At 36.1% G+C, this 118,977-nt stretch overlaps 8 protein-coding genes, 4 long non-coding RNA genes and 1 other non-coding gene across 17 annotated transcripts; 7 read left to right on the forward strand and 6 right to left on the reverse strand.

Annotated features, from left to right (window-relative positions):
• Positions 1-420: 420 nt before the first annotated feature.
• LOC124304678 (synaptic vesicle membrane protein VAT-1 homolog-like) lies at positions 421-28,177 on the reverse strand. 2 transcript variants are annotated; one of them, XR_006908245.1, is made up of 8 exons: positions 27,602-28,177; positions 16,598-16,727; positions 9,359-9,574; positions 4,753-4,901; positions 4,336-4,495; positions 3,835-4,261; positions 3,607-3,691; positions 421-3,249 (listed from the first exon to the last, which is right to left on the reverse strand). XR_006908245.1 is itself a non-coding variant. In XM_046763197.1 (7 exons), exons 1-7 carry the CDS (start codon positions 27,916-27,918, stop codon positions 3,666-3,668), a joined length of 1,425 nt encoding a protein of 474 aa, XP_046619153.1. In that variant the 5' UTR covers positions 27,919-28,177; the 3' UTR covers positions 421-3,665. The 2 variants fall into 2 exon arrangements, 1 of the variants encoding a protein (XP_046619153.1); XM_046763197.1 differs by having other exon boundaries at positions 421-3,691.
• A 2,269-nt stretch (positions 28,178-30,446) lies between these two features.
• Positions 30,447-30,518, reverse strand: Trnac-gca (transfer RNA cysteine (anticodon GCA)). The gene has a single exon. It is a non-coding gene; the product is annotated as a tRNA-Cys (tRNA).
• A 1,041-nt stretch (positions 30,519-31,559) lies between these two features.
• LOC124304526 ((Lyso)-N-acylphosphatidylethanolamine lipase) lies at positions 31,560-35,781 on the forward strand. 2 transcript variants are annotated; one of them, XM_046762897.1, is made up of 7 exons: positions 31,560-31,760; positions 31,950-32,103; positions 32,362-32,568; positions 32,937-33,266; positions 33,495-33,612; positions 33,696-33,882; positions 34,014-35,781. In XM_046762897.1, the coding sequence occupies exons 2-7, from the start codon at positions 32,004-32,006 to the stop codon at positions 34,245-34,247; spliced, it is 1,176 nt and encodes a 391-aa protein (XP_046618853.1). In that variant the 5' UTR covers positions 31,560-31,760; positions 31,950-32,003; the 3' UTR covers positions 34,248-35,781. The 2 variants fall into 2 exon arrangements, with proteins under 2 accessions (XP_046618853.1, XP_046618851.1); XM_046762895.1 differs by having other exon boundaries at positions 32,027-32,103.
• On the reverse strand, positions 35,381-37,549 carry LOC124304527 (uncharacterized). Its single transcript, XM_046762898.1, has 3 exons — positions 37,066-37,549; positions 36,318-36,933; positions 35,381-36,229 (listed from the first exon to the last, which is right to left on the reverse strand). Exons 1-3 carry the CDS (start codon positions 37,215-37,217, stop codon positions 35,894-35,896), a joined length of 1,104 nt encoding a protein of 367 aa, XP_046618854.1. The 5' UTR covers positions 37,218-37,549; the 3' UTR covers positions 35,381-35,893.
• Positions 37,550-37,610: 61 nt separating this feature from the next.
• On the forward strand, positions 37,611-46,010 carry LOC124304525 (retinoblastoma-like protein 1). 2 transcript variants are annotated; one of them, XM_046762893.1, is made up of 9 exons: positions 37,611-38,090; positions 38,755-39,286; positions 39,437-39,733; positions 40,801-40,902; positions 41,535-41,632; positions 41,727-42,116; positions 42,227-42,666; positions 42,759-43,707; positions 43,805-46,010. In XM_046762893.1, exons 1-9 carry the CDS (start codon positions 37,953-37,955, stop codon positions 43,994-43,996), a joined length of 3,138 nt encoding a protein of 1,045 aa, XP_046618849.1. In that variant the 5' UTR covers positions 37,611-37,952; the 3' UTR covers positions 43,997-46,010. The 2 variants fall into 2 exon arrangements, with proteins under 2 accessions (XP_046618849.1, XP_046618850.1); XM_046762894.1 differs by lacking the exon at positions 40,801-40,902.
• A 1,389-nt stretch (positions 46,011-47,399) lies between these two features.
• Positions 47,400-51,830, forward strand: LOC124305132 (DNA replication licensing factor MCM4). The gene is made up of 8 exons (XM_046764209.1): positions 47,400-47,698; positions 47,939-48,264; positions 48,483-49,378; positions 49,442-49,764; positions 49,864-50,141; positions 50,230-50,630; positions 50,718-50,928; positions 51,249-51,830. The coding sequence occupies exons 1-8, from the start codon at positions 47,539-47,541 to the stop codon at positions 51,342-51,344; spliced, it is 2,691 nt and encodes an 896-aa protein (XP_046620165.1). The 5' UTR covers positions 47,400-47,538; the 3' UTR covers positions 51,345-51,830.
• A 2,089-nt stretch (positions 51,831-53,919) lies between these two features.
• Positions 53,920-55,550, reverse strand: LOC124305227 (uncharacterized). Of its 2 annotated transcripts, none has more exons than XR_006908346.1 (4): positions 55,460-55,550; positions 54,649-54,969; positions 54,287-54,441; positions 53,920-54,166 (listed from the first exon to the last, which is right to left on the reverse strand). It is a non-coding gene; the product is annotated as an uncharacterized LOC124305227 (long non-coding RNA). The 2 variants fall into 2 exon arrangements; XR_006908347.1 differs by having other exon boundaries at positions 54,227-54,441.
• Positions 54,878-58,662, forward strand: LOC124305228 (uncharacterized). Its single transcript, XR_006908348.1, has 3 exons — positions 54,878-55,019; positions 55,281-55,556; positions 57,957-58,662. It is a non-coding gene; the product is annotated as an uncharacterized LOC124305228 (long non-coding RNA).
• A 17,293-nt stretch (positions 58,663-75,955) lies between these two features.
• Positions 75,956-87,496, forward strand: LOC124304931 (E3 ubiquitin-protein ligase TRIM71-like). The gene is made up of 5 exons (XM_046763736.1): positions 75,956-76,861; positions 84,886-85,125; positions 85,246-85,560; positions 85,689-85,976; positions 86,180-87,496. The coding sequence occupies exons 2-5, from the start codon at positions 84,940-84,942 to the stop codon at positions 87,329-87,331; spliced, it is 1,941 nt and encodes a 646-aa protein (XP_046619692.1). The 5' UTR covers positions 75,956-76,861; positions 84,886-84,939; the 3' UTR covers positions 87,332-87,496.
• On the reverse strand, positions 85,978-86,919 carry LOC124304932 (uncharacterized). The gene is made up of 2 exons (XR_006908292.1): positions 86,785-86,919; positions 85,978-86,423 (listed from the first exon to the last, which is right to left on the reverse strand). It is a non-coding gene; the product is annotated as an uncharacterized LOC124304932 (long non-coding RNA).
• A 12,132-nt stretch (positions 87,497-99,628) lies between the features above and the next one.
• LOC124305672 (E3 ubiquitin-protein ligase TRIM71-like) lies at positions 99,629-102,241 on the forward strand. The gene is made up of 4 exons (XM_046765306.1): positions 99,629-99,870; positions 99,991-100,305; positions 100,434-100,721; positions 100,925-102,241. The coding sequence occupies exons 1-4, from the start codon at positions 99,685-99,687 to the stop codon at positions 102,074-102,076; spliced, it is 1,941 nt and encodes a 646-aa protein (XP_046621262.1). The 5' UTR covers positions 99,629-99,684; the 3' UTR covers positions 102,077-102,241.
• LOC124305680 (uncharacterized) lies at positions 100,723-101,664 on the reverse strand. The gene is made up of 2 exons (XR_006908415.1): positions 101,530-101,664; positions 100,723-101,168 (listed from the first exon to the last, which is right to left on the reverse strand). It is a non-coding gene; the product is annotated as an uncharacterized LOC124305680 (long non-coding RNA).
• A 12,131-nt stretch (positions 102,242-114,372) lies between the features above and the next one.
• On the forward strand, positions 114,373-116,836 carry LOC124304772 (E3 ubiquitin-protein ligase TRIM71-like). The gene is made up of 4 exons (XM_046763391.1): positions 114,373-114,614; positions 114,735-115,049; positions 115,178-115,438; positions 115,668-116,836. Exons 1-4 carry the CDS (start codon positions 114,429-114,431, stop codon positions 116,817-116,819), a joined length of 1,914 nt encoding a protein of 637 aa, XP_046619347.1. The 5' UTR covers positions 114,373-114,428; the 3' UTR covers positions 116,820-116,836.
• The last annotated feature ends 2,141 nt before the right edge of the window (positions 116,837-118,977 follow it).

A 118,977-nucleotide genomic window follows, 5' to 3' on the forward strand; every position in this document is an offset into this window, starting at 1 on the left:
GTCGGAATAGTGCCAGAAAGAATTTATTCAAGCACTTTTCAAATTCGCGAAAATGTTCGCCAAAAATGCAAAGGGCAAAAATGCCTTACTTTTTTGCCGATTTTCGACCGAAAACTTTTGGTCTCAGATTCGATTTGTATGACCCTTTCCTGACCAATTGGACCCCCAGGAACTCGGAAAACGCAGCGAAAAGAGCGTGGAATCAACAGGAAGGAAGTTACAAAGGAAAAAGCACCTGCTGAAAAATGTCAAAGACTCAGGTTCTCGTTTTTCGGCTGTAACTTTTGATACGTTGGTCGCAGCATATTGGAACTGCACCCAGTCGATTTCTCTTGCAAAATTACGTCGGAATAGTGCCTGAAGGAATTATCGTGTATTGATGGTAATAATTGATGTAGGAAATAGAGTTTAACGCAGACGTGTTTTTGAAGCAATCTTTAATATAGCAACATAGTCAGTCTTACAATAATAAGCCAAAATACAATCTTCATATTAAGCTGTTTGGAGCAAATGAAAGATATTTTTCAAATTCATTCTGGTTCCAAAAGATACATCATTTTTGCAACGGTATAATTTCATCCGCTCCATGGACAAATTTTACACCTTATACATGTATATCATGAGTTACCATTGGCAACTTAAATTTCATTGACTGGATTCTGAGTTGCCAAAAATCCTGAAACCTAGAATAAAATCAAATTTATACAACGTTTTGGCGTGAATAAAATATGCTAGTTTGCAAACAAAAAAAAAAAAAAATAATTAAAAATATCCGTGTGTTATATTGTACATTTTATTAAAAACTGAAGATCTTCCTCCATACTGTTTATAATTCTACAGCTGGTTTCAAATATAATAATTAACTACATTAAAAATACGTATTCTTAGATAATAATTTAGAAAAAATATGAAATTATCTCAGCAAATTACAAAATATGTGATCAGATACGTTTTTCCTCTGCGACAAATTCAATTTGAAGCTAGCTGTATACATCGTAAATTAATATCATGGTATTATTATCGCCTTTCTTCATCTAAGAATACAGCGGTAGAAAGAGTGCCAAACTTTTTTTATTTATACACCTCAGACTTTGTAGTGACATCAGAACAGGAGTGTGTTAAACTTTTCTATGTATGTAAAACATCTATGTATCTACGTACTTGCAGTTGTTCCGAAAAAATTATACACGAAACGCACTACATGATTATAAAACTATGCTCAAGCTATCAAAGGTTTTGTTGTTTACATACATTGGATATAAATACTGTTCCTAAAAACTCTTTCTTCGACCATATCCTTAGTCTATAAACTAAAATAGAGAAGATAGTTGATACAAATATATAGATATATTATATTATAATAGATAGGTATTTGATGAAACATTTAAAGCCTTACGTAAAATTTACATTGTGTGTTGTATATATTTTTTCATCATTCAAACATGTAGCCGCGATTACTGTGTATTGGCAAATTTCCTCTTTTTTCACTTTTTTCAAATTAAATTATAATACATATACTTTTTTACTGCTAGCATAGCGTTTTAATATAACTATTTATATACACACACATATATATGTATATATATAGGAATATTCAAAAATTGGTAGATATTTTTTAAAGTACAGCATTAGTAGTATCAAATTCACTAAACTGGCTATAGAAAATTGATCCGATGTTCCTTGTCAAGATATGCACTTGTGTTCTTATTAAAAATTAATTGAATACATTATACATTTCAATAGTTACAAGAGATATCAGGTTTACAACGTTAACATGAATTACCAAACATATGAATAGTTGTTTTTTCAGACATTATTGTTATGTTTAGTTGCATGGTATTCGTAATACTCAGCTTTGAATTAATCGCGTTTACTTTTTTATCACCATTGAAATGTACTACATATCGCAAAAACTGAATTTATCGATGTATAGGAATAGACATTAGGCATATTATCTAATTATTTACTCGCCGTGAAAATTTATAGTGAATGTGTATACCGAATAATATTGACTAACTAAGAATTACAAATTACAAGAAATTGAGTAACAAATATTTTTGGCGGTAAATTTGCGTAATTTTTCATTCTTGTGTCCTAGCTAAAATATCTTATGCTAATTGGATTCTACGTGCACGTGTTTACGTGCAATAATGGTAAATAAAATTTGTATGAAGTGATGAAAATAACGGAATAAGATTTTTCTTGTCAAGTAACTAATCGCAGGATTATGTCGAAAAATGTGAGATTAATCTTCATATGAAATTAAAATCTCAATATGTAATTTCAGCTTTTTTTGAAAGCGACTTTACCATATAACTTTCCACGTAAAATAATTTGATACAATCACGATTTTTAGAGAGTTCGAATAATTCGTTGGTTATTAAAACCTTCGGGTCACCAGGAGACCGTTAATTAGAGCGCCAAATGGTTAAAGTTTGACTTATAAAGATAAATATCCACGCAGTAACTATTATTTACGTTTTCTTGTGCAGCACTTCTACTACATGCTTCTATAAGATTCTAAGTTTCTCAAGGCTCATTCATACATTGAGCTACGTTTCAATTCTTATTTGTGAAATAATATTGTTTGCATGCGTGTACCTTGGATAAAAGTAGGAAAAAAGTTTTGAAAGATTATTAGTGTCTGCAAAACGCGACAATTCAGATGATTTCGAAACGCTTGTTCTATAGAATTGAAATTGAAATGTAGCCCAGGTAAACACACACAGTGGCCACGATCAACTATGTTCCAAGTAGTTATGTATTTATATCAAAACTGAGCAATTTATTGTAAAAATGGCAATGACAGTATCATAGGAATAATAATCAGGATTTGAAAAATTCACTATTAAAAAGCTTGTAATTTTGTATACAATGTTCATAACGCGTCAAAACTTTGGTATGTGTACTCGAACTGTGGCTCAAGGCAATATAATATGCACGGGTGTATGTATAATAATATGTATGTATGAAACATGGATGCTGCCACCATGTGAAATATTTTTCAATCTCTCGCATACAGCTTAGTTTTTAAATTCAAGTGATTCAAACCTCGATACATCATCATATATTATTCAAATTACAAGATAGGTATGCAAAAATTAAAATATAGGTATTAAAAATAAAATTGATATTTACGTTAGAGACTAACATGGACCACGTCAATTGATATTTGGTTGATTTGTTTTTATAGGTAGCAAATCTTCAATTGGATATAGGAGTCCACCCTTTTAGTAGATGAATATGTGTCTGTGTAATAAATTTGAAGCGATTTAGAATAACGATTCTGGCATGTTTTTTTCATTTTGTAATGTTGCATGCTTCTGTTTTACAAGTTAGAAACAAATCGTTGGATACACTCCTTTTAAGCTAATATCTTACAGAAATGTAGCACACCCCACGGATTTTAATCTGTAATTGATATTGATCATAGCGGGGTGCTGCTTTTATTGATTTTACAACTTTTCCATTAGACAGAAATTTATTGATAAAATATTTGCATGACGCTTAACGAGTCTTTTTGATTAAACTTAGCAGCCCAATATAATAACATATTTTTTTTTCAATCTGTGATGAAACTTTTTAACATTACAAGATTATTCTTACTTTTCACAGACAATCGTGTGCAGGTCTTTTTAATTTGTAGATTAGCTGACACTGCTGATTCAACTCGATTCTTTTTCTTTGGAATCTGAAACAAATACATTAAACAAATAGAAACAAAGTAATCGTATTTTTATGTAAGAACAAAAATTTTAAATACTTCGTCAGACTTTGGTAGAACTACTAACTTAGCTACTAGATACACAGATCATTTCAATTTAGTCACTGTACCGGTGTCTGATTTGTCTTCCGATGTTCCGTTAGTCAGTTCTGGTTCCTTCTTCTTATCGCCATCAGTTGATTCCACACTAGAAGCCTTTTTATCGTCAACGCTCGCAGCCTTCTTTTCCTTTGCCTTACCCTTGGCGGGCGTAGCTGGTTTCGGTTTGGGTTCCAGGCTAGGATCCAAAACAATCTTTCCAATATTTTTCCGGTCATGCATCTTCTGCATGGCTTCTGGGACGTCTTCTAATGCCCAAGTAGAATCCACAACGGGTTTTATCTTTCCGTCAGCCCATAATTTGTACACTTTCTCAACGGCTTGTCTAACGAAACCCTGTCCGCCGTGTTGATGCATCAGATGACGTAAATTGAAACCAGAAATAGATTTGTTTTCATCGAACAATTTTGGAGGAGACACCTTGTCGACTTGCCACCACTGCAAAGAATATATGCAATGTTAACAGTTGCAGTCCATATATAAATACGGTATCGAAGAATATCTCTACTCACGGATCGGGCAGCCGAAAACAAGCTCTTAGTTTCGCCAGTTACAAGGTTGCTTGAACCGTACAGGATATATTTCCCCATCGGTTTAAGTAGAGCATATCCTCTGTTGCATTCTTCGCCACACATGCAATCCAAAACGATATCTACTCCTTCTGGAGAAACCCTGAAATAATTAGCAATTGTGTCATAATTAGAATATTCCCTGTAAAAATTTAAGAATTCATTTTCTTCAATGAGCTGTGGGAATTGTAATATTTTTTCTCAGAAGTTACTTTACAATCTCGGAATAAAAATTACCCGTCATTATCGAGTCAAGTCAATTTCAATATATTCAATTGAATGAACTTGACAATCAGTGAAGTTGTTCTTTACTTGATAAAAAATACTATATTTGGGTGTATCGTTAATTGTTGAACGTACTTTCTCACTTCTGCGCTGTAATCAGGTCCTCGTTCCAACAAGTGATCAATGGTTCCAGCTTCTTTCAGAGCCTCGTGTTTAGACTTACTGCATACTCCGAAAATTACGACATCCTTCACAGTTTTCGCTAATTGAACAACCGCTTGGCCCTAAAAGTGAATAGAAAAAATAAACTTAATTTCGAGATACAAAGATAATCGCTCTGACCATGATGGTCATTACCTAGTGTAAGATCCAACGTTTAACGTGATCAAATATTTTTAAATAAAGTCGTAAATCTTACAAAACATTCCAAAGTGACTGCTGCGAATATAAGTTGGTGTTCGATATACTTTCACATTTGTATTAGTATAAGGACGAGTACAAGATAGAAGATCATTCCCTCAGTTCATACGGTATGAAACACTGTCTCATTGAAACAGTTTGAAAATTAATCCAGCGCGGTATGGATTTTGAACAGAAGAAGGCATTCATGACAATTTCTGAGAACTCAGCCCCGATGTCTTGAAATTTTTATACACACATATACCTACTTTCTAGTCTTTAACTTATCAGGTCTGAAGTAAGAAGACATCGTGGAATTTAAAACCGTATGCTGTTTTTCTACCCTGTACAAGTGAAATTCCATCAAGTTACTCCCTACAGTGCATAAACGGACTATATATAAAAAGTCTAAGATAATATTATTTCAACAAATAATGACCACCGCGTTTCTTTTGCTCCAGACGATCCCCGTCTTCCCATCACACGCGATATCAATCTTTCATTTAATTCGGAGCATATGTATACAGGGCATTCCACGTAATATCAATCAAGATCTGAAATTTAGATTTAGATTTGTTCCAGATTTTTTTATGCAACGTACTGGTCAAAATATAGATCCCATTTTTTATTTTTATTTTTTTTTTCAACTACCTTTATCTGAGATGTGATTTAATCTGCTATTTAATAATAAAAATAAATTTTTCTAATAATGTGGGTTGAAATAGGCACATTTAGAGAATCAGAATGTAGCGAATATATTGTGACATAAAATATTCATTACTTATAAATTTTTATAATTATTATTTTAAACTACATATCTTTTGTTATGCAAACTTCACTTCCAACAAGGGCTCAAAAGTTTTGTTACATCTTACTGGATTTTTCAGAGATTTTTCAGGTTTTAGTAAATTAGTGTTTCGGAAGTAGTAAATTAAATTATACCTCAGATCGGGGTTGTTAAAATGTCTTGACAAAAAACAGAGTTGTCTATTTGGACTCGTACAGTCATGTAAAAAATTCTGGAGTAAATTTAAAATCTCAATTTCCGATCTTGATCGATACCTTGTGGAATGACCCATATCATATAGACAAGAAAAACCGCTAGAAAAACTGCGTGTGACATGCATGACTTGATTACAAATGATTACATTCCTATTATCGATATGAAGAGAAAACCAGGCCAAATCTACAGTATTATCTGGATTTTCTCAGGTGATATGAAAATGAAATTATGCATGATAATTACCGTCCTATACTTAAGAGTTTTGTCGGATGTCTCATAATCGGAATATATCGGCCGTGAAATTGGTTTTCTACGGATAAATAGGAACCTTGATAATTACAAAACGAAAGAAGACAACGCAAAGATAATCTCTTCTTCAGAAATTGTACAACAGTGCGGTACAAAAAATGAGTTGTCTTAGTCGAAAAAGAGATAATTAATGTCGATGACTGTTGAAACATCTTTAGACTGTGAGCCTACTATACAGTAGTTCGGAAGATAACTTTCAAACAGATGTGTACACCTAGTACATATCATTATGTATAAATATATATCTGTATATATTTATATCTCGTGATCGTTTTTCATGTGCTTTTACGGTTTATTGACAATCGATTTTACGCCTTGGACGTACAGCGTACAAAAGAATCGCATCAGTTTTATTGTGTTCAGAATTCCCCGCGAAAGGATAAAAAAAAATGTACAGTAGACGCGAACCTGTTTTGTTATAGTCTGCGTGGTTTTATATGAGTACCCAATTATTCGATTCTCGACATCGCTCGCGACATAGAAGCAACAAAATTAAATTTTCCTCGTATTCCCAATCGTAACAATAAAATTACGTAACCCGTGTTATCAATGATAATGTTTGTAGTAAGAAAAATGACCCCAACTATCAAACGTATTCGAGAAGGTATGTACTCAGAGAACGAATTTTACGTTCTTTCAAAAGATTCCATCCATAATTGTTGATCTCAGTATGCCTACGAAATGAATTGAAAAATTCCGCAACATCTCAATGTTGAAATTTTATAGAATAAAATCATATCAGACTTGATAAAACAAAATTTTTCTATTTTAGGAATATCAGAAAACGATATCATCAATAAAAGTGTCTATATTTACAAGTTATTCAAAAAATCCCTAAGTTTCGCAGATAATTGTAAGATTCTCATTATTGCAGTGCTAAAAATTTTAAAAACCATATAATCCATCTTGTTACGGGGTGCAGAGTTCAGTTGCATGTATATTGAACATAGCTATCAGTCTGTAAATTATAAAGCATTAACATTGGGTATTCGAAATGTGTTGGTGGACCGAACACACTTGACGCATCGACACAGATGTGTTCATACGCAGAGCGACTCGAAAGTGATTTGAAACGGTGTGAACGATATTTGAAAGCAGAGTGTGCGTGTATTTCCTTCCCTCCTGCGTAGACCGGGCGGGGTCTCAACGCGTAGGGGTCGATGGTCTCCTAGCAACGTCGAGAGGCCCGCAGCATCCCTCCGTTGCACCCTATATATGTACATTTGAACCTATGTAATATACATATATACTACACGTCGGCCAGAATTCGCCTCACGACGCGACGAAAGGAACGGGTGGCCGGAGGGAAAAGTAGGGAAAAAAGGGAAGGAAGGCTACGATGTTTTCTTACCGTGTCGCAGTCTGTGTATGTGATACTACAGGGTTACGTGTATGCGCGTCTGCACCTCGCAAATTGTTATATCTATATATACATAAGTTGGGATTAGACGAAAGGATATATAAGAGAGGGATGAGGAGGAGGGTGGGGGAGGGTAACGAAAACCTCTCTCTATGTACCTGTTGAGTGATATTGATTACCCGCCTAACATATGGTCACACTGGATCTATGCAGTACCATATTTATCCTGTTAAGAGCAAGGACCGATTTTGAAAGTGCTCTATATATGCACGGATAAACAGAGGACGAGGATTTATGCCATGTAACTTATTCGTTAGACAAGGAAATGAGATTCATGGTTAACGTCGGGCGTCTGGTTTTAACGACGTGAGCGTTTACAACATCCTGATATTTTTCGATTTGTCACTTGGGAAGTACCGTCTATTTTTTTTTTTTTTTTTTTTCAACGATACATTGAACACTTATGAGGTACTTTGCATAATGGAGCTATACCAGTGATGTGTATAAATTTCATTTCTCTCTGTATTTCACAAACAATACGCATTACAATCAAGAAACTCTAAAAAAAAAAAAAATTTTTTTCCTTCAAAACTAAGCTGTATCGTATCGCTATATATTTTTATTGATTTGATTTGAATTTTCACAATTTTGACAAGGATGAAAAGAATTCATGTAGATTCTAGGAATTATGATTCTAGATTATAAAAAACAATACCCAACTTCTTCCAAATCCTCAGTTCAAAATTTTCTTTAATTTCTTTCCAATATTATATTCTTGTGTATGCATTCCGAGAACAGAAATTCGTATTAATACCACAAAACTTGTGAAATTCAATCTTAAATTCAGATATCAAATCAAAAGTCTCAACTTTGAAGTAAAAGTTAGAGTCATACAACTTCTGCAATAATCCGTGACGGAATAAAGTTTGTTTTTTCTGTTCAGCCAACGTTGTAAATATACACTAGTCCGCAGTGATTCCGAAACGGCTAATTTTATGGACATATCACTTACGTTGGCAGTGCAGAATCAACCCGCAGCGCCACTGCCGGCCGGCAGTGAAACACCCTTAATCTTTGTAAATACAACACGACCCATGACCGTAGAATTCCGTATGTATTCTTGGGTTATATTCAACGGTCATGTTACGTTTACAAACAATTAAGTGTGTTTCACAGCCGGCCGGCTGCGGCGCTGCGTGTTGATTCTGCATTACCAACATAATCGAATTGTTAAAAAAAAAAAAAGTATTAGCCGTCTCGCAATCACTGCAGACAACTGTACATTTGGGGACAATGAATCTGAGACGGCTAATTTTTTACACTAGACAGTTACGTTGGCAACACAGAGGAATCTACAGCGCCATAGTGGGCCGAGCGCGAAACAAACTCAATTTCAATAAACATAATTTAACCCATGACCGTCGAATCTAACCTTAAAATATCGCGTCGATAATGACTTGTTAGATTGACAGGTATTCTTCGGTTAGATTCGACGGTCATGGGTTATGTTACGTTTATTGAGATTGAGTTTGTTTCGCGCTGAGCCGACTGTGGCGCTGTAGGTTTCTCTGTGTTGCCAACATAACTGTCTAGTGTAAAAAATTAGCCGTCTCAGATTCATTGTCCCCAAGTGTATATACTCAGCAATTTCCATGACAATACAAACTTACCACACCACCGCCGGCGCTGTGTACCAAAAGACTTTTCCCCGGGGAGAGATTCGCCAACTCGAACAGCAGTATGTAAGCAACCGTGTAGTTCATCGTGATCGTAGTTGCGTCCAGGTAGCTCATGCCGTCGGGGAGCGCGAATACGGACGTGGCAGGTACCGCGACTAGTTCTGCCCACGCCCTGTGATCCGGCAAAGCCACGACCCTGTCACCCACCTGTAAAAAATCAAGAGGATCGTTATGATTATGATTATTATTATTTTTATTATTACTGTCAGTACGAAAAACCAATGAGCATAATCGTTAAATTGGGTCGATGGGTCGATATTCCTGGAGAAATGGAGAGGTTAGCTGCTCTAAAACGTAAGACGAAACGGCGACACGTGTGCTACACAAATTTCAGGGTGCTAAGTCGAGGGCAAACAGAATTGTATGCTTTGGGATTTACAATGTGTGTTTTTTCTTCATCTTTTTATTATATCAACGGCAGCGTGTTTGCGGGGTTTCCCCTGTTTCCTACAATAAAACGTAAAAATTGGGGAACTTGGAGTGTAGTACCTTGATATAGGTATGTTAGGTAGTGTATTACATAAGGTAAATGTTTGCAATGTGTAACATGGAAGCGGCAGGATCATAAAAAACGTCCGCGAGTTTAACTCATACCGAACGACGCCATACGCTTGTCCTTTTATGCGTACAGATTGAACCGCGATTAATGCATACCGTAAAGCCATTTCTCTATTATTGTAGGTATACGCGTATACAGCAATAAAGACTACTGCAGTTATACATATTGATATAATATCGTTGATCACGAAACAAATTTCAGACAGTGAACTGATTTATACACAGCTATAAAATTGAGCGGTACCGATTAAAGTTGGGACATAAAATTGTACATGATAAAATATGAAAAAATATAGGCGTATAACCTATACAACGCTTGCATGACTTGGGAAAACAATTATGCGGCTTTACTGTCGCAATGCTTACCCAAGGTTGAAGATCGAGGAAGAACGTAACCGCTTGTCCTGCGGACTTGATAAAAATAAAATATATGCATTTTTAAGGCAAATAAAACGTGGATTATAATTTGATTAATTCTTCGTCGTGAAATTTGAAAAGGTATTTTTTTAATATTTATTTTTTATACGTCATATAATTGAAATCGGAAGGTATAATGATTGAAACTTAATACTTATACTTGTGTACGATTACAAAAATTGTAAAATTTCGAATTTCTAACCTTGATAAGATAAATTTATTGCAGTACACTATACTTGGCAAATCCACCATTGTACATCAAAATAAATTCCTAATTACAGGGGTTACTGTCTACATTCCTCGATTGTCCCAATTTTTTTTATCACAAATGAAAAATATACTTCAGAATACGAGGTGAAAATAATGTTTATTATATTTTCTTCTAACTACTGAAGAAATTGATGTTGAATTTTGATACTAGTGTTAAAAAAAAATAATATGTATCAATCAGAAACTATAATTATACGTTAGAATAGTTGCTTAATTGTAGCAATATTTCTTACTAGTTCCAACAATATTTAAACCAGTGTTATATAACGGTGACAGTTTCACTAGAATTTTTCATTAACCATAATACGAAATAAATTTTTTTTTTTACAATTGGCGTCTAACTTATGCAGTCTCGGTAATTGGAAAATCGATTCTATACCACATTACAGGTATAGTACAAATCAAGTTTTTCCCCGCGACGACAGGAATACGCGCCGAATGTCTGCAACGGTAGGGTCGCAACCCTGAACTTTGAACTCTCGCCACGTGCGAACGACCCTCGGGTTGTAGGAAGGGGTTGCCGGGCGGTTTTACGACCCCTGGAAAGTCGAGTGGAAAGACTCGCAGAGCCGGCTTTTGCCGAATCCTGATATACGGATTAGGATCAAAGATACATACCCGTCTGCGGTTTGCGAGCGAAATTTAGCTATTTCTGTACATCGCACAGTCATATAATACATTTATTATAACTCAAACGTAAAATTAGACGATTTTGGCCCCCTGGTGAAAATGAACAAAAGACGCTATTTCCTGACGAACGATGTGCGCGTTGGGAAATAATGTCTTTTATTCATTTTCAGCAGAAATTTTCATACCCAATTTTTATTATATTCACATTCGCCTCCGGCTCGTGTGGCTAACTTCACACTCCCTCAGAATCGTAACGTTTTCCCACACGTTGCACACACTAAGAGAAATTTTTAGTTACGGTTACCGCTCAGTCCTTAACTATTTTCATTTTTTACCACAATCGAAAAATATAGTTCTAGGTAGAAAATGAAAATTAGTTTTTCCTTCTCATTACGATCACTGTTGCTATATTTTCTCGTAACTGTTGCAAAAATTTAACGCTTGTGTAACAATAAATTGACGTTAAAGCCTTATTTAACTAAAAAAAGTCGAGTAAACCTCACAAACTGATTTCGCGTTGCAATAACCAAAAAAGGATCGACGATAGCGCAAAATGGTTACGCGTACTTCGTTTTTCGTAATTCCAACAATGTTCAAACAGTTTTTTCAACGACACCTGTATTACTGAATTTTTCTAGTTACTGTAAAAAATGAAATTTTTCTCAGTGCAATATATTATTGCCAAATTTGACCGCCTCGATTTTCCCTGCCTCCCTGATGTATCTTATACACATACTATAAGTTGTATGTACTCTCTCTGCGTGCGTGTGTGTTATATGTATAGGCATAATACGTAGGCTCGGAGTGCGACTGATTAAGAAACTTCGGGCCGAACCACTTTACGACTCCCTCCGCATGCGGCAGCGGCGCTACGGAAAAAGGAACTCGCTGTGGGTACATATTAGAGGGACAACCTTTTCAGCCCCACGGTCCCTTGTATGTATTCTTCAAGTATTCAGTCATCTCATTCCCCTTTGACTCTTGATTTAGTCATTTGGGCGTTGACTTTTTATTCTTCTTATTCCGTCACTGCCCGCATAAAGAACATCCGGTCTAGCTGCAACGCGTATACGGGGGGGTGTCCAGTCGACTTTTTTCCATATCGAGACGTATGTAAAACATACATACGAAACATACCGACAGAAAAATTCGATATCAGAATATTTCGGAATATAAATAGCTACATATATTTGCCGAGTTTGCGCCAAACTTAAAGAGTAGAATTTTACGGTGAGTTTTTACCGACTGAGTAAAATGTCGCCAATTTTTATTATTATCCAAACTTACGCACGGCTGATGTTAAAATGACGTTAGTCAGTGCAATTCTACACGAAATACCGGATACAAATAAATAAAAAAAATGTTTTGTCTTACGCAACAATAAAGTGTCAAAATATTATGCAACATTTTACTCGATCGATAAAGTCTAACTTTGGTATTCTCTTAAATCTAGCGAATAATTCCGTGCAATGAGCAATTCAATTATGCGGTGAAAATTCATAAAAAATTTACCGTTTGCGAGAGGTGAAAAATATACGAGCTCAAAGACAATAATTGTGAGTCGAAACGTGCGATGTATATCGCATGATGAAATGAAAACACCGTATGTAAACGGTGGAGGAAATGCGGCAAATGTAACAGCAAATAATAACAATTTAGCTACCCTTTTCCGCACATTCGACACGCGCCACGTTTTTACATAACAGGAATGTATACACATGGTCGTATACATACGATATATACGTAGATTATGGGTAATATACACGTACGCCACCGCACGCAAGTGTCACATTTCAGTTTATAACTCGAACCGAGTTGTGAAATGAAAAGTTTTTACTGTTAACAAATGACCTATTAGTTCTAATATATAGTATTGATAATTTTAACGAACTACTGACATTGTAACTTTCAGCGTAATGGAATTTGTTTGAAAATTATCGTCTGAGTAATTTGTTGAAATTAAGAAACTTAATTTGCAAGTGAATCGATTTAATTTTTTCACCCCAGGAATTGACGAGTGTGTTGAAGTGGGAAGGAGATATTTGTAAAAAAACAAAAACAAAAAATAGATTATTCACTGCAATGCTAAAAACTAGTTTTGTCAGGCAATAAGCTAAAATTTTTTTTTCAAATATATCCGATGATAAACTAAAAATTTCATATTCCGACCAAAATATTGTTGAAAAAATTTTGGTATTGAAATTCAAATATCTAGCCACGAGCAAGAATCGATAAACAAATTTTAAAGAGCGTGTCAGAATTTAAAATCGATTGTCGCGATTTTGATTTTAACTTCATTGAAAAAATTCAAAAATATTATTGAAACTATGAATAATAAAGTCGTCAAACTCAAATTGCTCTGAATGTTTCCATGTTCTGAAAAAAAAAAAGAAATCCTAAAAATGGAAACGATTTTAGACCGTCTAAGTTGTACCTCCACCCCCTTAAGACGGCTCTGATTGTAATTCCAACAAGCTGGTCTATCAGTCGAGAGAGCGTCAAAGGGGGAAGCTAGGTGAAGAAAACCTAGCGAAGCCTAACCAATAAAGGCGTGACTTTTCAACCAAAGCACGTGCAGCGTATCAGGGTTTCATTTCCATCGCTCACATATCTCTACCGCAGGGTTATATATATACAGAATTAAATTGCGGTTTAGATTCCGCAATCCAGCGTGTGTGACACGTCCGGTTTTGCGGTGAACCTACAACTGACAAAGACCGCCGTGACAACGACTTCTGCAAGTCGAATTGCTCCGCGTATGGATTTTACATGTTGAGAGAGTAAAAAGAAAAGTGTTTCAGTGAAGAATTTGTCGAAAATAATTTTCCAAAAAAAATCTACAACAATCTACTAGATTTAGAAAAAATCTTCAAGTGATTCCAAGTTTTTGTTTAAAATATGATAATTTTCTATCTTCAAAGAGAGATCTATTCGGCTTGTAACGAATGTAATAATTTCACAAATATTCAGCATATCTTCACTGATAAAAATTTCATTTGTTACAGTAACTAGAAAAATTCGGTAAAACAGGTGTCGTTACAAAAAAACTGGTGTGCAGCGTAAGGATTAACCCTTTCATTCACAGCCTTATCACAGCGTATTCGCAACTTCAAAATGATCTTTCTTACTTCGTGTAACCCCAAAAATCCTCAAGTAACAAGTTTCGGCTAGAATCATCGAATTTTGATAGTTTTTCGATATTACACCCGCCATATTGGATTTAGATATCAAATTTTGACTTCAGATTCGTGATCAGCGATCCCAGAAAACCCCCGATCAACAAAATTCAAAGCAAAACATTGAGTTGAGAAGTGTGTCACTGAAAGGGTTAAACCAATATTTCTAAGGTTTGAAAAATAAAAAAGAAAACGTGATTTTTCTTCGAATGTTTCGTCGTATGTTACACCGTTGACGTTCCTGTTACTGCAATCTCGGACAAGTCAGGGGAAAAAAAAAAAAGGCAAATTGACAAATAACAAAAAGTAACAAACCCACCGATCCGCGTGTCGCATCAGATTCACATCGGCGCCGGCGACTAATAGACGCGTCTGTGTAGTATGTATTTATAATTAATAACACAGGTGCCTGGCGTCTCGCATCCACCTCACGCATGTCTGGATCTAGGTAGACAACTGGCGTGAGTCACTCACTGATCTATGCATGGATGTATATACGTGTATACATGTATATAAGGAAAACACCAGCGCGCATGTAATATAATGTATGCATATGTGTGTGCGCGCGCCTATTTATGTGCCCTACTGCAATTTATTCACGTTGAATATCGCTGCGATTGCAACCCCCGGCGAAAATTGCATAGTATGCATGTGTCGCGCCCTGCGGACCTCGGGATAATTTTCGCGTTAGCGTGACAAAATTTTATAAGTATGTATATAATAATATCTTCTGCGTTATAACGCGTGAAGGGAGGTTTTACTTTGACGAGGCTGAAGTTGGTAACGTTAACGTATGGAAAGACGTGAGTGAAAAAAATCATTATGGTACGATTAACCGAAGAATTACTTTCCGGTAGTTGGCTTTTTAAAATTATACATATATGAGGCATACTCGTTTATCATCGTTTACCAAATTGCAGACGATCCGAAAGTTCCGAACTAACGATTTTCCTCACATGCATCTCTGCAATATCGATCCGCCATCTTGAATTTTTTAAATTTCATTTCAGACTTGTAATTAGCCACCCCGAAAATCACTGCATACAGTTTTTTCACCGAATTTTAGTAAGTTTGAAATTTTCATCGGCCGCATTAGATCCGCCACCTTAAATTTTTGAAATCTAATGTCAGATTCGTAATCAGCGACCCCGAAAACCATGGAATACCATCCTGTTATAAGATTTGACTCAGCACAATAATTCGTGTCTCAAAGGGTTAAACGATTATAAAGCATCGTTCGTCACGTACAATGAAATAATCCGCAAATATATTTGAAGTGGTAGTAAATTGGTTTATTCCTCGATTAAGAGAAGAAGAAGAGAAAAAAAAAAGGTCAGCAAAAACGGTTCACTGTGCAATATAAATATACTACAGACGTTTGATCCTTTCCAAATTCCACCATTCCTGTAACAACACTTTCATTGAATTCTGCAGCGTAGATAATATATCCACAGTAAGAGTAATCTTTTATTCTCGTACGCACAGTAAAAATGTATATAGTTATCTATAGGTATATTAACATTACAGGACAAGCCTGCACAAGCCCTTTATCTGTGAGAAGACAACGTTAATCTTCCCCCCAGAGGATTCCCGAGAGACTTTCTTTACTTTATACTCTGCACTTGCATTATCTTGGACATCCGCTCAGCTTTTGTTATACGGAAGGCTCAAAGCTTGATCGTGTATACATATGTGTGTGTGTGTGTGTGAATGTAGCTTTGTACGCGTCTGACAATCAGCTTGAAGATCGTTTCCGCATTGTGTCGCCTAATCTCCGCACAGTGTGCTCGGCGCGGTTATAATAAACACGCATTGAGAGACATTGGCATCAATATGACACCGTGTATACGAAATAAAGTTTGAAAATGAAGTAAAAACTTTGCGATATTTTCCGAACGCGATGTTTGAATCTCATGAATAAAACTTGATGGAAAAAGAAGCAGCGAAAAATTTCCACATTGCAAATATGAAACTTTTCCAGTTGATACATGCATGTACCAATGTCGGTACATAAGACATATTTCGTCGTATCTATAATATGTGTAGAGGACAATTTTATATCTTAAACCGTATGATAAAATTTACATTGTAAACTTGACGTATATAAGGATTAACGTACCTTGAAGTTCTCGACACCTTCGCCAACCTGTTCGATGTCACCGGCGCACTCGACGCCCATAATGAACGGGGTTTTCGGTAAAGAATCTATCGCCCCCTGTCGTGCCATGAGATCTTGGAAATTGAGACCGCTGTAACATCGTTAATAAAGAAAAATATAAAATTTCTTTCGCTATACCCGGGGGGGGGGGGGGGGGGGGGGGCATCAAAGCATACGGAGCGAATTGCTAACCATTAAATGATTCAATTCTTTCAGTCACAGTGGCAAGTATTCTTATCAGCTATTTTAAATCCAGTATTTTTTGTATATTTAGATAACTTTTCAGCATATTTCTTTACAGTATTTTTTTTTTTTTTGCTATTTCTGACAGTATACCAACAGGTTTTCAATGCTCGAGAGTAATTAATGCGGTATAATGTAAATTATTATTGTTAGAAAGAAATTGATTGAAAAGAATCTTGAAAATTGAAGGAATAATTAATTTCAGAGAAAGTAACCCCTCTACGCATATAAATGTTTTACATAAATTATAGGTCTTTGGCGTTACTGATTAAGAATCTGAACTCAGACTTTGAAAATTTGGTACGACGAATCCATTCAGCGACCCCAAAAACCTCTGCATAGTGTTTTTGGCCGTAATAGATCGAATTTGAAATCTTCGTCTACCACATTGGATCAGTCATCTCGAATTTTTAAAATCTGATTTCAGACTCGTAATCAGCGACTCCAAAAACGATAGAATAATATCTTGTTATAAAAGTTGACACAGCACAATAATGTACGGCCCTCAAAGAGTTAATGCGCATGCGCTGAAGTTCGTGAGCGTTAGCAGTTGTTTTGTCAGGGCGACCAACGTTCATAAATTGAGATGACAGGTCGCCGTGATGTATGTAACCTCAAAATTGTTACAGCTGTCGGTAATCTGAGATTAAGAGTGTTGGTCGCCCTGAAAAACCAACCGCCATATGGTCGTTAGAAATTCACTCCTGTATATCTCTGCGAGTATCAACAGATGATCTTACGATTAATGAAATTCATTAAACTTTTATTCAAATTTTGACACTCCAGTGCCACCACACTGACAGAAATTTTTAGTTTCAGTTACCGCTCAGTCCTTAACAATGTTAATTTTTACCACAATCGAAAAATACAGTTACTAGGTAGAAAATGAAAATTAGTTTTCCAGCTGTTACCAGAAAGTCTGGTGTTCTTTCTCATTGCGATAATTTAATGCTCGTGCAACGATAAATTGACGTTAAAGCCTTGTTTAACTAAAAAAAAGTCGAGTAAACCTCAGAAATTGATTTTGCGTTGCAATCACCAAAAAAGGATCGACGATAGCGCAAAATGGTTACGCGTACCTCGTTTTTCCCAATTCCGCAATATTCAAACAGTTTTTTTTTCTAACGATACCTGTTTTACTCAATTTTTCTAGTTACTGTAACAAATGAAACTTTTCTCAGCATGCACGCACCCTTGAACTTAGAAGATAACGTTGAAAATACTAAGACGAGACTCGACGGTCTCTTTCTTGGTAAAGGTGCCTGCGTAATGCGTATGTATTCCTGGCTCCCGACACTTGAATAATAGAAAGGACGAGAAGGCGTGCTTTATCAAGAATCGGGTGCCTCGCGAGTTTGGCGTCGCGTGAGACGCCGGCAGCTCGAGGGCGTCGCGACGTCTGAACAACGTACACATACAACTACACCCACTACAGCAGTTACGATCCACATACGAGTCGAGTCGAGTCGAGTCGAGTCGAGTCGCTCCTCTATCCGGAGGATCTTTCCTTCCGTCTATGAGGTGCGTGCCTGGTTGAAAAAACACGTGCGTTGTAAAAGATGAGTGTGTGTGCGCACAGTGCACGGTTGTAATAACGAGTAAGCCCAGAGCTTGCATACCGCGTTCCCTGCACCACGTGATGGGAATATGTATTCTATTTCCGTATACAACGGAGTAGGGGGAGCATCCCTTGTATAATCTTGCGGTTTTGCATTAGTAGGAGGAGGAGTACAAAGTTGTTGAATACAGCGGGTGCAATTCACTTTTCGAATTATATTATTACACTCGCGAAGGAATATTCGCTACATATTAGACGGTGAGAAGATTGAAGAGGGGGTTTAACTCGAAACTGCAGGAAAAAACAAACACTTGTAAAAGTTTTTGGTAAAAAAAGAAATATATGCCTGTCAACTTTATTTTTTACCACAAATATTGAATGCGTTTTAAGAAGTTTATTTTAATGAAAAAAAAAAACAAAAAAAAGAACCCAAAGTTTTCCTTTATTTTCTTCAGTTTTTAGTAAAATATGCTCTTTTATTCTCTTCGTGCAGGTATGAATGTCAACAAAAATTCGGAGCATGTAATGAATTTCATTATAAGTATAAATTATACATGAGAAATCTCGAAATTCGTGAACGCGAATATTAATATACAAACATATATACATGTATACACGTATACAGTATCTTTTGCATGTATATATATATACTATACATACACGTACTGCAATCGAATTTGACACGAAAAGATACCAATATACATAACACAATTTGCGTACGTCTAATTTGTATTCTGAATTTGTTTAGCAAAATTTAGCGACAGCACGCGTTCCAGTTTAACCCCGCTTGTATACATATATATATATATTCTACAAACTTCAAGTTGTATAATTATTATCAGTTGCGAATTGTTATAATGCAGATAATTTATTCGTAATTACCGGGCAGGAGTTAGATTAAACCTTTCATTATTCTCCGTCGTTCTAAACTCGTCGCAAACTACATTTATATTCACTGCATAGGTATACATATCAATATATATACGGTGTCTAACTTGTACAGCGTTGTTACGCAGCGGTATAGTTAAGAGACTAACGACTGGTAATTTACGATGAACGGATAGATTTTCGGAATCTTAGATATTTTTTCGTAGTACTGACTGGATAGAGCAAAATTAGATATATGTATATACTAGGGTGTTGCTTTGGTCGTTTTGGAATTCTTTCGACTGTACCCCAAAAATATTTTCACATTATAAAGAAAAAAAAAAATATCTCCTGTGAATACACAATTTTTTGGATAACATTAATACGTGCCGGAGGACGATTGAAATTTTGAATCTGAAATACAAAAAATAATTTGGGATGAGGGCATGCAGTATTCCGTAGATAACGACGCTCGGACAAATTTAAAAAATGATAATTTTGTGAAATACGAGAGAGTTTTGAGACTGGGTGTATGTTTTTTTTTCTGCTTTTATGTTAAGTTGGAAGTATGAACATCGTTCTCAAGCATGAAATTGATTATTTTATTGATAAAAAAAAACAGTAACTGAATGGCGAAAATAGGGTGGTTTTAGGGCGGAAAATTAACTGCCTGGGGTACGTTTAGGGGAAACCTTCAGTTTTAGAGTACTTATAAGGGAAGAAGAATAAATAGGGTACTTTTAGGAAAATAGGGGAGTCGCTGTGTAGCGTGAGAAGTAAATGTAGCGGGGTTGGAAATTCCGAATTTGAAAAGTTCCGAAAGAGCGTAACTCCGACGAGTTGAAGTTCCGAAAGTGCGAGAATGGGAAAATTTAAAAATCTGAAACGTATAAATTCAGAATGATCGAAGACTTTCGGTTCTGTAAATTCCTGGCTTCATGAAATTTCACCACTTTGATCTTTCTTTGTTTTGGATTTCCGACATTTTTACGTTCGGAATCTTGGTCATTGCGATTTTTAGTTTTTCTGATTTTTTACACCCACTCGTTCCGTAAACTAGTCCTAAACTTCCGACCATTCGAAACATTGAGGTTTCGCAAGGGTTTGATTTCTTTGCTTCAAGCTTCGCCACCGAATAATTCGGAATTAGGCTCTTTCGGAACTTTTCAAATTCGGTACTTTAACCCCGCTCCAAGTGAATAAAGTAAGACGCTATGCTTCAAGGATCAGCTGTAGGCAAAAGCGAGAGAGAAGTTCGAACGACACGCAACTTGCTTTCGGCCCTTCTGTCTTTTCATCGATTAGGTTGTCGGGTAGGGGATATAAAGGTAGGCGTAAGGTAGCCTGAGCCCAAACCCAGACTCGTCGAGCCTGCAGACTGTCTGGCTGGTGCACCGTCGGCCTCCAGACTACAAGGCGCCCTGGACTGCAGTAATAAGTGGTGCAAGGCACGCAGGAAGCCGGCATTACTGTATAAGCTGCCGTGACATATACGACGACGATTTTTATCTATACAGAGTGGGTGGCTACCGCAGTCAAGGATTTGGATTCCAAGACTATTCGAGGGGGAATTGATGAGAGTTAACTGCAAAAAATCAGAAAAACTGAAATTTGGAATGACCAGAATTCCAGGTAGCACTGAGAAAAATTTCATTTGTTACAGTAACTAGAAAAACTCGGTAAAACAGGTATCGTTAATAAACAAAAACTGTTCGAATATTGTTGGAATTAGGAAAAACGAGGTACGCCTAACCATTTTGCGCTATCGTCGATCCTTTTTTGCTAATTGCAAAGCAAAATCAGTTTGTGAGGTTTACTCTACTTTTTTGGTTGAACAAGAACAAGAAAACTAATTTTCATTTTGTATCTGCAACTATATTTTTGGATTGTCGTAAAAAATGAAAATAGTTAAGAACCGAGCGGTAACCGGAACTAAAAATTTCTCTCAGTGAGAAATCCACAGAACTGAAAATCTTGGATCATTCGAAATTTCAATGTTTCAGATTTTAAAACTTTCTTATCCTCGCACTTTCGGAACTTTGAATTGTCGGAGTTACGCCCTTTCGGGATTTTCTCCATTCCGAACTTTGATGTTTCGTCGAAGTTTCATTTCATTATTTTAAATTTCACCGGCAAAAAATTCGGAATTCGTACGCTTTCGAAAATTTTCAAATTAGGTATTTCAACCCCGCCCTTAATTAAGTGGTCATAAATAGTTGCGTTATTGTACAATAAAACGCATATTTTTGTATCGACTTCCCAAACGTGTATATATATATATATATATACACGAAAGAGTGCAAAGTTTTAATCGGTTCAAAAGTTTGAACAAAAAAGTATAAAAAAAAAAAGAACAAATAAGTTTAATTTATTTCTTCAAAGCAGAGGATTGTTATTAAACAAATTCTCTCGTTATTTTTCACCAGATAACATTACGCGCTATTGATGTTTTCGTTTTCACGATGAAAATAATCAATTATCTTCTGATATATACTTACATGTACGTATACATGTAATCGGTGTATCTATTACACATTGTCGATAATACATAACACCTAAATGTGTATACATAAGTTCGCTGTATAAATCCATACAATAATAATCACACACACTGACAATACTGCGGTGCTGATAAGCAGGATAATTATACGTGTAAAGCATTACAAAGAACGCGTGCGTGAGACTTTAAATACATATGTAATATGCATATAAGGTATATATTATAAGCGACAAAGAGTACGTTACTTTGCATATTTATCTACGAATGCACTTGCAGTTTTCGCATATGTATGCGTGTGTGTGTGTGTGTGTATACGTGCATTACACGCAGTTACAAGTTAGGTGTGATTGTTTCATTTGTGTCTTCTCTCCGACAGATGCTTGATAAACCCGTGCGTTAATACTTGCTCATTCTATCGACGATGAGAGATTCTTCTTCGCTGTACACCAGTAGAATAACACACCAGCTGTACGGTAATTGTCCAAGTAAATTGCAAAACTGTTTTTCTCCAACTCATTCCACACACACACACACGCGCGCACCTAGTATCTCTTTTTATAAAGCGAAGTACATACAAGATAAATCTCCCCGCTGCAAGCAGCTTTCGCATTTCTCTCATGCTGTGCTATGCTGCGGTTGCAGTAATTTATATATATATCGGACAATCGATCATTCCAGACGTAGAATTTCAATTCTACGATGAATTGAAAAATACCGATTGCTGTAAACCAAATGATCTTGTGAACAATATGTATAGAATTGTACCTACAATAACACACACGCAATTAAGAAGGTAGGAGAAAAAAAAAAGTCTGCAGAGGTTTTGTATACGTTCGTAAATTCTGTTGTCCGAGTACTGACAATGAACTGTACAACATAAGGGTATATTTTCCCGGATTTGAAGCGGATTAAAGTGAGACGGTATGGGTAAAAGTCGAGTCGGCCGGCACCTGTCGATATGCGGTGACGAGAAAAAAACATACACAGACATGCGCACATGGTAGAACGTATAATCGAAGAAAGGAAAGAGAGATAGGACGTGGTATGTACGTGGAGAATTGCGCGTGACATTATTGACAACTTAATATTACACCATACGTATGTAGCTTTGTTTGGTCGCTTGCATTGAATAACTATATAGGTACGTTGTAACGTTGGTATCACTGTACACACTGATTAACCATTTGAGTCACACATTATTGTGCTGATTTTGAGTCAACTGTTGGCAACAAGGTAGCAGGTATTCCATGTTTTTTGAGACCGCTGATTACGAAACTAAAATCCAAGATGGTGGATTCAATATGGAAGACGAGAATTTCAAATTTGATCGAATGTGATCAAAAGACTTTATACAAGGGATTTCGGAGTAGCTGAATGGATTAGCTATGCTGAATTTTCAAAGTTGCATTCAGATTCGAAATCAGCGACCCAAAAAAAAACCCTGGACAGAGTTTTTTCTCGGACTTGAAATTTTCGTCCGCCATGTTGGATCCGCCGTCTTGAACTTTTAAAAGCCGACTTCAGATTCGTAATCAGCGATCCAAAAAACTTATAATTTATGTAAAACATGTATACGCGTAGAGGGGTAACTTTCTCGGAAATAAATTATTCCTTCAATTTTTGCGACTTTATCAATTGATTTGTTTCTAACAAAAATAATTTACATCATATTAGAAATGGAAGAAAAAAAAAAAAAAAACGCAAAGAAATATTCAAAAAATTCTCTAAATGTACAAACAATGTATATAAAATAGGTGGTAACAATATTTATCACTATGATTCAAAGAGTTAACGGGCATTGCACAATTAACCGACGAAGATAACAAAGAGAGTGAGTATATTATTTTTCTACCGCGTAATTTATAACTCCTCTCTCTCTCTCTCTCTCTCTCTCTCTCTCTCTCTCTCTCTCTCTCTCTCGTCTGCAGCGCATACATATTACAGTACATACTTTAGCATACACTATACTACATACACACAATATATATGTATATAATAAATTTTTCTCTTGAAACATTTTCCCTCCCTCTCTCCTATCTTGGTATAAATGTATTTATACGTTATATCTTTTTTGTCGTTCAAGCTGACCCATCTCCGCGAAGTCGTTTAGTAGAGAGGTATTATAATAAAATTACCACGCAGTGAATACATGGATGCATATCGGTGGTGTAAAATACATGTGTAACACACATATACGCGTAGAAAACGCAGGATGATTAACGACTGGTAAGAATCCTGCGCTATGCCTGCGATCGTTATATAGTGCACATCCTGAATCTGTGTTATACCGCAGATGGTTTTCGCCCCGGTGAAAATGGGTAATCGACGTTCGTACGTCGCGTTGACTGTGTAATACAAGGTAAGCTGGACTGTAGAGTCCTGCCTCCGATACGAATCATAACACGTGGTGGTGTGTTTAGGGGTGCAGCAGACCGGAGGAGTAAAGCGTTGAAGCAGATGTCATTCCGTACACGGCGTTGACGATCGCGATCGCAGCTGGCTTCGTCAAGTTTATACATACCGGAGAGCGGCGTACGTGAGAGGATGTATGCATGCATTAGGCACGTAATACGAATGCAGGGAAAAGTTGAGGGTGAACAACGTCGGAGCGGGCCCGCTGGGCGTATACGAAAGGCGACATGACACACACGTGCAGGATGAAGAGAAGAAGAAGAAGAACAGGAGGAAGAAGACCCCCTGAAGTCAACCAGGTCGAACGAGTTTCAGACGTTGTCTTGGGTACATCTCGACAAGGGCGAACGTAACAAACAAACTAGAAGAAATACGAAGAGGAAAAAGCAAAGGAAAGGAGAAAAAAAATAAATAAATAAATGGAATAGAGACAAGAAAATAAATAAAGGTAAATAGAGATACCGGAAGAAAAAATGTCGCTGTGAGGCTATTCTTCATCGAGCTTATAGACATAATATTTTTATAAGTGGAATACCGAGTGAGAATGAAATGTGAAGGCTTTCTACATACGGGTAATATAGGAATAATACGAATAGTATAATAGAGTACGAGAATTCGGTTAAACGAACAAACACTGCGATTAGTACCCGAACATGTATGAATGATTTTGTGTATACATACAAACGAGATTTGAAAATGAATTCAACGAACGGAAGTACGATCGCTTTTGTTTGTGTGTTACGATACAATTAACATTGCAGGAAACAATTTAATTAAGACAAATAAAATGTGACTAGGTTAGATAGAATTATCTGAATTCGTTATATTGCATGTGAGAAAATTCGAATTGTTTAAAGTGTAAGAGGAAAAATGGAAAGAAGAAAGGAAAAATTCAAGCCTTGAATAAGACGTCGAAGGGATCAGAGTCAACGCATAGGATAATTTAAGTTAATTAATCCTTTGAGTCATTGATACTTTGGTAAGTACTCTTACCACCTATTATGTAGAAATTTTTTGAATACTTAGAGAACTTTTCAACATATTTCTTTTGCGGAGTTTTTGCTATTTCTGATAGTATATTAATAGGTTTTCAATACTCGAGAGTAATTATTGCGATGTAATGTAAATTATTATTGTTAGAAACAAATTGATAAGTTGTTGGGGTCACTGATTACGGATCTGAAATCGAATTATAAAAATTCAAGATGGCGGATCCAACACGGCGGACGAGAATTTCAAATTCGATCGAATTTGAAGAGAAAACTCCGTCCATGCGTTTTTAGGATTATCGATCACGACTCTGAAATCAGATTTTGAAACTTAAATATAGCGAATCCAATCAATGATTCCGAAAACCCCTGTATAGAGCTTCTTGGCTGAAATCGATCGAACATAAAATTTTCGACCGGAATACTGGATCCGCCATCTTGAATTTTTTAAGTCTGATTTCAGATTTGTAATCAGCGACCGCGAAAACCAAAGAATACCATCTTGCAACAAAAGTTTAATCGTCACAATAACGCGTGACTCAAAGAGTTGAAAAACAATTGTAAAAAGAGAGGTGAAGAGAATTGAGAAGGCAAGAGGCGCGCTGTGCAACCCGTTGTTCGTTAGCGAGTAAGAAGGAAGTTTGAATCCGATTTACCGGACACACCCTGCGGGTTCGGGGCGTCGCGACGCTCAGACAGTGGTTCTCCGCGTCGATTTTCATTGCGTAGGACGACGCACTTGGCACCAAAGTGTCTATAGGGTGGCGGTATTGATCGGGCCACACCCCATGGGCCTCAGAACGTACGCCTTGCCCAATACCATGGCATCCCGTATACATTACGCCGCTTGATCATCCGGGCCTGATAATAAATATGCGTTGCAACGAAACAGGAAAATATTATTCGGACGATGATTTTCGATCCGTATCCATAGGACGGAGATACAATGTTTAAAAAAACACGCGATACCTCCGCTCGGAAAATCTATGGTGGTGTAATTTTACATTTATCACGGTATAACGCGACGCGTCGCAGGGAGTCGCAGGTCAGAGATAGCGTCCCTGATGACTGGACGAATGACGCGTCAATCGGCGATATACGAGGGACACCGAGAGGTGTTCGTTTGTGTCGTGTCTCATGATTGTACCGGCCAACAGTCAGCCATCGTGGATTTATCATGTTTATTCGAAGAATTTCTTTTCCTCGGCAAACTACGCGGATATTAAAAATGAGATATATGTACGTATTTACTCGTATATTTTTATCGAATCTCAAACGCGTCAACATTTTATAGGTACTAACGTTTGTACGATATTTTAGTAATTATGTTTTTTTTTTTGTTTATCTATTCTTATACACTCCTACTAGTGTAATAACGTCGAAGATGTTATTACACACAAGACCGGGGTGAAATTCCTTCAGCTCTAATGAAAGACGCTTTGTTTTTTTAGTTACTACGACTGATAAGAATGACTAATTACCTCCTAATATCTCTCCACGACGGAATATGAATACCCTTCTTTCAGGATCAGACCTGCACGAAGTGCCGGCTTTGACCCTGGAGTCGAGAAAGTTCTATCTCTCGAAGAAACTACTGTAACGTAAGCAAGACACACGTCCTGGACTCTGGATGAAAAAAAAGAACATAGGTATCACGCAATTTTGGGTCAGGTTTGCGACATGAGAGAATTAGTCGAATTGCCGAGGCTCATTTTACTCTGCAGAGAAAAATGCGCAAGTTCTGTAAAGTTTTCGAAAGTAACGAAAAAACAGTTCGTTGGGGTTCTATAGATATTTAAAAAAATTGGATCCCCTTTATTTTTCATTCTTGTCATCTCTCTGTCTCTCTCTCTCTCCCTCTCTTCCTCTTCGTGTATCAACGACAGCGGAGTGACGCGCCTTCGGGCGGTAGGAAACTAATGCATCCGTCGCGTCGCGTCGTTTACTATATAATAAAGCGATGCTCGACGTGAGTCACGCGTAGAAATGCATCAACGGCAGAAACAACGGACGATCGGCCGGCTCTCACGTGTTCTCGCCTCGACCTCTGCTGCGATTTGTCAAAATTAACGAGGCGAATCCCAGGCTTCCAAGGCGCCTGAATAAAAGTGCACGTTAGGACTCGCTAACGTCACGATCGCAGTTTCTAAACTCGACTATTTTGGAAAAGCCGTTGCGCGACGTCGAGCGAAGAAAAAAAAATGACGATCTAGAAAAATCGCCATCTTTATGCGGGCGATACATGCCAATGATGTACGAAGAACAAAAGAAAGTGAGAAAAACAAAACGCCGGCTGGAAGTTGAGCCGTCGTTTGTTTGCTGACATTGACAGAGGAGCGACGGGGAACTTCCGGCATGCAGATAGATGGATCGCAAGGGCGTTTTCGGGTACTCACCATGCTTTGACGCGAATAAGAACCTCGCCCTCGCCGAGCGCCGGTTCGGGCTTGCGAAGAACCTTGACGCTCTTCAATCCGCCAAAACCGTTGAGAACGATAGCCCGCATGTCTTTCGGCTCGGGCGACGGCTTCTCCTCGCCGTTTTCTTTAGATTTTTCGCCGTCCCCGTTCTCCTCGGCCTTTTTCTCATCTGCGGACTCCTTCTGTCCCTCGGTCTTTTCATTTTTCGCCTCGTTCTCGTCCTTCGCTGCTATATCCTGGCCCGTTTTATCCCCCTCTACGGTCGGGCTGGTCTCATTTTTCTCTTCGGCCATTTTTCGGCTTTCAAACGCGGCGTGTGCGGCTTCTCGATTCCCTTTGTCTTTCTACCACCGGTCTGCGTTACCTGACTTCTGCGTATATCTGCCAAAACGCGTTATCGTGTTTCCTCTCTATGTAGCTCTGTGTCTTCCTTGATTACCGGGAACTCAGAGCTCGATTTCCTACGATTTTTAACGCCGAATTTACTAGCTAACTCTGCAAAGACTACACTACGTCCTCACGAGACAAGCTCTGACAGCGATCTGACGCGCAGCGTCGCTTAGCAACTCGCCGCCCCTGTAACAGGTGCCCGACGACGCCTTCGTCCCCGGCTACGCCCACGTAAAGTAGTCCCTGATCCTACGCCGCAATCTTAAACGCCGTTTCACTACCGAAATCCATGAACAATGATAATAATAATATGTCAAGAAATAAAGATTCACTCGGTCCAACAATCGCCCCCGATTATTTTCTTACTTTATTTCGTACGCTCGGATCGTTTCGCGCTCGTTAAATTACGATTATCGTAGCGATAGTGCCGGTAGTGCGGATATGTACCGGCTTATTAGTACAACCCAAGGACGTGAATTTATTTGCATGTACTTTATAGAAACGTATAAAAAATAGCTGGATATGATATCTACGTTCGACTTAAAGATAAACCGAAATACTCGTATTTGTACTCGATTTGTAATCTCATTAAAAACAAATATATTTCCTTTCGGATGGGAAGTATCGAAATGTACAAATCTTTCGTTTGCAGTGTAAAATTTTCGTTTTCGTTGGCTCATTTTTAGTTTATTCTCTCTTTACCGTCTTCTTTGCATACATTTTCCATCGATAACGTCGCGTCTCTTTTTATCTTTTACAGAATTTCTGGACGCCCTTACGAGCAGTATTTCATCGCTGAACCCGTGAACCCAACCAGTCACCGCGGCTCGAGCGAAACCGGCGTCGGGGTGGCTCCGGATTCGTCATTGGAAAAGCAGTACAGCAGACGACGCCCGGCGTCCCGACTGTATTAATCCGCCGTCACACGGTTTCCTATAGCATCCACGATTTTCCAGATACGCAATGTGCGGTACCTTTATCACTGACAGAGCTTAATTCTGAGAGAAGGGCCGACGATGTGTAACAGTTATTATGAAAAGGTTTTAATAAATCGGTTCATATATAGAATCGCAAGATTCTAATCCTTGTTAAATAGTTAAAAGCTACTGTTGGATTACAGGCAGCTCCATGAGAGTCGATACGTCAATCCCGCCTCTACTTCAATAAGCAATTATCGTGTACGTCCACAAATCGATTGTTACTTTACGATTGTAATAACTGCCTGGCTCGATGGAGCTAATCGCCGAGTATAATTTCCATTTCGATAAACGTAATTATGCGAATTAATGGTTGAATCTATACCCCCCGCACGAGATCGTTTCACGTTAAAATTAATAACGCAATGTGCATCAATGGTTTGGCGATACACCGCATAGTGCCTGCTTTAGAATAATTTTTTCGGAAAGTGGTATCGACTGGGAACGATAAAACAGTCGTAAAGCGCTACAACAAAGAGCTCTGTTGTATCGAGAGAAAGAACAACCGCTGCTGCTTGCATGAATTTATACAAAATGCGTAACGCGGTAGCTAATTTTCGGACCTTTCATTGCCATGCACAGATCGATGGTATTATTCAAAATATTTCGCAAGTCTTCCTTCAAATTTTAAGCATCAAATTTTCCCGCTACGAAACAAACTTCACTCCCTCCCCCTTTTCGAATGCAACTAGGCATACACGCCACACACACTTGAAAGCTGAAATCAGGGGGTATTTGTGGGGATGTAGACACGTATTCATACGACAAATGTGCTTGGACACGAATAATGTAGGTATATTAAGCTACATGGTAACGTGTTGCACCGTACGAATACTGTACGTATATACGGAGCACAGATTAGCATTAAAGTCATTCACTCCAATCAGCACATCCTCATTGCGGACTTGCAGTTCTCATGATTCGGTCCAATTGTTTCGCGAATTTACCGTTACAATGCGATAATTAACTCTCGGGTTTGCCCATTGTCAGATATGATATAGTTGCTCGTGCAATCTGTACATACCTATATTGCCGTTTATTAATTCGTATCGTAATATCGTAATTACAAGAGTCGTTCTCATCAATATGCATTACTTGTAATAGAAAAAATAACGAAGTTCTATGAGTCAGCACAAATTTTCCTGCCCCTTGAAATTCGCCCTAAGCTTTACCTTAAATTATTTCTAGCCGATTACTCTCGTTCTATTTCCGTATTGCTTACTTAGCCACGCCCATAAGTTATCGTTACCTCTACATGTAGCTACAACGCCAATCTAATCTTCAAACGGCCCTGTGACACTCGAAAAATATATTTAACCGATTAAAACTTGCATGGATAATAATTTATGAAACTGTACCACTTACAGCGAATGAACTTTCAAGGATTGAGTATAATTTTCTGACGGCTTTTCATATTCCACGAGAGTTTTTGTGGTCAAAAAATAGTATGGGGTAGGGGACACCCGGGTTTGAACCGGGGACCTCTCGATCTGCAGTCGAATGCTCTACCACTGAGCTATATCCCCAAGTGGTCGTGAAGTGATTCTGATTGTAGAGAAAGAAACGGAGAAAATTAGAATAACGATAAATTGAGTTTTGAGAACAGTGTTTACGAGATAAAATAATTTTCGGAGAACTATTTACTATATCTGTGAAGAATTGAAGTTGTGAAAAATTCGTTCGTAAAATAATACTAACGATTGTTTTCCCCGAATGCAGATACGTGTGTCCTAGACGTAGATCCCGTATTTTGCGTACATTCGTGTGGGCACCGACAAATTATAGTACGTGAACAAGGAAATATATGTGGCGTGTGCGGCCTTTGAATCCCCCCTTCTACGTCTCTTCTATTCGGGCTGCAAGTCAATACAAACAAACGCTTATCAGCGTAAAAAATGATTTATATCTCCACGATGAAAGTTATACATACTGCAGTTATCCGTCAAGGAAATCAAACGCTGGGACTACATTGTATGTCGACAAAGTGATCGAACGCATTGCCTATACGCGAATGCATTGTATTAATTGTAAAGTGAAAGATTCATAATTTAAAAGTTGTAAAGTACTTCGAACCGTGAATTAGAAGAAAAAAAAACTCGGCGATTATCTTTGCGTGCGAATAGAGAGATCGCAAGTAAATCATGTCATCAAAAACAAGTCATAACTTAGGGCCCGAATTAATATATGTAAATACATATTTTTTCATTTAAATCATTTTCATTCTTTGATCGATTTTCCACACAAAGTAGAAAATTGATGATTGGAGCCAGAAAATGCTGCAGTGTATTCTAATTTACCATATTTTAGTTTTTTAAGTCTATATTGTATCATGTACGTATTTTGTAATTTTTGAATGCACGATTATCCGGGCCCTGCAGTTATAACGTTAGGTAATCTTGTCATTTCCGTTATAATTTCGAATCATCTACCTAACGGAATACGCCGTGTACGAAGTTGTAGCTAATTGCGCGGTACATTCGTAGAATTATCCAGTCCCCCCCCCCCCCGAGCCTTCTACTCCCGCCCCCCCCCCCCGCCGCCTCGCCCCGCCGCTCGAGACATCACACAGCCCCATCATTCAGAGTCTAGCAGACGACACAGACGCAAATGGTCGCGCGTTGCGTTACCAATTGTTTACGTTAAATTTTGTAACTTTAGACCGAAAGAAAAAACTAATAATATAGAAATAAGAAAAAGTTCTACAGGATAATATTGTCTCGTGTGGAAACTCGTTCGATGGCCGAGAATGCTGTGGTTCAATCCGATAGGTAAGTTAAAGATATCGGGGTGATATTAAGTGACGATTAAGACGGAATCAACTGTCAAGAACATGTGGTTTCATACCGTCACGTTGCTTCGGTTACCAAACAACTACGTATTTCCGTTTGCCTATGTACGTAATAGGTTTTTCTGGTCATCCTCGGCTATATTCTATTTATAATAATTTTCGCTAACAGTGTAAGACTCGACGCGTTACATAACCTATAAATTCAATATCTAAGAGTTTGAAAATGGTACATTCTGACGTTGATAGCTGGATCTGGGGATGGCTGAGCTGGTCTCGATCGTCCACCACTATGTTACGTGCTGCTGAGAAGAAAATACTATCATGTAAGTGCTTTTGTTACTCGTTTTATCCTTGCTGTGATTATAATCGCCAAGGCCACCAAATGACTTGTATTATATACATTTGTGTATGTTGTATTGATTGCTTGGTATGATGTAACATGTTGTGAGTCACGAAGATACAATGAAATGAACAAATTCATTGTTTAGCCAAAAACGTTATCATAAGATGACGATAATGTTTAATCGATATATGGTAAACTGATATCTGTTCTATAATTTGCATCGGAACTTTCTGACAAGGCTTGAAAACGGCATATCGTGGATGGTACGTTGATATCGGACCGGTTGTGGGAAACGCGGACAAAATTTGGACAATATCATTGAATGAAGAATCGCCAAAAACTCCGATAGTCTTGCTGCATGGCTTAGGCGCTGGCGTAGCTTTATGGTGTTTGAATTTGGATGGGCTTGCGGCTCAGAGACCGGTTTATGCCATAGATTTACTAGGTGAGTAAAACTGATAGCTTTACTTTGATCGTTGAAGAACCAAAACACTTATCCCTTGTAAAAAAATGTGACAATAATGTTACATTTACTATGTACTTTGTCAAATACAAAAAAAATTCCTCCACCAGTAAAGCACAGCTGGTATTTATTAACCGATGATCTATTTTGATAATAGACCGACCTTCCTCTTGCTGTATTGCTTTATGACTCGCTCATGAGTAAGACAACGAACTTTGCCCCCAATGTTCTTTTCGTTGAATATCCTTTGTCTTATGTCAATTAATCTTCCGTCATGTGAATTATCTAAATCTCAATTGGTTTCAGAGTCTACATACTTATGCTGAACTGATTATTCTTACTTTTGACAGGATTTGGACGGAGTAGCAGGCCTGATTTTAGCAATGATGCAAAAGAAGCTGAAAGTCAGTTGGTTCGATCGGTCGAAGAATGGAGGCGAGAAATGCAGCTTGAAAGGGTTGTCCTCCTTGGCCATTCCATGGGGGGTTATTTAGCAGCTGCATATGCCATGAAATATCCAGAACGAGTAAAACATTTGATCCTAGCTGACCCATGGGGCTTTCCTGAAAAACCATCAGATTATGCTTCCAAAAGCAATGTTCCGCTTTGGGTCAAAGCCATAGCATTTGTTGTACAGCCTTTGAATCCATTATGGGCGGTCAGAGTTGCCGGACCTTTCGGTAAAATTGATTTTCAATTAGTACTATGACAGTAATCTCTACTCTTGCCGAACTCTGCATAAAAAATACAACGCAATTTAAGATTTACATTCCGTCGGACAATGAAATTCTTATTTTTGACTTAATTTTTTTTTTTTTTTTTAGCATGTTTACTCATTGATTTTTCTTACTTAATTTTCAATATGCTACTTTTTTACTGAGCAGTACTTATTTATATGTGTTGTTTAGGACAGTGGCTGATTGAATCAACCAGACCGGATATCGTAAAGAAATTTACCCCTCTATTAAAGGAGGATGTTGGAATTATTGCGCAATACATTCATCAATGCAATGCACAAACGCCCTCGTAAGTGTACAAAACATTGGGTTTTTGTCGAATTCTGATATATTATTCAAATGGTATTAATGGTATAGTAAATCAAATTTTAGGGGTGAGAGTGCTTTTCATGCCATGATGCACGGATTTGGTTGGGCAAAATATCCAATTGTAAAAAGAATGGACCAATTAAAGGACGATATACCTATTACATTGTTGTACGGCAGTCGATCATGGGTGGACAACACTGTAGGAGACATAATAAAACAGAAAAGATCCAACTCTTATGTTAACGTACAAGTAAGTGTACATCATTTTTATGCACGGTAAATGTGACAGTGGAATTGCATGTTCAAAGCAGAATTTCACCTTGCACATATCTTCATCTTGCTCCTAATCCAATTTACAAAACTTTTGATTGTCTATTTTAGGTAATAAGTGGTGCTGGTCACCATGTATATGCAGACAAGAGTGAAACGTTTAATAAACATATACTAGAGGCATGCGAGCTGTGTGACGAAATTGAGAAGCCTACATCTTCAAATGTTAACTTGAAAATAAAAGATGCCAGTGATGAATGTGCAGCAAAAGATGATGAAGAAGGATCTAAAGTAGACCGAATAGAACCACCCGAACTAACAAGCTCTCGACCAAGATCTAGTTGAAGATCGTAGAACGTGCATTATGTAAATTCGAATGCTGTGCATCGAGGTCTTGCTTTTATTTATATTCGATCCATTCTGGTACAGCGTAGATATGAGATGATCGGCTGTAAATATTATTCATCAAATTTAACATAACGCGACAAATGAAGCTTTTTATGTCATACGAGCCTACTTAGTCTTCATATTTTCTTTGTATTTATCATTTCGATATATGTTAAACGAAGCTTCTTATTTATCAAAATTTACTTATCTCTGATAAGGTGATATTTAAATATTTTCAAACAACTGCATTATTACGCTGGCGTTTTGTTATGGTACTTCCAAACTTCATAGCTTTACGCTTAATACTTGCGAAATTATAGGCAAAGTGTAACCTCAGCTACTTTTTATAGTATCAGAAAAAGTGTTTCTTGCGAGTTACTTAAAACTCAGCATTACATTGGTGTTTTTTTTACGACATGAAATTTGCTCCTCAAACTCAAAATCAATTTTCCGAATCTAAGATTACCTCAACATGAAGTTAAACATACTATCAATGTATCGTCAAATTTGTGTAAAAATTGAAACTGTTTTCGATAGACAATTGTTTAAAACTTTGCGTGATTGATGGAAAAATATTGATCAAATTTGCACTCTAAACCCGTCGTTTTACTAATACTTCAACTGTTTCAACATTTTATACGTACATGCTACACATAAATAAGATTTTGAATAGACAATTTCAGTTTCCTTAGATAAGTCTTAATTTCAACTTGTTAGATGCTGTTATATTTTAATATTATAATTATATAATTTTTATGATTGTATGTCATTACTACAGTAGCTAGAATTAGAAATATCGTAGAAAGTTCTGGAGTCAGATTACTACGAATTGTTGCTATTGATAATAGGAGCAGGACAAAATCTTTATGTCAAAGAAAGTGGTCATCAAATATGAAGTACAAATTAAGATTGCTTTGTCAGGAAAATTGCCAGTATGTAGAGTATACGAATATTGGATCAAATCTTATGTTGTTAATATTATATTCCGTACGCTGTGAACCGGTGTAAATCACTGAAAATTACACTAAAAGAAAACTAATAAGTTACCTCAAGTTGTGCAGGTAGAAATTAGAAAAATTATTTAAATGAAATATTACAAAGAGAAATTTATTTTTCTGTTATTTTTATTTCTATTTGAATCTTGCCATATTTATGTACAGAAAAACTGATAAAAGTTTACAACACTTTTACTCAGCTGTCAAAGTATTACGAAATACGTGTATATTTACATATTTTGCATCACTGAAAACATACGGAACTTTAATAATGTAAGTATTGTATTTATACGAAACAATAAAAGTATATTCTTTGTTAACATCTTCAAGAACATTGTTTCAAGTGAAACTGTACACCATTATTCGTGAGAAAAAGCCGAAAATTTGAATTATTGTCAATTATTGAGAAATATATTAAAATACAAATTTTGGTGTAAAAAAAAAAAAATATTGTACCGTTGAATTGCGAAAAATTATGAATAACCCCTTAACGATTATCTCACAAATTTTTCCACCACCAAAAGTACTGGGACAGAGTAATTGAACAAGTATTGCGTTTAAATTATTTTCAAGAAGTTTCTTAACAGGTAAACAATGAATATACAGATTCTATGTGAGTTTATTGTCATAGAATTCATCCGAATCATCATTCAATTGATGTACATCGACATCCAAAATATCGTTATCATCATCAACGATTTTCGGTTCATCTAAAAAGCTAAGCTCATCTTCACGGTTCAAACTCCTCCCTTTTTTAACCTGTTTTCTAATTTTTTCGTCAATCTGTCTTTTGCTCAAGAATGCAGAAAATGCTTCACTCCTCTGCTTCACAGACAAATATTCCGTCACCTTTGAACTCTGTTGTGTTTCTTTGGATAGAGGGTTTACAATATTGAGGCATCGATTACTGAAAGCTGCTCTTGATTTATCCATAGAACTTTTAACCTGACAGAGAAAACAGGATGAAAGTATTAATTTATGATAACTAATGCATGTATAGATAAGGTAGCATGTAGCACCGTTTGAAATATACCTTGGCCATGATAAGAGCTTGATCTAATCCCAAAACATCATTTCTCATAGATGGTAATGGATCCTCAGTGACGTGTTCCTCGATTTCTTGAGTATCCTCATGTAATTTTTCAATTTCAGACCAAACCTGAGCAGGTAACTTGATGTCTAATACCGGAATAGTCTTCAGACGTTGAGCCGGATCTGTAGGAATGAAACCCTCGCCGAAATCGGCGACTGTTAACTTCTGATCAACTTCTATAATCTTGATATACTGCCTATCTTTCACAAATTTAATCATCGGAACAACCCCCATTAATCTGAGCTGGCTAAGCTCGTGCCTCAAAGCTCCCTCCGCCCTATGCAAGATTTGTTCGATACGTTCATCTGACTCGGCGCCATCCTTGGCAAACCAAAATACGTTGACTTTGTTAAAATCTGGCGTCACACTGACACGAGATATTTCAACCCCTTGATCAATAATATCTGGAGCTACTTCTCCAGTGGCCAGTAGATCTGTAATGTACTTCATGAATAGCTTGTTCAGAACATCATTTCTGCGTTTACTCTGATGAGGCAGGCGTGGCTTCAACAATGTGTGAGGATTTGATGAACTGTCACTACTCTGACACCATTTTCTGAAATAAGATTGTTATAAATGAAATGAATTTCAAATTGAATGTGGAAACATAAAATCTTATTATTCAAACAAATCTTGAAAAGTACCGCATTAATTTTGTTGCATATTACTCTCAATTTGAGATTCTCACCTCGGTGTCCGATCTCCTCTCATGATTTTTGAAATAAATTTTCCCTCCCTCGCGGCGTAGGATTTTGCGAAATTCGTATCGCAAGTAGAGATACCGCGGAACAAGTTATAAAACAATTTTATTTTTGTCAAATCTTGCCATTTGCAAGCCATGGCTTATCGATTCGTGCAATTTTCAATACAGGCAGTATTGCTAACGGTAATAAATTCAAATAATCGCTGAATTTTACGATAGTAACATTTCAGCGTCACAGAAAAACGACAATTCGTAGTAGATTATTATTTGAGGTTATGTTCTCGGTGGATCAACCAGATGATGGCCTCGGAACGAAAAGCAGAAAAAAGTAGTAAGGGTGTCCAAACTAATTATTGGAAGTAGTCCCGCAACCGAGGCGTCAATGTGCAACTTCTGCTACATCACCATTGCAGTGAAAACTAAGTCAAATGATGAGAATGTTGGGATTCAAAAGTATGATGAGTTGAAAAGACGGTTGAAGAAACTGTACGTCGAGTTATAAACCAGTGAAGTTAGAGGAATAATACATTTTTATGCACTTCTTGATGTGGATCTGGCACAACCTCAGAATACGCGTAATAAAATAGTACCAAATACGAAATAAATAAGCTCGAAATTGTTTAGACTACAGCTTTTAAATTATGAAAAAGATATACCGAATCTCGATCGGAAAAATGTATCAATTTGCAGTTTTAAATATGATATTTTTGGATGAAATATTCGTTTCTATATTTCCCGCCAACTTGGCAAATATGGCGACAGTTCATCGTTTCCCGCCAAGGTGCTACGGGTCCTCGTATGGCGCACCCCAGTTGTGTTATTGAGGGTTTTCCGTAATTTTGAGTGATTTTATAGTGAGTATCATTTGAAAAATGGGGCAGTCGGACGATGTTGAAGATTCTACGTACAGTAGGCATCAAGATTTATGCCAAAAACTCAATATGGACGCGACAGCAGCTTCTGAAGCTTGGAAATCGTACGAGACTATTCGACAGAATTACACTCTTGAGGTATTTTATCATTCTAATTACCTAACAACAATTTCAATGTTTTCAAACGTTTCTCACCTGCACATAGCCTCTTTAAAGATAATTCTGAGATAAACGTCTCAAAATTACAGTGAAATTATCACCTCTCGATGACTCCAAAGCATCAATGCAATTATTCAAAAAAATCCTAGAATTTTCGTGATACGTGCAATAATGTACAATAAACATTTAACAAACAATTGCAAACTTCAAACACTTCAAGACAAAATGGCTATGCAATTTGTATTGTTTAATCATCATGAACTATCCGATCAAACTCAATCCACTTCTCAGTTGTAACATTTATGATTTGCTCCGACAACGACACGTCGCAATCACACAACAGCTTTAGTTCAAGATATATTTTCAGTAACTTGATCAAAATCCCTCTTATTTGAATGATTACCGTCCTTATCAAATTTATTCAATGCATCAAAATTACATGAATTTTTTTTTACCATGTGACTCATTTTTTATCTACATTGAATCCGTTGTTTTGTATGGTTAAATATTTCTTCTCACTAGTTCCTAAGTTTCTGAGTCAGTTCAGACATTTGAACAAGGATTTGTGTTACTGTCATTTTAGAACTTTCCAAATTTCTCTTGTTATTCCTTTACTTAAATATGTATTGAAATCATGTTCCAGGGAGATCAACTGCATTGGATAGGCTGTGCATTGTACGTTGCGTGTCGAAAGTCATCGACACCAACGGTTGGTCGAACAGGCCCAAACGTCGAGGGGAACTGCGTGTCATTGACACGTCTTCTTCATTTGTGTAATTTGTCACTGATACAATTTTTCACAAAAAGTAAAAACTGGGCAGACATGGCAAATATGCCGCAAGATTTTAGATCTAAAATTGACAAACTTGAGAGGAATTTTACTGTCTCGATGCTTATCTTCAAAAAGTACCAACCCATTTTCACGGACATATTCAAAAATCCAGCTGATGATGTCGCTAGACCCTCCAGATCTAGGAGGCAGAGAGCAATGCCATGTACACCATCGAGAGTTTTTGAGTTTTGTTGGACACTGTTTGTATGCATAAAGGGAGCTTTCCCTGATATTTCACATGATTTGGTCAATTTAAATCATTTACTTCTTGCCTGCTGCGATCTGATTTATAGCAACGCACTGTTGGCCAACAGGAGAGATCTGCTCAATCCAAATTTTGCTGGTGAGTTGTTGACCGGTATGCGATGAACTATTTTGTAGAGACTTTACTCAGTTTCCGATTGGCATGCTTGTTCAAAGCTCAAAACCTTCTTTCAGACTTGTTTCAACTTTTCTTGATAGCTGGAATTAATTTGATAATCTTTCTATGTAGGTTTACCTGCGAATTACAACAACGATGACTACGTACCTCCGGAGACAGCAAACTGTATTATAAGTTTACTGTGTGAGACTCGTGAAGGTATCGCTGTGGAGGCTAAAGTGATTAAAGAATATTACTTGAAGGATCACATAAATAAGTTGTTCAATGACAAGGTTCTGCGTGGAGATCAATCAAACTTCTCAGGTATCCTGGAGCCGTTAAATTTTGACGGCAACAGCAAAGCCGTCAACAAAGCATACGAACAGCACGTTCTTAGTGTCGGTGATTTTGACGAAAGAAAATTTTTGGGTAAGAAACTGCTTCTGAATATAGACCTTCGACATAGCATACGATTTTTTTTCTCTATGTGTTTCAAGTTCCGAATGTTTGTTCATTTGGAAATTTAAACGATTCCCATCACGAAAGTCTTCTTGGCAAAATTTTTCCATAAATTAAATTATGTATTTATTTCATATTAGTTTTTGTGAATACGTCTTTTGAAACAACTAATGTAGTATAGACGCATTAATATTTTCGTTCGAATCAACATTTAAAACTTCAAGCGTATATTTTTTGATAGGTAAGAAAGCGCATGATCTTGCGTGCGTAATTGTTTACCTTAGATGATTGGGTTTTTCTTCATATTTAAGAATTAAATTGCATTTAACGTAACCCTCAAATACTTTGATATGTATCACTCACATACTCCATTTGGCAATTGGAAAAAAGTACTATATTATGACAAAGTATGCTAAGTTCAATTAGTGTACATGAGTATCAAAAACTGTTATAGGTATACTCTGTATAGGTATACTTTGTCAGCTAGAATCAGCTACCCTGAATCGATGAAGTTTCATCACCCTGTTTTATCCTCTGTATGTCATTCGTCATCAAACTGCTACTGTCATGTTTATGCTTGCTTACTTGAATGTTACTAATGGCTGGAATTTTAGATTTTATCCTGTTAGCTCAGAGTGTTGAATGATGTCCGTCATCAAACAATGTAGCCGAAGCTAGCTGTCAAAATTAGCAGCCTTGCAATTTTGTACCTATGGATCTGTAAAAGTACTAACTTTGCATCAGGAAACATTCTGGGTGTTATATTTCATTGCCTTATATGAAGTAACGTTAGCATGTCTATCTGCTAACTCTGGTTGCTAGCTTTTGCTTCATTGTCTAACAATTTATTTATTACTATTACTATTAACCTATAATTTTGGTTCGTTTGTATCACCATTGTATCGTTTATATTCTTTATTTTCAGTATCATGTAGTGTTAATATTATTTGTAAATTTCACTGCATTCAATTGTAATCATTCTCATTTATGGCTGCTAACCGATTTGTGTTTGCTGTTGTTGTGGCTATGGTTTACAGCCGAATGGAGACGAGTGAGACTGAATAGAATCTCGGCCAACGAGATGCTTAGCAGAGATATTACATTCCGCGGTAAAATACCCAGGCACTACAAGCTTAAAGGTGGGTTTGCAATTGCCAGAAAATAGTTGAATAAAAGGCGCGTATATTTATAGAATCCAAACCGCATATATGACACTCCAGCGCGATCTTGTTTCACTCTATGAACAACACGATTATGGAATATGGCTTGACTGGAATGAGCTACCAATTACTCCACAATTCCACCAGATATTTTCTACAATGAGATAAGAATACTGAAATATTTTAGTCCTAAAAAAATTATAACTACATTTTTTTTAAGTTTGAAAATATAGTCCAATAACTCGGATCATAGTGGGAAAAGCTTACATCAAAGTACTAATCCATAATTCAGTTCTCATATTTCCATCTTGTATTGTATGCTTAAATAGCCAATTATTGCATTCTTCATAGCTGTGGTGAGTTCTGATTACTCCTTTAAAATATGCATGAGAAAATGTTGATTTGATTTTTGCACATTCTTATGTACCTCCTGTCATTGAAGCACTCTGAGTCGTATTTCTAATTTAACTTTTATTTACATGTCATTTGGTTCAAAAAAGTAGAGTTGGTTCAGGCATCGTTCGACAAACCTACATTGGATAAAATAGGATAATGATTTTTTCCATTTACAAATCAATGATGTTTGGGATTTTGTTTCATTTTTATTTCAGATGCCGACGCCAGTGACAATATTGGGTCACCGACATTAATTAATAACGCAGGCGATTTCCATGAGAAATTTACACTTAAGCATGAACAATATGGTGGTGTAAGTGTCTATTCTTTATTGTTATATGTAATCAAATTCACCTTTTATTCTCTTGCTCGTTATAATCAACATCAATTTTTAATTTTTATTCAAGCAAATGCAGCATTTAGCACCTCCAACTCCACTGACTGGCCGCAAGTACCTGCGATCCAAAGATGTAGCGAATGTAACATTACTATCAACAGCAACACAAGGCGTTTGTCGTTTACAAGCGCTCTTAGCTGGTCGTAAGCCGGCACCAAGCGATACTCTTAAAGAAATACTAAATAGTTGTACACAGGATACCGAAGCGACAATCGAAGCAAGGGTCAATGAAATTGGTGAACAATTCTATCGTAATTACACCCAAAATACGGAAGACAGTGACACCACAAATGTGGATTTTGGTAGAAAACGACTTCAACTAGCACAGACTTTATTCTACAAACTATTGGAAACAATTTTATCTGATGAAAAACGTAAAAACCCCAATTTTGACATTATGGTAAGAAAAAGCAATTGGTTGAAACTTTCCTTTTTGAAAATTACGAATTTGAAATGACCTTACAGTAAATTAGCTTGTTGATTAAAACACGAATTTATCAATGCTTGCAGAACCTAGTGTCGCAAGAAATATTTCACCAGTGTCTCTTTGCCTGCTGTTTGGAGATTGTGATCTATTCTTATAAAAGTCATAGATCATTCCCATGGATTTTAACTGCCGTCAATGTGGAGCCATACTACTTCTACAAAGTAATCGAAATTATTGTAAGATCAGAAGATCAGTTGTCACGTGACATAGTGAAGCACTTGAATGTGATTGAGGAAAAGATACTAGAAACTCTAGCTTGGAAAAGTGAAAGTCCCTTATGGGTAGCAATTGAAAACACCAAAGGAGGCGTACCAAGCTATGAGGAAGTTTCTTTACCCGGGACTTTACATTTGGATACAGTAGATCCTAATACACCTGGACAACCTGTTTTGAGACGCTTGGCATTGGATAGAGGTAACCATCATGATGTTCAGCAAAGCCCAATTTCCTCTGCTTCTGAAAGGTATGTAAAAACGAAAAGATTCTCGAACAGTTATGTCAAAAATGTTGCAGATTACACGTATTCATAATTACGTAATCTTTGGTTCTCAACAGATTTCAATCACCAGTGGCAGTTACAGGCTTAGCTAAGAAAAGATTATTCTCAGAAGGTAGACTTAGCGGTCAACAGAGTGTTCTTAGAGTCGGCTCTGGGCAAAGTGTGTTGCAAAGTAAACTATCGTCTGTTGAAGGTGATCAGAAATTGCAGTTGGCTCCGAATCAGATAACAGTTTTAAAAACAGCGTGTCCAATCGGCACGAATACTCCCTTACAACAAATTTCGGTGAATAAGGAATCAGCAAAGGCAAGGCGAATGGGTTCGGTAGCCTTGTTTTTCAGGAAATTTTATCACCTTGCTTGGGTCCGAATGAATGACTTATGCACAAAATTGGAATTAATTGATACAGATTTGAAAAAGAAGATATGGACAATATTTGAATATTCTGTAAAAGATCAAACGGAACTTATGAAGGATAGACATTTAGATCAAATATTAATGTGCGCTGTATACGTAATCTGTAAAATAGCAAAGCTCGACAGAAATTCATTCACAGAGATCATGCGATGCTACAGATTGCAGCCACAAGCAGAGTCTCACATTTATAGATCTGTTCTCATTGCTAAGGTTGGTGCAAACTATATGAATGACAGAGAATTAGAAATTTGTGATGATAATATGGATGAAAATAACGGTGATGCTCCACCCACTCCTACTTGTATGGCTGGCACATCTCAAAATTTTGGTACTCAGATACGAGGAGATTTGATCAAATTTTACAACACGGTTTACGTACCACAAGTGAAAGAATTCGCAAATAAATTTACGTCCAGAGGCGGATCTACGAATTTAACTTTGAGTCCTTTACCAAAGAGTAAATCAACAATACAGTCACCCGTCAGACGCGTCACGAACAGTGTTATGACAAGAACACTGGACCCAAAAGCTATCACAGCCTCACCTGCGCCTCAGCTAAGCTATTGTTTCAGCCGCAGTCCTGCCAAGGTTTGCAAATTTATTTGACAGTTTGGTCAGAATATTGATCTGCAATTAACTATTGCTTAAAATATGCATATTGAAAATGGACTGTTCGAAATTACAGGATCTGGAAGCAATCAACCGAATGATGATATCTGTTGATGCAAGAAAATCTGTTGGAAAACGCCTTCTAGCTGATGATACAACTGTTGATATGAATGCAGCAGAACAATCTCCTGCTAAGAAAACGACGACCCCTTTTGTTGCCAGAAAATTGGAGAATATAATAGGTGAACGCCGCACGCAAAGCCAGTAATAATTGACCAATCAAATTTGTAGTTTGACCTTCTACGTATACCGAGAGAACATTCGTGTTTTAATTGAGAGAGTACCATGGAATATTAGAGAACCATCTTTATTCTTTAACAAAGATAAGTAGATAAGTTGAAATAAATATATACATGTCCATATATATTTTATCATTAATACCTTTTTTTTTATTAACGGGATTACCATTGACAGTGTTAATTCATTGTGAATTTGTTGTACAGATTATGCTTTGAACGAGCGAAATAAATTTCCCTTCGTGAAATTTATATGAAAACTAAAGAATATAGATTGTAAGTTGCACATTGTAATGTATTGAAAGCTTTTATAGTACATTCATATGAGAGGTGGGTGGTTGTATTCCATTCTTACGTGATGGAAAGCTTTGTCGAAAACATTGCACATTCAATGCAGCAATAGAAGAGCTAAATCAAAAATATGAATGAATTTAATCTTCTTGTCTTTTTGCATCTATTTTATGTATCAATCAAATCAGATTTGAAAATATTGTATCCTTGGCTCCAGGCATATGATCACATTGTTAATGAAAATCGAATTTTTTTTCGAGTATCTGACAAACATGAATTTTGTTTTCATGCTGCCCACCTCTGTTCGCTCATGCCTAATAATTAAATTTTCAATTATCTCCCATTAATATTAAATACATCTGGCAGGCAAAACAAGTCTGTTTGTTGCTTCTACACTATCTAGATGAAACCACATGAGTTCAGAAAAAGTACAAGAAATCTGTTTGGTGCTTGAGTATATGCTACACAGTTTCGTTGCTCTGATGTATTGTATTGCATATTGTTTGCTGCTGTGAAAAGCATGCAACAAATACAGCTGTGGCATTCAAAATTTACACTTATAGAACAAATTTAATGATTAGGATGATTTTACGATTGAAAATTTGCACCAGTTTAGACTTTCATATCAATTTCACGTCAACAACAAAGTGAGTCATGCTTACAAGAATATAAATCTGAATAAAATTGTAAGGAATGTTTTCATCAATTTACACCTACAACGAACACCAAGAGTTGTAATACACTCGATATGTTTCGTCACACTGATATCACATTACACTCATATAAGGTGTGTTGCTACATTGTGACTTACGAGGTAGTGTAATATATAACCAGCATCCAGCAGAATGTAGCTTAATGTAGTCTATGCGTTATATTTTGTGTAAAAGCAATCAACAGACATGAATAACCGTTAAAAGTATGTTTAATTATAAAAATATAATTGAATATTACATGCGATTGTCACAGGAAAGAATATCGGAGAGTTGTTTTTGCTCTTTGCTCAATAATGTTACGTATCGAGCAAGTGCTGCACATTCATGCTAGCCGTAAACATACATGTTGGAAATGGTTTGTATCGAAAGTTATATTCAATTGCAAAGTTTCGCTGCCAGTAAGCTGATACTTATGTAATATTTGCCTCCAGCGGGCCGGCTTATGATTCTTGTAAATAGACAATTTCATGACTGAAAATTTGTGATATCTGGGGAAAAAAATGATAAGGATCACAGTTTGAACGTTTGACAACGATTCGTGTTTCATAAACTTTGTATTTACTCGAATGGGAACTCTTTTCCACGCATAATAATGTGTCATGTTTCGAATGCGGAATAATAATGCAGAGTGTTTAATATTAAGATCTGTTCTTTTCTCGTTTCTTTTTTTCTTCTGTGTTCAATTTAACATCAATGTTTGAGTAATGGTACAAAGTGAACAGTATGACTATTTGGGTAGTCGATATATTTTTTTTCTTAATTTATTAAAATAGTAAAAGATGGATTCCACCTAATATCCAACTTAATTCAATGAATGTATTTTTAAATAACTCAAATTCGTTTAAAAACCATTTATATACCCTTGTACAAATTAAGATACTTTGACTGAATATTTTATCTGGTTGCAAGAAAAGTTTGCGTTCATAACAGCAGCATTGTACCAAGTGTGTATATCTTATTAAAGGAAAACATTTTATTATTATTATTATTATTATTATCATTATTTTTTTCTTTTCAAGTGTGATCAACGTTTACACAGCGTTACTTCATTCATTTCTTGAACATGTTTACGTGAATTTGAAAATCAAAATAACTTTGGACAACATGTATTTGTTGTTATTGGTATACAGTGAACCCTTGGTTTTGTTACCATTTCACTAAAGCTGCGATACAGAGAAAGTATAGTATATGGTTCTCGGGGTAGTTATATCGTTGCGATTCGGGTGATAAATGTATAAGTATGTATACATTCATGTATGTATATCTTATATATACTTTTTTTTAGGATAGGTTACAAGACTAATCATGTTAAATTGTTTCATTCGTTTTTTTTTTTTCTTTTTTTTTTTTTTTTAATCAGTAAAACTGTTTTAATTTCGACAGAACAGACTTCTGCACTACCCTCACATTTGCGGTATCTGAGAGACTAGAGAATAATCATCTCAATCATGTTTGCTCTTTTGAGACTTCACTTGAAAAAATATTCTTAAGCTGCTATTCATCGCCGTAACCAATGGATTACTTTATATTGTTAAATATTATCTGTGACTATGTTGTTGTAATAGTATTTTACCATGCTGAATTGTAATTTCAACTTTAATTTTAGACTAAATTTACAGTCAATAGAAATCTGTACAATTAACAATAACTATGTGTATACATTGAAGCGAACTAGGTTCAGTTCAATTTTTTCACCAATATACTATTATGAAAATAATGAATTCTTAAACTTTTGATGGTAAATTTATGCATTGCCTATCATTCGTACATTCAATGACAACTTATTAATTAGAATTATATTTTATATACAGACACACTCACATGCATATGTATATATATGTATAATGTCAATACATGTACTGCCTGCAATTCAATTAATTAAAATTTTAGGCTGTAATACTATCACAATTTATTTTTGTCTGTCAGCCTGAATAATGCGTCGAAATTATATAATATTCTATATTACACTTTGATCTCATAATTACTCGTATCTTCTATTAATTACTAAACTATGATACTTGTGTAAAAAGAAAAAAATATAAAAAATTAGAAATCAGTAACTAAAACCTGCCTCTTGTTGCGCTGCATATAAAATACGTTTTACTTCTGAGTGAAGTAAATTACACTTACGTTAGATAAGTTTTTAGAAAAATACACTTTTTTTCTATGCTTTTCACCTTTCACCTTGAGGTAATAATTATTCATTTTTATATACCTACTAATTATTGAAAATAAATTCTGTTTTAAATGCCAGTTACGTACACTCGTGTAATAGGTGAAAATTAAAATTCGCATAATATTCCGCGTCGCATTAGATACAATCGACTATCGATATCACACACGTGATCCTGCACGTCTGCTTTTCCCGCGCAATTAAATCGTATCCAGTATGGCCGTCGATAGCCTCGTATTCTATTACCGGCATTGAAAGTGTGAGATAATTCTCTATTTTATCCGATGTAATACTTAGTTTCTATTTAATTGACCCCGGTAACACTACCATAAGCAACATGTCAAGTCCAATGAAAAGGCCCCAGACTCCGAATAGGAAAGACGCTGATAGTTCCTCGACTAATGGAACACCAAGTCGTCAGCGAAAAACTCCAACACCGAGTGGCACTCCATCCGTTAAAAGCACGCCGAGCAAAAACCGTACACCGAGTAAACAGGGTAAGTAAACGTTTTCACGTTGATTTACTCGTTTACCTGTATGAATAAGATAACACAAGCGAGTCGCATCATATTGGTACTTCACTATTACTCTCACTCAAGTCGGTTTTAATTTTCCTTCCGTAATACTTAATTTTCCTTTGTATGCCTACCCAGCATTTTGTTCCACCTTGAAATTTTAATTAACAATATGTAAAAGAAATTGAATAAAATACCTCTGAATGCTTCTTATCTTTGTAGGTCGTACACCCAATAGAGAGAAAAATAATCCAACGGCTGAAACTCCGCTAAGATGGGGAACACGTGGTACTCGAGATACGATTGCCCCTTCTTCCGAAGGTACATCCTCTGTACCTGCCTCATCGCCGACTCAGGGAGTACAAATGACCAGTCCTTTAGCTGTTGGAATGAGTGAGATAGATTTGTCTTCGCCTTTGTATTACGGGACACCTAGCTCCTTGGGATCGATACGAACCCCTAGAAGTGGCGTTAGAGGTACTCCGATTAGACAGAGACCGGATATCAGAACAGACAAACGAATCAGGCAGGTCAACCTTGGCGAACCGGTAAATAACTATCTTTATGGTTTATAATTTATTAATTGAATTTTTTCTGTCTTTGGCAGATATGTTTCACAATCAACAGTATCAAACGCGACATTCCATTTCAACATACATCGATTATAATTTTAACGGTTTAATGTGCACGTTACCATTGGTGTCAGAGCTTTGCCAGAATATTTTCTCCCAAATTCAAATTCACTAGATTTCTCTCAATGTTACAGATACCAGAGGAACCATTCATACCTGGATCGTCTGAGAGTGAGAATGCAGGTCCGCAGCTCGTGATTTGGGGGACAAACGTCGTGGTAAACAGATGCAAGGATCAATTTAAACGTTTCGTTAGGCGGTTTATTGACCCTGAAGCTGAAAATGATGAGTTACCAGAGAACATGAATCTTGCCGAGCCACTATACCTCCAAAAACTTGATGAAATCCATACTTTAGAGGAGCCATACTTGAACATAAACTGCGCTCACTTAGAAAGTTTTGATGAGCAATTGTACAGGCAACTGATTTGCTACCCACAAGAAGTTATACCCACTCTAGACATGGCTGCGAATGAAATGTTTTTTGAAAAGTACCCAGCTGCAGTACTGGACCATCAAATACAGGTCCGACCATTCAATGCAGCTAAGACTAAAAACATGCGCGGTTTAAATCCCGAAGATATTGATAAGTTGATTACAATATCAGGGATGGTGAGCAGAACTTCAAACTTGATACCAGAAATGCGAGAGGCTTTCTTCAAATGTACAGTCTGTTCTTTCACAACTTTGGTAGAAATTGACCGAGGTCGAATTGCTGAACCAACTCTGTGCACTCACTGTAATACTAATCATTGCTTCCGGCTGATTCACAATAGGAGCCACTTCTCTGACAAACAAATGGTCAAACTTCAAGAATCTCCTGATGACATGCCTGCTGGTCAAACACCGCACACTATCGTTGTATTTGCTCACAATGATCTGGTCGACGCTGTTCAACCAGGAGATCGAGTTGCTGTTACAGGAATATATCGTGCGATTCCTCTCCAAGTTAGCTTCAAACAGAGTAATGTTCGCGCCGTGTACAAAACTCATATAGACGTCGTTCACTTCAGAAAGCAGGATTCTAAAAGGTATGCACATTCTAATTTGATGATAAGAATATTTGCAGTATATTTTCTCATTATTGCTTTCAGGCTTTACGATCAAGAGGATGGCAAAGATCATGCATTCCCGCCTGAGAGACTTGAATTGCTACAATTGTTATCCCAGAAGGAGGATGTCTATGAACGATTGGCGCGTAACATAGCACCGAGTATCTATGAGAACGAAGATATAAAGAAAGGAATATTATTGCAACTGTTTGGAGGGACAAAGAAGACCCACACTTCTTCAGGCAGAAATCATTTTCGTGCTGAAATAAATATCTTGCTATGCGGAGATCCTGGTACCAGTAAATCCCAGTTGCTTCAGTACATCTACAATTTGGTACCAAGGTCGCAATATACCAGTGGCAAAGGTACGTTTCACTTTATGGTCATTTTAATATTTCCACTGATGGCGATTTAGCGTTTTTATTCGATTCTTATACGAGTAATGTTTTTGTTTATGCTTCAAGGTTCCAGTGCTGTGGGTCTAACTGCCTACGTCACAAAAGATCCAGAAACACGACAGCTTGTACTGCAAACAGGAGCTTTGGTTTTGGCCGACAACGGTATATGCTGCATTGACGAATTTGATAAAATGAACGATGCTACGCGATCTGTATTGCACGAGGTCATGGAACAGCAAACTTTGAGTATTGCCAAGGCTGGCATTATTTGTCAATTAAACGCAAGAACCAGCATTTTGGCGGCAGCTAATCCCTGCGAATCCCAATGGAATAAGAATAAAACGGTACTGATAGTACATCACACCTGTGCTGTCCATTGGGAATTCAGTATTATATTCCATCTGAACATAATTTATTAAATTTATCTTACAGGTGATTGAGAATGTTATGTTGCCTCATACCCTGATGTCTCGATTCGACCTAATTTTTCTTATGCTTGACCCTCAAGACGAACTATTCGATAAACGGCTTGCTCGCCATTTGGTCTCTCTGTATTACAAAGCCAAACCTGAGGTTGAAGATGATCTTATTGATATGAGCATTTTACGCGACTACATAGCATATGCCAAAGAACACGTGCATCCAGTTATGAGCGAAGAATCTCAGCAAAGATTAGTTCAGGCGTATGTAGACATGAGAAAAGTTGGTAGCGGCAGAGGACAGATCAGTGCATATCCAAGGCAACTGGAATCCCTTATAAGATTAGCGGAAGCACATGCAAAAATACGACTAAGCAGCTTAGTTGTGGTGGAAGATGTTGAAGAGGCCTGGAGGTGAGTAAAGAAGCTGAAACTCAAACGTGATAAAGATGTTCAACCCTTCATCACGTGATTCCTTGGATTTTTTTTTTCTTGTTTTAGACTGCATCGCGAGGCTCTAAAGCAGTCGGCGACAGATCCGTTGAGTGGGAAGATTGATGTTGGCATTCTGACAACTGGCTTGTCAGCAGCTGCTAGGAAACGAAGAATGGAACTAACACAAGCGATACGTAGCATGATCGAAAGCAAGGGGAAGATTCCAACTTTGAATTACCAAAAGATTTTCACTGAGATTAAAGAGGCGTCTCAGATCGTGAGTAATCATATTTATTTTATTTTAAACATCGGTTATACCTGGGAATTGCTACAGTTGTCAAATTGCAGCACATATCTAGGTATGGCAGACATTAGACACATATTTTCATATCACATAGAAAATTAATTGCACGTCAAAAATCTAGCATTAACAAGTTATTAAGTAAATAAATGACACATCGAACGGTGTTAATTTCAAAAGGAATACCTACAAAGAAATTAACGTCCGTAAATTCATTACGTCATTTTTAAATAAATTATCGAATATGGCATCGCAATTGTCAATGAAAAAAATATGACTGAAAACTATTATTTCAGCTGATAACACGTGAGATGTTTGAAGATTCACTGAAGGAGCTACAAGATGACGGTTTTATTATTGTTATCGGTAAAAATACCATCAGAGTCTGCTGAAAGTTTGATATTATTTCCAAACAAGCTCTGTCAGATATTTCGGATGAATTTGATAAATTGTATAAGACAAATAAGCGTTTACAAGGCACTGCCACTATGACAATAATTACATAAAAGTTCGCGATTGAATATTCCATCTTTTCGACCAGCTGAAAATGAAATCCAGAGAACAATATTCCTTATTTATTTTTTCACGAGAATCAGTGGTAGAAAATTTTTACTGCCCCTTCTTACAATACAAAACGAAAATATCCTATACAAACAAATTTTTTACCAAAGAGACCGAGCAGCGGAAATGTTCAGTTTATATTTCCTCCTCTTAAGTCTTTTTCTGTAATGCTACGTTGTGAAAACAGCCCGAAATTGGTGCCTAAACAAATATCTATGCCTTACGGATTTTCGCATTTCCAAGACGTAATTTCCCCGTTTGAGATGCATCTTAGATTATTAATTTTTTATTTCTAAAACCATTATTATAATTAACATGGTTATTTTTCAATAAAACTTTTAAAAATTCGTCTTTTTTCATCTAATTTACCTCACTTACCTTGAAATCATAGTTATTTTCCTGTTGTGTTCCGCCCATATTTGATTTTCTTACCATATCAATTATCGCCAATCTTATCAAATTGTATTTTGTATTTTGACCATCTCCACACATCATCTTGCCTTATACCTATAATTACACGAACTGTAGCTCTCATTCGAGTTTTTATCTTTCTGTAGCTGAATAGTCATGAAAAATAAAATCAAGCGGGTAATGTGACTGATCTTGATGGGGTCATCATGAGAACTTCCATTCGAGCCCATCAAACAATGACAAAAGAAATGTTTTAATTTTTTATTCAAATAACTGGAAAGCTACATGACCAATAATATTCAAAATCTAATCAGTTCTCAGTTAAGAAAAGCTCCGTTGATTGACTCCAAAATCATCCAAATCTATCCATTCGTTCTGCAGATATCGTTGAATAAAAAAATTATCGCACACGCACAGACACACAGAGCCGCAGAGGATTCTATTCTTAAAAACTGATATTTTACTTTAAATATGTAAAAGTCAATAAATAAAATCCATGAGACAATTTGCAAATAAAATTTATAGTTTTTTTTTTATTCAGACATTTGTTAAGAAATTTTTTAAAATCACAATCACATTCATCGGTTATTCATTCGACAATAAAAAATTTAAATCAAGCGTAAATATGTATAAATAAGATCAGGGTGTAAAGATTATTGGTTGAAAATGTACATAAGTATAAATTTAATAACTGAAACTTAACTTTCATACAAATGTCTGTTAATTATCTCTGATTCTGTTTGTCCTCAGGTCACACAGCTCAATTTATCTTACTTTCTGTTAAATGTTAATTATTTTAAATTACGTCACGTTTCGTAAATTTTTTGTTTAACAATTTCATTATTATTACAGACTACGTAAACTTTTTTTTTCAATGTCAAATATTTAATTTATGGAAAAAGCGACGAATTCAGAAGGCTTCGGCAAGTGCTGAATGGATCTATGGATTTTTCGTCTTATTTGACCAAAAATTATCTCTAGCCTATTGCCTGTTACAGCACCCAGCGTCTATCCGAAAACGGTCGGAAGTAATTCTCTAGTGAAAACTCAATTTTTCATTTCCGGAATAATTATAATATTTTCCCTTACGTTTTTTTTTTTTTACTTTTCTTTCGAAGTAAAAAAAGATCGGAAAGTTTAAAATTAATAACTTTCGCAGCCAGCCAGACAATTTAGTAAATTGGTGACTTCTTTTTTTCTTTACCTTTTTCCTATGTTTGTTTAGATTTCGAACGAAATTTGATTGTGGTAAATTTTATTTAAATTTTCTACTGTCTAAAAGTTTAACACTAAGCAAGTGGGAATAAATAGAGAAATTTCGGGCGTTTGGAATTATGAATCTTATGTGTAACTTTCTACTGTACTACTCGAACGCATTCGACGTCCATTTTGCCTCGTGGTCGGTAAGTACCTGCAGATTTCCAGTTTTAAGGGTCCTGAATTTCGAGCCTCAAACCCCTGACGGGCGGTTCTGGCAATCGTTGCCATGTAAAACTAGAAAATCGAACCCGCATGACAAAATCCACATTTTATTCCTAATAATTATACATCGAACGTTATGACATTGGTATTATTCGTTATAACATTAGTCTACATAAATCTCATATTTCTGCAACATTTTTCGTACAACGAATTACTACTTTTCCTTACGATTCAAAATTCGAATCAACGAATAATTTCTTCGAACTTCAGCATAGGATAAAAGGCCTAATGCTTATTGCTTAATTCTTATCATTTTGTCTGCAGAACAAAACAGCCGTGATAATTACGGTGTTCGTTATAATTTTTCGTTCAGATAAAACGGTAATATTGATCACTCTTTTATTAACAATTTTTGCTTGGAAAACAATACCAATTTTGGTTGCACTTTTCTTCTACGTTTATTATGATAGATCGATAGCAGCTTTTGTTCCGTTTTTGTCACTAATTTTTATTTTAAACAAAATAATAATTTTAAAATTTGCATTTTCAGTCTCGGGAGAAATAATAAGAATATCCATTTTTTCCGTTATTTACGGATTTATATATTTATGAAGCACATCTGAAAAAAACCTGAACTTATAATGATTACTCGTCGTCTCGCTAAATGTGAGCTCCTCGTTACTGCATCTAACAAAATATAAATTTTTTAGAAATTATGAACATCATATCGTTATATGGATAGTTTCACGAGTTAGCGGACCTGGAGCGCAGAAACTACGGTGCGTTTGTCCTGGCAGTCGAGTTTTACCAAGTAGCAGACCTGGAACATAGAAACTACGCAGCGTTTGTCCTGGAAGTCGAGTTCCTCCAGGTAATGGACCTGGAGCGCAGAAACCGCGGAGCGTTTGTTCTGGAAGTCGAGTTTCACCAGGTAGCGGACCTGGAGCGCAGAAACTACGGTGCGCTTGTCCTGGAAGTCGAGTTTCACCAGGTAACGGACCTGGAACGCAGGATCCAGGAGGTAGAGAACCCGGTACTCGAAATCTGCGGAGCGCGATTCTCATACGTCCGCTCAACTGCGCAGTTGTTTTCAGACTGAGGAATTCGGCTAAACGATTACTATTGATCGATGACATCAAGAGAAAAAAAATTTTGAGTGACGTCACTTTCTGAACATCCGAACATTTAAACTTTGGTTTCGTACTTCAATACTATGTATGATGTATGATGTATGATGTACGATGATATGATATGATGTATAATGATATTAGTTTTTACATTTTACAGACAAGAAATACGAACTTTATCTTTTCTGTCGATTTCAGACTCAAGCGGCTATGTCCTTTGATGGTCAGCCGTTGACTAAAGATACATTCTTCAGTTATCAGCGCGTCTTCCCACGGGGATGTTCGAGCTGATCGACATTTCTAAGTCGCAGTCGACAAGTAGTCCCACGTACGCACTGTGTACCGACTTAACCTCAAGCTTCTAAACCGACACTACCTTGGCTGCCACGAATGGCGGTGCGAGCCTGTTAGGTACAGTCGATAGAGCAGAACCTTCCAACGCACCCAGGCCCACCTGGGTCCCTTTGCCCGCCGAAAACTGGTCACAAAAATTTACCTAGGAGCATCCGTCGAAATCGTCAAAAGCTGATTTTTCGACTAGATGTGGTAAAAAAAATTTGAAAAAATCCGGATATGATACTTTCAATACGCACTCCAAGTGAGTAAAACGGTGGAAAACATCAAAAGTGGTGTGGATTTGATGTGGAATCCCCCATATGTATTAAGTAACCAACTGCGCAACATTCAGTCGTGTTCTTTTTTTTTCAAATCTCTTTTCCACCAACAACATAAGATTACAGATTGGTAAAGAAAGAAAAAGAAAAAGGCTCCAATATTAAATTTATCTTACGCTAAAATTTTCCGCAGTTACAGAGAGAAATCGCCATTACTTGCGGAAAGCTATTATAGGGGCTGGGGCACTCTTTGGTTAGTGTTCCACGAAAAATTCTTTGTAAGAAACCCGATTTAGAAGAAAAGGCGAAGCGGAACAGGACGAAATGGGATGGGATGGGATGGGATAAGAACGGACGGGTCGGGATATGTACCTCCTTTGAAGGTTCGGTTGTGGCCCTAAACCGAGACCTTCCTGGAAAATCGGCTAATGCAACCAACCGTCTGTTTCGCACGTACGAATTATACCTGGTTTGTCGAACTCCATTTACTTGTGTTATACGTATATGTATGCCGAGTGAGCCTTGAATGCTGATCATATGCCGCTACATCGTCAATCATTGTCGGCATTTTCCGACAGATCGCCATCAATTCCATTTGGTCTCGCCTTATATTTGCAGCCCGAATTCTCGGAGGTAGTTTCACAACACAATCACTTTTTTTAAGAAGCCATTATTTCACGGTAAAATTTAGTGAATAATTTCAAATTTAAGACATTGTTTTTTTTTATCATTATTGATGGTAAATCTTGCTGGTATGGACGCCTGATTTTAGCGCTATTTAAATCTGGCCGACACACGTTATCTCAACTTTTACGCATCAGATCAAAAAAAAAAAAAAACAAACAGATTATCAAAACTTGCACTTGTCGTTTTTCAAATTTATATCTTCAACTTTTCGCTATCGTTTGAACACCATCAAAATTATCTATCAATATTTAATGCATTGTTTCAAGGATTTAAGTTGAACAAAAGAGGTCGACTATTCAAAATGTCCGTGCCATTTCGTACTTCTTTTTAGACAGACAAGTTCACTTTTCGATAATCTTTTTGTGTTTTTTTCCATACCAGCGAGATTTACCATCAAAAACGAAGAAAAAAACTTTCCGTATTGCTTTGTAACTTCCTATTTTGTGTGTAAAAAATCGGAAATTAATTAATAACTTCAAATGTAAAAAAATAAGTCATTAAAAAACGTTATTGAGATGTAAAACCACCCCCTGGATCAAATGATTACTCATTCCTTGATTGATTCTGATTTATTGTCGCGTATTACCCGAAATCTTTTAATTTATCGTGTATAGCTATTCTCTGTCGAGCGGAAAAATTCCAAGCTAGATCTGTAGATGGAAATTGGTAGGAAACTGCGTCGTAGCGAACTTTCACTGCAGGAACGACGGGGGAGGCAGAGAGTCCTACAGATACTAAAATATACAGGGTGACTCAGAAGTATAATCGCCCCCACAAGTTACCAATATATTTCTCCTAAAAATATCCGACTGAAACGTTCTTTATTACTTCCGATAAGGAATTTCCAAGACAAGACATCCATCGTCGAAACGATACCCTATAATCCAGAAAGTTGTCTTTCAATTATTCCTAAGAGATGCCTGAAAGATTCCAAAAAAATAGCGGATGCAACATTTTTCGACGGACGTCTCTAAGGTGTCATTCGTTTGCAGTTATCTTCTGTTATACAACAATTTCCCAACACAGATCGGCACATGAAATATATATTATGGCTCGAGTTCGTTTAATTTGAGGTCAAATATGTACCCCATAGCATTGGTTCATGTCGATATAGGTTAGAAAATTTTTGTAAGAAGAACGCAGTGAACTCTCATCTGGAATCATATATAAATTGACAAAGGCTAGGCAATGCTATGCAGCAATAAATTATGACGGTGTGTGGAACACCTATATTGGTGTTCATTGACTAAGGATACCGAACTACTCAATCGATACAGACACTTCTTAATCGCACTTGCTCATTTTATTGTTGAATGGTTCGTAGATCGCAGTAAAACAAATTATTGAAACATGCTGACTACGGATGGCGATGCCTAAGATGGCGTCGGCCAGACTTCTGAGTGCGCGCCGCGCATTATACAATTTGTTTTATTCGAAATGTTGATCCATCTGACGGTACCCTGATGAAAAATGATTTCTACGATTTTCACCGAATTTTTAGGGAAATTGGTACATTTCGCACAATTTTGTGCAAAAAATTGTTTTCGTACAAAATTACAAATATGGATAGTTCCTCATAAAAACTTGTAGATTTTCCTGAAAGTTTATATTTTTTCAGTCAAAAACCTACAAGATGCTATAATTCTTAACAAAAGTTAACATCTATTTACGATAAACTATGTACATTTACAATTTTTTACGAAATAATATGAAATGTTTCGTTTCTGTAAAAATTCGTCGTAGTAGAAATTTTCACCAGGGTGAGCTTCAAGCGTATAAAATATATAGGGTTTTTAAAGACGTCTTTTCGACGGATTAAAATCGATGTCTTATAAAGTTGTCCAAGTAAGAAACCTTTACGCAACGTCTTTTTGATTTGCCTAAAGGACGTCTGAAAGATTACTTTACGATATGTGTGTCTCCTGGGTTGTCGTTTGCGAATTACAGCTGTTTGAAATTGGTTGTATCCGGAAGCACCTGATGGCTAAGAACAAGACTAGCGGATCGTCATTCGAGGGTGAAGAATTAGAAGAATATATAAGTGCCATTTTTTTCTCCATAAGTATGTATAAACGAAGCTCAGTATTTTCTGAAGAAAGTAATAACAATAAAAATAATTTCAATACATAAATAAATTTAAAAAATGGCAGTCAGTCTTTTCTAATTCTCTTTTTCATTTCAGCTTGATGTTCTCGACAACTGTTCTGAGCACTAGAGAAGACACTCGGAAGTCATATTGATTCCAACTTTCTGTGCGCGTGTGTGTGCGAAAATGATTCGAATTTTCCCGCCATTCGGATGCCTTCAGACCATGGCGTGTCAGTATAAAAACCGTCAGAGGTTCTCCTTACAACTGTCTCCCCTGGTTATATCCTGAGCCATTAGATGCTGCCGGATCGGCCTATTTCAAACGGCAATAATTCGAAAGCAATAGATTTCCTATTAGAAGTAAAAACCGTTTCGGTCGTAGATTTTTAAGAGAATATGAGGCGATAATTCCAGGTCACTCTGTATGCAGAGAGCTGGAAGGGAGGGAGAGAGAGAGAAAGAATGAAGAACAGAGCAGGATCCGGGATGGTGGTATTAGTATACTCGTATACCTTTATATATTGGACAGCTGTATCTATATGTCACATACAAAGGTCCATAGAAGCGGCTAGATCACCGTGTGTGCAACATGCGAAGATTCCTAGGAAATTTAGAATGTTTCATGTGTCATTTCTTCGCGTATTGACAATTTGGTGCATATTACAAGTTCTAGTCCGTTCGTACATCCGCCTTATCATATGCAGCAGGATAAAATATCACTAAAATTCAGTATTACTGTATTATCGTAGAACAGAAATATGAATTGTTAATATAAACAATTATATTTGAAGTAATGTTTTCACGGGGATGAATTGCAAAATAAATACACATAACTGTTAAACTTTTGTTGAAAAAGTGCAGTATTTTTTTTTTTGTTTGTTACACCTCATTCACGAAAATAAAATATTCCGAAACCTGACCCTGAAACTCTCCCTGAAAGCTCGTAATAAACCATAATGCAACGAAAGTACGAGAAACATGGACGTGGTGTGGTAAATTTTTCGTTGGCTCGTCGTATATCAGATAATACTTCCGTTTGTATATTTTATTGCCGTCTTTTAAAACCTCGTAAACAATAATTCAGTTGTCGAGATAGCCATGCAATATATATGTATACAAATTTATGTGTGTGTGTGTTATGTGTTACGTGTGCAATGGCCGACCAGGGCTTACATTCCTACTTTAAGTAACAATTACAAATATTCGGGACCTATGGTAATACGGAGTGAGGTAAGTTTTAAAATGGTTACAAAGTAATAAACGGTCAATAAATCGACAGAGGAATCTGTGAGTTTTGCAAACGGTCCGAGTTCCGGGTTTCATAACTGGTTACGTGCCCATATTTTCTTACCACAAAGATGTATCAGAATAAATATTGAATAAGCATTCTTACAACAATTATTTATCGAACGAAATTATTTTGCTATTATTTTAAGATCGACTCTATGTGTATAAAAGATACCTGTACCTGTAAGATTTTCTCTTCAATTCTTATTAGTGTTTCCCTTATACTTACATACATGCTTACGTGTATATTTATTTATATACAATACTAAGTATCAGGATGCAAGTCGGCAATTTAAAAATACCAACTAAATGATGTGTAAAATAAGAATAGCAATAAACCGTTACCATGCATTTGGTGTCGAACATATTGTTTATGTAATTTTAGATGCTTAACCTCCTCTTGGTTTCAGACGCGGATGAGAAAAGGTACATGGATCAGGTCGAGAGGAAGATGAAGAAGAAGAAGAAGAAGAAGAAGAAAAAGAAGAAGAAGAAGAAGAAGAAGAAGAAGAAGAAGAAGAAGAAGAAGAAGAAGAAGAAGAAGAAGAAGAAGAAGAAGAAGAAGAAGAAGAAGAAGAAGAAGAAGAAGAAGAAGAAGAAGAAGAAGAAGAAGAAGAAGAAGAAGAAGAAGAAGAAGAAGGAGAAGAAGAAGAAGAGGGAGAAGGAATGGGGAGGGTGGTGAGCCTGTTTAGGCGCCTAGGCAGAGCCCATCGAGCACATACCAGAACCGAGAGGCCCAAGCCGGCCTGCCGAGGCTTAGGGTTGTAAATCACCACCCTGCACAGGGCCTGACGCGCAGAAGAAACTCAAGATTTTAAAGAAAGACAGAAACACAGAAGTGACCACGCACAGCCGTTTCGTTAGAGCCGTGACGCGTTTACTGCGCATAGAATTCAACCCAAATTCATCCTTCCACGCGTGTAGTTGTAACTGCACGCATGTGTGCAAGCGTCCCTTTTCCGCAGTGGAAAGCGCGGTGTTTCACTCAAGTTGTCCGATTTTTCATCTGTATATTCTCAAGCAACGTGCCGTCACAGATTTGGGGACTGCGCTGAGAAAAAATTTCATTTGTTATTGTAGTTACTAGAGAATTTTAGTCTAACGGTTATCGTTGCAACGATCGTTTGAATGTTGCTAAAACTTCTAAAAAAATATGGTTCGAGTAAATATTTAGTGTCATTATAAATGGCGCAATACTTGTACATTTTCTGGCTACTGTAAGATTATATTTCTTGGGTAGTTGACTACACTTTTCCAGTTAAATAAGGCTTTGATACCAATTTATTCTTGATACCAATATCTTACACTTCGTACCCATGCAGAACTATATTTCTCGGTTATGGTAAAAATTAAATTATATATTTAAGGCGGTATTACCGTGTAGAAACTTAAAAAATTCGAGTTTGGGGTTCTGAGAATGTCTCTCGAAAACATTCATTTGAAATTCGTAGAACTTCCACTGCAGTTACAGAGGCTCAAGAGGGCGCCGTCGTCAATTTCGACGTTTACGTATACTTCTCTGAATACCGAAGTCCACGTATCTCGAATTCGAAAAAGGGCTCAATAGTCTCATTCTATACGTAATTCCGAACGAAAAACCCCAACTCATTTTTATTTGACGCAGAAATAAAGCAGTGGCATGAATTTTGCGAATTTACTATTTCGATTTCGTAGAATCCGTGCCGGGAACTTTTCTTCAGAATCGCCTATAGAATGGGGCTGTCAAGTCCTTCTGCTCGTTTCAGATATGTGAACCTCGATATTTAGAGATATATACGTCAACGTCGAAATCGACCAAGGCACCCCTTAAGGATTGTATACACTTAATATACACTAACCACAGGTAGAAATTTTTATCGGCAAGGTTTAGCTTTGCGGTTTCTAATATTTCCTCAAATATCCTTCTGCTTCAAATAACGTAGCGTTTTAAAAAAGCGAGACTGCAGCCTTTCATGTACAATTAATGCGAATTGATCTACAGTCTCTGCATATGCGCATCTGGAAAATTTTTCATCACACATACCTTGGCCCTTCAGCGTGGATGACGTCGGGTCAACCGGAATTTTGAGTCTGTGTTCTAGATGTGAAATTTTCATTTCTTCCACGTAACTAATAAAAGAAAAACTAGGTTCACTACATAAGATTTACTTTTGCATAGTATTTCGGATGTAAAAAAAAATTACCTACTTTCTCAAACATTCGTTGTAAATAACAATTAAACAAACTTCAGTTCCGCATTTAAGTCGCTTTTCTTCAAAAATAATAACTAACCACAGGTCGACAGATTGTTATATTTAAATAAATAAATTATCAATCTCTGCATCGAATAATAACAAAAGTCTTCATTCGTTACTTACAAAATTTTGCTCCTGTCTTTTTTTTTTTTTTTTACGATGATAAATAAGTCTGCAAGTCATCGGTCGTACGGCTTGTATCAACCAAAAACTTTGAACCTTATTTATCAACTTAAAAAAGGCAAAAGCAAACTTTATGTAAATAACAAATGAATATTTTTGCTATCATTCGATGTATACGATCAAAATTTATTTATATAAATATAAATTCAAAAAAAAAAAAAGACAAGGAAAAAAAATTCTCCTGCAGTCGACCCGTGTAATACTTCATTTTTCCAACGGCTGACCAATGGAATGACGATACATTTATCTCGGCGGTAAGTACATACATTTAGGTATAAGCAAAGTTTTCCTAAGCTCTTGCAGCGTAGAACAGCATCTGCAGAGGCAGCAACAGCTTCGGTTCTATCTTATCGGTTGGTCCCGCCCGCCCAGCCCCTCGACAAAGGGCTCATTCTCTTTCATTGGCATCTTTGCCGCGTAGGTTGCCTCGTCACCTGCGCAGATTTCTAATGTATAGAATACGAAGTACAGACCGTTGTTTGCCCGAAGCTAGTTGCTTTTGCACCTGTGTTGAATTTACAACAATGACAAGGCAGGCCGTGCTGCACGGTGCGTTCTTCCGCAAAAGCAGGCACAAGCGAGGAAACTCAAAACTCGAAACCCTCTGCAGACCTCTCGGTTTACAATCTTTTATGTACACAGTTCTGTGGAATTTCCGAGGAGGCCCAAATCCTGCGAATATATACTTAAGGCGCCGCACCGCGGGAGTATTGAGAAGCCCATCAACCGTGTATAACCAGTTAGAGGTACATGCCGGATTTACTTCTTCGAGAAATATTTTTCAGGGTTTGACAGGGTGTCCGGAGTTTTCATCCTTCCAGGTATACGCCAGATTTAAACCATTGTCTGTAGGTCGTTATTGATGTGCCGATTCGCTTGCACTTTGGAAGTGCGAAATCGGCATTGTAAATTCAAAATTGAATGTAAATATATTTGTTCATACTTAGCGTGAATTTCGGTAGTGGAAGTAGAATATTAAAATTATTTTTCCTAGTTTGAGGTTATCTCGGAGTGTGCAATAACGCGGGTAAGACGAATAACATTTAGTTTCAAATATACAATAGGAACGTTTGGGTCCTGACATTTTTTGGGTCCGGTCGGGTCGGGTAAAATGGATTGCTTGCGTCTCGGAAATTCAAAATTTTCGGACAATGCGAAATTTTTCGAGAACCGACCCGTGAACATCTCGGGTTACCCAGAAATCCCTAGTTCCTCGAAAATCTCGGATCTGTGGAAAATCTTGGTCACGGTTATTTCCGCTTCTTTAAAAATACAATAGGGTTCTGAAACAACAGAGGATTTCGAAACTTTCCGTCCCGTGTCATTTGCGAAATCCCGGACAGTCTGAAAGATAATTTCGTCGCCGTCTGGAATTATGGGTACTGCAGTTTCTATTCTCAAAATAATCAGACTAGAGGCTCACCGAAAAATATACTCTCGAATTCTTTCATATCAGCTTCATTGGCACATCTTCGTGAAATTATCTTACCAACGACCAGTAGGGCTGTGCAGGTACTGAAATTCTCTAGGTCGGGTTCTCGAAGATTTCGGGATTGCCAAAAACCCGACACGATGTCAATGCGACCCGAATCCGAGTTCCATCATTTGTGTCGATAATTGTTTATTAAAATCATGATACGTAAGGTGAATATAATAATACATACTTATAATCTAGACCAAAAAAGAGGACAAACTAATATCCAATTATATGGCGACAACACATTTTAACGTTTGGCTCTTGATGGGTTTACTTTGACTTCTCTTCCGAGAAAGTGTAAGCATTGAGTGTCAGTCATTACCGTTTATGAGAACCGTTAGTTATTAGTGTAAAAAATGTTGTAAATTTAATTAATTACTGAAAACGTCCTTCAATAAGACGAGGAAGTAGGAATCTCGAACAAATTCCACAAACCTCTAATTCAAAAAAAAAATCCGCTATGGACCTACAAACTACAGCTGAGAATTTAACAGGCAATCAAGAAACTGAAGACAATACAAAATGGTTTAAAGTTACCAGCCCCGATGAGATAAAACCTCCAAAGAAATAAACTATCTTGAGAGATTACTGGTTGAATTTACCTATAGTGTCAAAAGATATTTACTCTACACTGGAGTCAAAACAGAAAATGCCGAAGCTGAAGCTACGGAAGATAAAGATTGTGTAAATTCGCAAGAAAGGATGAAAACTTGAATGAAATACAAAACAGAAGAATTAAATCATCTTCAATCCTTGTGAGTGGAGTTGCGAATATACGTCCTTTGCAAGAATTACTCAATGAAGTTGCTAAAAATAATAACATCTTAAAGATTCTCAGAAATGACGAAGTTAAGATTCAACCTAGCTCTTCTGAATTATATGTAAAAATCGTCTCATAATTGAAAGAAATAAACACTCACTTTCGTACTTTCCAAAGAGAACAAGATGAAACCTACAAAGCAGTACTGAGAAACATCCACCTTTCAGTGGAATTGAATAAACTCCGAGCAGAAATAGAAAAATATACTCATAAAATTATCAGGATCACAAACATCAAACAGAGTGTAACACGAAATCCTCTACTACTTTTTTTTTGTAGAAATCGAGTTACAAGATAATAATAAAGAAATTTACGATATAAATAGATTATTGAACACAGCAGTGTCATTTGAAGCACTGCGTAGAAAACGAGAAATCCCCCAGTGTGTGTAAAGTGTTAGAAAACCCACTGGACAAAAGATATGTCCAATTAAAACTAAGATAAATGAAGTAATTTTGTGCGAAATGTAAAGTTGCTCAAATAATTGTTGTCCCTCAACCGGGTAAGGAGCCTGGATTGGAAACATCTTATCTACCTATAAGCCTCTTACCTATATTGGCAAAAGTCATAGAAAAAATATTGTTAAAAAGATTAAACGACGTTATTACTGCTAAAAAATTGATTCCAGATCAAAAATTTGGTTTTAGCAACCATCGTGGGACGGTCGAACAGGTGAACAGAATTACTGCAAAAATAAGATATGCATTAGAGAATAAAGTTTGGCACAAAGGTTCGTTAATTATGGAGAATCAGAGTAAACGAAGAAAAAATCAAACCATATAATATTTACATTACGAAAAACAATAAGACTACCAACATTTCTTTTAAAAAAAATTATTCCACACAGCAATCAAATTAAATATTTGGGAATTCACTTGGATCAGAGATTAACACGAAGAGCTCATATATGGAGTAATCGAAAACAATTGAAGAAGTACTAGATATTGAAATAATTAAATAATCGTTCCTTGAGAATTGAATTATTGAGTAACTTAATATTTAAATAAAATTATACGTAGTTCTTATTATCAACAGAGACAGATTGTTGTAAAATAAGGGAAATGAAAAAAATAAATGGTGACAAACGTTACATCGATAATTCGTTTACTTTGCGGAAGAGATCGGGTTTCGGTTTATAAGCGGGACGTGTGAGCCATTTTGAAAATCTAACGCGGACCGATGACGCTGCGATACCTATAATTATATATACACTTTTGCGCCGTATAACAGGAGGAAAAAAATATCCGGATGTAGCAGGTAATGTAGAGCTGCACATCTGTAGAAGGAAGGATATTCGTAAATGCAGCGAGTCCTTTGAATGCATCCCAGTGAATAGAATCAATACCGGTTATCGATTTTATGGGCAGATGCGTCCCGGGTCCCAAAATTCAACGATTCTATTGTGAAATAAATGGATCGGTAAACGAGAGGCCCGTATTCGAGGTTGGCATCCCCCGCAGTATGTATAGTTTACAAAATACACTTTTGTATAAGCTATATATTCTTCTCAAGAAGATTAGGACCGGGGAAAGAAAAAATTCAAGTTGCAGGCGACGATCTTCGCTGGGATGAAATTTTCACAGAATACTTCATTATTCAGAGAGAGATATATAAATACGTTATGTATATGGGGCATTCCATGACATCTCGACCAAGTTTCTACGTCGATGATGTCTCAGATTGCCTTTATAATTTTTTTTTTATGAAAGTACGTGACGAAAAAAACACAATAAAGACTAATTTTTTAAAATATTTTATACGATTTTTCTGAATTTATTTAGCTTTTAGAAAGTAGATTTCATTTTTCAAGTGGTCAAATCATACTTCAGAATCGCTTGATGGAAAAATGTGGAACAAATTTCGATTACGCTTTTCGTCGTGTACTTTCATACGATATAAATTATAAAGCCAATATGAGAATCTTGATCGAGATTTCATGGAATGCCCCATACGTAAACTTATTCCGTTTCATATCACGAGACTAATAATATCTTTGATGTAGCACGTACTCGGTATCTATTCGATAAATGCTAGACAAATAGTACGTCGGAAGAAATATAACTTGAAGAGGTAAACAGTTTTTATTTAATCCTCGAAGAAAGTTCACTGTATCATAAATTAAACTCAACTCAATTACGTTTATAATTACCTCCAACGAACGAGATGTTTGTAAGTTACATCGTAGTGACACTAATTAACGAGTTCTTTTGACACTGGGAGTAACTAGCATCGACCCTGCGATTTATACACGATTAATCCGGCACGTCTGGTTTACACTAATTGTAAGCTATAGGTGTTAATTTGCACCAGCCATCTTCAGCGATGCATACATACATCTCAAGTTGAAATTTAAAAATTTTAATTTGTCATTAGTGTTTCTCAAATTTCAGAATATCCCCAATCGAATGGTAAGAACTAAATTTGATCACACAATCAAAAGTCCGATTATTACACGTCAGTAATGGCTTCGACGATTGCAGCAGATTACGCAGGTACAGACGAGACACAAATATCTTTGTGAAAATGAGCACCTGCGCATAATTAAAGGGTTACAAGAGACAAGAACGATTCGATTTAATTATCAGCACGCTTATATATCATTACTGGTAACGTACAATATAACGGGTGTATAGAAACAGGAGGAAAATCGAACGCTCGCATTAAGAAACGCAGTTATTTCCATAGATTGCAACACCAACGGAGACCGATTCATCTTTTGCATTGTATCAACAAAATGCGAGACTTTTGATATCCTGCAATCTGAAATTATCTCTTATGGAAATAATACGTATAACAAAAAGAAGCCGTCGTCGAGACAAGGTCGAAAGAACCACTCTCGGAGGTCTAGGCGGTGAACTTTTGCGGGTCTGCGACGCAGGGTTGTTGAAACCTTAAGGTCACCTCTGCGTCTTTCGCTATACAGACGCACACCCCCAAACCCCTCCATTGGTACATCCAGTACATGCGGGCACATAGGTACTCGCGTATATCGCTTATGTACGCGGCGGCGTCGCGACGGTGGCGTCGTACTACGTTGTTCGGCTCTGGGGGTGACCTTGAACGTCGCCCACGCGACGCTACAGAGCTCCGTTCATCGACGCGGTCTGGCGGCCTCCTTACCCTTCAGCTTCGGAGTCCGTCGTCCATCCCCCCTCGAAACAGCGACACACGATCGTTAAAGCGTCACGACGCCCCCGCATCCGCGAGTTTCCCACTCGCGCCCCAGGCCTTCATTCATAAGCTTACGCTCGGCTAATTTTCACGATCATCGCGGGCCTGACCCTCCCACGCGAAAGCTTCACATTTTGTAAACATATCGTATTTTGCACCGAGCCATCCTGCCTTTCGGGAGTAGCCCAAGGCGCCCTTTCACCAGTTAACGCAGCTGCAACGAGCAGCTTGCAGTATTTACAAGTTTATCAGATTTTTGTATTTTGAATCGTTGACGCGCGTTACGGAGGCCTCGGAAGAAATCGCTACCCCTGGAAGCCCGGTATTGATCGGGGATGTCATCGTTCCAGCGATGCACGGTGCAGGGTGCAATACATAGGGTCCAATGACTAATAAATACTATATACACCGTGTTGCGGATACAGACACCCTGTATCATATACCGTGTCACGAACGTCTTTTCCCAAATTTAATTTATCTCACTCGAGATCTGAGTCGCTCTATCTTTTTACTCTATGTGATATACTTAAGAGGTTACTCGAACCGTCTAGTCAAAATAAAATCTCACAAGAGTTCGTACTACAACTAATAATATTTATCAATGAACAACAGGATCTTACATTTCTTCACATTACGCGTCTCGTTACGAATTGACGCCGGTTGGCTTCGGCGATAGAAGATTGGTTATTTAGATAGCACATCATCTGATACACATGCAGTAGTGCTCAAAAGTATTTCGATAATATGAAATTCGTATTTACTTTGATCGTTTTTCTTACTTTTCTTTATTTTCACTTTATTTTCGAGCAATCGAGAGTTAATTTTTACCAATTATGCAGAACATCGAATTTCTTTCAACAAATAATATTATTGATTTTTGTAGTATTACTAGCATGTAATTGATTCAATTACTATTTTTGTCAAAATACTTTTGAACGCTACTGTATGTGTCTAACTTGTCCATCGAAGCTTTGTCTAACTATTTTGGATTCCGGTTGCAACACCTTTTGCATTTTGTCTCTTTATTTGCATGTTACACGCCAGCTCGATTCTATATACACATCCTCCAATTAGGTAGATATTATACGCGAATTTGATTGGTTACATCGGAATAGCGATTCTCTCGCGTTGTGCGGTGTTCGATCGATCCGCTAACCTGCACCCTTGCAACTAGTTTGTTCTTCAAGTTCAAGCGCTCCGCAGTTTCACAGGCATTAACTGGGTCATTATCACGAGAGTAAAAGAAACCACCGTGGAAAAAGGATTTATAAATTTGAATGCCGACGTCACTCGCACTTTTCATCATCCTGCTGTTATCCATTTAAACGAATATCTCGGCCGTTGTTATACATTTCGTCATTGGTTATATAATAATTCTCCAACTGACGAGTCACTTCCTTAAGGGGTTACGTGTATTTTATAGGTATAGAATAATATTGTGGTACAGATTGTGTGAAAGTTCACGACCCACGTAACCCCTTAACAAAACTTCACACGTAGTATAGTCTAGAATAGCTTTGCCTGTGTCCAAGTAATCGTTATATCTATAACGCTTTGTAATTACGATATTCATTGCGCAATCGAAGTGCGTGCACGTCGCGTAACTGTCTTTTGCGTGTTTACAGCGGTCCCAGTAAACGTTACGAAACCTTTACAAAACCTTTTCAATGTACGAATCTATGTAATGATAGTATAAACACACACACGTTTCATATAGATCAACGGAAATTTACCTCATTCCAAGAACTCATTTATAACTCCGGTCGGTCTTGGTATCTGCATCATGCGACTATCGAAATATATACCTATAAGTATCAACCTGTGTGTACAGTTTATTTTTCTTCCATCGTGCGGTTCTTCGCGCGTAACTTTATCGCTCTGCAGCTAAACTGTAAGGAACATACCTCATGGATGTAATGCCGGATATATCGTACAGAATATAGTACGCGCCATGGGCGCGGAGAAAGTGAGGAAGGAAAAATAACTCCACGACGCAGATGATGGGTTAATGAGTTATACATGCATCTCTTATTTCCAAATCATAACACGGAGCAAGGTTTAGTATAATAGAACTGGTATTGGAATATTTTATATACGAATGATTTTATTGTAACATGGTTTTTTTAGTTTTTCCAAAAATAGACTTTTTATGAACAAAAGTGAGGATATACAATATATAGTGTTACAGTACACCGCACGCATTAAATTTGAATGTTAATAGCTGTAACACAAAAAACTGGACCTGATCGGATGAAAATAAATATTGTTTCATATCGAGGGTAGATCGGTATTTCAAAATCAGTAAGCAACTTCGTTGTTACAAAATTTTTACGACCACTGCAATTCGTCTCGAAATCACCGTATCAGTACCAGTACGTCATAGACACTAAAACGTTGCACAGTGCTCAGAGCGAAATCATATAAGTGTGCATCAAATTATTGCAAATAAATGACGGTTAAATACTGTTTCAATATAATTATCACAGATCTACAAATTGATTTGGCAAAAATTTGGTCCTGTGGAACGAACAGCATTGTGCAGGAAAATATTTCCAAACTGTACGATGCGCTCGGCGCGCGTCGGCTTGCCCAGTTTCATTTGGAACCAAACATGGCGACTGCATTGTTCGGTCGATACGCCGCGCAGTATGCACCCTTGGCCTCCCCTCGAGTTTCACGGCGAGGTTTTCGAACAACAGAAGCACGTCGACGAGCCGCGACTCATTCATGGATTTCGCGCGCAGGCGCCTTACGTAATCGCACAGCGTACCGGGACGCGGGGCGTCGGAGGCGGCGTCGGGCGTCGCAGCATCCCTCGCGTGTTTACGTTTTCCAGCGTCTCGTACTCCCCTCCTTGCCAGCTCAGCGCAAATTCTCCCTATTTCTCTATCTCGCTTACGCGACGCCTCTCTCAATCAAATAATCCATACAGTAGGCTCGGCGGTCGACCTCCACCACCGACGCCGCCGCCGATCCACCCTCTTCTGCACCCACATTTGCCCTCGACACCTTCAAATGCCCCGATGACCAGCGACGCCGCCCCGCCGAGTTCGTACATACATACTTACAGTGTATATGAGGTATTCCATGCCAACTGAGAGGACATTTTCCCTGACCCCCGCCAATTTGCTTCATTATTTTTCATATGATTCTACAACCTAAAAAAAAGCAGTCACCATTTATTTCAGATTTTTCGTCCCAACCATCCTTTTTTAAAAAATGCTACAAACATAACATATGTTTTGTATATATAGAAGATAAGAAAAATTATTCCTCTAAAAGAATACTTAAAAAATTCAAAGAATCAATTCTCCACTCTCAACTATGGCTCAAAATGTTTGGTTTGGGATCTAGAAATTATGTTAATTTTTGTAAAAAAAAATAAAAAATGGTGTTTTTTTTTAGGACCATAAAAGGGTTTGTAACATTTTTTAAAAAAGAATGGTTGGGACGAAAGATCTGAAAAAAATGGTGAGCGCTTTTTTTAGGTTGTAGAATAATGAAGCAAATTGGTGGGGGTCAGGGAAAGTGTCCTCTCAGTTGGCATGGAATACCTCATACATATACACACGACTGTCTGCACGCTGTATATGTACACCCACTGGGGTGGATTCTGACAGATTCAAGGCCACCGGCGTCGTCGTCTGAGTAGATGCTAGCTGAGGGAAATGGAAAGTACCGTGGAATTTCCCGCTCAGGTTCGTCGTAGGATTTTTTTTTTTTGGCATAGAATTTGTGTGAATTGTAAAAGACAAAGGTTATTTTTGAAATCCCTTGATATATTGTTGGTTTTTTCATTTTTAAATACATGGATGGACAATCGTTTTTGTAATTTTTGGGACAAAGGCTGTCAAAGAAAAAACAAAATGTCACGTGCTAAGCAAAAACTCTAAATCATTGTTGCGGAAACGATATTATTTTTTCAAAACAATCATATTGTATAATTATGATGTATAACAGTATTCCGAAAACAATGAAAGGGTGACACAAGACTATTACCTCATAGGTTACAAACACATTCTTCGTGAAAATCTACGACTCGTGCATTTCTTTTTTTCTCGTAGGAAACGTACCGCTTGCAAATTACAGCTGTTTGAAAATGGCCAATCTACAAGCGTCTGACGGATCGGAACAGAAGAAAACCAGTCCTGACTGATCGTCATGTGCTCGGCAGCTGTTCTCAGCCATTAGATGCTACCAAATTATGTCACCGATCAAAAAATCCGTGAGACCATGATTTTTAAAAAAAATAACCCGGAAATAATGTTTTTAAAAGCTGACAAAGGTAATACGTCCGTTGCTATGTACAAAGACATGTATAATGAAAAAATGAGACAACAGCTTTCTGACACCACTACGTATAGAGTTTCTAGATATGATTTGTGTAATTCCCTACAAAACAGGGTGAATAAGCTCAGCTTTAATTGGTTTACCTCTAAACTTATAACAAAAAATCTACATCGAAACATTTCCACGTACAATAGTGTCCCTCCACGCGCATATGGGCTTCCAAAAATTCACAAAGAGGATGTCCCTTTAAGGTTAATTGTCTCTTTTGTTAATAGCCCGACATATACCTTAGCCAAAACTATCAATTCATGGCTCACCACTAATATTAAACCTCCCATCTCGAGAGTTAAAGATAGTTTTTTATTAGTCGATAAAATTAAGACATTGATTATCCCGGACAATTACACGTTAATATCTTTAGATGTAATTTCTTTGTTTACGAATGTTCCTACAGTTCTCGCACTACGTGCAATAAACAACCGTTGGGCTACTCTAGAAAATAAGATACCAATCCCTAGGATTGAACTAGAAAAAGCCTTAAAAATATGTTTTGACTCCGCAATTTTTAAATTTAATAACGAGACCTATGCACAACAATTTGGTTTACCTATGGGATCTCCCCTTTCCCCAATCTTGTCAGACCTCGTTATGGAAGACCTTGAAACCTCTTGCATAAACGATCTAGGTTTTAATTTGCCGTTCTACTTTCGATATGTGGATGATATTCTTACTGCCGTTCCAAATGAAAAAATACATCATATTCTTAATATTTTTAACGGGTATCATCCTAGAATACAATTCACTATCGAAACAGAAGAGAACAATACCATCAGTTTCTTAGACGTTTTGTTGATACACAGCAATAATAATATAAAGACAGATTGGTTTCACAAAAAAACTTGGTCACAAAGATACTTGAATTTCAACTCTCACCATCCTTTGTCCTACAAAATAGGCACCATCATCAGCCTTGTTGATAGAGCTATAAAACTTGCTAGTACAGAGTTCCAGGAAAAAAACTTGGTGCTCATATACAATGTACTAAGATCTAATGGGCCCATATCCGGGTCGAAACGTCAACTAAAATTACGTTTTCTTAATTGACCGATCACCAATACTATAATATATTACATACGAGGTCGAGAATTCTGATTCATCATTAGATGCTACCGCATTGGTCAATTTTGAACAGCGGTAATTCGCAAACGGCAAGTTTCCTCTTAAAAGGACAAAACGCTTCGTTCGCAGATTTTCACGAGGAACAAATTGCTAGCTTATGGGGCGATAGTCCAGGTTAACCCTGTATAATTGCTATTCCCTTAATTTTATGCAGGGCGTATTTTGTTGCCGCAATATTAATAGAAGTTTTATTGCCATTTAAGCATTAACACTTTTGTTGTCACCGCGATAAAATTTGAGGATTAAAAGTATCGCAACTGAGAATTTCGTGACATGTTCCTCGATCAAAGTTTATTGCTGTTTCTGAAATATTGACAATACATTGACGCATCGCTAAATTATGAATGCATCTTTCGTTTGGAGTACAAGAAGTTATTGCTGTCACAGTGATAAAATTTTAGCAACAATTTTACTTTTTGTAAAACAATAAAGTGTTGCGGTAGGTTATCAAATTATTATCATTCTTGCAATCTTTTGGAGCAACATATTCATTGCTATTTTTACCAACAACAGTTTTTCCGTATATGGTCAATCTTTACCGACCGCGCTAAATGTCACTTTTACTATTATATCAAAGACTACTCATAACTGATGTAAAATTGGGAATGAAAATATGACGCTGTGACAACTGCTGACAGAACAACGCGTTACTTTTATTGGGCTATATTTAATTTTGAATGACTTCTTAATTCGTATTTTTTTTTGCGGTTTGTTGATACCTTGTTGAACAACTAAAGCTTCACAGCTTGAGCATCATTTTCCGTACTTCTGTGTTCGCGTCAGTGGGCTAAAATGGTTGGCTGATAGTTCAGTTCTCGCCGCCATTTTGCTCAGCCACACCTCCATGTTCGTTTCCTATTACCACAGTCAAATAAATTCTACGCGCAGTTATTCTTATTATATTATTCGTATCCTCGCATGAATCGAAAAAGTTTTTGGATATTTTTGTTCGGCATTGGATGTAGAATTACGCTAGCTGCGCCATTTTCACATCAGTGTTGCTTAGGTTCTGATAATAGTCAAAACAACTGACGTTTCGCTCGCTCGGTAAAAACAAACTATAGCATCCTCTCAAGGAAAGGTCAGATTGCCGACGAATTGAGCATATCTTATCATATTTGACAATTTTCTCCTCTCCACAGTAACGAAGTCGATTCAAACTTTGGGAAAAAGTGTATGCAACTATGCTTATGTGCTGGCTCAATGAAAGTTTGAAAAACTGGCAAAAACACTGGACACACTTACAACAGATTTTTATTAACTTTGACGTTATGTTACACGCTACTGATAGCTGAGTACCATGTTGTTCGTATTTTTCATCCATTTTCGAGCTTGCATGAGCCAACGAGAAAGCCAAAACTACAAATATACTATCATTTTCGAAAGTTTGGAAGGATTTCGTTACGCTACGGCAAGAAGAACTGTAAAATACAATTTGCTCACTTTGTCAGCACTCCAATCTCCGCTCGTCCTGCGTAGTAGACCACACGAGTATGGCTCTGAATCGGTCAGCATCCACATCTGTGGGTGTACATGGCCCTTCTTATATTTATTATTTACCCAAGTACCCACGGTTGTGATCATCCCTGCAGCAAGAGTCGCGACATTCGCCCCGCATAACAGAGTCGGATTACCTATTCTCCTGCATCCCCTGTCGCAGATACATATATATGTACACGGGTAAACATCTGTACATATGTTTATTCTGTAATCAGCTAATCACCTCGCAGGTACAGAAATTCTTTTCGTCTCTTTCTTATTTTCATTTTTTCTGCATCTATTCTTTAGCTTCTATATCTATATCAACGGCAGCTATGTTCCGGAACGATACAGTTTACTGCATGTATTATATTTATACAATAAAGTTGAGTTTGAGTCGCGATCGTAACAAAGTTTCAACTTTTCGGAAATGTTACAAGTCCAGTATACGAGCCGCTTACCAACGTTGTATACGTTATGTGCATGAACATACCTAACGTGTTATACGATTCTTACTGTTATTCCTGGAGGTTACATTTCAGCTATGAGATGTTTAAGCTGCAGTTTATTTAAAACGGATATACCTAAAAGAGAACCGCAAGGAAAGCATCATACACCGCGTTTTCCTGGATGCGCACCGTGAGGTCCTTTCCAAGGACTCCGAACAGCTCCGTTGTTCGTTTGTTACCGTGCAGCTGATGTGAAACTGAATTGCCTATAATTAGGAACGCATCCGCGAAAAATCATTTCACGTTCTCACACGCATGCACTAGTGAAATTCATGAGATAATTTTCGAGTTTAGTGCGTCCAGCGAAGGTATAGTTATAACCAAATTAATCAACCCTTGTCACCGTTTTGTTTGTTGTCAAACAGCGTTGAATAAAAATACTTTTATAGGTTCATGTAAGTTTTATAAATTACCCCCACGCCTCGAAGTATATAACGTTATACCAAGCCACCTGAGCTCCTACAGATATGTAATCGGCGTTACAATTCGCGATCTCAAGAAAGCAAAATCCCTGAGGCTCGGTTGCCTATCTGTAGGCGCAGAAGTAGCTTTCTTCCGCGTTTATTGTTAGACCTCGGTAAATTGGTAATCTCGTACATTTCTATTTGACGGACTCGCTTGAAACTTATCGTTGAACAACTTACCGTTGTAGTTAAAATAAGACGAAAGCATATTTCGCGCTACAATAACCGGCACGTGCAACAAGGGCGCGCATCATGTTATATATATTTCCTATGCAAATGGCGTCGAAAAGTCACCATCAAGTGAAATATCCCTAGAAAATTGAAAATATCTAATAATAAATCTGCATGCAAGCGTGCCAACGAATTGAACCGGCATATTGATATCCTGCAGCGCGTTCAGCACTCCCCGAACAAAACTGACCTGCGCCAATATTCCGCGCTATTTCTACCAAACTACGCGTCCTATCTATACCTATATACATACATAGGTATATTATGTACGCACATTGCTCTCGGTAGATAGGCCCACATACACATCGACGGGTTGTGCCGTGTTTGCTTGTACGCGCGTAGGGGTCGTGGGGGGGGGGGGGGGGGGGGGTTGGAAACCGAGAAGAGGGTGCCACCGTTGTAGGTTCGGTGGGCGCGGAGAGCAGCACCGCAAGTAAAAGTAAAACTACGCAGTAGATCCTCTTCGGGGTTGCAGCAAAAGGGTGCGGCGGGGGCGGTGGACGGCAAGCAGCGTGGGCGGCAGCTGTGGTGGGGGGGGTTTAAGACCAACAGGGTTCGCAAGAGAGGGTGGATGGCGGTGAAAGTCTCGCTTGCAACGGGACGCCAATACAAGGGACGAACGAATCGCGAGCGGCGATGCCTTGGAAATGGGGGGGTGGGCGACGCGCGGCGCCTAGTTCTGGTAGTGGGGAGTGGTGGGGGGATTGACTCGGAGTAGAAGGCTGGGTGCGTTAAGTAGCGCGACTCAACTTCAGTCCAGTCGAAGCACTCGCTGGAAGGTGTCGTCGCTTGGAAAACTTTTAACGTACTAATAGAGCTAACAATTCTTAAACTTTGAGTCTAATACTTCCAAATTTCTCGATTTTTACTTATAATTGTAAAATTTTCGCGCTTAAACATCGTTTACTTTCCTTTGCTATTCGTATATTTGCAGTTATTACGCACTTCGTATTAATATTGAAGAGTTTAAGTTGAGGCGCAACTTTTAAGCGTAATAACCGTTTTTGGGGGAAAAAAAAAGAAGAAAGAAAAGACTTTTATATTTCAACGCGACAGAGTAAATATCTTTTTACCATTCGTCTTGAAAATTATCTCTGTATACGTATAATTACATTCAGTACGTACAACGAGCTGTTATTCGTTAGAAATCAAACGCTTAAACAGCAGTAGAATCGTGCCAAAGCTTTCTTCGGTTTTTTATTTTCTTGTAACTTTTTGTATTACATATTGTTTGATCTGATTTCACGTCAGTATAAGTTTTCTTTGTTATTATTATTGGGTTCATATTTATTCTTAACTTTTTGTATTGCATATTGTTTGATCTGATTTTACGTCGGTATAAGTTTTCTTTGTTATTATTATTGGGTTCATATTTACTCTTAACTTTTTGTATTGCATATTGTTTGATCTGATTTTACGTCGATATAAGTTTTCTTTGTTATTATTATTGGATTCATATTTACTCGTTTGCATTACATATTGTTTGATGTAATTTCGCGTCGGTATAAGTTTTCTTTGTTATTATTATTGCTTCATATACGTACAATTACACCTATATAATATTCAAAATCTTAACTCTAAATATAATCGAGAGTGACAACGTGAATTAAAATCGAATACGATTGAGCAGCAACACTCATACAAGAAATTCGTGTCAGGAGTGTTGTGAGATTTGGTAAGTATTAAAAAGCATTTGTTACACATACCTGTGCATGATATATTTCAATTTTTATACTTGTTGTTGTCGTTGTCGTTATGATTGTTTTTATAAACGATAATCTGTGTTCTCTTGAAAAAAATGTACCGACAACAACACGCGTCTATTTCTCGGCATGTTCTGTAATTGTTCATACCTTAAAAACACGTTGCGATATATGATATACTTACAACGTATATAATTTATCGCTGTTCGAGGACCGTCGAAAATTCATTCGATACAAATACAACGACGGTTATTTCGCGTTATTTCTATCAACCCCTATCAAACACCGTCAAATATCGAAATACGCCACAGTTTTACCTCACGCGTTTCTTGGCTGACTTACGATTAGTATATGAGTAATAAACATAATATACTTCGCAGCGTAATAAATAAATACCCCGTAAAATTTTGCCAACAGTATCATTATATTTATCGATCTATTTTATTATGACGCGTACACAGAAAGAGAGAGAGAGAGAGAGAGAGAGAGAGAGAGAGAGAGAGAGAGAGAGAGAGAGAGAGAGAGAGAGAGAGAGAGAGAGAGAGAGAGAGAGAGAACTGCAGCGTTATATAGATTCGTGCAATTTCGAACACATGCGAAACGCTCGCACACACAAAAACAGACTCCACAGTGTCAAAAATTGTACGTAGTACACTTCTGTTTGTAAACATCAATCACCGATTAATTTACTTCTCGAAGAAACGCGATTTTTAACACTCACCGTCAAAAGATCAAAAATATCCTACGACGCTGCTTTCGCTGCGCTCTACCCCCCCCCCCCCCCCCCCCTCACAACTCCCATCAGGATCCCAGTGCGCAGAACGCGCGTGCTGCGTTGAGAGCGTCTCCTCTCTTGTTTTGTTATGACGCCGATATACGCGACCTGCCCTACGCCTAAAGTGCGTAAAGGCACACACGCCGATGTGGTATATGATTTGAGGATATGACGGCGTACGAATTTTTTTTGTTATTTTTTTCAACACAGTTATTTATCGAATCCCGCGGCTTATGTCGGCATTTACGCTCTTATGAGGTACATGAATACATATATACATGTAATATAGGCATATGTATCCACAAAGTCTCGATTATTTACACCTCGATCTGTATATTATACATATAGGTGTACGTCATATTTTTATTCCGTTCTACTCGTAGACCGTATTGAACTAGGTAACTCGATTATTTATTGATGTGAATGGGTGAAGAAATTTTGAAACTCATCTTATTATGCATTCGGATACTCCTCGATTACACTTGTGTATGTTATATAATAATAGAGAAAATGACTAATGTTTACAAGGTATCGCCGTTTAATCGCATCTCTCTTCGTAATTAATGTTATTATGTTTCTCTTATCGCATCCGCGTATTATACCAAAAGTGTATAATTTAGATACCTAACAAATTCTGTTACAATAACTCATACGTATACAAACATATATATGACATAAAAATGATGATTCACTCGCATACTTCAGTAAATATATATAATGTTTGTTTGGTAGAGCCTAGCCTCCTTTTCTTCGATAGCGTCCGGCGTCGTAAAATCACGCGTTTCAAAGAATCGACGATTTTTTTCAACCGCGATATCAATTTCCGTAATGATATTGTTATACTTGTCGTCAATTTTCGATACACGGTATTAATGCATACACGCTTGGTATGCGCAATCTTACCTGTAATTAGTGCTGATTGCCGTTATGATATTATTACAACAAACTGCCATTGTTTATAAAATTTATCAAAGACGGTTTGTTGTACTTGGCCATTCGGTATAGCCATATAATTTATGTGTATTGCACATATCCACCCTCTTGTGCGGGATAAACTTATCGATTGGTGTTTCGGTTTCAGAAATTCGGGGGCGTCCCCTTATATATTCTCATCTCCCCTCGTCGTCTTTCCCTACCGTAGCAACAGCACTTATCGTGAGCTCTCGCTGCACCAGGGTGAATTGTATTCCGGTTACAAAAATAACTTCCGAAGCTTTCTTAGCCCGTACATTATATGCTATATACATATGTGCTTCGGGAACTCCGCGGATGGTCCGTATCATCTATTTTCGCTTCAGAAAAACCAAACCAGTTTCATATATTAATGCGTATACACTACAAGTAATTTATACATTATTGGCACTCATCTCATCTCCAAAATTTAGTTGATAGATGTACACACACCGTATATATATATATATATGAACAATATAATGATTATTCCTCTCGTTCGAATGTTTCGCTTGAATTAAAAATAGTGCAGCTAAAAATCGGCACGGCCGCTGATCGCACGCTTGCGATTCATTTCGGCTGTATTATCATCTCCCAAACTCACCGGTCATTTAGCGGTTTTTCACTTAAAAAAAAAAAAAATAAACTATTCAAAAGAAATTCAACATTCAATTTCAGAAACATACGTCAATCTGCTCGAAGATTCTCTGGTTGATAGATTCTCGTTTCTGAAGCAGTTCTTCAAAATACTAGAAAAAAGCGTTATAACTATATCATAAAAAATAACTACGTTCTTTCGCCATCCTCGACACACACACACACACACACACACACACACGCACACACACACACACGGGCAGATCCATTATTTTTCGACGAAAGTGTGCGCACTTGGGTCAGTGATTTTGATGCTGATTTTTTTTTTCTGAAGTAGGGTAGGAAAGGAGAAGAGCCTGAAAATTTCAGTCCGATACGATCAAATTTGGCCGCTGGAGAATTTTTTTAAATTAAAAAAAAGTCGATTTTTTAGTCATATTGAAAAATTTGTATCTTAGTTTCTAATCAACTTAGAGACTCGTTCGAAACGGCATTCTTCTCTGTTTACTTTCTATTTTGAAGAAAAAAATATATTTTCAGTTCAAACTGAAATTTGGGTGGGCGGAGAACTTCCAACTGAGTCACTGTTTTAGCGAAATTTTACCTAGTTTTTGAAAGGCTCTCAAATCTATAGTTTTCAATGTAGAGGGTTGACTAACTGTTGATATTTTTCATTGAGGTCTATTCTGTCTATATCTGCCCTACATTTCATTAATGATGACCAGATAAACGGGGGAAAAATAACAAATGACATATTATTATTGTCGAAAGACTGAATTCATCGCAAAGTAAGCTTCACTGATACAAGTTCGATGGTAAATTCTACGCATTGCCGAACCTTCTATTAATTATTAGACAACTATTGTGATAGGTTGGCTGAGAGAAAAAAAGTAGTCATGTGACTTCTGACCGCGCACATTAATATTGCTTAACCCTTTGAGGGGCAGTGGGAAGTATACTTCCCACCTATGTTATTTTCGTTCTTTCTTTTTTTACCTCTTCGATGTTTCGTGGCTGTAACCTGTACTAAGGCATTTTCAGACTCTTAGGTTCCTAAATAATATAACCATTATGAAAAATTAGGCCAACTGAATTATTTTTTTTTTTTTTTACTCTTATAAACAATTTAAAAAAATCAATTTCTTCCGAAAAAAATCGGCTATTGCTAAACGAATAGAGCTAGAGCTGTGAAAATTTTGATGAATCTTTTCTATGTTTCCTATCATATATATCTTGTGTAAATTTTTTGACACGCCGGTTTTTTCAAAAAAATAATTATGGAATTTGAATAACCCCAAAACCCAATAACCCAATAATCAAAATTGAAATACCCATGTTTTACGGTGTGCTGATTACGCAAGTAATATAATTTTACATGAGGCAAATGGCGAATACGAACCTGCAATAAAAATTGAACACTTGAATACTTGTAACTAGAGCTATTGTCGCACAGTACTTTGTCTGTTCTTTGCGTTTTTTCGATTTGAGTGGAAAAATGAGAAAGCAAAAACAAATAAGTAACTAGTTTCTACCCACGTCCACGTCGTTAGTTTTGTGTCACGCCGAGAGGGAGAATAAGCGCCATATTTCATTTTTTATCTAGGATTTTGAAAATTATAATCGCCATCTTGCATCCACGATCTTAAACGTTGCAAATTTATCCTCAGATTCGTAATCAGCGACCCCAAAAAACTCTTGTATCACTTTGACTTTGATGATTGGTTTTTTTTTAAATGTGCCCCTCAAAGGCTTAACACGCGTCGCGTCGTATTGGGTAGATAAAGGTAATATTAACTCGTTGCGAAGCGATTTTTCTCGTACAGTATCGCTTAGAACGTTCTACCTTTTTCCGTATGGAAGAAAATGCATTTCTTACTTCAAAATACGGTTATTGATTTTTAAAAGATCTCTTTAGCTTCTCCGAACCCTGCGAGACCCAGGGTTTGGGCCTGTCCCATACCGTAAACCGAGTTTCAATTGTTTCCTTAGCCCTCCAACTTGTCACGAACCTGGGACCCTGGCCTATTCCAGACTGTAAAGCAGGGAGTACGAGTTTTTCGTTCCGGGACCCCGAATTTCTAATTTCACCTTGCATTAATTTACATTCGGAATTATCTTCATACCCATAAATATGCCATCCAGTTGCCATACCCGTAGTATACGCATTTCAGGGCTTTCAGTGTGCAACTAATAACAATATGTTGCCACTGTTTTCACACTCGCTACTATTTACCTCTATTTACATGTCTCTGATAACAAGAAAATGAAAATTTTGCTCTTCGCGTGAACGCGTCGCCCAAAATGTCTGGATGCCACTGTAGGACGAGGTTGATTTTAGTAATGTTATCACAACGAAACATTGGGAAAAAATAATTGTTTTCTTAGTTTTACAATCATTTCGAAGAAACTAAGATTTCGAAATATGAGTGTGTTTTGTTTTGTTACGATTTACTAAATTTCAAACAGTCCGAAAATGGCGAAATAACGGTTTTACCTCAGCATGAATCCTTACGATAACGTGAATAACTTCAATATGATTGTGTGGATGACTGGTTTCATTTTAAATCGCCCATCAGGGTCAACACAATAATTTCAAGACTTGTAAAAAAAGAAAAAAGAAAACCTGATTCGTCGGTAAATTTGAAGAGACGCATATTCTGTCATTCTGCTACAAAAAAAAAATTCGCAAGGGTGAAACAGAACACTAGACGATGTTGAAATACGAAAGATTTACGTCCGAAAAAAAGGAAATAGTAACGAACCGTACTTTCACTGCAAGAACAAATCAACGTTAGGGTATTCATATAGCTATAACAAGCTGGAACAGCCGCATTCGAAAATCGGTGAATCTCCCGCGGAATAGTTAAGGGCTAATCAAAGGCTAATTAAATGCTTTATTCGGAAATTAAATGCTCCACGTTTTTTTTTAAACCTGTGCTGGTGCCACCTCAGAAACCACGAGATCGACAAGAAATTTTGAAAAACTGTTCCTGCCAGAATTAAAGGCTCGTTAAAGGCTCCAGGAATCCATGTTTAAAAATTATTTTGTTGACCAATCTAGGTGAGAACACCCCCCGAACTCGAAAAATTTCTTTGACGGAACAAGTTACAGGGTTCCTAAAGGCGTCAAAATTACTCTAAAATTAAAGGCTCTTGATACACTGTCCTTGCGTATTAAATGGTCCACCCCAGCACCAGATCTACGATGTTGTCAATAGGGAGCAAGACCTAAGACTGCCGCCCTCTACCACTAACTTAATCTAATTGTCAACTCAGTTTTATTTCTTAAGAACTGGAAATACATTCAGGTATTTCAGAAAAGCAATGACAAAGAGAAGTTAAAGAATGAAACAAATGATTTATTGCGCAAATAAATCACATAATGTTATTGTTACAAAGGGTGAAATTACCCGTCTTACCCACCTTTCTAATCATCTAGTAGTCATTATAGATAAAAGAAGTTTGTAAACGTCGTATGGCTTAAAGTGAATAAGATTTCTGCGTCAACCAGCATTCTTGCATAAACAGTCTTGTTTCAGGCTTTAAACGAATAACACCGCATTTAGCAATAAACATAGTTTTCACAACTATTTCATTTTTCGCTACTCATTTGCCACACAAGCTCAAGTACCCACATTTTATTTCATAATTCCAACGAGAGTTACAATATATTCGAGAAAACAAAAAGGTTGATGACTTGTCGTAGAACTGATATAAAATATTGGAACTTGATTAATTATTTTAAAATCTCATGTGGTATTTATTTTTATTATATAGTATATGCAACAAGATATCGTAGATAAAATATTCTGAGAAATATTCTTTATGCAGCTTGGATGCTACGGTAAATGCTCAGGTGGCAAAGGTTCGAGTGAGAAAAACAAATGAAAAATGGCAAGAATATTTGTTGAAGAATGATTTGTAATATTCCGATTGAATAAAATCGAAGTACTCGCTGAAAGTCGATTTCTGTAATTCTTTATTATTGAATTATATCTTTGAGTGATTATCCTCCTGTAACCAGCATGTAAAGAAACTAATTTTTGGAAATTTATTTCTGAAACGCTACGAATGTAATATTATGAATTTGATGCATATGTTTTTAGGTACATCTTGAAGAGTGTCTGTAAAACTTTTCGTAAAAAAATATTGATATTTTCATAGAGTGATTTTGACGCCTCTAGGAACGCTGTAACTTATTCCGTCAAAGATTTACAGTGATGTTTCGAGTTCGGGGAGTGTTGTCGCCTAGGGGTGGCTTTCAAAAAATCTTTTAAACATGAATTCCTGGAGCTTTTAATGAGCCTTTAATTCTGGCGTGAATAGTTTTTCGAAATTTCTCTTCGATCCCATAGTTTTCGGCGTAACGGTTCTAGGATTATCTCGAGGTGGCACCGCCACAGGTTTTTTTTAAAAACGTGGAGCAATTAATTCGAAGATAGGGCACCTAATGAGCCATTAATTAGTCCTTAATTATTCCACAGGAGGTTTATCGATTCTCGAATGTGGCGGTTCCAGCTTGATATACATAGCTTACTCATGTTTATTGTTGTAATATTCCAATATTTTGAAGCTGATACAGTCTTATTTTCCATTGGATTTTTCGTACTTGTCATATCCACTTATTTCTTCGTAATACAAGCATTATACAGAAGGAAACAACGTAGCTACATGAAAAAAATAATTTTTAGTAAAAAACATACATCTGAATATGTCGAAAATGCGTGATATTAAAAGACTCATAACTTCTCATAGAAGACCTTACCCGCTAAATAAACTTGTGTGAAAAGTTAGTATACTTTTAAAGGAATATGCGAGAAAAAAAAGAAAATTCTAGAAAATCATAAGTGAATTTTTTGACAATATGTATCACGTTAAATAACTCCGGCAGTTTTCAATCGACCTTCCTTACTTCGAGATCCTCTGAATGAAGCAAACAATACATTTTGGAAAAAAAAAAAATTACTGGACTCCGTTTATTCATCCAAAAGTTGTGGCATTTTATAAATTTACGGAATGTGTAAAAATGGGTTTTTCACAAAAAATGGGAATAGCTGTACAGAGAGACGACGTTTTTTTAGACCAAATGACTAAATATGAGTCTCCTCTAATTTGTCGTTATCATGGATATTTTCTATAAGTTGCTTGAATTTTTCGCCCCGACCTTGATCGGTGATTTTAGATAGAACAGGCCTACACTACTTTTTTGTGACCCCCATATTTATTAATCAGAAAAAAATAGATTCTAAGGGTTTGAGATGCCACTATTTTAGTAAATATTTTTTCATGGCAGATGCCACTGACACAACTACTTTTTCAGACTTCGATCGCTGGCAGCCCTGGCATGTAAACTCAAGCAACGTTCCAGTTTTCACGTATCATTCAATTTGCAATCAAATATGAGATTGAAGCTCTTTATTTTAATGTGACGATGCATTTTCAAGAAAATCGTTATTTCCTATAACTTAGGAATTATTTGAAATTCACGATTAGTATACTATTGTACAGCAGAACATAAACATTATTTCCAAGTTTAATTCCTTCAACATAATTCTAAACTTGCAAAATAGGGATATTTTCTTCAGCAATGAATTTAACAGAAATTTTAGAAATAAGAACTTTGTTGTTGGATTTGTTAGAAAACATCTAGCAATTTTGTTGTTTTTCTTCCAGATTCAATTGGGAGTTGAAGCTGATAAATTCGTTGAACAGGACGTGGGGCATACAATGGCCTCACGAAGTAGTTTGAGTCCCACGTGGACATTTCCTTCTCGTAATAGTCCTGGGTGGGTCACCAGGGAGGTCTGTGGCAACTGCAATCAATCGAGTTCCAGGAATGTTCCCCAAGTGGTGGCAAAGTGTCTAGATTGCACGTACCTTCTTTGCCAACCATGTCTGATGGCTCATCAAAGGGTACAAACTGATTAACACTATCACCTCTATGCTTTTAACATATTTTAGTTGATGCTAAAACACACTGTCCGACTAAAGGGAGAATAAATGTATTAATGAAAACCTCTTTTCTGTCTAAAGGGTCGTCTGACAAGAAATCACGGAATTCAACTTGACACAAGAAGCAATACACCAAGTCCATCTTCAGCTGTTACCTCTTACTCAACCCCACCAACAATTACCTTCTATTGCGATGTTCATCGGGAAATTATAAAACTTTACTGCGAGCCTTGTGAAGTGGTATTATGTGAAGTATGCGTAAACAAGGATCACAGGGGTCATTTTGTGTACCAATTGTGGAGGGCTACTAGAGGTGGTGAATTTACTCCGCTCCATATATTGAATGAAATTTGCAGTGCAATCTCAAACATTCTACGAGGGATTGAACTAGTCGAGGTAATGACTTTTCTTGTTCAATCCCAGCATATATATTAATAAAGTGGATCGGCCGAGTAATTTGATACCACAGTTCTGTATCATAAAAAAAAACACAATTCTGATATGTCTTCTTTTTTTTTATTCAGCATACTCACGAAAATATGGAGAGATGGGTGATTCAGACAGACCCTTTTTTGAGGATAAGGATCTCTGAAGGGTTTCCTATACTTTGTGAAGAGCAAGAGAAATTGCTGACTGCAATTCAGAGAATAAAGCTGATGAGAGACGAAAGACTAGAGGTTAGAGCACAAGCTCTTACGAAAATACTCCTTGGACTATGGGATATTTTTAACAGACTCAGGGAAGCAATCGATCAACACACGACAAATAATCCGAACGAACTTTTGTGTATCAAGGAAACGGGTGCCAAAGAGGTTAGTTCTTTTTTCTTTTTATTTAGCAATATGTACATCGTGATTATGAGAAAATGTAATATTTTAACCACTTGCCAATCACAGGCGATCAATTAAAGGCAGTGAAAATTTGTATATATAAAAGGTGTATATTGCTCTTTCCAATATCTTCGACCATTAGGTCAGATAATAAATGACTAAAATCTACTTATATTTGTGCTCAGGTGCTTCAGATTCGTCAATATCAGAATTCTGTAGTACCCAGGGACGACGACTGGATGTCATTCCTAGATTCAAATATCAATTTGGTAAATTCATTCGCCTCCGTGGGACCAGTCACTTTTGGAAATCCAGGCCCCATAGGAGATCATCGATCTGTAAGAGGTCGGACAGCGGCAATAGAAACTCCCATGGGCAGTAATAGGATAGTATCCAACTTCCCACGGCATGTCATACCTCGTGGTAGACCTGTGCTAGGATGCCATCTTATCGTATCCTTGAAAATCAATCGCAGTTTAAATTGTATGGGACTAAAAACTGTTGCTATTTGGGGTTCAGAAGGAAACAAAGATGGAGAGTTATGCAGACCCTGGGGTGTTTGCTGCGACAAGAATGGATATATCATCGTAGCAGACAGATCGAATAATCGTATTCAAATTTTTCAAGAAAATGGTACTTTTGTAAGAAAATTTGGTACCCAGGGCTCTGGTCCGTGTCAATTTGATCGACCCGCCGGTGTAGCTACAGACTCGCAAAGCCACATTGTGGTTGCTGACAAAGATAACCACAGAATTCAAATTCTTACCTTCGAAGGACTATTTCTACATACCTTTGGTGAAAAGGGCTCTAGGCCAGGCCAATTCAATTACCCTTGGGATGTGGCTGTTAATTCTGAAGGCCAAATAGTTGTCTCTGACACACGAAATCATCGTATTCAACTATTCACACACCAAGGTGTATATTTAGGAAAGTTTGGCTTCGAAAATACCACTGGTCCTTCAAAGCACTTTGATTCGCCTCGAGGTGTTGCTTTCTCTCCAGAGGGCAACATAATTGTAACCGACTTCAACAATCACCGGCTAGTCGTTATTCCGCCGAACTTGGGAACCGCAAGGTTCTTAGGTGGGGAAGGTACTGGCTCAAAGCAATTCTTGAGACCACAGGGTGTTGTGGTAGACGACGAAGGGCACATCATAGTTGCAGATTCTAGAAATCACAGGATACAGATATTTGAACCGTCAGGAGAGTTGATGTGGAGGATAGGAAGTTCGGGTAAAGCACCTGGTGAACTCGATAGACCCGCGGGCATAACATTAACACCCAATGGAGCAATAGTTGTCGTTGACTTCGGTAACAACAGAATTCAAATATTCTAGATTTTAAGAAGCAAAAACCAATACCGTTGCAAAACTATAACTCAGAAACTGAGGTCAATCACTTGATACATTTTCAGCAAGAAGTATGTAGCGTGTTATCTGTTTATAGAATCTTTTTTTCGAGTTGAGCTTAGGCATATATACCGGGTGTCCCATTTTAATCTTACATTTTTCGATTCAGATTGTGGTTTTCATGTGGTTTAGGTTTCGTATGGTACCTTCCGGACAGCGCTAAATAGTCAAAAATGGAGTTCCAACATGAAAACCACAATCTGAATCGAAAAATGTTTCTTACAAAAGTTGTTAGTTTCAATGCAATGCATTATTTTGTCATAAAAAAAAGTTGGGTTTCCCTTAAAAAAAAACCATGTCAGCCATCGTAGCGTCGCTATTGTAAATTTGGGACCTTGAAACAAAATTTTTTTTCAACGTCCCCCTTTGAACTCTAAAACTTTTGTTTCAAACAAAATTTGATCAGAGCAATATTTTTCGAGATAATTTAGATGTAAGATTAAAATCGGACACCCGGTATGTATACATGGGGTAAAGCTTAAGAACTGAATTTGCGATATCTAATATACGTAATGAAAGGTAAAAACATAATCAATCTAATTTTGCCATCATCTTATTTGAATTGGAATAGCGCCTTACAATGGGCAAATGGTGGAAATAAACTTGGAGCTAGAATAAATTTGGGAGTGTTTTCAACAGTAGTCATGCTACAACTAAGAAGCTGCAGTTTAATGGCAGCTTTAAAATGAGTTCACTTTCATCTTATACTAAATAGAGTGAAATCAGGATTAGGTTATATAGTTGAACCCTGAACTCAATTTTAACAAGGTATAGTGCAATACATTTGAAGTATTTTATTTGCAAATAATATTGAAAGTATATATTAATTGAGTGAATATAGTATTCAGATAACAGATAACAGATCTGATGGATGATTTTCAATGATTACTTTAGATATTGGGGGGTTATGCATGGTTTTTTTTTTTTTTTTTTTTTTTTACCTGCCTTTGAAAGCATGTGATGCAATTACGACTTGTTATAATATCATTTTAAATGATGTGCTGATCAAAAGCAGTATTGATAAAACTGCGTATGAAGATTTTTAAATCTTATGGTAGGCTTTACTGTTACTGTGTATTCCTTATAAATTTAACCTGACGAAAGAACTACAAGAACGAAGTCAAATAGAAATTAGACCGTGTCTACCTCAATATAAAAAAGTACCATATAATTCAGACATTTGATGATTTTTCCAAGTTACTCATATGTGTGATAACAATTGCCAGAAATTTTTATTGCTGTTTAACAAGACTTGATGATTACGCGTAATGTCTTATTTTCCAAAAATATAGAATTGGTAGGGTACTTTATAATAATAACAGTAATAATAGCAATGGTAATTAATATCTTTAAATTTAATCAAGTTACAGTCAGTTGAGTGACACAAGATTGATTTAATATTATGAGTGTGCTAATATCATATTTGTGAAACTGTTTTAGTTCAAATTACTTTTAACGTTAGCGTGTTAATGTCACGATTGCAAAATTAGAATCAAATAATCTATCCAACGTTAGCAAAATGCGTAAAAGTAAAAAAAAAAAGTGTATGCTTAATGAGTGTGATTATATGTTCAAATTTGAGAAGTAATGACAAAAACAAGTAAAGTGAAGAAAAAAAAGTGTTTATAAATTAAAATGAGAACTGGCTGACTCTAAAGTCCCTGTAGTCGAGGAAATAAAGCAATGGACTGTCGATTTTTCGAGCAGTAAGACGGATTTTAATGCGGTTTTTTGTATTCGCTTCGTAAGAGCGCCTACAAACTTTGTGAACTAAATTGATTAATTAATTTTTTGAAAATGCATTATGGCATTAATACTTCCAAGAGATCACAATTTTCGCCAAAACTCTAGGAGAAGACGTTGATACTGTCCACCCTTTTTTCTGGAATTATCTTGAGTATTATCATTTTTACCTCAATTAAAGTATATTGTTCTTAATTAAATCACAAATTCGATCACAATTTTCGCCAAAACTCTAGGAGAAGACGTTGATACTGTCCACCCTGGGCACCAGGTACCTCGGAGACGGTTGCCGTGGCGATATTCGTGTTCAGCGACCCCAAAAACCCCCGAGTAGCAAATTTTTTATTTAGTGTCTCTTGGAAGTGCACTTGCAAAATGTATATTATTAATGCCATAATGCATTTTCAAAAAATTTATTAATCAATTTAGTTCACAAAGTTTGTAGGCGCTCTTACGAAGCGAACGCAAAAAACCGCATTAAAATCCGTCTTATTGCTCAAAAAATCGACAGTTGGGCCGTTTTTAGTGCTTTATTTCCTCGACTACTGTATGCACCTAAAAGTGCGTTCGGCAGAAAATTTTTATCTCGGCGCAGAGACTCAGCAAGGCACGAATATTGAAATTACAATAGCAAGAAATCTAGGATCTTAATGTTGATACATGATTAATACTAAACTTTGCAAAATTAACTGTTGTTTTTACTTCAATCATGGCAAGAATTAATGCATCGTCCTGCGAGGCCACGTATGAACGAAAAGAGGGGAACGAGATGGTGTAATTAAATTTGAGTCAAATGTTGATTGAAACAGTCCATATTGATTTAGCTAATGTTATAAACTTTTGTATTGCTTTAACTTACAGTTTATTTCCGAACGTACCTGCTAATGTTAAAACTAATTTTATTTTATAGAATATTTACAATACGTACAAACAATATGAATATGTACAAACAGCCTTGCTTGGCTTAAGAAGAGCCCTGGACAGTAGCTTATTTATCCTTTTTTTCCCCTTATTACCTTGGACTATAAAAAAGGTCGAAAGAAAATAAATAAGGTTAAAATTTTTACGTAGCATACATTTTGTGCACCTAAACGGGTTGTTTTTTAATCTGTTTAATGACGGTGTAAATTTTATTGTTTTGTTTCTCCCTCTTCGAGTTCGGCGCCGCTATATATGTATACTTAAGAATTAATCGGACATGAACTTCAGAAATTTTTAATAATTTTCTTTTTGTTAGGTAGACTATTTATTTTCTCGCATACAGGGAAAGGGATATTATTAGTATTCGTGGAATAGAAAGTAATGGCTCGAGTGGAAATAACGGATTCTATCAGTAATTGGTCGTTTTGTAGTTTAGGTATTTGAAAAGAATGAACTAAGTTGTAATAAATATTGATTGCACACACCAGTAAGACTGATTGAAGACTGATGCAAAGAATTATGTTGATGTTGTCCAAAAAGAGAATCGAAAATATATAACGATATTGATAGTCTACTGCCCTAGAGAATTTCTCTAGGCTAATCTTTTTGATCTGCTTTAGGGGTAATTTCATTTGGTTGAATGTAACTAATCTAGTTTGACTCCAAAAACTATGTCTGTGTATATATTATAATACACACACATAAATATGTGTACAGTCAAAGTATGATTGTAGAGTGAAAAGTGGTAATTAAAAATATATGTTAAAAGGGTTAAAAGTATGTTCTGAAATGAGTTTGTGCTATCTTTTTTTCAAACTTTGAATACTAACAATACCACCGATTGCTTAATAATTTTATAGCTGTGAACTTGTGTTAAAGATATTTACATTTTGAAACGTTAACAATATTTCCAGGCTATGGGAAAAAAGTTTTAGAGAATTTAATGTAGTCTCAGAGGGTAGAGAATAGCATTTTAAATTATTCAAACGATTATACGTAACCTAAGTCAACTATGAGATGACTAAGTATGTTAATTTTTAGGTGAAAGTTTGATAATATATAATACAGGATGTGCTGTATAAGCGAACTATAATGTTCCTTTCAAAATTTCGTAATTGCAGGATAAAGTTGGGACGAAAATTGTTGATTTGATTACGTTTCTTATAAATACAAGGAAACAACGGTTGCTTCCGAAATGCTGAAAAGGAAGTTAAATTGACTAACAGGAACTATAGAACTCGGTATCCTTGTAATTGGAATTCGGTTTTGGATTTTGGTGTAAAAATAGGATCATTCGGCACAAATCATACTCAATTAGGAAGTACCCAGAATTTAGTACAAAAAAGCAATACCTCAGTCTACTTTCAAAATAATACAAATTTATTCTCTAAACGAGTATTAATGAAGTAGTACTTAATGTTTATCAATCTGTATTTATCTATGCTAAAAGTATAAGATTTTGTTTGAATTTTTACCGTAAAATACGAATATATGCGTGTTTCAATTAATGACATGACTATTGAAATATGTAGTGAAATGTGTGTGTGTGCGCGTAGAAGTCATAAGTATATCTTAATTTACGTTCGATTCAGAGTTAAGAAAAATTTCATAACACGAGATAATAATATTTATTGGAATAAAAATTATAAATTCCAACTATTAATTTTTGTTCCATTACTTCCAACAATTTTATACAGCTATTGTAACCAATTCAAACTCTAGTCAAAGATTGCTTTTGTATGGCAATCGTTATAGTTTTTCCTTCTTTAGAACAGACTTCTCAATGCTAACGTATAAAATTTTATTGACATTTATAATTACCATGTACAAATAATTTATAAAATTAAAAATGGTGTAATAGATTTTTGCCAATTTTATCTTTCACTCTGTTCTATTTACTTTACTTGACAAAGCAACATGTGCAATAGACATTAAACTATACAGATATGCCATTAAAACTGAACTAATGTTTGTTGGGAATGAACGAAAAATGTAATTTAAGACCACGTGTATCGCAGTTTGAATAAGCTTAAGTTGTAAAAGTCAGTTATTTCTTAATTTGTATTTGTATAATAACAATTGGGATTTTTGCGTGTTTGTTTTCCTTTTCGAAATATCAATTTAATATTTTTAATGGATCAATACATGGATGAAGGAATGTAATTTTTGTTGATGGGCACGAATGGAGATTATGAAAGGTTTTACACTTGCCACTTCATCATTCTACAACGATTCGCAAATGCTGTATGTCAAGATATTCCTACAGTATTAGATCAATATACCAACTGAACACAAGTGTACAACAATGAGAATAGGTAAAATCATTGTATAAGACTAATTTAAATGTGGTGTAGAAAAATAGGTTGTAATTGAAAATTTAGATATGATGAAATGGTATATAACGCTATAGTGTATTCTGCATATATTATATAAAAAATATAAATGTTTCTTAATTTTTCGCTCCATCATAGTGAAACTAATCTAGTCAGGGAAAAAAGCGTGAGATGAAACAATGCAAGTTAATTTATTTGCCAAGTACAAACTATATAATTATTGTTGATGAAGCAAGTCTTATAAAAATGTGATTTTTTATTTTATTGATGGTTCTGCTTTAGCGCACAGAAAAAGAAAAAAGACACGATTCTAAATCAAGTGAAAGTTGTGATTATTGTAATAAATAATATATATCTTCAAGCAATATTTCTTGCACGGACAAAACGAAAAGGAATATTTTTATGCTATTTGTCTCGAGTTTGGTATTTGATTTTTAACAATAACAATATATATTCATTCGAATTTTAAACAATTCAGATGAAGCTGTGAGTTACCGATTTATAATATTACTGAAACTTATACCAATAATTTATGTTAAAATTAATATGAAACCTAAGATTCGTGGAGAATTTTGATGTCAAGTATATGATCCATATTACGATGTATAAAATATGAAAAATAAAGTTCCTAATTTCTTTGAAATATTGTTTACGACCTTCAAATTACCTATGCTGTATTCTATTTAATATGCTTTATTTAATGTCTGATGAATAAGAATTCTCGACCTCGTATGTAATATATTATAGAGTCTTGGTGATCGGTCAATTAAGAAAAGGTATTTTTAGTTAACGTTTCGACCCGGATATGGGCCCTCCTCGGAAAGATTTCTTTTTTTAAACTGTCAAAAATAACAAAAAGATTTTTGTAAAATAAATAATAGTACTAGAAGTAATCAGACTTAAATATTGTAGATGTAATACTCTTAAGAGCTATTATATATTGTTGATAGTAAGAACCTTATGATTAATTGAAATAAGGATGTTTTTGAGTGTTATTTACCTTTTGAATTAAGTAAGTGGACTAAGATGTAGCCGAATTCACAATTACAATTGGTGGAAACAGTGTTCTTTTGAGTGACGGTAGACAATGTCAATCTTCAAGTTATTTTATATGTGGGAGTTAATAGTTGGTAGTCATTAATTAAAAAGATTAAAGAACTATGTTTCTTCACAGTCAGTATGTCATTGTGTTAAAAGGTTATTAAAGAAGGTCTTTTTAGCAATGAAATTAATTCACAGGTGTCAATGAAGTGGAGGTAGGTTCTTTATAATTAAGTTCTTCATGTCTAACGAAATATTGTTGGTTGAACCAGTTGAGTCAACAGGTGAATAACGGCTGATGGGAGAAAACAATGTAATCCAGAGTGAAGGTGAACCTATTATAAACAATTATACAGAAAAACAATAAATATTTTGTAAGAAAAGTTATGTAGAAAGGACTGTAAATGGGGACAAAAAAAAAAAAAATTTTTTTCTATGTAGTTAAGGTTAAACAATATTTGTTGTGTGGGCGGAGTTTAGAGGTTTGTAAATATTACTTAAATGTTCAACATCTCGTCTAAGATTAACAGAATTGGTATGACCTACAATGTTGCACATTTCTAATAACAGTCTTCTATAATAATTGTGTTCTTCACAAAGGATGTTTGTGTTGTCGTAATTAAAAGTGTGTTGTTTATCGATACTATGTTTCGTTAGAGCTGTGTGACGTTTTTCAATCTAATGTATGTTGCGTTGGTGTTCCCTAATTCTAATGTTGAGATGTCGACCAGTTTGACCTATGTAGACTTGATTGCAGTCATTGCATGGTATTTTATACACGACATTAGATCGTTTGCCTATGGGGATCTTGTCTTTGCCTGATTTTGATGCTGATTTTTTTTTTCCAAAGTAGGGTAGGAAAGGAGAAGAGCCTGAAAATTTCAGTCCGATACGATCAAATTTGGCCGCTGGAGAATTTTTTTAAATTAAAAAAAAGTCGATTTTTTAGTCATATTGAAAAATTTGTATCTTAGTTTCTAATCAACTTAGAGACTCGTTCGAAACGGCATTCTTCTCTGTTTACTTTCTATTTTGAAGAAAAAAATATATTTTCAGTTCAAACTGAAATTTGGGTGGGCGGAGAACTTCCAACTGAGTCACTGTTTTAGCGAAATTTTACCTAGTTTTTGAAAGGCTCTCAAATCTATAGTTTTCAATGTAGAGGGTTGACTAACTGTTGATATTTTTCATTGAGGTCTATTCTGTCTATATCTGCCCTACATTTCATTAATGATGACCAGATAAACGGGGGAAAAATAACAAATGACATATTATTATTGTCGAAAGACTGAATTCATCGCAAAGTAAGCTTCACTGATACAAGTTCGATGGTAAATTCTACGCATTGCCGAACCTTCTATTAATTATTAGACAACTATTGTGATAGGTTGGCTGAGAGAAAAAAAGTAGTCATGTGACTTCTGACCGCGCACATTAATATTGCTTAACCCTTTGAGGGGCAGTGGGAAGTATACTTCCCACCTATGTTATTTTCGTTCTTTCTTTTTTTACCTCTTCGATGTTTCGTGGCTGTAACCTGTACTAAGGCATTTTCAGACTCTTAGGTTCCGAAATAATATAACCATTATGAAAAATTAGGCCAACTGAATTATTTTTTTTTTTTTTTACACTTATAAACAATTTAAAAAAATCAATTTCTTCCGAAAAAAATCGGCTATTGCTAAACGAATAGAGCTAGAGCTGTGAAAATTTTGATGAATCTTTTCTATGTTTCCTATCATATATATCTTGTGTAAATTTTTTGGCACGCCGGTTTTTTCAAAAAAATAATTATGGAATTTGAATAACCCCAAAACCCAATAACCCAATAATCAAAATTGAAATACCCATGTTTTACGGTGTGCTGATTACGCAAGTAATATAATTTTACATGAGGCAAATGGCGAATACGAACCTGCAATAAAAATTGAACACTTGAATACTTGTAACTAGAGCTATTGTCGCACAGTACTTTGTCTGTTCTTTGCGTTTTTTCGATTTGAGTGGAAAAATGAGAAAGCAAAAACAAATAAGTAACTAGTTTCTACCCACGTCCACGTCGTTAGTTTTGTGTCACGCCGAGAGGGAGAATAAGCGCCATATTTCATTTTTTATCTAGGATTTTGAAAATTATAATCGCCATCTTGCATCCACGATCTTAAACGTTGCAAATTTATCCTCAGATTCGTAATCAGCGACCCCAAAAAACTCTTGTATCACTTTGACTTTGATGATTGGTTTTTTTTTAAATGTGCCCCTCAAAGGCTTAACACGCGTCGCGTCGTATTGGGTAGATAAAGGTAATATTAACTCGTTGCGAAGCGATTTTTCTCGTGCAGTATCGCTTAGAACGTTCTACCTTTTTCCGTATGGAAGAAAATGCATTTCTTACTTCAAAATACGGTTATTGATTTTTAAAAGATCTCTTTAGCTTCTCCGAACCCTGCGAGACCCAGGGTTTGGGCCTGTCCCATACCGTAAACCGAGTTTCAATTGTTTCCTTAGCCCTCCAACTTGTCACGAACCTGGGACCCTGGCCTATTCCAGACTGTAAAGCAGGGAGTACGAGTTTTTCGTTCCGGGACCCCGAATTTCTAATTTCACCTTGCATTAATTTACATTCGGAATTATCTTCATACCCATAAATATGCCATCCAGTTGCCATACCCGTAGTATACGCATTTCAGGGCTTTCAGTGTGCAACTAATAACAATATGTTGCCACTGTTTTCACACTCGCTACTATTTACCTCTATTTACATGTCTCTGATAACAAGAAAATGAAAATTTTGCTCTTCGCGTGAACGCGTCGCCCAAAATGTCTGGATGCCACTGTAGGACGAGGTTGATTTTAGTAATGTTATCACAACGAAACATTGGGAAAAAATAATTGTTTTCTTAGTTTTACAATCATTTCGAAGAAACTAAGATTTCGAAATATGAGTGTGTTTTGTTTTGTTACGATTTACTAAATTTCAAACAGTCCGAAAATGGCGAAATAACGGTTTTACCTCAGCATGAATCCTTACGATAACGTGAATAACTTCAATATGATTGTGTGGATGACTGGTTTCATTTTAAATCGCCCATCAGGGTCAACACAATAATTTCAAGACTTGTAAAAAAAGAAAAAAGAAAACCTGATTCGTCGGTAAATTTGAAGAGACGCATATTCTGTCATTCTGCTACAAAAAAAAAATTCGCAAGGGTGAAACAGAACACTAGACGATGTTGAAATACGAAAGATTTACGTCCGAAAAAAAGGAAATAGTAACGAACCGTACTTTCACTGCAAGAACAAATCAACGTTAGGGTATTCATATAGCTATAACAAGCTGGAACAGCCGCATTCGAAAATCGGTGAATCTCCCGCGGAATAGTTAAGGGCTAATCAAAGGCTAATTAAATGCTTTATTCGGAAATTAAATGCTCCACGTTTTTTTTTAAACCTGTGCTGGTGCCACCTCAGAAACCACGAGATCGACAAGAAATTTTGAAAAACTGTTCCTGCCAGAATTAAAGGCTCGTTAAAGGCTCCAGGAATCCATGTTTAAAAATTATTTTGTTGACCAATCTAGGTGAGAACACCCCCCGAACTCGAAAAATTTCTTTGACGGAACAAGTTACAGGGTTCCTAAAGGCGTCAAAATTACTCTAAGATTAAAGGCTCTTGATACACTGTCCTTGCGTATTAAATGGTCCACCCCAGCACCAGATCTACGATGTTGTCAATAGGGAGCAAGACCTAAGACTGCCGCCCTCTACCACTAACTTAATCTAATTGTCAACTCAGTTTTATTTCTTAAGAACTGGAAATACATTCAGGTATTTCAGAAAAGCAATGACAAAGAGAAGTTAAAGAATGAAACAAATGATTTATTGCGCAAATAAATCACATAATGTTATTGTTACAAAGGGTGAAATTACCCGTCTTACCCACCTTTCTAATCATCTAGTAGTCATCATAGATAAAAGAAGTTTGTAAACGTCGTATGGCTTAAAGTGAATAAGATTTCTGCGTCAACCAGCATTCTTGCATAAACAGTCTTGTTTCAGGCTTTAAACGAATAACACCGCATTTAGCAATAAACATAGTTTTCACAACTATTTCATTTTTCGCTACTCATTTGCCACACAAGCTCAAGTACCCACATTTTATTTCATAATTCCAACGAGAGTTACAATATATTCGAGAAAACAAAAAGGTTGATGACTTGTCGTAGAACTGATATAAAATATTGGAACTTGATTAATTATTTTAAAATCTCATGTGGTATTTATTTTTATTATATAGTATATGCAACAAGATATCGTAGATAAAATATTCTGAGAAATATTCTTTATGCAGCTTGGATGCTACGGTAAATGCTCAGGTGGCAAAGGTTCGAGTGAGAAAAACAAATGAAAAATGGCAAGAATATTTGTTGAAGAATGATTTGTAATATTCCGATTGAATAAAATCGAAGTACTCGCTGAAAGTCGATTTCTGTAATTCTTTATTATTGAATTATATCTTTGAGTGATTATCCTCCTGTAACCAGCATGTAAAGAAACTAATTTTTGGAAATTTATTTCTGAAACGCTACGAATGTAATATTATGAATTTGATGCATATGTTTTTAGGTACATCTTGAAGAGTGTCTGTAAAACTTTTCGTAAAAAAATATTGATATTTTCATAGAGTGATTTTGACGCCTCTAGGAACGCTGTAACTTATTCCGTCAAAGATTTACAGTGATGTTTCGAGTTCGGGGAGTGTTGTCGCCTAGGGGTGGCTTTCAAAAAATCTTTTAAACATGAATTCCTGGAGCTTTTAATGAGCCTTTAATTCTGGCGTGAATAGTTTTTCGAAATTTCTCTTCGATCCCATAGTTTTCGGCGTAACGGTTCTAGGATTATCTCGAGGTGGCACCGCCACAGGTTTTTTTTAAAAACGTGGAGCAATTAATTCGAAGATAGGGCACCTAATGAGCCATTAATTAGTCCTTAATTATTCCACAGGAGGTTTATCGATTCTCGAATGTGGCGGTTCCAGCTTGATATACATAGCTTACTCATGTTTATTGTTGTAATATTCCAATATTTTGAAGCTGATACAGTCTTATTTTCCATTGGATTTTTCGTACTTGTCATATCCACTTATTTCTTCGTAATACAAGCATTATACAGAAGGAAACAACGTAGCTACATGAAAAAAATAATTTTTAGTAAAAAACATACATCTGAATATGTCGAAAATGCGTGATATTAAAAGACTCATAACTTCTCATAGAAGACCTTACCCGCTAAATAAACTTGTGTGAAAAGTTAGTATACTTTTAAAGGAATATGCGAGAAAAAAAAGAAAATTCTAGAAAATCATAAGTGAATTTTTTGACAATATGTATCACGTTAAATAACTCCGGCAGTTTTCAATCGACCTTCCTTACTTCGAGATCCTCTGAATGAAGCAAACAATACATTTTGGAAAAAAAAAAAATTACTGGACTCCGTTTATTCATCCAAAAGTTGTGGCATTTTATAAATTTACGGAATGTGTAAAAATGGGTTTTTCACAAAAAATGGGAATAGCTGTACAGAGAGACGACGTTTTTTTAGACCAAATGACTAAATATGAGTCTCCTCTAATTTGTCGTTATCATGGATATTTTCTATAAGTTGCTTGAATTTTTCGCCCCGACCTTGATCGGTGATTTTAGATAGAACAGGCCTACACTACTTTTTTGTGACCCCCATATTTATTAATCAGAAAAAAATAGATTCTAAGGGTTTGAGATGCCACTATTTTAGTAAATATTTTTTCATGGCAGATGCCACTGACACAACTACTTTTTCAGACTTCGATCGCTGGCAGCCCTGGCATGTAAACTCAAGCAACGTTCCAGTTTTCACGTATCATTCAATTTGCAATCAAATATGAGATTGAAGCTCTTTATTTTAATGTGACGATGCATTTTCAAGAAAATCGTTATTTCCTATAACTTAGGAATTATTTGAAATTCACGATTAGTATACTATTGTACAGCAGAACATAAACATTATTTCCAAGTTTAATTCCTTCAACATAATTCTAAACTTGCAAAATAGGGATATTTTCTTCAGCAATGAATTTAACAGAAATTTTAGAAATAAGAACTTTGTTGTTGGATTTGTTAGAAAACATCTAGCAATTTTGTTGTTTTTCTTCCAGATTCAATTGGGAGTTGAAGCTGATAAATTCGTTGAACAGGACGTGGGGCATACAATGGCCTCACGAAGTAGTTTGAGTCCCACGTGGACATTTCCTTCTCGTAATAGTCCTGGGTGGGTCACCAGGGAGGTCTGTGGCAACTGCAATCAATCGAGTTCCAGGAATGTTCCCCAAGTGGTGGCAAAGTGTCTAGATTGCACGTACCTTCTTTGCCAACCATGTCTGATGGCTCATCAAAGGGTACAAACTGATTAACACTATCACCTCTATGCTTTTAACATATTTTAGTTGATGCTAAAACACACTGTCCGACTAAAGGGAGAATAAATGTATTAATGAAAACCTCTTTTCTGTCTAAAGGGTCGTCTGACAAGAAATCACGGAATTCAACTTGACACAAGAAGCAATACACCAAGTCCATCTTCAGCTGTTACCTCTTACTCAACCCCACCAACAATTACCTTCTATTGCGATGTTCATCGGGAAATTATAAAACTTTACTGCGAGCCTTGTGAAGTGGTATTATGTGAAGTATGCGTAAACAAGGATCACAGGGGTCATTTTGTGTACCAATTGTGGAGGGCTACTAGAGGTGGTGAATTTACTCCGCTCCATATATTGAATGAAATTTGCAGTGCAATCTCAAACATTCTACGAGGGATTGAACTAGTCGAGGTAATGACTTTTCTTGTTCAATCCCAGCATATATATTAATAAAGTGGATCGGCCGAGTAATTTGATACCACAGTTCTGTATCATAAAAAAAAACACAATTCTGATATGTCTTCTTTTTTTTTATTCAGCATACTCACGAAAATATGGAGAGATGGGTGATTCAGACAGACCCTTTTTTGAGGATAAGGATCTCTGAAGGGTTTCCTATACTTTGTGAAGAGCAAGAGAAATTGCTGACTGCAATTCAGAGAATAAAGCTGATGAGAGACGAAAGACTAGAGGTTAGAGCACAAGCTCTTACGAAAATACTCCTTGGACTATGGGATATTTTTAACAGACTCAGGGAAGCAATCGATCAACACACGACAAATAATCCGAACGAACTTTTGTGTATCAAGGAAACGGGTGCCAAAGAGGTTAGTTCTTTTTTCTTTTTATTTAGCAATATGTACATCGTGATTATGAGAAAATGTAATATTTTAACCACTTGCCAATCACAGGCGATCAATTAAAGGCAGTGAAAATTTGTATATATAAAAGGTGTATATTGCTCTTTCCAATATCTTCGACCATTAGGTCAGATAATAAATGACTAAAATCTACTTATATTTGTGCTCAGGTGCTTCAGATTCGTCAATATCAGAATTCTGTAGTACCCAGGGACGACGACTGGATGTCATTCCTAGATTCAAATATCAATTTGGTAAATTCATTCGCCTCCGTGGGACCAGTCACTTTTGGAAATCCAGGCCCCATAGGAGATCATCGATCTGTAAGAGGTCGGACAGCGGCAATAGAAACTCCCATGGGCAGTAATAGGATAGTATCCAACTTCCCACGGCATGTCATACCTCGTGGTAGACCTGTGCTAGGATGCCATCTTATCGTATCCTTGAAAATCAATCGCAGTTTAAATTGTATGGGACTAAAAACTGTTGCTATTTGGGGTTCAGAAGGAAACAAAGATGGAGAGTTATGCAGACCCTGGGGTGTTTGCTGCGACAAGAATGGATATATCATCGTAGCAGACAGATCGAATAATCGTATTCAAATTTTTCAAGAAAATGGTACTTTTGTAAGAAAATTTGGTACCCAGGGCTCTGGTCCGTGTCAATTTGATCGACCCGCCGGTGTAGCTACAGACTCGCAAAGCCACATTGTGGTTGCTGACAAAGATAACCACAGAATTCAAATTCTTACCTTCGAAGGACTATTTCTACATACCTTTGGTGAAAAGGGCTCTAGGCCAGGCCAATTCAATTACCCTTGGGATGTGGCTGTTAATTCTGAAGGCCAAATAGTTGTCTCTGACACACGAAATCATCGTATTCAACTATTCACACACCAAGGTGTATATTTAGGAAAGTTTGGCTTCGAAAATACCACTGGTCCTTCAAAGCACTTTGATTCGCCTCGAGGTGTTGCTTTCTCTCCAGAGGGCAACATAATTGTAACCGACTTCAACAATCACCGGCTAGTCGTTATTCCGCCGAACTTGGGAACCGCAAGGTTCTTAGGTGGGGAAGGTACTGGCTCAAAGCAATTCTTGAGACCACAGGGTGTTGTGGTAGACGACGAAGGGCACATCATAGTTGCAGATTCTAGAAATCACAGGATACAGATATTTGAACCGTCAGGAGAGTTGATGTGGAGGATAGGAAGTTCGGGTAAAGCACCTGGTGAACTCGATAGACCCGCGGGCATAACATTAACACCCAATGGAGCAATAGTTGTCGTTGACTTCGGTAACAACAGAATTCAAATATTCTAGATTTTAAGAAGCAAAAACCAATACCGTTGCAAAACTATAACTCAGAAACTGAGGTCAATCACTTGATACATTTTCAGCAAGAAGTATGTAGCGTGTTATCTGTTTATAGAATCTTTTTTTCGAGTTGAGCTTAGGCATATATACCGGGTGTCCCATTTTAATCTTACATTTTTCGATTCAGATTGTGGTTTTCATGTGGTTTAGGTTTCGTATGGTACCTTCCGGACAGCGCTAAATAGTCAAAAATGGAGTTCCAACATGAAAACCACAATCTGAATCGAAAAATGTTTCTTACAAAAGTTGTTAGTTTCAATGCAATGCATTATTTTGTCATAAAAAAAAGTTGGGTTTCCCTTAAAAAAAAACCATGTCAGCCATCGTAGCGTCGCTATTGTAAATTTGGGACCTTGAAACAAAATTTTTTTTCAACGTCCCCCTTTGAACTCTAAAACTTTTGTTTCAAACAAAATTTGATCAGAGCAATATTTTTCGAGATAATTTAGATGTAAGATTAAAATCGGACACCCGGTATGTATACATGGGGTAAAGCTTAAGAACTGAATTTGCGATATCTAATATACGTAATGAAAGGTAAAAACATAATCAATCTAATTTTGCCATCATCTTATTTGAATTGGAATAGCGCCTTACAATGGGCAAATGGTGGAAATAAACTTGGAGCTAGAATAAATTTGGGAGTGTTTTCAACAGTAGTCATGCTACAACTAAGAAGCTGCAGTTTAATGGCAGCTTTAAAATGAGTTCACTTTCATCTTATACTAAATAGAGTGAAATCAGGATTAGGTTATATAGTTGAACCCTGAACTCAATTTTAACAAGGTATAGTGCAATACATTTGAAGTATTTTATTTGCAAATAATATTGAAAGTATATATTAATTGAGTGAATATAGTATTCAGATAACAGATAACAGATCTGATGGATGATTTTCAATGATTACTTTAGATATTGGGGGGTTATGCATGGTTTTTTTTTTTTTTTTTTTTTTTACCTGCCTTTGAAAGCATGTGATGCAATTACGACTTGTTATAATATCATTTTAAATGATGTGCTGATCAAAAGCAGTATTGATAAAACTGCGTATGAAGATTTTTAAATCTTATGGTAGGCTTTACTGTTACTGTGTATTCCTTATAAATTTAACCTGACGAAAGAACTACAAGAACGAAGTCAAATAGAAATTAGACCGTGTCTACCTCAATATAAAAAAGTACCATATAATTCAGACATTTGATGATTTTTCCAAGTTACTCATATGTGTGATAACAATTGCCAGAAATTTTTATTGCTGTTTAACAAGACTTGATGATTACGCGTAATGTCTTATTTTCCAAAAATATAGAATTGGTAGGGTACTTTATAATAATAACAGTAATAATAGCAATGGTAATTAATATCTTTAAATTTAATCAAGTTACAGTCAGTTGAGTGACACAAGATTGATTTAATATTATGAGTGTGCTAATATCATATTTGTGAAACTGTTTTAGTTCAAATTACTTTTAACGTTAGCGTGTTAATGTCACGATTGCAAAATTAGAATCAAATAATCTATCCAACGTTAGCAAAATGCGTAAAAGTAAAAAAAAAAAGTGTATGCTTAATGAGTGTGATTATATGTTCAAATTTGAGAAGTAATGACAAAAACAAGTAAAGTGAAGAAAAAAAAGTGTTTATAAATTAAAATGAGAACTGGCTGACTCTAAAGTCCCTGTAGTCGAGGAAATAAAGCAATGGACTGTCGATTTTTCGAGCAGTAAGACGGATTTTAATGCGGTTTTTTGTATTCGCTTCGTAAGAGCGCCTACAAACTTTGTGAACTAAATTGATTAATTAATTTTTTGAAAATGCATTATGGCATTAATACTTCCAAGAGATCACAATTTTCGCCAAAACTCTAGGAGAAGACGTTGATACTGTCCACCCTTTTTTCTGGAATTATCTTGAGTATTATCATTTTTACCTCAATTAAAGTATATTGTTCTTAATTAAATCACAAATTCGATCACAATTTTCGCCAAAACTCTAGGAGAAGACGTTGATACTGTCCACCCTGGGCACCAGGTACCTCGGAGACGGTTGCCGTGGCGATATTCGTGTTCAGCGACCCCAAAAACCCCCGAGTAGCAAATTTTTTATTTAGTGTCTCTTGGAAGTGCACTTGCAAAATGTATATTATTAATGCCATAATGCATTTTCAAAAAATTTATTAATCAATTTAGTTCACAAAGTTTGTAGGCGCTCTTACGAAGCGAACGCAAAAAACCGCATTAAAATCCGTCTTATTGCTCAAAAAATCGACAGTTGGGCCGTTTTTAGTGCTTTATTTCCTCGACTACTGTATGCACCTAAAAGTGCGTTCGGCAGAAAATTTTTATCTCGGCGCAGAGACTCAGCAAGGCACGAATATTGAAATTACAATAGCAAGAAATCTAGGATCTTAATGTTGATACATGATTAATACTAAACTTTGCAAAATTAACTGTTGTTTTTACTTCAATCATGGCAAGAATTAATGCATCGTCCTGCGAGGCCACGTATGAACGAAAAGAGGGGAACGAGATGGTGTAATTAAATTTGAGTCAAATGTTGATTGAAACAGTCCATATTGATTTAGCTAATGTTATAAACTTTTGTATTGCTTTAACTTACAGTTTATTTCCGAACGTACCTGCTAATGTTAAAACTAATTTTATTTTATAGAATATTTACAATACGTACAAACAATATGAATATGTACAAACAGCCTTGCTTGGCTTAAGAAGAGCCCTGGACAGTAGCTTATTTATCCTTTTTTTCCCCTTATTACCTTGGACTATAAAAAAGGTCGAAAGAAAATAAATAAGGTTAAAATTTTTACGTAGCATACATTTTGTGCACCTAAACGGGTTGTTTTTTAATCTGTTTAATGACGGTGTAAATTTTATTGTTTTGTTTCTCCCTCTTCGAGTTCGGCGCCGCTATATATGTATACTTAAGAATTAATCGGACATGAACTTCAGAAATTTTTAATAATTTTCTTTTTGTTAGGTAGACTATTTATTTTCTCGCATACAGGGAAAGGGATATTATTAGTATTCGTGGAATAGAAAGTAATGGCTCGAGTGGAAATAACGGATTCTATCAGTAATTGGTCGTTTTGTAGTTTAGGTATTTGAAAAGAATGAACTAAGTTGTAATAAATATTGATTGCACACACCAGTAAGACTGATTGAAGACTGATGCAAAGAATTATGTTGATGTTGTCCAAAAAGAGAATCGAAAATATATAACGATATTGATAGTCTACTGCCCTAGAGAATTTCTCTAGGCTAATCTTTTTGATCTGCTTTAGGGGTAATTTCATTTGGTTGAATGTAACTAATCTAGTTTGACTCCAAAAACTATGTCTGTGTATATATTATAATACACACACATAAATATGTGTACAGTCAAAGTATGATTGTAGAGTGAAAAGTGGTAATTAAAAATATATGTTAAAAGGGTTAAAAGTATGTTCTGAAATGAGTTTGTGCTATCTTTTTTTCAAACTTTGAATACTAACAATACCACCGATTGCTTAATAATTTTATAGCTGTGAACTTGTGTTAAAGATATTTACATTTTGAAACGTTAACAATATTTCCAGGCTATGGGAAAAAAGTTTTAGAGAATTTAATGTAGTCTCAGAGGGTAGAGAATAGCATTTTAAATTATTCAAACGATTATACGTAACCTAAGTCAACTATGAGATGACTAAGTATGTTAATTTTTAGGTGAAAGTTTGATAATATATAATACAGGATGTGCTGTATAAGCGAACTATAATGTTCCTTTCAAAATTTCGTAATTGCAGGATAAAGTTGGGACGAAAATTGTTGATTTGATTACGTTTCTTATAAATACAAGGAAACAACGGTTGCTTCCGAAATGCTGAAAAGGAAGTTAAATTGACTAACAGGAACTATAGAACTCGGTATCCTTGTAATTGGAATTCGGTTTTGGATTTTGGTGTAAAAATAGGATCATTCGGCACAAATCATACTCAATTAGGAAGTACCCAGAATTTAGTACAAAAAAGCAATACCTCAGTCTACTTTCAAAATAATACAAATTTATTCTCTAAACGAGTATTAATGAAGTAGTACTTAATGTTTATCAATCTGTATTTATCTATGCTAAAAGTATAAGATTTTGTTTGAATTTTTACCGTAAAATACGAATATATGCGTGTTTCAATTAATGACATGACTATTGAAATATGTAGTGAAATGTGTGTGTGTGCGCGTAGAAGTCATAAGTATATCTTAATTTACGTTCGATTCAGAGTTAAGAAAAATTTCATAACACGAGATAATAATATTTATTGGAATAAAAATTATAAATTCCAACTATTAATTTTTGTTCCATTACTTCCAACAATTTTATACAGCTATTGTAACCAATTCAAACTCTAGTCAAAGATTGCTTTTGTATGGCAATCGTTATAGTTTTTCCTTCTTTAGAACAGACTTCTCAATGCTAACGTATAAAATTTTATTGACATTTATAATTACCATGTACAAATAATTTATAAAATTAAAAATGGTGTAATAGATTTTTGCCAATTTTATCTTTCACTCTGTTCTATTTACTTTACTTGACAAAGCAACATGTGCAATAGACATTAAACTATACAGATATGCCATTAAAACTGAACTAATGTTTGTTGGGAATGAACGAAAAATGTAATTTAAGACCACGTGTATCGCAGTTTGAATAAGCTTAAGTTGTAAAAGTCAGTTATTTCTTAATTTGTATTTGTATAATAACAATTGGGATTTTTGCGTGTTTGTTTTCCTTTTCGAAATATCAATTTAATATTTTTAATGGATCAATACATGGATGAAGGAATGTAATTTTTGTTGATGGGCACGAATGGAGATTATGAAAGGTTTTACACTTGCCACTTCATCATTCTACAACGATTCGCAAATGCTGTATGTCAAGATATTCCTACAGTATTAGATCAATATACCAACTGAACACAAGTGTACAACAATGAGAATAGGTAAAATCATTGTATAAGACTAATTTAAATGTGGTGTAGAAAAATAGGTTGTAATTGAAAATTTAGATATGATGAAATGGTATATAACGCTATAGTGTATTCTGCATATATTATATAAAAAATATAAATGTTTCTTAATTTTTCGCTCCATCATAGTGAAACTAATCTAGTCAGGGAAAAAAGCGTGAGATGAAACAATGCAAGTTAATTTATTTGCCAAGTACAAACTATATAATTATTGTTGATGAAGCAAGTCTTATAAAAATGTGATTTTTTATTTTATTGATGGTTCTGCTTTAGCGCACAGAAAAAGAAAAAAGACACGATTCTAAATCAAGTGAAAGTTGTGATTATTGTAATAAATAATATATATCTTCAAGCAATATTTCTTGCACGGACAAAACGAAAAGGAATATTTTTATGCTATTTGTCTCGAGTTTGGTATTTGATTTTTAACAATAACAATATATATTCATTCGAATTTTAAACAATTCAGATGAAGCTGTGAGTTACCGATTTATAATATTACTGAAACTTATACCAATAATTTATGTTAAAATTAATATGAAACCTAAGATTCGTGGAGAATTTTGATGTCAAGTATATGATCCATATTACGATGTATAAAATATGAAAAATAAAGTTCCTAATTTCTTTGAAATATTGTTTACGACCTTCAAATTACCTATGCTGTATTCTATTTAATATGCTTTATTTAATGTCTGATGAATAAGAATTCTCGACCTCGTATGTAATATATTATAGAGTCTTGGTGATCGGTCAATTAAGAAAAGGTATTTTTAGTTAACGTTTCGACCTGGATATGGGCCCTCCTCGGAAAGATTTCTTTTTTTAAACTGTCAAAAATAACAAAAAGATTTTTGTAAAATAAATAATAGTACTAGAAGTAATCAGACTTAAATATTGTAGATGTAATACTCTTAAGAGCTATTATATATTGTTGATAGTAAGAACCTTATGATTAATTGAAATAAGGATGTTTTTGAGTGTTATTTACCTTTTGAATTAAGTAAGTGGACTAAGATGTAGCCGAATTCACAATTACAATTGGTGGAAACAGTGTTCTTTTGAGTGACGGTAGACAATGTCAATCTTCAAGTTATTTTATATGTGGGAGTTAATAGTTGGTAGTCATTAATTAAAAAGATTAAAGAACTATGTTTCTTCACAGTCAGTATGTCATTGTGTTAAAAGGTTATTAAAGAAGGTCTTTTTAGCAATGAAATTAATTCACAGGTGTCAATGAAGTGGAGGTAGGTTCTTTATAATTAAGTTCTTCATGTCTAACGAAATATTGTTGGTTGAACCAATTGAGTCAACAGGTGAATAACGGCTGATGGGAGAAAACAATGTAATCCAGAGTGAAGGTGAACCTATTATAAACAATTATACAGAAAAACAATAAATATTTTGTAAGAAAAGTTATGTAGAAAGGACTGTAAATGGGGACAAAAAAAAAAAAATTTTTTTTCTATGTAGTTAAGGTTAAACAATATTTGTTGTGTGGGCGGAGATTAGAGGTTTGTAAATATTACTTAAATGTTCAACATCTCGTCTAAGATTAACAGAATTGGTATGACCTACAATGTTGCACATTTCTAATAACAGTCTTCTATAATAATTGTGTTCTTCACAAAGGATGTTTGTGTTGTCGTAATTAAAAGTGTGTTGTTTATCGATACTATGTTTCGTTAGAGCTGTGTGACGTTTTTCAATCTAATGTATGTTGCGTTGGTGTTCCCTAATTCTAATGTTGAGATGTCGACCAGTTTGACCTATGTAGACTTGATTGCAGTCATTGCATGGTATTTTATACACGACATTAGATCGTTTGCCTATGGGGATCTTGTCTTTGCCTGATTTTGATGCTGATTTTTTTTTTCCAAAGTAGGGTAGGAAAGGAGAAGAGCCTGAAAATTTCAGTCCGATACGATCAAATTTGGCCGCTGGAGAATTTTTTTAAATTAAAAAAAAGTCGATTTTTTAGTCATATTGAAAAGTTTGTATCTTAGTTTCTAATCAACTTAGAGACTCGTTCGAAACGGCATTCTTCTCTGTTTACTTTCTATTTTGAAGAAAAAAATATATTTTCAGTTCAAACTGAAATTTGGGTGGGCGGAGAACTTCCAACTGAGTCACTGTTTTAGCGAAATTTTACCTAGTTTTTGAAAGGCTCTCAAATCTATAGTTTTCAATGTAGAGGGTTGACTAACTGTTGATATTTTTCATTGAGGTCTATTCTGTCTATATCTGCCCTACATTTCATTAATGATGACCAGATAAACGGGGGAAAAATAACAAATGACATATTATTATTGTCGAAAGACTGAATTCATCGCAAAGTAAGCTTCACTGATACAAGTTCGATGGTAAATTCTACGCATTGCCGAACCTTCTATTAATTATTAGACAACTATTGTGATAGGTTGGCTGAGAGAAAAAAAGTAGTCATGTGACTTCTGACCGCGCACATTAATATTGCTTAACCCTTTGAGGGGCAGTGGGAAGTATACTTCCCACCTATGTTATTTTCGTTCTTTCTTTTTTTACCTCTTCGATGTTTCGTGGCTGTAACCTGTACTAAGGCATTTTCAGACTCTTAGGTTCCGAAATAATATAACCATTATGAAAAATTAGGCCAACTGAATTATTTTTTTTTTTTTTTACACTTATAAACAATTTAAAAAAATCAATTTCTTCCGAAAAAAATCGGCTATTGCTAAACGAATAGAGCTAGAGCTGTGAAAATTTTGATGAATCTTTTCTATGTTTCCTATCATATATATCTTGTGTAAATTTTTTGACACGCCGGTTTTTTCAAAAAAATAATTATGGAATTTGAATAACCCCAAAACCCAATAACCCAATAATCAAAATTGAAATACCCATGTTTTACGGTGTGCTGATTACGCAAGTAATATAATTTTACATGAGGCAAATGGCGAATACGAACCTGCAATAAAAATTGAACACTTGAATACTTGCAACTAGAGCTATTGTCGCACAGTACTTTGTCTGTTCTTTGCGTTTTTTCGATTTGAGTGGAAAAATGAGAAAGCAAAAACAAATAAGTAACTAGTTTCTACCCACGTCCACGTCGTTAGTTTTGTGTCACGCCGAGAGGGAGAATAAGCGCCATATTTCATTTTTTATCTAGGATTTTGAAAATTATAATCGCCATCTTGCATCCACGATCTTAAACGTTGCAAATTTATCCTCAGATTCGTAATCAGCGACCCCAAAAAACTCTTGTATCACTTTGACTTTGATGATTGGTTTTTTTTTAAATGTGCCCCTCAAAGGCTTAACACGCGTCGCGTCGTATTGGGTAGATAAAGGTAATATTAACTCGTTGCGAAGCGATTTTTCTCGTACAGTATCGCTTAGAACGTTCTACCTTTTTCCGTATGGAAGAAAATGCATTTCTTACTTCAAAATACGGTTATTGATTTTTAAAAGATCTCTTTAGCTTCTCCGAACCCTGCGAGACCCAGGGTTTGGGCCTGTCCCATACCGTAAACCGAGTTTCAATTGTTTCCTTAGCCCTCCAACTTGTCACGAACCTGGGACCCTGGCCTATTCCAGACTGTAAAGCAGGGAGTACGAGTTTTTCGTTCCGGGACCCCGAATTTCTAATTTCACCTTGCATTAATTTACATTCGGAATTATCTTCATACCCATAAATATGCCATCCAGTTGCCATACCCGTAGTATACGCATTTCAGGGCTTTCAGTGTGCAACTAATAACAATATGTTGCCACTGTTTTCACACTCGCTACTATTTACCTCTATTTACATGTCTCTGATAACAAGAAAATGAAAATTTTGCTCTTCGCGTGAACGCGTCGCCCAAAATGTCTGGATGCCACTGTAGGACGAGGTTGATTTTAGTAATGTTATCACAACGAAACATTGGGAAAAAATAATTGTTTTCTTAGTTTTACAATCATTTCGAAGAAACTAAGATTTCGAAATATGAGTGTGTTTTGTTTTGTTACGATTTACTAAATTTCAAACAGTCCGAAAATGGCGAAATAACGGTTTTACCTCAGCATGAATCCTTACGATAACGTGAATAACTTCAATATGATTGTGTGGATGACTGGTTTCATTTTAAATCGCCCATCAGGGTCAACACAATAATTTCAAGACTTGTAAAAAAAGAAAAAAGAAAACCTGATTCGTCGGTAAATTTGAAGAGACGCATATTCTGTCATTCTGCTACAAAAAAAAAATTCGCAAGGGTGAAACAGAACACTAGACGATGTTGAAATACGAAAGATTTACGTCCGAAAAAAAGGAAATAGTAACGAACCGTACTTTCACTGCAAGAACAAATCAACGTTAGGGTATTCATATAGCTATAACAAGCTGGAACAGCCGCATTCGAAAATCGGTGAATCTCCCGCGGAATAGTTAAGGGCTAATCAAAGGCTAATTAAATGCTTTATTCGGAAATTAAATGCTCCACGTTTTTTTTTAAACCTGTGCTGGTGCCACCTCAGAAACCACGAGATCGACAAGAAATTTTGAAAAACTGTTCCTGCCAGAATTAAAGGCTCGTTAAAGGCTCCAGGAATCCATGTTTAAAAATTATTTTGTTGACCAATCTAGGTGAGAACACCCCCCGAACTCGAAAAATTTCTTTGACGGAACAAGTTACAGGGTTCCTAAAGGCGTCAAAATTACTCTAAGATTAAAGGCTCTTGATACACTGTCCTTGCGTATTAAATGGTCCACCCCAGCACCAGATCTACGATGTTGTCAATAGGGAGCAAGACCTAAGACTGCCGCCCTCTACCACTAACTTAATCTAATTGTCAACTCAGTTTTATTTCTTAAGAACTGGAAATACATTCAGGTATTTCAGAAAAGCAATGACAAAGAGAAGTTAAAGAATGAAACAAATGATTTATTGCGCGAATAAATCACATAATGTTATTGTTACAAAGGGTGAAATTACCCGTCTTACCCACCTTTCTAATCATCTAGTAGTCATCATAGATAAAAGAAGTTTGTAAACGTCGTATGGCTTAAAATGAATAAGATTTCTGCGTCAACCAGCATTCTTGCATAAACAGTCTTGTTTCAGACTTTAAACGAATAACACCGCATTTAGCAATAAACATAGTTTTCACAACTATTTCATTTTTCGCTACTCATTTGCCACACAAGCTCAAGTACCCACATTTTATTTCATAATTCCAACGAGAGTTACAATATATTCGAGAAAACAAAAAGGTTGATGACTTGTCGTAGAACTGATATAAAATATTGGAACTTGATTAATTATTTTAAAATCTCATGTGGTATTTATTTTTATTATATAGTATATGCAACAAGATATCGTAGATAAAATATTCTGAGAAATATTCTTTATGCAGCTTGGATGCTACGGTAAATGCTCAGGTGGCAAAGGTTCGAGTGAGAAAAACAAATGAAAAATGGCAAGAATATTTGTTGAAGAATGATTTGTAATATTCCGATTGAATAAAATCGAAGTACTCGCTGAAAGTCGATTTCTGTAATTCTTTATTATTGAATTATATCTTTGAGTGATTATCCTCCTGTAACCAGCATGTAAAGAAACTAATTTTTGGAAATTTATTTCTGAAACGCTACGAATGTAATATTATGAATTTGATGCATATGTTTTTAGGTACATCTTGAAGAGTGTCTGTAAAACTTTTCGTAAAAAAATATTGATATTTTCATAGAGTGATTTTGACGCCTCTAGGAACGCTGTAACTTATTCCGTCAAAGATTTACAGTGATGTTTCGAGTTCGGGGAGTGTTGTCGCCTAGGGGTGGCTTTCAAAAAATCTTTTAAACATGAATTCCTGGAGCTTTTAATGAGCCTTTAATTCTGGCGTGAATAGTTTTTCGAAATTTCTCTTCGATCCCATAGTTTTCGGCGTAACGGTTCTAGGATTATCTCGAGGTGGCACCGCCACAGGTTTTTTTTAAAAACGTGGAGCAATTAATTCGAAGATAGGGCACCTAATGAGCCATTAATTAGTCCTTAATTATTCCACAGGAGGTTTATCGATTCTCGAATGTGGCGGTTCCAGCTTGATATACATAGCTTACTCATGTTTATTGTTGTAATATTCCAATATTTTGAAGCTGATACAGTCTTATTTTCCATTGGATTTTTCGTACTTGTCATATCCACTTATTTCTTCGTAATACAAGCATTATACAGAAGGAAACAACGTAGCTACATGAAAAAAATAATTTTTAGTAAAAAACATACATCTGAATATGTCGAAAATGCGTGATATTAAAAGACTCATAACTTCTCATAGAAGACCTTACCCGCTAAATAAACTTGTGTGAAAAGTTAGTATACTTTTAAAGGAATATGCGAGAAAAAAAAGAAAATTCTAGAAAATCATAAGTGAATTTTTTGACAATATGTATCACGTTAAATAACTCCGGCAGTTTTCAATCGACCTTCCTTACTTCGAGATCCTCTGAATGAAGCAAACAATACATTTTGGAAAAAAAAAAAATTACTGGACTCCGTTTATTCATCCAAAAGTTGTGGCATTTTATAAATTTACGGAATGTGTAAAAATGGGTTTTTCACAAAAAATGGGAATAGCTGTACAGAGAGACGACGTTTTTTTAGACCAAATGACTAAATATGAGTCTCCTCTAATTTGTCGTTATCATGGATATTTTCTATAAGTTGCTTGAATTTTTCGCCCCGACCTTGATCGGTGATTTTAGATAGAACAGGCCTACACTACTTTTTTGTGACCCCCATATTTATTAATCAGAAAAAAATAGATTCTAAGGGTTTGAGATGCCACTATTTTAGTAAATATTTTTTCATGGCAGATGCCACTGACACAACTACTTTTTCAGACTTCGATCGCTGGCAGCCCTGGCATGTAAACTCAAGCAACGTTCCAGTTTTCACGTATCATTCAATTTGCAATCAAATATGAGATTGAAGCTCTTTATTTTAATGTGACGATGCATTTTCAAGAAAATCGTTATTTCCTATAACTTAGGAATTATTTGAAATTCACGATTAGTATACTATTGTACAGCAGAACATAAACATTATTTCCAAGTTTAATTCCTTCAACATAATTCTAAACTTGCAAAATAGGGATATTTTCTTCAGCAATGAATTTAACAGAAATTTTAGAAATAAGAACTTTGTTGTTGGATTTGTTAGAAAACATCTAGCAATTTTGTTGTTTTTCTTCCAGATTCAATTGGGAGTTGAAGCTGATAAATTCGTTGAACAGGACGTGGGGCATACAATGGCCTCACGAAGTAGTTTGAGTCCCACGTGGACATTTCCTTCTCGTAATAGTCCTGGGTGGGTCACCAGGGAGGTCTGTGGCAACTGCAATCAATCGAGTTCCAGGAATGTTCCCCAAGTGGTGGCAAAGTGTCTAGATTGCACGTACCTTCTTTGCCAACCATGTCTGATGGCTCATCAAAGGGTACAAACTGATTAACACTATCATCTCTATGCTTTTAACATATTTTAGTTGATGCTAAAACACACTGTCCGACTAAAGGGAGAATAAATGTATTAATGAAAACCTCTTTTCTGTCTAAAGGGTCGTCTGACAAGAAATCACGGAATTCAACTTGACACAAGAAGCAATACACCAAGTCCATCTTCAGCTGTTACCTCTTACTCAACCCCACCAACAATTACCTTCTATTGCGATGTTCATCGGGAAATTATAAAACTTTACTGCGAGCCTTGTGAAGTGGTATTATGTGAAGTATGCGTAAACAAGGATCACAGGGGTCATTTTGTGTACCAATTGTGGAGGGCTACTAGAGGTGGTGAATTTACTCCGCTCCATATATTGAATGAAATTTGCAGTGCAATCTCAAACATTCTACGAGGGATTGAACTAGTCGAGGTAATGACTTTTCTTGTTCAATCCCAGCATATATATTAATAAAGTGGATCGGCCGAGTAATTTGATACCACAGTTCTGTATCATAAAAAAAAACACAATTCTGATATGTCTTCTTTTTTTTTATTCAGCATACTCACGAAAATATGGAGAGATGGGTGATTCAGACAGACCCTTTTTTGAGGATAAGGATCTCTGAAGGGTTTCCTATACATTGTGAAGAGCAAGAGAAATTGCTGACTGCAATTCAGAGAATAAAGCTGATGAGAGACGAAAGACTAGAGGTTAGAGCACAAGCTCTTACGAAAATACTCCTTGGACTATGGGATATTTTTAACAGACTCAGGGAAGCAATCGATCAACACACGACAAATAATCCGAACGAACTTTGGGTATCAAGGAAACGGGTGCCAAAGAGGTTAGTTCTTTTTTCTTTTTATTTAGCAATATGTACATCGTGATTATGAGAAAATGTAATATTTTAACCACTTGCCAATCACAGGCGATCAATTAAAGGCAGTGAAAATTTGTATATATAAAAGGTGTATATTGCTCCTTCCAATATCTTTGACCATTAGGTCAGATAATAAATGACTAAAATCTACTTATATCTATGCACAGGTGCTTCAGATTCGTCAATATCAGAATTCTGTAGTACTCAGGGACGACGACTGGATGTCATTCCCAGATTCAAATATCAATTTGGTAAATTCATTCGCCTCCGTGGGACCAGTCACTTTTGGAAATCCAGGCCCCATAGGAGATCGTCGATCTGTTAGAGGTCGGACAGCGGCAATAGAAACTCCCATGGGCAGTAGTAGGATAGTATCCAACTTCCCACGGCATGTCATACCTCGTGGTAGACCTGTGCTAGGATGCGATCTTGTCGTATCTTTGAAAATCAATCGCAGTTTAAATTCTATGGGACTAAGAACAGTTGCTATTTGTGGTTCAGAAGGGAACAAAGATGGAGAGTTATGCAGACCCTGGGGTGTTTGCTGCGACAAGAATGGATATATCATCGTAGCAGACAGATCGAATAATCGTATTCAAATTTTTCAAGAAAATGGTACTTTCGTAAGAAAATTTGGTACCCAGGGCTCTGGTCCGGGTCAATTTGATCGACCCGCCGGTGTAGCTACAGACTCGCAAAGCCACATTGTGGTTGCTGACAAAGATAACCATAGAATTCAAATTCTTACCATCGAAGGACTATTTCTACATACATTTGGTGAAAAGGGCTCTAGGCCAGGCCAATTCAATTACCCTTGGGATGTGGCTGTTAATTCTGAAGGCCAAATAGTTGTCTCTGACACACGAAATCATCGTATTCAACTATTCACACACCAAGGTGTATATTTAGGAAAGTTTGGCTTCGAAAATACCACTGGTCCTTCAAAGCACTTTGATTCGCCTCGAGGTGTTGCTTTCTCTCCAGAGGGCAACATAATTGTAACCGACTTCAACAATCACCGGCTAGTCGTTATTCCGCCGAACTTGGGAACCGCAAGGTTCTTAGGTGGGGAAGGTACTGGTTCAAAGCAATTCTTGAGACCACAGGGTGTTGTGGTAGACGACGACGGGCACATCATAGTTGCAGATTCTAGAAATCACAGGATACAGATATTCGAGCCGTCAGGAGAGTTAATGTGGAGGATAGGAAGTTCGGGTAAAGCACCTGGTGAACTCGATAGACCCGCGGGCATAACATTAACACCCAATGGAGCAATAGTTGTCGTTGACTTCGGTAACAACAGAATTCAAATATTCTAGATTTTAAGAAGCAAAAACCAATACCGTCAAGATAAATCATCTTCATCAAAAACCAATACCGTTGCAAAACTGTATAACTCAGAAACTGAGGTCAATCACTTGATACATTTTTAGCAAGAAGTATGTAGCGTGTTATCTGTTTATAGAAGCTTTTTTTCGAGTCGAGCTTAGGCATATATACCGGGTGTCCCATTTTAATCTTACATTTTTCGATTCAGATTGTGGTTTTCATGTGGTTTGGGTTTTGTATGGTACCTTCCGGACAGCGCTAAATAGTCAAAAATGGAGTTCCAACATGAAAACCACAATCTGAATCGAAAAATGTTTCTTACAAAAGTTGTTAGTTTCAATGCAATGCATTATTTTGTCATAAAAAAAAGTTGGGTTTCCCTTAAAAAAAAACCATGTCAGCCATCGTAGCGTCGCTATTGTAAATTTGGGACCTTGAAACAAAATTTTTTTTTAACGTCCCCCTTTGAACTCTAAAACTTTTGTTTCAAACAAAATTTGATCAGAGCAATATTTTTCGAGATAATTTAGATGTAAGATTAAAATCGGACACCCGGTATGTATACATGGGGTAAAGCTTAAGAACTGAATTTGCGATATCTAATATACGTAATGAAAGGTAAAAACATAATCAATCTAATTTTGCCATCATCTTATTTGAATTGGAATAGCGCCTTACAATGGGCAAATGGTGGAAATAAACTTGGAGCTAGAATAAATTTGGGAGTGTTTTCAACAGTAGTCATGCTACAACTAAGAAGCTGCAGTTTAATGGCAGCTTTAAAATGAGTTCACTTTCATCTTATACTAAATAGAGTGAAATCAGGATTAGGTTATATAGTTGAACCCTGAACTCAATTTTAACAAGGTATATTGGAATACATTTGAAGTATTTTATTTGCAAATAATATTGAAAGTATATATTAATTGAGTGAATATAGTATTCAGATAACAGATAACAGATCTGATGGATGATTTTCAATGATTACTTTAGATATTGAGGGGTTATGCATGGTTTTTTTTTTTTTTTTATTTTTACCAGCCTTCGAAAGCATGTGATGCAATTACGACTTGTTATAATATCATTTTAAATGATGTGCTGATCAAAAGCAGTATTGATAAAACTGCGTATGAAGATTTTTAAATCTTATGGTAGGCTTTACTGTTACTGTGTATTCCTTATAAATTTAATCTGACGAAAGAACTACAAGAACGAAGTCAAATAGAAATTAGACCGTGTCTACCTCAATATAAAAAAGTACCATATAATTCAGACATTTGATGATTTTTCCAAGTTACTTATATGTGTGATAACAATTGCCAGAAATTTTTATTGCTGTTTAACAAGACTTGATGATTACGCGTAATGTCTTATTTTCCAAAAATATAGAATTGGTAGGATACTTTATAATAATAACAGTAATAATAGCAATGGTAATTAATATCTTTAAATTTAATCAAGTTACAGTCAGTTGAGTGACACAAGATTGATTTAATATTATGAGTGTGCTAATATCATATTTGTGAAACTGTTTTAGTTCAAATTACTTTTAACGTTAGCGTGTTAATGTCACGATTGCAAAATTAGAATCAAATAATCTATCCAACGTTAGCAAAATGCGTAAAAGTAAAAAAAAAAAGTGTATGCTTAATGAGTGTGATTATATGTTCAAATTTGAAAAGTAATGACAAAAACAAGTAAAGTGAAGAAAAAAAAGTGTTTATAAATTAAAATGAGAACTGGCTGACTCTAAAGTCCCTGTAGTCGAGGAAATAAAGCAATGGACTGTCGATTTTTTGAGCAGTAAGACGGATTTTAATGCGGTTTTTTGCATTCGCTTCGTAAGAGCGCCTACAAACTTTGTGAACTAAATTGATTAATTAATTTTTTGAAAATGCATTGTTTTTGTAAATAATTTTTAAAGTTGGTGACTTGCGATGATTCACGTGAGTGGAAGTAAGTGAGCGATAATCGGTAAAGAAAGACAGCACTAGTGAGTGAGAAAGAAAACAACAGCCATTGACTATTGGTGTCCTTTACATGTCACGGTACTACCTTAAGCTGTCAGAACAATGAAATTCCTCCACATAATTATCAGATTATAGGTTAGCACAACAAGGACATCCAGCTGAACTGTCTGCATATAAA

Source organism: Neodiprion virginianus, chromosome 5 (assembly GCF_021901495.1).
Source record: "Neodiprion virginianus isolate iyNeoVirg1 chromosome 5, iyNeoVirg1.1, whole genome shotgun sequence".
In the NCBI taxonomy this organism is placed as follows: Eukaryota; Metazoa; Arthropoda; class Insecta; order Hymenoptera; family Diprionidae; genus Neodiprion; species Neodiprion virginianus.

What these genes read in the sequence shown, in the direction of transcription:
- LOC124304678 (XM_046763197.1), bottom strand. Translation starts at nt 27,918, where the DNA reads ATGGCCGAAGAGAAAAATGAGACCAGCCCGACCGTAGAGGGGGATAAA. An exon ending in TACAGCGCAGAAGTGAGAAA is followed by an intron (nt 4,496 to 4,752) that starts GTACGTTCAACA and finishes TAATTATTTCAG; the next exon opens with GGTTTCTCCAGAAGGAGTAG. An exon ending in GGAAGACAAATCAGACACCG is followed by an intron (nt 3,692 to 3,834) that starts GTACAGTGACTA and finishes TATTTGTTTCAG; the next exon opens with ATTCCAAAGAAAAAGAATCG.
- LOC124304526 (XM_046762895.1), top strand. Translation starts at nt 31,729, where the DNA reads ATGGCCGAGAATGCTGTGGTTCAATCCGATAG. An exon ending in TGAGAAGAAAATACTATCAT is followed by an intron (nt 32,104 to 32,361) that starts GTAAGTGCTTTT and finishes CTTTCTGACAAG; the next exon opens with GCTTGAAAACGGCATATCGT. An exon ending in TGCAATGCACAAACGCCCTC is followed by an intron (nt 33,613 to 33,695) that starts GTAAGTGTACAA and finishes ATCAAATTTTAG; the next exon opens with GGGTGAGAGTGCTTTTCATG.
- LOC124304527 (XM_046762898.1), bottom strand. Translation starts at nt 37,217, where the DNA reads ATGGCTTGCAAATGGCAAGATTTGACAAAAATAAAATTGTTTTATAAC. An exon ending in AGAGGAGATCGGACACCGAG is followed by an intron (nt 36,934 to 37,065) that starts GTGAGAATCTCA and finishes ATCTTATTTCAG; the next exon opens with AAAATGGTGTCAGAGTAGTG. An exon ending in AAGCTCTTATCATGGCCAAG is followed by an intron (nt 36,230 to 36,317) that starts GTATATTTCAAA and finishes TTTCTCTGTCAG; the next exon opens with GTTAAAAGTTCTATGGATAA.
- LOC124304525 (XM_046762893.1), top strand. Translation starts at nt 37,953, where the DNA reads ATGGGGCAGTCGGACGATGTTGAAGATTCTACGTACAGTAGGCATCAA. An exon ending in GACAGAATTACACTCTTGAG is followed by an intron (nt 38,091 to 38,754) that starts GTATTTTATCAT and finishes ATCATGTTCCAG; the next exon opens with GGAGATCAACTGCATTGGAT. An exon ending in CAGGCACTACAAGCTTAAAG is followed by an intron (nt 40,903 to 41,534) that starts GTGGGTTTGCAA and finishes TTTTTATTTCAG; the next exon opens with ATGCCGACGCCAGTGACAAT.
- LOC124305132 (XM_046764209.1), top strand. Translation starts at nt 47,539, where the DNA reads ATGTCAAGTCCAATGAAAAGGCCCCAGACTCCGAATAGGAAAGACGCT. An exon ending in AGAAAGCAGGATTCTAAAAG is followed by an intron (nt 49,379 to 49,441) that starts GTATGCACATTC and finishes TATTGCTTTCAG; the next exon opens with GCTTTACGATCAAGAGGATG. An exon ending in AATGGAATAAGAATAAAACG is followed by an intron (nt 50,142 to 50,229) that starts GTACTGATAGTA and finishes TTTATCTTACAG; the next exon opens with GTGATTGAGAATGTTATGTT.
- LOC124304931 (XM_046763736.1), top strand. Translation starts at nt 84,940, where the DNA reads ATGGCCTCACGAAGTAGTTTGAGTCCCACGTGGACATTTCCTTCTCGT. An exon ending in GTCTGATGGCTCATCAAAGG is followed by an intron (nt 85,126 to 85,245) that starts GTACAAACTGAT and finishes TTCTGTCTAAAG; the next exon opens with GGTCGTCTGACAAGAAATCA. An exon ending in AGGAAACGGGTGCCAAAGAG is followed by an intron (nt 85,977 to 86,179) that starts GTTAGTTCTTTT and finishes ATTTGTGCTCAG; the next exon opens with GTGCTTCAGATTCGTCAATA.
- LOC124305672 (XM_046765306.1), top strand. Translation starts at nt 99,685, where the DNA reads ATGGCCTCACGAAGTAGTTTGAGTCCCACGTGGACATTTCCTTCTCGT. An exon ending in GAGGGATTGAACTAGTCGAG is followed by an intron (nt 100,306 to 100,433) that starts GTAATGACTTTT and finishes TTTTTTATTCAG; the next exon opens with CATACTCACGAAAATATGGA. An exon ending in AGGAAACGGGTGCCAAAGAG is followed by an intron (nt 100,722 to 100,924) that starts GTTAGTTCTTTT and finishes ATTTGTGCTCAG; the next exon opens with GTGCTTCAGATTCGTCAATA.
- LOC124304772 (XM_046763391.1), top strand. Translation starts at nt 114,429, where the DNA reads ATGGCCTCACGAAGTAGTTTGAGTCCCACGTGGACATTTCCTTCTCGT. An exon ending in GAGGGATTGAACTAGTCGAG is followed by an intron (nt 115,050 to 115,177) that starts GTAATGACTTTT and finishes TTTTTTATTCAG; the next exon opens with CATACTCACGAAAATATGGA. An exon ending in ATAATCCGAACGAACTTTGG is followed by an intron (nt 115,439 to 115,667) that starts GTATCAAGGAAA and finishes ATCTATGCACAG; the next exon opens with GTGCTTCAGATTCGTCAATA.